At 53.1% G+C, this 142,087-nt stretch overlaps 1 protein-coding gene across 1 annotated transcript; it reads right to left on the bottom strand.

The window, feature by feature from the left end:
- Window positions 1-12,946: 12,946 nt before the first annotated feature.
- NECTIN1 (nectin cell adhesion molecule 1) lies at window positions 12,947-81,143 on the bottom strand. Its single transcript, NM_001206022.3, has 6 exons — window positions 81,065-81,143; window positions 27,342-27,692; window positions 26,521-26,823; window positions 25,932-26,049; window positions 24,203-24,354; window positions 12,947-13,665 (listed from the first exon to the last, which is right to left on the bottom strand). Exons 1-6 carry the CDS (start codon window positions 81,141-81,143, stop codon window positions 13,121-13,123), a joined length of 1,548 nt encoding a protein of 515 aa, NP_001192951.1. The 3' UTR covers window positions 12,947-13,120.
- Window positions 81,144-142,087: the final 60,944 nt, after the last annotated feature.

Consider the following 142,087-nt stretch of genomic DNA (forward strand, 5'->3'; position numbering starts at 1 on the left):
GACTGCTGCCTGCCAGGCTCCTCTGTCCATGAGATTCTTCCAGGCAAGAATACTGGAGTGGGTTGCCATGCCCTCCTCCAGGGAATCTTCTCAACATGGGAATCAAACCCAGGCCTCCCGCATTGCAGGCAGATGCTTTACCTTCTGAGCCACCAGGCAAGCCCATATATGACATGAATGTATACATATAAAGCTGTTTCCTTAATATTTGACACTTTGGGAACTCCCTGGTGGGAGTTCCAGTGGTTAGGACTCCATGCTTCCACTGCAGGGTTTGTGTCCAAAAATAAATAAATACATAAAATAATATGAAGAGCTCAAAGAAAATAGGGTACACCCAGGCTCAACCCCAGACACCACCTTGCTGGTTCCTTCCAGACCAGGCTTAAAAAAAAAAAAAGATTTGACAGTATACTGCTTGTAATCCTCAATAAACATTTTTTAAAGCTAAGAATTTGTTGTTGTTGTTTGATCACTAAGTTGTTCCCTGCTTGTAATCTTCAATAAACATTTTTTAAAGCTAAGAATTTGTTGTTGTTTGATCACTAAGTTGTTCCCGGTCTTTTGCGACCCCATGGACTACACCCTGCCAGGCTCCTCTGTTCACGGGATTTCCCAGGCAAGAGCACTGGAGTGGGTTGGTTGCCATGTCCTCCTCCAGGGGAGTCTTCCTGACCCAGGGATCAAAGAGCCTGCTCTGGAGAAAATGTGGCCTCATGTTCCCACAGCTGGGCCCAGTTCCCCACCACCAAGAGATGTCTTAGCACAGGGGTCCCCACCAAGGCCATGGTTGTGAGGGACACATCACAGTCCCTCCATGCCTGTGCCCCTCCCACCAGCTAGCGGCTAGTCATGTCAGATGATGCAAATCAGGGAGGAAGAACTCAGTGGATGGTGGTCACCCCATAGCCAGGAAGGCGTATAGCTGGGATTCTACTTGGATTTGGTGAGAATCCTAATGCCTGAAGTTTCCATGACAGGTTCTGTTCCCCTGCTGCAGTTTGCTGCTGCTTAGGGAAGACGTTCAGTGGTAAAAATAATAGTAAGAGCTAATATTATCTTAGCTTAACTGACAGAGAAGGTGATGGCACCCTACTCCAGTACTTTTGCCTGGAAAATCCCATGGACGGCGGAGCCTGATAGGCTGCAGTCCATGGGGTCGCTAAGAGTCGGACACAAGTGAGCGACTTCCCTTTCACTTCACGTTCACGCATTGGAGAAGGAAATGGCAACCCACTCCAGTATTCTTGCCTGGAGAATCCCAGGGACCGGGGAGCCTGGTGGGCTTCCGTCTATGGGGTCGCACAGAGTCGGACACAACTGAAGTGACTTAGCAGCAGCAGCTTAACTGAGCACTCACTCTGTTCCTGGCATTTTGTTAAGTACTTTACAAAGGATGTGAAAGTGTTAATTGCTTAGCTGTGTCTGACTCTTTGCGACCCCATAGATCACCCTGCAAGGCTCCTCTGTCCATGGAATTATCCAGGCAAGAATACTTGTCAGGACCTTCTCCAGGGGATCTTCCCGATCCAGGGATCAAACCTGGGTCTCCTGCACTGTAGGCAGATACTTCACCATCTGAGCCACCAGGGAAACCCACAGGTTGATTCTCCTTTAATCCCTACAGCAGCCCTCTCTGGTGGGTGCCACTGTTATCTACTTTACAATGAACTTTCTCTATATACAGCTATCTTTATTCATCACAGAATTCTTTTCACCTGGATTGAGAAATAAAGCCCAGGGAAGGCAAGCGACTTGCCCAAGGCCCACACAGCCCACGAGCGGTAGAACTAGGGATTGAATTGAGGTCAGCGGACCTTAAAGCCCTGCCTCTTTCCTTTCACCAGGCTTTCAATAAATGTCTGCTGTGAACTAAACTGATGATAGGCCAGCATCTGAAAGGATCACAACAGGCTGAAATGCTGCCTCTGTCATTAAGATAAAACACAGCAGAGATACATGAAAATCACCACATTTAGGGGAAACAAAATACACAGCCCAAGCACAGGGGGAGAGAGATCTGCTTAGAGGCAGCACACCAAAAAAGACTCACAGGTTTACTCATCCTTCTACCCACCATCCATCCAGAGATTTAACCACCAGAATGCAGCCCCTCTGTGGTCCATGCCACCACCATGAGGTCAGCTGGGTTGGCTGTGCCCACAGAGCAAGAGAGAGTAGACCAGGTTCAGGGAAGACATGCAGATAATCCCCTACTCCTCCACCCCCATCCCCTGCTGGTCAGATCAGTTCCAGGAAACCGTATTTATTCCCTGGCCCTCAGAATGGGAGGGAGCCCGTAATGGGGTTTTTTTTTTTTTTTTTTTAAGGAACAGCTGGAGTCACTGGGATTTTTTTTTTTTTTAAGGCTATTTTTTAGAGCAGTTTTAGGTTTCTGGCAAAATTGAGTGAAAGATACAGAAACTTCCCATATATCCCCCTGCCCCTCAAATATTCACAGCCACTACTACCTAAATCCCACACCAGAGTTGTGTATTTGTTACAATCAATGAACTTTTATAGATAGATATGCTATGACCACCCAAGGTTCAAAGATCACAGGCATTTTTGATGCAGGTTTGAGACTTTCTCTGTGCTGGGCGTTGAGATAATGCTTTCCCACAGCTGTTGGTCAACTCAGCCAAGACTTGAACCCAGGTTTGCCTGACTCCTGAGTCCGGGTTCCTAACAGATCTGTTGCGAAGTGGCCTGATGACTAGAGCAGGGGAAGAAACCTACGATAAAGAGGTTTGGCCAGGAGTTGTTGTTTAGTCGCTCAGTTCAGTTCAGTTCAGTCGCTCAGTCGTGTCCGACTCTTTGCGACCCCATGAATTGCAGCACACCAGGCCTTCCTGTCCATCACCAACTCCCAGAGTTCACTCAGACTCACGTCCATCGAGTCAGTGATGCCATCCAGCCATCTCATCCTCTGTCGTCCCCTTCTCCTCCTGCCCCCAATCCCTCCCAGCATCAGAGTCTTTTCCAATGAGTCAACTCTTCGCATGAGGTGGCCAAAGTATTGGAGTTTCAGCTTTAGCATCATTCCTTCCAAAGAAATCCCAGGGCTGATCTCCTTCAGAATGGACTCATTGGATCTCCTTGCAGTCCAAGGGACTCTCAAGAGTCTTCTCCAACACCACAGTTCAAAAGCATCAATTCTTCAGTGCTCAGCCTTCTTCACAGTCCCACTCTCACATCCATACATGACCACTGGAAAAACCATAGCCTTGACTAGACGGACCTTTGTTGGCAAAGTAATGTCTCTTCTTTTGAATATGCTATCTAGGTTGGTCATAACTTTCATTCCAAGGAGTAAGCGTCTTTTAATTTCATGGCTGCAGTCACCATCTGCAGTGATTTTGGAGCCCCAAAAAATAAAGTCTGACACTGTTTCCACTGTTTCCCCATCTATTTCCCATGAAGCGATGGGACCGGATTCCATGATCTTTGTTTTCTGAATGTTGAGCTTTAAGCCAACTTTTTCACTCTCCTCTTTCACTTTCATCAAGAGGCTTTTTAGTTCCTCTTCACTTTCTTTAAGGGTGGTGTCATCTGCATATCTGAGGTTAGTCAGTCAGTCGTGTGCAAATCTTTGCAACCCCATGGACTGTAGCCCGCCAAGTTCCTCTGTCCAAGGGATTTCTCTGGCAAGAATATTGGAGTGGGTTGCCATGCCCTCCTCCAGGCGATCTTCCCAACCCAGGGATTGAACCTGGGTCTCCTGCATCGGCAGGTGAGTTGTTTACCTCTGAGCCAACTGAGAAGTGAAGGACTGTCCTAGGAAGGCTAGGCCGTGTACCTTCTCCGGGAAATACCTAGACTAATGGGTGAAACTTAGGGGAGGGAAATTTCGTCTGAATAGAGAAGTTGCCCTCTGATGGTGGGGCTTAGCTCCAGAGGTAGTGAGCTGCCCATCTTTAGAGCCATCAGGGATGCTTGGGGATGGCCCTGCCTCAGAGTTTGGGCCCCGCCCCCTGCAGTCTCTTGACTCTCACTTGGATGAGTTCAGTTTGTTGAATGTTTATGGGCCACCTGCTCTGCCCTCCCTGGGATGGGTGCTAGGGATGGATAAGTCAGGATGCCTGCCCCCAAGGGTGTGCAGCCTGGTGGGGAGGCAGCTGGTGTGGTTCCATCACTTGCTGACTCTTTTCTCATCCATGGAGGCTCTCTTGCAGCTGAAGGTCCCATGGAGATGAGCTGGCCACTAACTGAGGGGACAGTGTGTGTGAGGAGTTCAGGCTGAGGGCACCCCAGCCTGCAGGGCTCTGAGTCAGTCATCCCCCCAAGGTCTGTGTTCCTTGTGGAATAGAACACCTTGCTCAGAGCAGGCTCTGGAGGGGGGGCGGTCCTCCAGCCAGGCCTTGGGCAGAGAGGAAAGGGCTCCTGGGGTACAGGTGTGCCACCTCCCTCCCATCTCTCCTGGAGGGCCCTCCCTCATCTGTTCACAGGGCCCTAAGGGGACTGTCACTTTTCTTCATAAACTTCATTCACTTCTTCTAAGGTGGTAACACTATGGAGCATGGTCTCCATTCGGGATGGACCTGCAGGACTGCCGGCCTGGGCTTTCAGGATGCCACTTTGCTTTCTGACAGGTGCCCAGAGGCCAAGGGCTCAGAAATGCTCTAAAACCAGAAAATCTGCTTTGTTAGCATTACAAGCACAGCTCCATCCTGGCTTCTCAGTTTCCTCCAGGGACTGGCCTCTATTGCAGTCACTGTCACCTGGATCCCATCTCAGGCGGGATGAGGATGATGATGATTGATGATGATGATGGTACATAGCATATTTGGTACCCAAACTCTTCTGTGCCTTAACGCACCAATGTGCCCACCTCCCCACCCTTCAGTCCCAGTTTCTTAAGATTTGCCTCTTCCTCAAGATTGACACTTCAGACGACCTCTGCTTCTACACTAGGGGCTCTGAATCTGGCTGTCCATTGGACCTCCTGGGTGTTTGTTGAAAATATACCTGTCTGGGCCCCACTCCAGAGCTCTGATCCTACTGGCCTGGGGTGGGGCCTGGAAATTTGATATTTAAAATCCCTAGGTGATTTGGGTTGTGTGTCCAGGGTTGAGTTCTCTGGCTCAATGGAGCCTGTATTTTGTGTGTTGATGATGCCCTGGAGCTGATTCTTGAGCCAAGCAAGTCCATTCCGAGATGTTTCCCAGCTCAAGAGGAGCTTGGATACAGCAGGGCCAGTGGGGCCAGCGTAGATGAGGCCCCAGGGAATGAAGGGAGGGCACCCTCCAGCTGGGGAAGGAGTGGCTGGCAGAGAGGAGGGGAGGGAGAGGGTGGTGCCTGCAGTTTCTCATCTGGGAGTTGATGGTGGGGGTTGGGGGGAGTGGGATTTGACCAAGGGTCTGACATCAGGACTGTCAATCAACAGAGAAGGTAAGGTTTGGGGATCGTATAAGCCAGGACCAAGGTGGAGCCCAAGAGCTGCTCCCCAGAAGACTCTGGCTATGGGGACAGGGCAGAGGGGGTTGTTGAGGAGTCTGGCTGGGAATGGTCTCCTCAGGCTTTCCCAGAGCCCTTTTCTCCTCCACGTTCCCACCCACCCGTGTGCCTCTCTTCCCACAAAACCACCACAGACACCAACTGTGATATTGTAACTTATAACAGGGAGTATATATTTGACCTCCATCCTGTTCCTGGTACAAATCCTAAAACTTTTGGAATTCCCTAAGGAATAGGAGTGATAAAAGTGTCTTGATTTTCTTAAGACACCCCTTTCAACCACACTTGAGTCTGTGTTAATGAGTTGACTTTCGGAAAGCACCTAGGATCTGGGTTGATTGCCAGGTGAACCAACCCCGCGATTAGAGGCTGGGAATTTTCAGCCCCATCCCTGACCTCTGGGGAGGGGAGAGGGGCTGAAAATTGAGTTCAGTCACCAATGGCTAATAAGTTAATTGATCATGCCTATGTGATGAAGCCTCCATAAAACCGCAAAAGGACAGGTTTGGAGGGACTTTTTGTGCAGGGAGAGGGTACTTCCTGGAGAGGGCATGGAGGACCCATGTCCCTTCCTGTATACCTTGCCCACTGCATCTCTTCCGTCTGGCTGTTCCTGGTTTGGATCCTTTTACACTAAACCAGTCATCTAGCGAATAAACCGGTTTCCTAAATTCTATGAGCTGCTCTAGCAAATTAATCAAAGGTAGGGAGGGAATCATGGGAACCTCTGATTTCTCAGCCAGTAGGTCAAAAGCACAGGGAAACCATCTGGACTTGTGATTGGCACCTGAAGCAGGAGAAGTCTTCTGAGGCTGAGCCCTCAGCTTGTGAGATCTGATACTGCCTCTGGGTAGGTTCTGTTAGAGTCAAGTTGCTTGCTTGGTGGTGTCGGAAAAAAAAACTACATCAGAATTGGGACCAGAGTCACTTTGCCTCTTCTAGGAAGTCGTCCCCATGGGCTCTATTGGGCTTTGGCGGCTCCACTCGACACCAAGCGTGGCTTCTGAAAGCCCTGTTTATGCCCCGTGGGTGTTCACACTACACCGGCGGCAGGGAACTGAGACACTAGCGCCTGGTGTTACTCCTTCCCCTGGACTCCTCCTGCTCCTACTGGACATGGTCTTGCCCTTTAGCATATTCAGCACATGCTTTCTGACGGTCTGGTTGCCAAACTTCAGTTTCCTTTCTAGGCTTCAGTTCTCCATGTGCCAAATGAGCTTATTGAACTAGAACGATCTCTTTTAGAACAATTAATATAAGATCACTGCAGATGGTGATTGCAGCCATGAAATTAAAAGACTGCTCCTTGAAAGGAAAGTTATGACCAACCTAGATAGCATATTCAAAAGCAGAGACATTACTTTGCCAACAAAGGTCCATCTAGTCAAGGCTATGGTTTTTCCAGTGGTCATGTATGGATGTGAGAGTTGGACTGTGAAGAAGGCTGAGTGCCAAAGAATTGATGCTTTTGAACTGTGGTGTTGGAGAAGACTCTTGAGAGTCCCTTGACCTGCAAGGAGATCCAACCAGTCCATTCTCAAGGAGATCGGTCCTGGGTGTTCATTGGAAGGACTGATGCTAAGGCTGAAACTCCAATACTTTGGCCACCTCATGTGAAGAGTTGACTCATTGGAAAAGACCCTGATGCTGGGAGGGATTGGGGGCAGGAGGAGAAGGGGACAACAGAGGATGAGATGGCTGGATGGCATCACCGACTTGATGGACATGAGTTTGAGTGAACTCCGGGAGTTGGTGATGGACAGGGAGGCCTGGCGTGCTGCGATTCATGGGGTCTCAAAGAGTCGGACACGACTGAGCGACTGAACTGAACTGAACTGAACTGAATATAAGATGCTAAATCCCAAGTTGGCCTGGAATACTCTTAGTATACCTCTGGTCTGGAGAACTCCTATACATCCTTCAAGGCCCAGGGACATGTGACCATCATCTACAAGCCTTTCAGACCTTCCCAGACAAAATTAGACTTTCCTGTTCAGTGCAACCATGGCACTTTGCACACAGCTTTGCTTCAGTCCGTGGCTAGCATGGCATTGTTTGGGGGTTTAAGACCCTGGAGGATCTGAAGTCTTTGAAAACAGGGATTCTGGGTGGGACTATCATAGTTTGGAACAGTGCCTGGCTCAGGGTGGCCAAATGAATGGGTTTCATGAGAGGGTAAATGAATCCTTCACTTCATCAAGTTCTTTCCCTTAACCATCTGCAGAGGGTAAGGTAAGGAGGATGGGAGAGGGGCTGCCATGACTTCCAGAGAAGAGCTCTGGCCACCCAGCTATCTAAGTTCTAGTCCCATAGTTGAGGTAGAGCACCAATGGGCACACCCCAGGGGCACCTTAGCCTCTCAGATGAATCCTGTCTCCAAGCCATCCAGGGTCTGGTCCTCTGCTCTGCTGAAGGTGGGGATGGGGTAGGGGATGAGGGCAAGGGTTGAGGTTTGGGCGGAAGTACCCTAACTAGCTGGATATTCTTCCAAAGCCTAGCTCAACTAGAAAGCTAGGTATGTTCCAGCCTTCTGGTACCCTGGGGGATGGGGCTGGGTCTGGCTTCTCCAACCTGGAGAGGCTGTGCCTGGGACTAATCGGCTTGCCCTCCTTCCACTGCCGGAGAAAGTCTTGGCTAATTTGCCGGAACGTTCTAGTTAAATGCCAATTAGGACATCCTGTCCATTGCTCTCTTCCAATGTATTAATAATGTAATTAAGCATTTATTGCCTGCACAAATTAAAAATTAACTTAAATGGACAGCCTGGAAAACTGAGGAAGTGACCGCTTAAGCGACCAATTTGCATCTCATTCAAGTATCAATATCCAAACACAGTCTGGGGTGCTGGGTTTGGCCTTTGAGTGAGGGGCCCAGCCAGCTGCCAGCAGCTGCTGGCTTCTCCTACTCCCGCCTCTAACTCTTCCAGCCCCATTCCTAGGTGTGGAGGGCGTGGTCTTGCCCCAGAGGAGCTGGAGGGCTTGCTGCTGGGCCTCTGTGTAGGCTTCCAGAGTCCCCACCCGCTTTTCTCAGGGTGGGTATGGTGTGGATTTCACTGAAAGGAGATGCCGCTGGTGTGGCTGGCAGGGGGGCAGTCACTGAAGCCCCTGCCACTCCCACCCCAGGATCGATTTGTCCTGCATTCCAGCCCAGGAGATGGGAAGCAGATGGTACTGGATGGGGAGGGGGAGGTAACCAAGGAAGCAGGAGACCTTCTTCCAACCAACCTCCTGGTGGGGGGGAGGGGGGCGGTGCGATGGGGTCTCAGAGCTCGCAGGGGATGCAGCCGGCAGGATCCTCCCCAAAGATGAAAGGATAAAGCTCTTGTCTCTGTCCTGTCCCTGGGGATCTGTCTTACACGACAGGTGTGACACTGCTGGTTTGTTTCTCCTAACAGCCACAGGAGGGGACTCGGAAGGAAGGAGCAGGACAGTGGGGAGGTGGGGTGAGGAGGAGTGTTGAAGGAGCCTGAGTGGGAGCTCTGGGGCAGGAGGACAGGGGATCCAGCCAGCACAGGCCCCTCCCTCTGCACGATTGGTCTCCCCAGTATTTCAACCTGCAGGTCCTCACTGCTTGTGCCTGAACAGCCAAGCCATCCCGAGGGTACAGGCCACGGTTGCCCCCCTTGTGTGGAAGATGGTTCAGAAGCGGCCTGTGAGCGGTGGTGAGGACCCAGGTGGGACTTGCACGTTCGCTTTTGGGGCTCCTGCAAGAGGGTAGGGGAGGGGGCTCCTCTGCCTGGTGCAGGGGGTCCTTTGGGGTATGAGTCACTGTCTCAGAACCACAGGACCTGGGGCATGGGGTGGGATCTGCCTTCCTTGCTCTGGGGCTCCGGCCTCAATCCAGCTGTACCCTGCCCCGCCCCAACAGCCTTGGGGAAGGGCCCAGCTCCTGAGTGATGCGAGGCAACCAGGGAACCAGAGTTGTTTTAAAGACTTTATTTATAAAAAAGTACATTTTTTTTCCTCAGTACATTTTTCAACCCATCATTTTTTTTTTCTTATACAAGTAAAAGGGGGTGACGCAAACACCCCCTGGGTTAGAACCAGGAGAATCTGCGGGGTGGTCCCTGGACCAAAGACGAAAACAGTGACTAAGAAACTGAAGCAACGGTAGTGCATCACACTTTGGGGGGGGGGGGGCAGCTTCTCCTGGATTTTCTTTCCATTTATACAAAAAAAAAAAAAAGAAAACCACTTTTGTTTTCCTGGCCAAGAATCCCATTCCTCACAGCAGGAGTCGAAAGAGCAGCAGCACCGGTGGGATGGGGGCTCCTCTGGCCTCACACTTGGGGGGGCGGCAGCAGCAGCAGCGAGGTCCCAGAACTGCCTTATGCCAGAGACCCCTGGCACATCTCCCCGTGGGCCTGGGGCCTGGGGGCCCACCTGCAGGCTCCTGGGGGCAGTCAGGCCTAGGAGGTCTCTGTGTGGCCTCTGGGAGGCCTGGCAGCCCTCCCCTCCTTCCAGGCGAGCTGCCCGTATCACCTCACTCGATCCCCAATTCCTCTGCTCCGGAGGATGGCAGAAGATTTATTGCACCAGTGACTCGGGCACATGGCAGGGGTTGGCGGGTGCGGGGGGAGGGCGGGGGGCACGTGCCTGGGACACAGGGCCCGGGTGAGTCTTTCTTATGGCCCGAGTGCTGGGATATCCATTTTTCCTGAAGGGCTTTCAGCAGGTCCAGGCCAGCCCCCTGGTGTGTCTGCGGGGCTGGGGGTGAGCGCCCGTGTATGTGCCGGGCACCTGTGCAAACTCGTGCACGCATGGACTGGGCCTGACGTGGCTGCACGTGCCTGCGTTCCCCGATTCTGTGCTGCTGCTCTTCAGATCCTTCTGATCAAAGGGGACTCGGAGGGTTGTTACACATTAGAACAATATCAAAATCTTAAGGAAAGGAGGGGTATCGGTGGAGTAGGGGAGAGGGCGGGCAAGGACCGTGAGGGTCACAGAGGCAGGATGACAAGTGGGGAGGCCTTGGCACAATGCAGACCAAGTTTATTTCATTTCCAGCAAAAGGCAGAAGCTCAGTTCATGCTGGGGGCATGGAGGAGAAGCAAGACGTCCTGGTCTCTGTTGGGCCAGACCCCCTCCCCCACTCCCCATGCCAGCTGCCTGCGGGTCCAGCAGTAGTAGCCACCTCCCCACAAACTTGCAGGGCACACAAAACCCCATCTCTGCAGGCCCAAGTGCTGACCCCGGCCTCACACCCGCTCTTGGCCCCAGGTAGCAGCACCCCAGCTGGGCACGCTGCTGATGGGCCTCTGGCAAATCTGGAGCCTCCCACGTGGCCCACACATGTGGCACGGACCCCCAAATTTGTGCTTTGCTGGAGGGGAAGGCTGGGAGTTGCCTTAAGGGGGACTCAGTGCTTTGGCTAGGCCTGGGGGCCTCCTAAGTCCATCACAGAAAGAGGAAGAGAGGGTGGCACTGCAGGATAAGGGAGACACAAGAGGAGTCCTTTCAGTCTTGTGATTTCAAGGGGGTGGAGAATGCCTCTATCTGGCAGGCCCCTGGGATTTCCTCCTGCTAGGGGGCACAGGGGCCAAGCAGAGGGGCCAGAGTGGTATGAGGTGGGATGGGGCAGTGATGTAACATGGAAAAGCTCCTCTGCCCTGGGGTGAGGGGACACTAATACTGCTGGGAAATGCAGCCCAGCTCCTCCACCCTCTCTGCCCTGTGGCTAGAAAGACCCCAGAATTTTTTCCCAACTCCACCCCATCCAGTACCCCCAATGCCAAGAGAGGGGAGCACCGCCCCAGGGCTGGCATGGCTTCAGACTTCTGCTACGTGGCTACTGGGTGGACTGGACTAGGGCTAGGGCAGCAGGGGCTGGGTGAGAAGGGTGACCCAGCTGGTGGGTCCAGGGTTGCCAGGGCAGAGATGGAGCTGGCTAGGGGTTCAATAGCAGCACCCAGGAGGGGAGGAGTAGGAGAGGGGATTGGAGGCTCCCTTGGGAAGCCTATGGCAAGGGTAGGTTGGTGCCCGTGGGGCACAGAGTGGTCTGCCTCCCTCCCCTCAACACTTGCCATCCCACAGAGCCTCTGCACCCTGGGCTGAGTTCACCAGAATCCTCGCGGGCAGACACGAACCTGCCTCTCCCATCCCAGGGTCTCTCCCATCCAGAGTGCTGAGGGGGATGGGCTGGGCAGATGGAGGGACTGAGGCACTTTGAGCCGGGGGAACGAAGAGGGGGCCCGGGAGGGGCCTTCCTCCAGGGTGTCCATGGGAAGACCATCGGTCTTGGGTGATTGACAGGAACCCAGAGCCCCATTCAAGAAGGGAATCTACAACTCAAAGGGAAAGCATCTCCAGGGTTCCCCCGCCACCCCATCCAGAATGATGACCAGGGAGAACTGAGCAGGACGGGGCGGGTGGTTTGCAGGAACGGCTGACTCAGGATCCTTGACCCTGCCTCCCCTCATGCTGTCCTTCTCTTGGGTGGGCGAGGAGCTCCCTGCACTCTAGAGTCTCATCAGCCCGTGATGGCAGAGCTCCAACTGTGCTTGCTGACTTCTCCAGTGCCCTCTGCGTGGATCCTCCTCCACTCCCGGAGGTCACTCTTTTCTGGGATCCCAGCTCGGACTCCCCAAGAGAATCAAGAGTTGCTAGCACTTGATAGGTAGGGAGAAACTCAAGAAACTTCCATGCTGTAGGAAGTGGTTAAGGGCCGGCCTGAGATGCTAGGGTGGAGGCACCTAGGGGGCTTGCCTCAGCTCTCCCTGGAAGCTTCTGAAGGCCGACCCCTGCCCCTGTCCCATTCTCCGCTGGAAGGAGGGGCAAGATGGAGCAGAGAGGCGGGCCTTGGGCAGTGTCCAGCCTGGGTAAGGCATGTGACCCCAGGGGGAGTACAGGGGTAGACACGAATGACCTGTGTGTGCATGTAGGTGTGGGTATGTGTTGGTAGAGGTGATGGGAAGTGTGGGCCAGAGTGACCTGGAGTCCTGCTATGTGGGGTGCAGACAGGCGAACAGGAACCACCAGAACTGTGCCAACTTAACTCTTGGGAGGCTGATGAGGGAAAAAAAAAAGTAAAACCAGCCTTCAAGAAAACACACTGCCCAAGGCTCCAGGTGGGGACCTCAACTTGATTCACTTAATGAACAAAGACAGCCCTGGGTGCTTTGGAAAAGCCGTCCCCACCCCCTACCTCTTGCGTGCCATTGCTGCCTAGACCAGGGGTCCAAACTCCCACTGTGTCAGCTCATGGTGGGATGGGGAGGTTGCTGGGTTCCCTCTCCCAGGGAAAAACGAGCAGCATCTGGGGTCCAGGGAGGGGGCTGTTCCTCTTGGAGCCCCTTCAGCCGTCCACCAGCAAGGGGAAGGACACGAACAAATTCCAGTGTTGGGGGCAGGGGAGGGCTGGCTCCCCAAACCCTGGAGGGACGCCCAGGTACACAAGACAAGAGCAGGGCTCCCTGCAGAGGGCGGCAGGAAGGGGGTGGTTTGGGAAGGAAAGGTACAGCAACACCGAAGCCACAGTGAACACAACACCATGGGGCAGGGCAGGGGGCAGGGAGGAAATCAAAACAAAGCCAGGTCGTGTGCCCTGGGCTCCCAGGTTCCCCGGGCAGCTGCGTGAGTCTCTGGCGAGCTCCTGGAGCAGTGGGCGGTGGGGCCGGGCAGGGGGCGTGCGGGTGGGGGCTGGGACGGAGGCTCTGGACAGGGGTCTACACGTACCACTCCTTCTTGGAAATGAAAGACCCGTCGTTCTGAGAGACCATGTTCTCGGCCAAGTCCAGCTGCTCAGGGTCGTACTGGTAGCCCAGAGTCCGGTCCCCGTAGCCGTCCTGACGGGCCTCGGCCTCGTCCACGGTGAAGTAGGGCCGCTTGGCGTCCTCGTCGTACTTGGAGTGGGGGCCGCCCACCTTGCGCTCGCCCCCTCCACCCTCCTCGTCCTCTTCCTCCTCGTAGCTGCTCCCACCCAGGGGGCCGGCTTTCTTGTCGTCGTCCGAGTCCTCCGGGTACTGCAGGTTCTGGGCCATGGGCGGGTGGTGCTGGGGGATGCCCGCCTTGCTGTAGCCGTTGCCGTACACATGCTTCTTGGTGCTGTAGTCGCCCTTGAAGGTGTGCCGGCGCCGGCGCAGGGCCACCACGATCCCGCCGACCACAATCAGCACCAGCAGGATGCTCCCCACCACGCCCCCAATGATGGCCGTGGGCACTGGCCCCGCGCGCCGCCCGTGTTCGGGAGGAGACGGGGTGTAGGGGAACTCTGGGTGAGGAAAAGAGAAGGAGGGGGACAGTGTCAGTGTCTGCTCCGGTGGCTGAGTCAGCAGGGGTGGCAGGGAAGGAAGACGAGAGGGAGATGGGGAGGCGAAGGCAGGAAGTGAGCCCAAGGCCAGCTCTTGTTCTAGAGGTGCCCCTGGCAACCCCCTCCCCCAAATCCAGGAGACCAGCAAGCGGCGCTGGTAGCTGGAGCTGGAGAAGACAGAGGAAGAGACAGTCCCGTGGCCCCAGAGCCTCCACACTGACTTTCTCCTTGAAGGTGGAGCCAGTCCAGCCACGACCCGGTGTCCATGCCAGTCGCATGACACTCAGTGTCCCTGACACCCCATACAGTGGTATGCTATTCATTTCCATCCGGCATACGACGAGACAGGGATTACAGAGATTAAGTAATTTTCCCGAGGCCACCAGCCAATGACACATTGTTGGTTCTCTTGCACGGAAAGCCTGTGCGGAGGTCACCACTGCCCCTCTGCCTGACACCTGCCGGTCACTGTGCCCTAGTACCACACCTTGGCTTCTGAGACGCCGAGCCTAGAGCAGACTGGGTGCCCCACGCCTGACTTCGTCTGCTCCCAGGGTACAGAGAGGAGGATGGGAGCCCCAGTGCTGGCCCTGTAGATGCCCTGTGTGTGCCAGAAACCTGGGCTGTGGTTCTTGGCTGCGGTCTGGCCCTTCAGGGCAAGGTGGGGGCCGGGGGTGCAGCCAACGTGGGCTACGAGCAGAAGACACAGCATGACCGTGCAGAAAGGGGGCGTGAGAGCACGTGAGTAGCAAAGATGACAAGTATACACAGGAGAGCACGTGTGCGGGCACACGCCCTTGCTGTCACACCAGCCCACATACCTGTGTTGCTGTGATGAATGTGTGTATACAAATATGTGCACGCTAAGGATGGAGGAGAAACTAGAAGGCAGAAAAAGTGAAACGAGAAAGGAAGAGGGTGGGTGGGGAAGAAAGGCCGGGTGGGTGCCCCTGGGGCCAGGCCAGAGGCCGAAGGGGTCCCCAGGTGAGGCTGAGGGAGGCAGTGCCCAGCACCGCCACAGGGTGGCACTGGAGACCGCGGCTGGCCTTGGACAGGAGGAGCCGGTGGGCAGGTCTGGGGCAGGCCTGGGCGGCTGACCTTGGCTGCTCTCAGCCCTCCTCTCTTCGGGCCAAGGGAGAGGGTCGATGTGGGCCTATGTTTTGGCCTCTGGGAATCGGTTTCTGCCAGCTCACTCCCTGATTCAGCATCACTCACTCCGTGGGAATCCTGTTCCTCCTATGAGGCCAGTCCCTCCTCCCAGAAGTGGAGCTGGTCTGGGGTGTGTGAGTGTGTGCTGTGCTGTCTGCGGCGGCGGGAGCAGGGCAGGGATTCTAGAAGAGAAGATGAAGGGCTGTCCAGGAGCTCACGCTAGAAGGGCTAGTGAAAACATGGGGACCAAGTGAAGGGGTCCGTTTGCGTAAAGACAAAGCAAAGTGGGTGATTAAGTAGTTAATCCCACGAGGGGATCGTAAGTAGAAAAAATGTGGGAGACCCCTGTAAGCTAATGATTACTCAAGAAAGCAAGTTTGCTTAACCACAAAACCAAGCAGGCTTGCTTAGCAAAAAATCCCTGCGACAGAAGCACAAGACCTGCCTCCAGGCAATAAAACAATGGTGACAGGAGACCCACATCCTGACCAGTGAACTCAGTAAATTAATGATCCCTAGGACATGGTCTCTGCACACATAAAAACAGCAACTTGTGAACCTAGCTTGACCATGTAGGGACACGGAAACTTTCCTGCTCAACCTGGAGGAGGAGCTGATGATGGAAGCATGATGTCTACTTAAGAATGACAAAGATGTCTTCTCTCCCTTCCCACTTTTTTTTTTTTTTTAATTATAAAACTGTAGCCCAGTAAGTTCTTGGGGTGTGGCACCCCCTTGCCCACCTGCCTATAAGCCTCACAAGCATCCTATTCTAATCAATCACTTCTTATCTATCATTTTGCTTCTCGCCGATTTGTTGCTGCGCTGAGACCTATGGTACCAGAGCTCTTCAGAGCCCTCGATGGTTTCAGAGCCACCCAGAGGCTCCTGCTCCTGGCCTCTCGCAGGGGGGAGTTGGTAGAAAGAAGTGCACCCCCTGAAGACTCAGCTTCCCACTTGTCACCGTGACCTTCCACGGGTCACCGAGTGGCTGCCCAATAAATGTTTATGGAATATTTGTCCTCACCGCCCACTTCCAGAACAATGTCCCTGAAGCTCAAGCGTCTTCTCCTGGTTCACCAGGTCCCATCTGTCTACCGCCTTGAAAAGGGCTGCACACCTGCTGCCTGTGAGGTGGGAGCTGCCGCCACAAGAAATGCCCAAGAGGCAGCTGGCAGGAACCTGACCACCTCTGTACTTTCAACCTGCCAGCTCCCTCTTCAGTTCTCATCCCATACCTGCATGCTCTTGCCTCTTGCCACCTGCCTCATCATCGCTTCACCCACCCACCGACTCACCCATCCACTCAACAAACACGTACTGACCATCTATTTATTTCACTAGTCACAGGATACCAACAACTCAGGACCCAGCTGAGGAACCAAATGACACTCTTAGGCAAAGCAGCATGCAGACATCAAGAGTGCTGGTGCTTAGGGGTTTCAGGAATGCAGAGCAAGAGAGCATTGTGGCCTGGTGCTTGGAAAGGCTTTTTTGGAGGAGAGAAGACTGAGGCCAAGCCTTGAAAGATGATGAGGACTGGGAAAGGCCAGAAGAATAAGGAAGGCATCAGGTAGAGAGACCTACCCTTCCTTTCTGACTTGCTTCCTTTGCCTTCCGAAAAATACAAGGAGTCCTTGACCCTCGGCTTTCTTTTTGGAGAGTTCTGTGTGCAGACTGCACTGCGGGGCCTTCTCTCTGCTCCAGAAGCCTGGCTGGGGGCTCTATCCTCGGACCTTACTCTCTGCTCTCTGTCCTTGGGGAAGACCTGGCCTCAGGGTTATGAGTTACCTCGATCCTGCTGGCTCTCCAAACCATCTTGGGTAGCTAGCTCTGCCTGCAACTCTGAGGCTTTAACTCCAAAGGCCTCACAGACCACCATTTCCCAGGTGTGGCTATGGAACCTTGAGCCATCGGCTCAGAGGGTGGGCAAAAATACTGGGGTCAAATGCTTTGGGAAATGTACTGCAGACAAAGCATCAGAGCCCATCTTCTCACGCACACTGTGAACTGTAAGGAACACGCAGTGCTTCCTAGCCTATTGGAACACAAACCCCACCCTTTGTGACTCAAGGAGCATTCACGGGACAAGTATTTGGGGACATGCTTTGAACGTTCTTCTGTTTAGCACATCCTCCTTTGGAATCCTCTCCACCCCCATCCTCCCACAACGTATCCACCATCTTCCCTCAAACCCCCTCCATTCAACACCACAACTCCTCCACCATTTGTCTACTCTTCTGGCTTGGAATTTCATTGATCTTTGACTATTCCTTCTTCATCTCTTGGGTCAAAATCTGCCATCAAATCTTGTTGACTCTTCCTACTGAGCAGCTTCTCTCCTGACACCATGTTTTACTGTTACAGTGGATCCCTGAATCTCCCACCTTCATTTGGTCTCTGCCCCGCTTTAGTCACTCCATCCACAGTCACCAGGCTAATTTTCACTGTGTAGACACTATCACTCCCTTTCTCAAAGACTCACAATGACGTCCCCATTGCCTGTTGGACCACGCCAGTCTGGTTTTCAAAACTTCCTCTTGGGTCTGGCCAACTTGCTGTCCAAGGTCATTCTTTACTGCAGATCTTTGTTCTTGCTAATTCCCCTGCCAGGAATTGCCCTACCTCATCCCCTTCTGCCTATTTTAGTGCTTCTGTCTCTTGTTTTGCTTTTTCATCTCCAGCTCACACTTCTCTTTTTTTCTTCAGAATTGTTACGTACCAGTGGTCTGTAGCTCTCATTCTTGTATAAACAATAGTTCATTCTATTTTGTTCAGAGAAGGCAATGGCACCCCACTCCAGTACTCTTGCCTGGAAAATCCCATGGATGGAGGAGCTTGGTAGGCTGTAGTCCATGGGGTCGCTAAGAGTCAGACACGACTGAGCAACTTCACTTTCACTTTTCACTTTCATGCATTAGAGAAGGAAATGGAAACCCACTCCAGTGTTCTTGCCTGGAGAGTCCCAGGGACGGGGGAGCCTGGTGGGCTTCTGTCTATGGGGTCGCACAGAGTCGGACACGACTGAAGCGACTTAGCAGTAGCAGTAGCAGCATTCTATTTTGTTAATCATATACTAACATATTCGGAAAAGGCAATGGCACCCCACTCCAGTACTCTTGCCTGGCAAATCCCATGGACGGAGGAGCCTGGTAGGCTGCAGTCCATGGGGTCGCTAAGAGTCGGACACGACTGAGCGACTTCACTTTCACTTTTCACTTTCATGCATTGGAGAAGGAAATGGCAACCCACTCCAGTGTTCTTGCCTGGAGAATCCCAGGGACGGAGAGGCCTGGTGGGCTGCCATCTATGGGGTTGCACAGAGTCGGACACGACTGAGGTGACTTGGCAGCAGCAGCAACATATTACAGTAAGCCTGACAGAACAACTTGCAATAAATGCAAATTAGGATCTACCATGATTGGCTCTGGTCCTTCTGCCAGTTTTCAAGAGGCTAAAATTCTCTTCTGCAGGAACAGGGAAAGGGGTGGAGGAGGTGGCAGCATCATGATAATTGGGGACTGACAATTCAATGTGTTACAGTCGTGTACAACATTAGTTCCACTGTATTTACTTTTATGCTCTCTGTAGAAACAGAAACCCAAGAAAAGCAAATCCCTCCTACTTTTCACTTGACTACATTGAATTTTGGAGGGCCTACTCATTATGGTCTGGTAAGGTTAACTGTATTACCCATTTCATGAGTAGCTGGTGTCCCAAACTAGCTGTAAATCCAAATTCAAAGTAAATCTTGAACCTGACCTCTTCTCACCTTCTTCATCACTACTACCCTGATCCCAGCCACTGTCATCTTTCACCTGGATTATTGCAATTGCTGCTTAACTGGCTTCCCCAATTCCCTTTCCTCTATAGACTATTCTCAACACGGCAGCCACAGAGAGGCCATGAACTCTGAGAGCTGAAGACACTCTCTATGATCTGTGCCTCTGCCTTCATCTCTTGCTTTCCTCCCAGCTCGCTCTGCTCCCAGCTTCCTCAGGGCCTTTGCACTGGCAGCTCTGTACCCTGGAAGGCTCCTGCCCCAGGGGTCCTAGCCTTGCTCCCCTGCCTCCTTCTCATTGAGGTCACCTTCTCACAGAGACCTTCCTTGACTAACTTATTGCAAATCACAGCATGCCCTTAGCACTGTGAATCCCTTACCCTGTTTTTTTCTTTTTTCCATATCACCTTCAAAATGACCACATAATTTTTCAAATGTATTTTATCTGTTATTTGTTGTCAGTCCTCTTAAGCTAGAGCATAAGGTCCATGGGGACGGCGGCTTTGGCTCACCGACGTACCCCGAGGCACATAGGCTGCTTGGCACATGGTCAGGGTTCAAGAACATTTGATGAGTGAATACTACAAAGGCAAGGTCATGCCTTAGAGGTGAGTCTGTAGGCCTCTTTCCCTTCTAGAGCCTTCATATAATCCCCCCTGCCCTAAGTCCTACTCCTTGCCTAGAGAATTCCATGGACAGAGGAGCCTGGTGGGCTACAGTCCATAGAGTCACAGAAAGTCAGACACGACTGAGGCGACTTAGCAGCATGAGTGCATGCATGCAAGCATGCCCTAGGTCCTAAGCCAGCTTATTCTTCCCTGGAGATTTTTGGGACCAAAGGGAACCTTGGCTATTTTGCCAACTTGAGGGTCAGCCTGCCTAGAGGCAGAGGACTGGTTAGGATGACCTTCCAGCCTCGCAAACTTCGATGTGAAGATGCCGAGTGAGGGTGTGGAAGGAGTGGATGTGGGGACCTAACTCATTTGTAAGCAGAGGTGGCTGCCTGGCGTGGAATGGAGCGCCCTCCCCTTCCACCCCTCCAGCTGTCACATTCAGCCAGTAGCTCCTGTCTTCGTGCCAGGAGCAGAGCCTCAAAGGCCGCAGCTGGCGGGGGAGAGGAGTTGGGCCGTGGGGGTCTTGTGCGCTTCCTGGTGGGGGCCCCCGCCGGCTCCCCTCACTTCCGCTAACAAAGGGGCAGCCGGGCCCTGTTGCTGAAGGTCGGCAGCCTCCCCTCTGGGATCACAGGCTGGCTGGGACCCCGGGGCAGTGGGGACTCCACATTCCCTTGGGGCTAGGGGTTTCCCGACTGAGGTGGGTGGGCTGGTATCTGGGGGCCTTGGATGGCTCGGAGGTGGAGTGAGGTTAGGGTTTACAGTCTGGTTCTGGGATCCAGAGGAGGTTTGGGATCAATGTCTGGGCTTCTCAATGCCCGCTGCTTCTTCAGTCAGGCAGGCAGGCAGGCAGAGCGCGGGCTCCAGAAGCCTGGGCCAGGGAGGCTGCGAGAACTACACCTCCCATCACGCAGCGCTGCAGGCCCGGGGGCGGGGGTGGGGAGGCCTGAGGTCAAGCTCTGGGAAGCCCTTCTGCAGCTGCAGCAGCTGTGCACCGCGCAGAGCAGCGGGCAGGGCCTCATCACGGCGGCGCTGGAGGAGAACTGAATCCTCCCAGGGGTGCAGACGCAGCTGCCCACCCTACAGGCTCCCCAACGGGCTGCCATGCGTGGCCCGGAGCAGGGTACGAAGGTCCTCAGCCCTCTGCACTCTCAGCACTCAGACAGCGCTCTCCTGCTTGCCCATGCACGTTTACACGCTCAAAGGCACACGCCTACTCACAGGCTCACACAGCCCTCTCCTGCAGAGGGACCTCCAAGCCCCACAAACCTTGGTCGGAAGGACTCCCAGCCTAAGGTACAGACCCTGTTGCCTCACCCCCTCTCCCTACCCTGATGGCTGAGCGAGCTCTGCACCGGAATTGGAAATTGGGGACCCCTGCACTCCAGGGGCTTCCCTGCCGGCTCCTGGGAGGGCTCTGGACACTCTTCTCAGGGCACCCCTGTTCCATGGACAGGACTGACGTCGCCTCCTTTGGCCTCTTTAGTTTGGTCAAGGCCATACCCTGGGCTCCTTTTCTGCCCCCAGCATTGCCCCTAGAGGGTGGAGGAAGGAGAACTCACAGCTTTGTTTTATGGCTATGGGGCCAGACCCATGAAATTGCTCTTGGGAAATGGGCTTCCCTGAGGGCCCCATGAAGCATACCTGCAAACTCTGGTGGGTCTGTCTCCTCTGCTCTCAGCTGCACGGCCACAGCCTGGCCTGTGGTTTCCCTCTAGAAAAACCCTCATTGTGCACACAACCCCTAACTAGTTCCCAAGTGCCATCCACACAGCCCCCCAGGCGCTCGGTCTTAGTCACCCTCCTCATCTCGCTGCTTCTCTGCTGAGCACCCTTCAGAGGCTCCCTGTGGCCAAGAGAGAGGAAGCCCCGCTCCTCTGTTCCTGCCTACTTGCTCAGCCACTGTCTTTCCACATGCTCCCCCTGCCGGGGAACCCCTACTTTCCCCATCACCGCCCACCACTCATCCTTGGAGGAACGACTCAGAGACAACCTTTCCCAGGATCCGGGACTCCCCCAAGAAGTCAGGGAAAAAGTGGGTCTGTACAGGCGATGTGGCAACCCTGCACACACATGTGTCTCCGGCACACACTCTACTGCACGTCTTTCCCCGCCCTGCTCTTCGTCTCTCCCTCTCCAGATGAGCCCAGGGCAGAACTATTACCTGGACGGATGGCCAGAATGAAAAATTAAATTTCCACTTATCCATCTAGTTCATGCATTCCCTCCAGATCAGCAGGGCTTGGAGCACAGGGCAAGGCTGTGTTCCCCACAGAGACCAGTCGACAGGGATGAAGGCGGGTGGGGTTTGCGGCTGCGTGGATATTGCCCTTGAGTATGAGAACAAACAGCTCTGAAAAGGCTCAGGCTGCCTGGTTGAGTCTTCCTGAGGGGCTGAGAGACCTTCCCTCGGGGACGGCTAGCTACACAGCTCCTGGGCCCATTAATGATTCTGCGAGCATCACACCTCCCTGGCTCCTGCTTAACTGGGCTATCAACAACAGAGTCCCCTTATACAAGGCCCTTCTCACCCCCGATGTGTGAATCTTTGGTGGCCACCCCCATCCTGCTCTGCACTCAGGGAGTAGGAGAGGACATGCTGTGCGCCTCTTCCAGCTAGAGCCCTGTGTGACCCCCCGCCCCGTCCATTTTTTCCCTAAAGACCACCTCGGCCTGACCACAGACCCCACGGAGGGCGCCACTGGTGCGATCATGCCCTAGGAGATGGTTCCCCTTCACGCTGGTTTCCCTTCCTTCCTCTCTGTTCCCAGCCTGGATCTGGGAAGTTGCCCTCTTTCCTTCCCCCTTGCTCCTGGATCTGATGACTCTGATGAGCAGCCCTGCCTTCACGGTGGTCCTGCATCTCCCTGGACTTTGGGAGAAGGGAGGCCCTGACTTTCCTGTCCTGGCCGTGCCTCTGGGGTAGGGCACACCATTTGGCCCTGAGGCCTCTGGTCAGTCCGCTCATGCTGGGGAATAGGATCAATGGGATGTCATTGCTCTGGGGTTTCTTGGCCTCTGCCCCTGATTTCCCAGTCAGCAGTTTCCCCAGAAAGCCTGCCTGCTTGAGGGGGATGCAGTGACTGTGTCAGTGGTCCTCTGCTGGGGGAAGCTATCCCCATGCAGGGCACCCACGCTGTGTGCTGGGATGTGGAAAGTGGACTTGGCATGAGTAGGAGAAGACTGAGATAAATATGCTGATCTCCATATGAAGCTGAGGCTCTACAAGGTGAAGGGCACACAGACCTGGGAAGAGCCCGCATGCAAACACAGTCAGGCCATGTCTGTGCTGTCCCTCACACGACCTGCCTCCCCGAGGGGAGCATGTTCCCTTACGACCAGTGTTCTCCCTTCTGTGCCACATGGCCCCAGGGCCAGAGCTCATGCCCCCAGGAGGCTCTTCCTGAGCTTTCCTTTGCTCAGACTTTCTCCAGGGGGTAAGAAGTGTGTTACTCTGGCCTTTCCATCCTTGCCAACTTACGGGAACCCCCCAAATCCTAGATTGTCTCAGCTTTCCCCAGGCTCCACCTCTGATACCTCTTTTTTGGGGGAGGGGGTAAAGTCGAAAAGAATAGGTTTATTACTTTGCCAAGCAAAGGAGGACACAGCGGGCTCATGCCCTTAAAAACTCTGTGTCCCTCTGACACTTCTACCACCTTAACCAGTCCGAGAGCCAAAGGCAGGGAGTTGAAGAAAAAAGCAAGTGACAAGTGACTCCACCCTCCCGACCCCTGGCTAGAGAGGTGACAGAACAGCCCCGAAGACAGGTAGGTACAGCCCCTGGACAGCTTTGGGATGTTCAATCATCAGCTGAGCCTTGTATGTACCCCTAGATGAGGTCTCCCACTTCTGAGAAACAGGTTCAGAGCCAATGAATCCTCAGGACTTGCCCAAGCTCTGCTCCTGGAGCCCAGTAACCACCACACAACTTCCTGTATCCCTGAGCCTCGCTCAGGTCTCCATGAGGTCACTTCCTGTCCAGCTCTGTAGCAGCATGACACCCTCACAGGTCACTTCCCGTCCTAAGAGTTTCTTCCTGTCACTTTCTGACCCTGAAGCTAGCTCAGGTACAGGTTAAAGACACCCTGGTTGGAAAGTTGTGATGGCAATTTACCCCTCTATCAGCTTGTTTTGATTCTTCCATTAATAATGATAATGACAGAGTCAAGATAATAACCATAGAACGTGGGCCATTTATTGACAGACTGGTCTGTGCTAGGTGCTTGGCCTACATATATAAATTCTGACGACAAGTCTTCCAGGCGCGTCATATTATGCCCATTTTACAGATGAGGGCTTGTGTGCAGCTGTCTGACACTGAAGCCCACATTCTTTTCACGTCTCATGTGATGTCTCCCCCAGAACATCCCAACCCATGTGTTCTCTTTGCCCTAAGAGGTCAGGAGGCTGAATCTCCCTCCCATCTGCCCTGACAGAGAAAAATGCAGGGAAAACAGCAATCCACTCACAGCACACACAGCCCACCGTGACTTTGGGCTCCCTCCTGGCCTTCCCCTCTGTATCCCTGCTTGAGGTAAGCCCCACCCTCCAGTCCATGACGATTTTCTGAACTGCAGGAGCAGAACTCAGAGGAGATAAGGTCCTCCCTCCAGCCCACCCCACCAAGCCAGCATCACAGGCGTGTTGTCACAGATCCAGGAGAAGGCTCTACCAGCCCCCACCACCCCCAGCACTGCTGTAAACAGCACTGCCTCCCTCCCTCCTGAAGACTCTGTCCTGCCCATTCTGGCTGAGCAGGGTCACCCTGTTTCACACACAGCCTTCATAGAGGAAAGAGAAAAGTAAAGTGAGGCCAACGGCCAGAGCTCAAAGGAGAAGCAGAGAAGTAGGAACAAGAGAAGCAAACTTCCTCCCGTGACCCAGCCGTAAGGAAGGGGACGCTGGCAGCAGAGGAAGCAGTGGGTGGGGAGAGGCAGGGAAGAAGGCAACTTCCTACCTGTGATATTGACCTCCACCTGGGCTGAGCGGGTGCCGATGGGGTTGGTGGCCTCACAGACATAGGTTCCCGCCAGGCTGTAGTTGATGGGTCCCCTGAAGAAGAGAGTTCTGTTCTGGGCCTCCACGCCCTTGGGGAGGGAGCCATTCAGCCTGCAGGGGTTGGGAGACAGGCAGAGGGTTATGATTCTCCAGCCCCACGAAGCTACCCCTGTGTCACCCACCTGACTCCAAGACCTCAGCCCTTTGGCTGCGTTAATAAGCAGCATCTGTCTTGGAAGGAGTAAAAACAATAAAAGCAACAATAATCTCTTGCATGTGGCAGTTTTACATTATTCGGTGTCTCAAATTTGCTCATCACAGCACTGAAATGTAGATGGCACAGGTAGATACTGGCCCCACAGCATCCAAGAGATACTATGTAAGAGAAACCAGGTTCAAGGCCAAGGAAGCATAGCTAGAAAGTGACAACTGGGGATCTCACCAGATCTTTGGACTCTCAGCACAGTGTTCTTTTTACTACACTGGTTCTTGGTAGTTAGTTCTTGGTTTCCTAGGCAGTTGGTTAGTAATTTGAAGTCCTAACCCCGAATCTGGGTTAGGAAATGGCAACCCACTCCAGTACTTTTGCCTAGGAAATCCCATGGACAGAGGAACCTGGTGGGCTACAGTTCATGGAGTTGTGGGGAGTTGGACATGACTTAGCGATTAAACAACAACCTCAAATCTACTAAGGCTGGGGTCCTGGCCTAGAATTTTAACAGGCTACTCGGGTAATGAGACGTGACCCGTGTTTAGGAACTGTGTTCCATTTCACCATCTCCTTTCCTTGCTGGGCATGTCACAAGTCTTTTTTATGCCGAGAGAGTTCCAGAAGTTTCCTGTACCCAGAAGACCCTTTTCCTTCCTCTTGATCCTCAGTGCCACAAAACTTTTGGACCCAGAACTGAAACTGGCAGGGAGGCCCTGCCCACTCACACCTTCAGAGCCACTCCTGGTCCCAGGAAGTGGATGGTAACAAACAGCTAGGGTGTGCCAGTGCCCTGTACTTCCTGGAAAAAGAACGCAGACACAGTCTGGGCAGCCATCCTCTGGCCACTCAAGCCAACCTACTTCTTGGCTTCCCCATGCCCTTCTCCTTCTGTGTGTTCCATCCAGCTGTTCTCTGGGAAGAACCTTGGCTCGGGCTGTCACAGCTGGCTGGAGGGGGAGACTAAACCCTGAAAGGTTTAAGCCCCAAAACCACAAAGCCAAGAATGGGATTGGCCTTGGGGCAAGCACTCCATGAACACAGGCATTCTGGGCTGACTGCTGCCTCTCCCTGAGAATCTGGGGGTGCTGGAGAAAAGGAAAAGGAACAAAGAGAGATCTGAGATGCTCCAGAAAGCCAGCCTCCCTGGGGATACCTCGATAAAAATAAATACTGGGGGCTGGGATGGGAGTGACTCAGACTGAATCACCAAAGGAGAATGACAACGTTCTTGATTAGGGAGCAGAAAGGAGGCAGATCATGAGGGAAAGACCCCTGGCAGAACGGTATGTCCTGCTGACCCTGATGCAGTCAAACATGGGAGGGTGTATGTGTGTGTGTGTGTCTCTCACGGCCTCTCTCCTTTTCACGGAGAAACCTGAATCTAGACCTTCATTTCCTCCCTGCCCAAGGTTTCTGGAGGTGGAGTGGGTGCAGCAAGGTTCCTTGCAAGGCGAGCAGCCAGCCCCGCAGCACTTACGTGGTCCAGTGGTACTCAGTGGCTGGGGGGTTGGCATCGGCTTTGCACGTGAGCTTCACATCCATCCGCTGCAGGTACCAGTTGCCATCAAACCCCTCGATGGTCACCTCGGGCTCGTCTGTGAGACAAGGGGTGATGTTTGTAAAGGGTGAGGTCAGGAGAACAGGACTTGGGGCGGTCCTGTAGGTGGGCGGGTGGGGAGCCTCAGAGGGTGATGACCCTCAGAAGGGGAAAAGACAAGGAAAAAGCCAGAAGACGGGGGAAGAGTGACAGGGGTTGGGAGGTCACAGACCCTCAGAGTAGAAGCAGCAGGGGAACAAGGCGGGGAGAGGACGGGCAAAGCGAGAAGACAGGGCAAGAGAGGACGGGAAGACAAAGTGCCCCCAGAAAGGGAGGTGGAAGGAAAAGAGGAAAGAGGAAGGAGGCATAAACCGGTGAGGGAAGAAGGGGCGGGGAGAGCGGCAGGAGGTGGGAAGAAAAGCAGGGAGGGCTGGTGGGGGAGGGGCGGGGGTGGGTGGGTGGTGGGAGGGAACAGTACGCGCTCCGCCCCCGCCCGGAGGCCCCGCCCCCAACGCCCTGCCGCACTCACACTGCACGTTGAGGGTGAGGCTTTCCCAGAAGCGGTCCATGTGGTAGTTGACTATGCAGGCCAGGGACTGCCGGTGGGCTTCTCGGCTGGGCACCAGGCGGTAGCGGCTGATGACGGTCACCGTGCCGTTGGGGTTCCGGATCTCCTGGTACTCCGCCTCGCCCTTCAGCCGCGTTTCCCAGGACACCACACTGGGAGGCTTCCCATTGGCTGACGTGCAGGTGGCCACCAGGACCTTTTCATCCTGCCCCTTCCTGGCTCGAAGCACTGCATGGGTGCCCTCTATCCAGTTGGTGGGTTTGGCTGCCGGGAACAAGAGAGCGCCATGGGTCTGGCTCTGCTGCCTTATCAAGGACGCACAGGCTGGGAGGGCAGGCGCCTGCCAGGCCTTGCTTCAAGGTCACCCTGGGCATGCTTGCCTCTCAGCTGTGCTTCACCAAGGCCCCTCCCAGCACTTCTCACAGGGACCTCCTTGGGTCTCACCCATGGCCTTCCTGCTCTGTTCTTTGTATGAGCTTTTGTCAAGCACAAGTCTTCCTGGAGTCTTGGCATGCTCTCCTACCATGGTGTCTTCCTGCTTCCTGGCCACCCGGAAAGTGCCCCACAGTGGGGCTTCAACCTGAATACTGATCCTCAACTCTGCCCACAGCTAAGGCCAGCCCCCATCCCTAGTGAATGGGGACAGCGTGGCGAGAAGGGACTGAAAGTACCACGTCCAGATCTTGGGAGCATGCCAACCCAAGGAGAACCTCTGCATCCACTGAAGATGGCCCAGCCCCCAGGACGTGCCCAAGCAGAGAGGCACGGTCAGGTCAGCTTACCCATCACAGTGAGATTGAGCTGGCTCTCTCTGTTGCCCGCAGGGAAGGTGGCAAACTCGCAGATGTAGACGCCCTCGTCCTCCAGCTCCAGGCGGGAGAGGCGGATGGTACCATCTGTGAAGGAGGGCCGCAGGAACTCCACGCGCTCGCGGTATGGGGCCAGCACCGAGACGCCCATGGCTGGGTTGTAGATGGCCACGTTCTGCTTGGAGCCATTGGTGGCTTTCTGCCATGTGACCTGGGTGATCTTCACGCCCGGCAGCGGGTTGGCGAAGCTGCAGTGAAGCACCACGTCCGTGCCGATGAAACCGTACATGGAGTCGTTCACCTGGACCATCTGGGCCTGGGCGCCTGGTCGAGAGAGAGGGCAGAGGGTGGTCAGGGTCAGCCAGAGCCCCTACCCTGACTCCCTGTGTGCTGGTCTTTTATTTTCCAGCAGTCATTATTTTACAAATTCTGACTATAAAAATAATAATTATCTGTTTTTAGAAGAACTGTGGGGGATATTGAAAAATCCTGAGAAGAAAATGACAACCGATGATTTCACCACTCGGACGTATCACTGATCACCTGACGGGAAGTAACCTCTTGTTCGGGCTTTTCAGGCGGCGCTAGTGGTGAAAGAACCCGCTGGTCAGTGCAGGACACAGAAGAGATGCGGGTTAGATCCTGGGTTGGGAAGATCCCCTGGAGAAGATAATGGCAACACACTCCAGTATGCTTGCCTGGAGAATCCCATAGACAGAGAAGCCTGGCGGGCTATAGTCCATAGTGCTGCAGAGTCAGACACGACTAAAGTGACTTAGCATGCACGCACAACCTCTTTTACATTCTTCTCCATATATCTTGGTAACCATGTTTTTTTTTTAAACAAAATCAGAGTCATACTGTACATACTATTCCTTAAGCTGTATTTTCACTGAGTGATATATTATCAATGTTGCTCCATGGCAGTAAATATCCCTCCGCACCCTTATTTTTGATGAGGGTTGAATGTGCTGCTTTTTGGGCAGAGGACCAGCTGAGGAGCCACCAGCTTCTTCACCTTTCTGGGCCTCAGCTCCCTCGTCTGATAAACGGGGTGGATAATCCAGTCCTCTGTAGCTCACAGATTGCTAAGAGAACCAAATGCTATGATGGATGAGTACATGTCAGGAGGCAGGAAGCACTAGGGGAGCCCCAGGGGCCCCATCAGTAAGGCCACCCTCACTGTCTTCTCCCCACAAAGGGCTGAGTGCCTGGGCCCTGGAGTGCACTGGCTTGGCCCCCCTACCCAACCGGGCTGAGAGAGGCAGGCACTGCATGAGGCTCAGCCTCTCTGGCTCACGTTCGCCTTCTCAGTCACGTCTGGCTGTCATAACTTGGCATTTGGCGTCCTCATCATCTGGGCCCTGCCATTCTGTCCACATCCCTCTGTACATGAGGCTTTCCAGCCACATCCGACCGGACCGTTCCACGGAATATGCCATGTTTCTGAGTTTCCTTCCCCCCTCCTCCTGTTTTTGTGCCACTTTTTGAATCTGCTATCAGCACTGGAGTCACATCAATGAGGGATTCAGTCCCAGCCTCCAAGGAGCACAGAGCTATAGAAACTACACATCTAATTTTGGGGGGGGAGGGGGGCCACACAGTGAGACGTGTGAGATCAAATTGGGGCCCTTGGCAGTAAGAACACAGAGTCCTAACCACTGGGCCCCCAGGGAGTGCCTGATGCTACACGTCTAGACTCCTGTTCCTGCAGTTCCCCAGAAGGCCCAGGCCCTTTTCCACCTATAGCTGTCCCACTCAGGCCACCTCCTTCGGGAAACTTCCCCAATCCTCTCAACCCTATTGTGGCTCTTTGCTGCCTGGGAATGTGGTTGTTTACACCTCTGGCTTCTCCTCTGCCAGATGATGACCTTCCCAGAGCAGCCTCTGAGTCTTTTCCATCCCTGTATCCCCCCTGCCGGGCCCAGCCTCTGGTCATAGTAGGTGCTCAGTAAACATTTGTGGCCAGACAAATGGCAGTGGAAGATGGAGAGGAGAGACTTGCAGGCAGGAGTGATCAGTGGCATTGAGTGGATGAATGAACGCCCTCTAGTCTCCCTGCCGATTTTGCTTTGTTCCCTCTCGAATGGCTTTTGTCTGACCTTTTCCTTAACTCTGAACTTGGCTCAGTCCCCTAATCTACCTGGGCCTGCCATGCCCTCCAGTGGGCTCACTCCTGAGTTCTGTCATCAGCCATCCTTGCTTTCTTATTTCACTCAGTTACTTTATTGAGCACCATCAGTTAAGATCAACATCAGGCCCTGGACTGACCCCGAGGCAGGGGAGGGCCTAAATGGGCCCCCAAGGGAGTCTGCTTTCCAGAGTGGGAACTTGGGGTACACTCGCCTCTGCATGATGGAGGTGGGAGCAGAGCATATTCCTCTGAAGGCTCCTAAGACTATGGTCAGTGAAGGATGCTGCCCTTCACACCTCCCCTAAGAAGGTACCAGCCTGGTCTCTCTAGGTCAGAGCGGTATTCCCATGTTTGGCACACAGCCGGCACTCAGGACATGCCTGCTGAGTAAACATATCTTTGGCCCTCAAAGCCAGGCCGTTGCCACATACTGAAAGCTTCCCTATGCTCCCCTCCTCTGCATCCGCTCACATCCACACAGCCCTTCAAGGTCCACCTGGGATGCCATCATGCCATCTCTCCAGCTGTCCCCTTGGCCAGTCTGTGGGGTTCTGATGTGTCCCCAGCAGAGAACACTGTGGGTTGGTGGGGAATTGTGGAGGTGACACTGAGCAGCGGGCTGGGGGTGCTGGCTTCTAGTCCACCTCCGTCTAGAGCTTGCCTTGGCACCTTGGCAGGTCACTTCCCCTTTCTGAGCCCTATTCTCCTCCCACTGGAGGGAGCAGACTGGACTTCACCATCTCCTTGGTCCCTTCTGGCCTCCACTGTCTATGATTCTCTGAGCCACAGCCCAGCCCAGTTGTGCCCCACCCCAGACACCATCCCACAGTGAGGTCAGTGGGCCAGTCAGCCTGGTACTCCTGCTGACTGGCCAGTTGGCAAGGACCTAAGCCCTAGGCCCTCCCAGCAGAGTAAGTGGGTGCTCCCTCCCCCAACGCCCAGCCTCCACTCCCCAAGCCTGCTGGAGGCTGCCCAGCAGCTGAGATAATGTGGGTATAATTGGGGAACTTTCACCACACAAAGCTGGGAACAGGAAAAGCCAGTTGGGAGGGCTCTGGCCACTGGGGGAGGCGGGTAGGCAGGGTGGGGATGGTGGGGGCAGGAGGCGTGTAGACACCAGGATCCATCCTGGGATTGGTGCCAGGGCATGGTGGGGCCTAGAGTAGGACACAGCCTGCCAAGCCCGCAGCAACCCTGCTCCTTCCACCGTCTGGGGTGAGGGGCCATGTGGTGTTCAGCGCCTGGACACAGACTGACATTCATTTATCACATTTTCAGCAGCGACCTGCAGAGTGCCAGGAGGGGAGAAGGCGGACAGCGGCCTGGGCATGGGGAGCGGAGGCCGCTGCAAGGGGCTCAGGTGCCCCAGGGGTGCTGCCTCTCACCCATTATCGCCTCACTAGGCTGAGGTTTCGGGATGAGGCTGCTGCCTCCTGTCCTGTGTGACTCCCCCAGAAGCAACCCCACAGCAGGTGGGGCAGTGAGGAAGGTGCCTGAGTGCCCGCTCACTGGACACTTAAGTGGGTGGCCTGGGCCCTTGCCCCTCTACTCGGTGATGAGCAGACAGGCAGGTGGGAGGACTTCCAAGGAGCTGGCAGGGGCATCCTGACTTGGGCCTCTCTGCCCACGGCCCACTGTTAACTTTGTCCGCTATTTCCACCTTAACCATCTTTGCCACATTTTTGCTGAGTAACTAATTGTCCTTAAGGCAATTTTGCCGAAAAAGATAAAATAATAAAAAAATAAGAGAGACATGAAAAAGGACATAGTGAAACAGGAGAAAGGAGAAAGAAAATTGTTGTTTAGTCGCTAAGTTGCGTCTGACTCTTTTGCGACCTCATGGACAGGCTCCTCCGTCCATGGGATTTCCCAGGCAAGAATATTGGAGTGGGTTGCCATTTCCTTCTCTAGGGCTCGAACCCGCGTCTCCTGCATTGGCAGGTGGGTTCTTTACCACTGAGCCACTGGAGAAGGTGTGTGTGAATGCATGGCTATACTGTACTGAGAATTGATTTTGTTTTGTGGGTTGTCCTTGTGTAAGCAGTAAGCACTTGCCTACCAAGTCTTTCATTCATAGTATTTTATACTTTTTTTTTGCTTGTTGATTCATCTCCTCATCTGGCATTGAACTTTTTCTTTTTTTACTGAAGTTTCTTCCTTCATTGAGAGAGGCATCAGTTTCCAAACATTAGGGTACGTGTTTGTAACTGACCCTTGAGTCGCATTGGGAAAGCCTCCACACTGTAGTGTGTTCTTAGCACATCATCTCATGTCTGCTGATAGACTCAGAAAAGTTTTATGGGAAATACAGGCTCAACTCTGTGCCTTGGAGGCTCTTGGCCTCTTTCTCCTTGGCCTCTTTCTCCTTGGCCTCTTTCTTTTCCAATGTAGTGTGTTTAAAAACATAAAACTAACTCTTAGGGCAAACTGTTATCTTCTGTCAGCTCAATAAAGCCACCAGTAATATCACTAACTGGAAGAAAAGCATCTCAACCAGATGAAACCAAACTGTCAACCAGTTATTTCATCTTTCACGGCAAAATTGCCTCATAGCCAATTCGTCATGTGGCCAAATGTTTGCAGTAAAAATGCTTTCAGTGAAAGTACCTAGAACTGCTATTGTTAGCAGGGTCAGGTAGGGCATAAGGGGAACCCTTGGAGTTCGGGGTTTGGGGCCACTGAGGACAAGGATCCCAGAGGTGTGAAATTGGGAGGGGCTGGGAAGACTGATAAGGGTTGAAGACCCTCCCTTACCTTCCCCCCACACTAGACTCAGGGACTCAGAACCCAATCTGCTCCCCTACCCCATCCGCGGGATGCAGGTGGGGTAGAATATCCCTCGTTCTTTAGATTGGGTGGATTGGGAGGTTTTCAGAGAGGGGGCACACCCCACCCCAGCGACTCTGATAGCTGCAGGCACCACCAAAAGGGAGAAGAAAGGGCTAGATGGGGTGGGGCCTAGGAACAGGGCCCGTCTCTGTGCAGAAGAGGTGGGTCGGAAGCCTTCTCTGGGTTTCATCACCATCACCATCATCATCATTTCTCATTTATGAAGAAGGAGGCCTCCCTTCCTGGAACTTCACTCAACAAATGCTTATTGGACCCCTACCGAGTATTAGGCATCATCTGGGGTGCCCCTAGTTCCCCTCTTCCAGGAAGCCCTTCTGGACTCTCATCACCTCTCACTCAGCCGACACCTCTATTCTATTGCCCAACTGCATATTACTTGAGTCTGCACCCTTTTCTGTTTCCTGACATGTGTGTTTAGCATGTTTTCTATTGTATCCCCACTGTCTCTAAACAGACCACAGTCCTTGTGGGAGAGGGAAGGAGCCGGGTTTGGCCTTGGGTTGAGCTGATCATGTCATGGCTGATGCCGGCAGAATACCCTACAGACTCTGTCTGGTTCCCTGAACAGCTAGGGCAGGTTCTTCAGCTGTCTGGTGGGCAGAAGGCACTATCCCTTCTTCCCCACAGGCTCCCTTCTTTTCTTCTATGAACTTTTTATTTTGTGTTGGGATGCAGCCGATTAACAATGTTGTGATAGTTTCTGGTGAACAGCGGAGGGATTCAGCCATACGTATACAGGTATCCATTCTTCCCCTGATTCCCTGCCCATCCAGCCTGCCACCTAACATCGAACAACGTTCCCTGTGCCATACAGTAGGTCCCTGTTGGTTATCCATTTTAAAGACAGTAGTGTGTACATGAGAAGTAGAGGCTGCCCCAGATGTGGGAATCAGGACCACCAAAAAGGTACCACGGTGGAGCTCAAAGGACCATGCAACGCATCGTTTACATAGGAGATGAAGGTCCAGAGTGGCTGGGTCACTCACGCAGGGATACAGACAGTAGCACCCGCCCCAGTGTCTTGGCACTCTGCCGTAAAAATAAACCCAGGTTCTCAGCTAACTTTCTCGGTGGTGTCCCTCCTGTAGTGTAACCTCAGCGTCTCCACTGGCACACAAACACCAGTTACAGTACTGCGATCACAGGGCCTGTGGGCTAGCCTACACTGGGCTTGGTGGGCAGGTAGGTCAAGGGACTGGGGGCAGGGATGGAGGCCCTGTTGGAGTCCAGTGACTGGGTGTCAGGTGCTAGGTTAGGAACAGGGACTTTCAGGAATCCAGGTTGGGGGCACCTGCAGGGGGCTGCTATGTGCAGAGCAGGGAAAAGCCAGGGAGGTGGGGAGTGAGGGGGGAGAGTGCCCGTGTCCTTGGCAGAGGGGTTCTTGCATCCAGGGGATGTCAAAGAATGAGTCCGTTGCTTTTCCGACCTTGAGCACTGCTTATTTTGTTCCTGGTCATCATATGAGTCTAGGGTCTGGGATCCAGGTCTGCACCTGTGCCTCAGTTTCCCCACTGGTGCTGAGACTGGGCAGTTTGGGCCTCCTTCATGGCTTCTCAGAAGTGCTGAGCCAACAAGGCAGGCGTCGGGCCGGCCTCCGAGACGTCATGGACCTGCAAAAGCCCCAGCTCAGCAACAAAACACAAAGGCTCTTCAGTTGTGGCCGACAAACCTGCTCCCCAAGGCCCTGCCCTGCCTGCCATTGAGCTAATCCAAGGCTGGGGCCACAGGTTCCCACGCAGTTGGGTGTGTCTCAGAGTGTGTGTGTGTGCGTGTGCACGCGGACAGGTAGAGGGAGCGGGGAGAGGCGCTTTCCTACCCATACCACCTGGACCAGTTTCTCCTCCTAAGCTTTGAAACCTCAGACCCCTCTTCTCCCTAGCTTAGCAGGTGGGACTGGGCCCGTGTGGTGGGTGAAGGCCGGGGAGGGGCATTCAGAGCATTCGGACATGGACTGCCTCTTCTTCTGTTCCCCACTCTTTTCCAGAGTCTCTGCCCTGGTGCCCTCAGTCGGGTGGGCAGAAGTGGCAGGCCTGGGTGGAGACGCTGGGCTTCCCAACAAGGCCTCTCTGAAACCAGCATCCTTTGGGATCCATCTCTAGGGCTTTCCAGGGATGCTCCCTTGCTCCCTGCCCTGGAACTGGCAGAAAGGAACAGGACATCCGGTGAGAAACCAGCTAAGTGGTAAGTGGGGATGACTCACCCACTGTGGGGGGTGGGGAAGGGCCGCCAGATGAAACCTTGCTGAGTCAGCACAGTGACCTAAAGGTTATAGGTGCCCTCCTCCCAGCCCTGCTACATTTTCCAAATGTCAGCTCCCAGGGCTGGCTGGCTGGCTGGCTCTTCTCTTTCTCGTGTCACAACCTGGCCTCCTGGAGGACAGGCTGGTGAGGCAGAGGGGGAGATGTGAAAGCAAGCCCCATTCTGGGGTCATCTTCTCTGGGAAAGTCTTGCCAATCAGTGTCACCTGGACGCAGTCGTTCTGTCAGCAGGAACCCGCATGAGCAAGGCTCTCACTGAAGTCCTTTGAACTTGTCCTATCTCGCATCTACACCCTGGGCATGTTTCCCTGTTGGTTCAGGAACTTTCCAAGAGCCCAGGCTACACCTCCAGCCTCCAGTCTCCCTGCTACATCTAGGATGGGGCCCAGGGTGACGAGGGCAGAGGGCTTGGCGAGGAAAATGAACAGCAGCTGGCCCAGCTCTTGTGCCTGCAACCCCTAGCACCCCTCACCTGGTCTGGGGGCGTGAGGGCCCGAGTCTGCCCCACGCCCCTGTTAGCTCAGCACGAAGGCTTCCCTTGCCTCCTGCAGCACGTGGCCTTTGTCTGGTGGGCTTCTCTCTGGGAGCGGTGCCTCCTGGGGTGGCCTCAGGCTGTCCTAGGTCCTTGAGTCCCCTCCGCATCCACCTTGCCAGCAGAGGTGATAACATCCCATGATCCCACAGTCGGTGGCTAATTGCTACTGTCCGAATCCAGGCGCCTCCACCCTCATTTGGGGTCACAGAAACTGCCGATGTTTTCTTCTTGGCTGATGCACCCCCCAACCCCCAACTCCCCACACAGGGCTGGCTAATGATGGGCTGTGGAGCTGGCGCCTGGCGCCTCGGGCGGGTCAGCACAGTGCGTGGGAGAGGAGGGGGCGCGGCAGCCTGGGAAAAGCCCCAGAAGGAGCTGGAGTGGGAGCCCAGGATCTTCCAGGCAGGCCGGGCCAGCCCTGCTCTCTGGCAGTGTGGAAGCCCCGGGGGAGTGGTGGTGGTGGGGGCTGCTCCAGCAAGTCCTATCTCTCCCTGAAACCCAGCAGGACGGGTTGGGGGACAGGGATGAACCTGGGAGCGAGGCTTTGCCTTCTCCCTCTGAGGAGCAAGTGCCCAGGGACGCCTGGACGGCTCTCCTACAGGCCTGATTCATGCTAGCTGCCCATCCCCAAAGCCCAGGGCAGCCTGGTCCCAAGCGGCTCCTGACTCCCCTCAGCATCCCGGGAACAGGAGCCTCTCTTGGTTCTGTCCCCTCCTTCCATCGCCAGCCTCCAGGGTCCACCTCTCGGTCCTCTCTCTTCTGCTTATCGTGTACCTGCCACCTCTTCTCTGACCAGGTGGTGGGAAGAGAGGGTTCCTAACTGGACGTTGGGAGAGGCAGGCTCTGGTCCCCATTGCTTGGCACCTTTATTCTGTATGGCCTTAGGTAGGGCGGTTTACTTTTCTGACCTCAGTTTCCTTTTCTGTAAAATAAGAGTTGGACCCCCTGACCCTGGAGGACTCGACTTTGGATGTCACCTGTCCAGCTCTCTCTGCCCCAGCTCTGCACTTGGCCTTGGATCAGCCTCTGGAACTTCTCTATCCAGCAGCTGCTCTACCTCTGTATACTGCCCAGCTCCTCCAGGAAGACTGATTAAGTGGCAAGCCAGGAACATCCAGGCTGCACAACAGCAGAGCTGGGGTGCACAGGGCTCTTCCAGGGACACATAATCACCAAGCTCAGTTGATACTAGTTCCTAAATGCCTTTGATTTCATCTTTGTTCTCCATCCCCTCTGGCCCCAATCCAGACTTCTCCTAAATCTCCTCACCCCAGTTCAGCCCCTTCCCTGCCTCTCCACCTCCAGCAGAGTCTCACTTCCTTATTTTCTCAACATTCCTGGGCTGGGAAATCCCAGTTAAGTAAGCCCCAACCCCTTTCCTTTGAACCCAGCACCTGCTATCTCATCCGGTTGCCTTGACCCCTTCTCCCCAGGCCTTGCCCCTGGGGCAGGCCACAGTCACCTCCCACACTGCCTACTGTACTGTTGTGACACAGATACAAACCTGCCTCCAGGCTTGCCCGTTTAACCCATTTTCCGCTCTTTAAAACATAAAATCATGGTTTAAAATCCTTCCATGGCTTCCTGCAGCCCTGAAGATCAAGTCCAAAGTCCTTTTGGGCTCTGGGTCTCATCCTGGGCATTCCAGCCTCCAGCAGCCTCCTCCTGCTCTTTCTCTCCCACCACGTGGGACAAGAGCACCAGTTCCCTGCCATGTTCTTCCCTCTGTTAAACACATGCCCTAGGGACTTCCCTGGTAGTCCAGTGGCTAAGTCTCCCCGCTCCCAAGGCAGGGGGCCCGGGTTTAATCCCTGGTCAGGGAACTAGATCCCACATGCCTCAACTAAGAGTTTTCAAAAGTGAAAGTGGAAGTCATTCAGTAGTGTCCAACTCTTTGTAACCCCGTGGACTATACAGTCCATGGAATTCTCCAGGCCAGAATACTGGAGTGGGTGGCCTTTCCCTTTTCCAGGGGATCTTTCCAACCCAGAGATCGAACCCAGGTCTCCTGCATTGCGGGCGGATTCTTTACCAGCTGAGCCACAAGGGAAGCCCAAGAATACTGAAGTGAGTAGTCTATCCCTTCTCCAGTGAATCTTCCTGGAAAGTGAGCCATTGCAGACGGATCCTTTACCAACTGAGCTATCAGGGAAACCCAAGAGTTTTGATGCCACAACTAAAGATAATGTAATGTGTAACTAACTAAGACTTGATGCAGTCAAATAAATAAAAAACAAACAGAACACATGCCCTACTACCTGCCCACACCTCTTCATCCTTCCTGAAAGCCCTTAGCCATGACTTCTGGGGAAGCCTTCTCCCCCAGATCCCACGAGTGAGGTGTTCCTGCACCCTGAGGGCCCTAGAATCTCAGCTTTCACCGGTCATGGTATTTCCCCTACTGAGTGGAAAGACCAGGACTTCAGCCCTGTGCCTGGGGTCTAGAAAGCATAAGGGGCCTCAAGGGGTTGCTGGAGAAGACTGTGAGCCAGCTAGGGTCCCGGGCCAGGCTTCGCCATTTCTCAGGTCTGACTGCGGCTTCCTGCAAATTCTACTTTAGCTGAGGGGCGGGGCCTGTATGGGAAGACACAGTATGGTGTGGCCAGGTAGGGGCGGAGGACAGAGGCAGAAGGTGAGGCCTTGCATCTGCCCAGAAGGGACGCAGGTGAGGGTGTGAATCTCCTCCTTCTAGAGGCAACCAGGAAGCCACACCATAAAGAGTGCAGGTCTGTCTGATCTCTCATAGGTCCCTCAACCCCACGTCCTCTGCTTGCTCCCTGCTTGCCACTTCCAGATTCTTCCCTCTGTCCTCAGCCCCAGTTCCTAGCACCCAGTCCCACTTCCTTCCTCACTCCAGACCATAAGGTGAAAAATGTTCTTCTCACCCCAGTGACCTATGGCCCTGAGGCCCCAAGGGCCTGCTCCCCAGGTCTCAGCCCTGCTAAGCCGGCATGCTCCCCAGCTCCACACCACTTCCTCTACAGCCTGGATTTCTCCCCACCTGGCCAGGCTTTTTCAGGCTCCAAGGACCTGGAACCACCTGGCTCTCAGGCCGGCATTCGGACAGGTCCCTTCTCTGCGGCTGACACCAGCCCTCTCCACCCCAGTTGCTGCAGACGACACATCTCCCAGCAGACACATGGCAGCCTGGATTCCCCTCAGCAAGTGTGTTTTTAATGACACATCTTGGGAAGTGTAGGCAGCAGCCTCCTTGGAAGGCTAGTGCGGGGGTGGGAGAGGCTGGGGGCTGCGATAAAACACAGGGAGAATCCCCAGGCCTCCCAAGGAGAACCTTCTAAAAGCTAAGGGGTGACAGATGCATTGGGCCAGCCCTTGGCTTCCATGCCAATGGTCACCACCTGAATAGAAGTAGAGGTCTCTTGGTCTGCCTCTTACCGGGAAGGGCCTTTCGGACCACCCCAGGGCCCAGCTCTGCCAAGCTCTGCACAAGCCCTGTCTAGCTCTAGGCAGCTGCCTGCCCCAGTGGCTGGGGGCTGGGCCTGTGCGGGGAGGGAAGGCAGTCAGGTGGGTTTATACTGCTAGCTTCAGGGAAGGTTCATTCTAAAAGGGCAGGGTTAGGGAGACTGATAGGGGAGGGGTTAAGAGGATATGGGGGTGGAGTATACAAGTAGTTCACTCGTCCATGAGCACTGACTTTGGACTCAGATAGACCCAGGCTTCTGTCTGCTCCTTATTTGCTGGATGACCGAGCAAGTTGCATCAACCACTCTGTGCTTCAGTTTTCTCACACATAAACTCAGGACTTCTTTGGGGGTCCAGTGGTTAAGAATCTGCCTTCCATTGCAGGGGCTGTGGGTTCGATTCCTGGTTGAGGAACTAAGATCCCACATGTCGCAGGGCAACTAAGAAGACCCAGTGCAGCAAAAAAATAAATAAACCATAAATAAATAAAATAAAAATAAAAAAAGGAGGGGGAAGCATATAGGACTGTCTCCTGGGGTGGATTTGAAAATTAAAGAGTTCACATCAGCTCTTAGCACAGTGTGTGACTACACAAACGGTTGTATTATTGTCAGTATTGTGGTCTTGGGGAGAGGAGCTGCGGAGCAGTCAGGTGGCTGGTTCCATCCCAGCTCTACCAGCCCATCCCTGAGTGGGTCCCTGTCGTGGCAAGACCATTGTCCCAGAGCCTGGGCCCTCAGTGTCGACACTGCTGACACTTGGGGGCTGATAACACCTGGTGGTGCTGGCTGTTCTGTGCACCGTTAGGGCATTTAGCAGCATCACTAGCCTCTATCTGCTCCATGCAGTAGCAGCTGCCCTCAGGTGTGACAGCCAAAAACATCCCACGACATTGCCAAGTGTTCCCTGAGGGGCAAACCTGCCTCCAGTTAAGACCACTCGCTTAGGGGAAGGGGCATGGAGCTCAGGCAGGGGTGCTGGAGTGTGGGATGGATGTCCAGGGCAGAGCCTGCTGGGCGAGCAGGGGCAGGGGGACAGGGCTGGGGGCACTCTGGAGGGGATGTGTCTGCATCTGTCCGGGGCAGAGAACTTTAGGCTCCAGTCTGGAGAGGAGGTACATGTTTGGGGGCATAGGTGGAGAGAACCAGAGGCCCAGGGAGTTTGGATCCGACTGCTGTTTGCTGTCAGAACGTGGGTGACAGAGCGGCACGCGGTCCTAAGAGGACAGGAAAGCATGGAGAAGGGAGAGTCGGGGAAAGAGATGCAGACAAGGGGACACGCGCAGAGAGGCCATGGAGACAAGAGGGCTGTGTTTCTAAGAGCAGGAACGTGGTCGGCAGCATCCTCCTTCGGCGGGTAAACTGCTATCATTTCAGAAGGATTTTCACCTCATTTGATTCCTGCTTAAGTGAAATCCACAACATGTGTTCTCTGCATTAGTGGAGTGTTTGTGCTTAATTAGTGGCAAATTCTTTCATATTAAAGTCATTACATTTTGCTGTTTGCTCTTCTCACCCCAGGCCTGGCTCGCCTCTGTCTCTCCTTTTAACGCAGGCAGCCTGAGTGCTGCCATGCAGGTTGTTCAGCCTCGAGGGCTCAGGAGATGAGCTCATGTACACACTTACGTATACACACACACATGCACACATGTACACACGCACACACATGTACACACACACTTACGTATACACACACACGCTTACGTACACACGCACACATGTACACACACACACTTATGTACACACACACGCTTATGTACACATACACACATGTACACACACACATACACACTTACGTACACACACATACACACACACACATACACACACACTCACCACCCCTCCCTGTGGCATTTAGACCCTCCAGCACCAGCCCTTGTGCCTGTCCCACCCTGGGCTGGCATTTGTGGCTCCCAGCATCTCTGTCCACACCCCAGGCTCCTCCACGTGGGCGGGCAGCTCTGAGTCCTACCCCACCCCCCAGCCCCCGTCTCCGGGGGCTCCTCTTAGGAAAGGCTTTAGGGTCAGAATTCTTCCTGCTGGGAGGGACTCTAGGGCTGGAGTGAGAGGGTTCACCCATTCAGGCTGCAGGGTGGGGGCTGGGGCACTGCTGCTCACGGGACAGTGAGGAGGCGGTGGCCCTGCCACTCAGGAGGCCATGTCCACTTATTCCAGGGCTACACGCCCAACAAGGGGGCAGGACTGTTCTGGACTCGCCCTGCCTGTGCAGTGGTGAGGGTCCTGGGAAGCATGCTGGGGTGGGGGCAGGGAAGATGGGCTCTTGACCCTGCCCCGCAGGAAGTCCTGGATCTCAACCGTCTAGCGCTGAAATGCAGTAGCCCCTAGGAAGACGCTTTGTGGCCAAGACACAGTGGCGACCCTGGACTCATGGACAAGGTGTGAGGGTCAGAAATCAGGGCCCAGGGCAACTTCTTCCCCTCCACCTGCTTCTGATGAGCCTTAAAAGGAAAAGGGGCCTGAGAAGGGAAGGGTGGCTACTGCAGGCACCACCAAACCTGCTATTTCATCTCTGGGCAGGAAGTAGTGGTTCAGACCAAATGAATGATACTATAGCCACATTGCAGTCCGAGGTTTAGCTCAGATGTAACGTTTCCAGGTAGGGCACGAGGGGCCCCCTCACTGTACTCATGGGTACAAGGACGGAACCAGGTCTTGGGAGGGGGGTCTCCTGGGACACTTTCTGCAGATCATGGGGGCAGGGGATGGGAATAGGGTGTTCTGATGGGGCCTCCCCTGAACCTGGCCTTGGGTTCAGGGAAAGGGTCTTGGGTGCAGCAGGAGGGCCCCTCCCTGAATAATCACTCCTGGATGTCTGGTTGCCGCAACCTGGCCCCAGACTCCAGCAGGTCAGCCTCTCTCTCCACACCTCCTGGTTCAGAATTGCCTTCATCCCCCCAAGAGACTTTCCTGCCAGCCTATGAGATCTGCTCCCAGGCTCCAGGCGGGCAGGGAGAAGACTTGACCTGACCCACTCTGGGCAGCCTTAAACTTCCTTACTGGGCAGGGTCTAGTGTGCAGACAAGACAGGGAGGCAGGAAGCAGGGAACCAGCGAATGCCCGGGTTGCAGTTTCTCTCTGATTGACCTGCAGGTAGTGTTGTCTCAGGAGCTTCCCCAAAGGGTCTCCAGCGGGGGAGTGGAAGAGAGGGTGGCTCGAGGCGGGCCAGGAAGCATCTAAGGACCTGCTGGGGTAGAGAGGAGAAGGAGAAGCCCAGTCCTTGTGCTCCCTTGTTTCATGGGAGAACCCAATCCCCACAGAGGAGAGACTTCTTGATACTGCAGGAATTCAGGCTGAGGTCTGGGTAGCATGCTGAATGACACCTGAGATGGCCTGGGTCACAGGATGGGACAGGTGAGCAGAGCTTCGGGCAAAGGGAAGGGAGAGTCTTTTAATGGTCCTTCCATTACATTCAGACACCCTCCCTTTTTCATATCCCTACACTCAACCTGATCTGGTTCAGCTACCACCCTCAACACTGCTCCTCTCCCCAGTCCAAGGCTCAAGTGAAATCGACCATTTCTCCTCCAAACGTAAGCCGTCGGTGCTGGATCCTCATCCTCTCTGATAATACCCCTTAGCTGTGAAACCCCAAATTTATCGTACCCACCTCAGGGTTAACCCAGAATAGCATCCTCCTCAACCACCAATGTGAACCCCAATACCAGCCCCAGCCAAGTCTCCATGTTGGTGCCAACCTAGACCACAAGACCTGGGTCACAACCCTAACACGTGTGCTAACCTCTTCCTGGTTTTAACCACAGAATGAAGCAGAATCCTACATGTGATTCTAACCTCAGGTCTGAACTCAGTCTCAGTTCTGTGGTGTCCAGGAAGGCAGGCAGTCACGGCTCATGGTTTTCTTCCTACCCAATAGTTCCCCCTTGGGGTGGCCAAAGAAAGGGGGGTCTTCTAAACTGACAATTGAGTTTCAGGGGGAGGCCAGCTGAGCTTGAAGGCCTCCCTGTGGGGTGGGTCTGTGTCTGACTGGTGGCTCATTCTGTTTTCTCCCCACGCCACCCCATGGCCCAGGACCTTGTGGATACACCCAGTCCCTGGGTTGGTCCTTTCCCCAGCACCCAGGAGGCTGAAAGGAGTGATACATGCTACCCAATTTTTCCTGCTGCAATTTTAGCATCAGCGGTCACCAGCAGAGGGACCTACGATCGTGTCCTACAACCTTCCCGAAGCCCAGCATCTTTTACCCGTAAAATGGGCTTAAGCGCATACACCCCTTCGGCTGGAGTAAGGATGGAGTGAGGGCCTCTGTGTAAAATGACCTCCGTAGTCCCAGGGTCTTGGGATTCCTCCTGCTTGCCCTGCAGTGCTCCCAGCACTGGGCTGCCATCTGCCTTCCCTTGCCCTTCTCTTTAGCTCCTTTTCCTGGCCGCACTGAAGTCATCTCCCTCTTCTTGGCAAAACGCTGAGAGGACAGGTCCCTGCCACTGTCATAGCCCATCCTTTCTCCACCCTAGCAGGCAGGTGGGGTGAGAGGGGACTTGAGAGGAAGGAGGAGAAAGCACCAAGCCCTGGTCATTGCCCCCCCACCCCAGCCCTGTGCACTCTCCCCTGCTATTGGCAATGCCAGAGTTTTGAGTGTGTGTGTGGGGTCTTCCTTCCCATTCTCCCCACCTGTCTTCCCTGCCATCCCTCTGCCCAACATGAATCTATCAGGAACCTCGCCCAGTCCCACTTCCAGCTCAGACTTGTTGGGGTTTCAGGAGTCGCTGGGTAGGGGCTGGCATGCCGGGACCTGCTTCTCGTCCTGCCTTGTGGAGAAAGCGAGCACGTAGGCGGCAGGGCACGGTGCCCAGCTGCGAGGATGCAGCCCAGCCTCTGCGGCCACCTGCCTCCCTTCCCTTTCCCTCCCTCCCTCTCCTTCCCATTCCCATGCCCTCCTTGCCCTGCCCACAGCTCTGCCAGGCGTGGTCCCTGAAAGCCCAGCAGGGGCCCCCGGAGGGAGCAGGTATGCGCATGGGGAAGGGGCCGGCCCCCACATTCTGCTAAGTCTGGGAAGGGTGTTGCTCTGACCTGCTGCCTCTCCAAGACTGAGCCCCTCCCTTAGCAGCTGAAGCCTGGGGTCCCGTGTGCTCCCCACCTCCCGAGGACCGAAAGGACAAAAGCACGACGTTCCCCGCCAAGAGCAAGAGCAGGTAACACATGTATATTACCTGTCTGTGCCAGGCCCAGGTCTGAATAAACATTCAGATATTAACTCACTTAATCCTCACAACTCCGGTAGCTCCATACAATTGTTATCTCTTAGAAATGAGGAAAGAGGGAGGTCAAGTAACCTGCCCAAGGTCATACGGTGGGTGAAGCCTGTTTGGTGTGGCAGTCTGGCTCCAGAGGCTCCTCGCCACTACACCGGCTGCTCGTGGCCTCCTCCTCCCCGCTGCATGAAGAGACCAGCGGCCAGCACACAGATACCGAGGCCCAGAATAATGGGCAAGGGCACACATGACACATGGGGCCCTTGCCTGCTGGCAGCCACGGTGATGGGGCTGGGAGGGCAGACGCCATCTCCTCTCCTCCTCTCCTCCAGGCTCTGGGTGAGGCTGAACCCCCAATCCCACTGCTGTCCGGACCACAGGGCCGGCTAGGCCCAGGGCAGCTCTGGCCAAAGGGATAATTCCAGGCACTTCAAACACATTCTTCCCCTGCACTCTTTTCCTCCCAGTCCAGGAGCTAAGATACTTGACTTCCAGTCTGATCTCTGGCTGTGGATCTTCCTCTTTCTGTCCCTGGGACTCCCTACCTGTGAAAGGCTGGTGGCCACCTCTTCCTCCATTGCCTCTGCAGCTGTGGGGCCGGGAGGACCAGGCCTGCAAAGAGCTAATGCTGGTCACTATTAATTAAGCACCTGTGATGTGTCAGGCATAGACATATATAATCTCAGTCTTCACAGCCATCCTGAGGTGGCGGTGGGGTCTCCCCAGCGTTGGGCCCAGAGAGGAGAGTGACTGCTAACTTGTGCTTTTCCCAAGGCCCCAGAAATGCAGAGTTTTTCTTTTCCTTCCCGTTTTTCATCTCTGCTCTTCCCATGCGTCCTGCACCACCCCCCAGCTGAGCCCTACCCACTCTGGGTTATTCTCTGCCCTGAAGCCCAAGAAGTGGGCAGCAGGTGCTAATGAAAAATGGGCAGACTCTTCATGTCCTTTCCCAAGCAGGCAGCTGGAGGGGGTGCTGGGGGGCCCAGCTCAGTCCCCAAGATGAGCAAGAAGCTTGGACACATCTCTCAGCCAGCTCCTCCTGCGGGCTTCCCATCAGAGGCTGCTGGGTGGGATGGCAGGTCAAATTAGCTTAATGAGTGAGGCCCCAGTTTTAATTGGGGCCCTCTGCTCTGCTGTGCCGTCTCAGGCTTTCATTTTTAATGCTGGGAAAGGGTGGATTTTCTTTCTCTCTCATTCCCATGCATTTTTACCCTGGCTAATGGCTCCTCACTCAGAAAGGCCCCTACACTAGCTAATTGAGTTTAATTACTGGGGTAATTAATGATGCTATTGGAAAACTGAAATGTTGTGGGTGAATTTTGTGTATAAATAGAAAGAAAGTCAAAGGGACAGAGAATTTAGACAGACACAGGGAGGAAGGACCAGTCTGAGAGTCCTTCAGCTGTGGTGGGTCCCTTCGCTGGGGACCATCTGGCCTAATCTCCCCAGTTATAGGTGAGGAAAGGGAGGTATGGAGAAGAGCAACTTATCTGAAGTGGCCAAGAAGTTGGTGGGACTGGGGGAAGGAGGAATTGACAAAGCTGGGCCCTGGAAGAGCAGTGGGAAGGTGTGACTTTAGCAGCCTGAGCTCAATACTGTGACAATGGCCGTGAGAGCACCTGGGGACGGTTATCAGCCAGACACCAGCCCATAGCGATGTACTGTGGGTGTTTCTCTTGTTGTGGTTACAAGGGCCCTGCCTCTGGGTCCTTAGATAAGCAAACAGCTCATCAAGCCAGGAGGCAGTCAGGTGTAGAAAGAGTGGTGGGCGTCAGTGGAAGGCTGCCACCTTCGCATCTCCTCTAGCTGGGTTCTCTCTCCCCTCTGGTTCATATGGAAAAGGCTGGGTGGGCGTCTCCCCAGCCACCTCTTAAGGCATCTCCTGTGTCTTTCCTACTTGGCTCACACTCACCAGCCTCATCTGGACGTGATGGGAGGATGGTGAGGTGGATAAGACACTTGCCCCTGGAACCTCACGGTGACCTGGATGTTTTGTTTCTGGGGAGGGAGAAGGCTGGAGGAAGGAGCATGAGGTGATGGGAGGGGAGAGGCCAGCTGCCTGGCAGTGGTTGTTCAGTCCATTCTATGTGGGCCCACGCGCCTCTGTAGCCTTGGTGATGCCTCTGTGTAGAGGGCCCCCAGCATCCACCTGCCAGCTGAACCCTTCTCTCCAGCTGCTCCGCCCTTCCCAGGGCCCCCCCCCCCGCCCCGGCCACATCAGTCACCTCATTATACCTTCCTCTGATTTCCTAGAGTAGAGCCCTTGACCTTCTGATCCTCGTGCTCAGTCGCTCAGTCATGTCCAACTCTGTGTGACCCCATGGACTGTGGCCCACCAGGCTCCTCTGTCTATCGGATTTCCCAGGCAAGACTACTGGAGTGGGTGGCCGTGCCCTCCTCCAGGGGATCTTTCTGACTCAGGGATCAAACCTGTCTCTTATGTCTCCTGCTTTGGCAGGTGCGTTCTTTACCACCAGCGCCACTTGGGGAGCCCTTGTGATGCTTATTGCAGCTCCGTTGGGAATTTAGGCCTCTGGCATTTCTAATTTGGAGTCCTGGCACAGATTACACTAAAAACAGCCCGCCTTTAGTGACTGCTCACTACCTAAGAGGTATTGTTAGGCGGTGAATCTCATCTCATCCTCACAAAATTCCTCCCAAAGTCTTCCCATTCACACTGGGAAACAGGCTCAGGCTGGTGAAGTGGTCTGTCTAATCCACAAGTGGATCTGAACACAAAGCAGATCTCGGCACGCTGGTCTCCCCCTATCCTCCACTGCCTCGGGGGAAATCTAGAGCAAATCTGAGCTGCTTATCAGCCTCCACAGTCTGTCCCTGCCTGTATTCCCAGCTCCTTCTCCAGCTCTCCAGTGTCCCCACCCTCCGCAACAGCCAGGTCCCCGGTGCCCCAGGGCCCATAGCACCTGCTCTCCCTGGGGAGGGGGAGGCAGTACTGGTTATCTCTGAGTCACTCTGAAGCCCCTGCACCCGCATAAAGCAGGACCCCCATCTGCATTTGCTTCATGAGCTGTGAGCCCGGCTAGCATCAAATCTCAGACAACAGACTCTGGGACAGGGTGCTCTGCTGACTGCTCTGGTCACCAAGATCTTTTAATCAAGAATTCTTAGGGAGCTCATGATCAAAGGAGGAGCAGAACCCCTGGAGAATGCCATGATTATGTATAAAAAGGAAGAATTCTCTTTAAGAGAAAGGCCGAGCGGCCCCGTATGTGAGAGATGCACCGAAATCCAGGCCCCAGTGGGAGGGTGGGAGGCCCCCTGGTAGGGACAGAGTTAAAGGACAAAGTAGGTGATTAAATAGTTCATCCCACTAGGGGACTGTAAATAGAAAAAGTGTGGAAGACCCCTGAAAGTTAATGATTACTCGAGAGAGCAGGTTTGCTTAACCGCAAAACAAGGCAGGCTTGCTTAGGAAAAAACCACGCAACAGACGCACAAGACCTGCCCTCCAAACAATAAAACAATGGTGACACGAGACCCACACGCTGCCAGTGAACTCAGTAAATTAATGATCCGTAGGACATGCTCTCTGCATACATTGTTGTCGTTGTTCAGCTGCTAAGTCATGTCCAGTTCTTTGCACCCCATGGTCTGCAGCACACCGGGCTTCCCTGTCCTCCACTCTCTCCCGGAGTTTGCTCAAATTCGTGTCCTTTGAGTTAATGATGCTATGGAACCACCTCATCCTCTCTGCACACATAAACAACAACAATCTGTGGACCCAGCTTGACCAGGTAAGGACAAGAAAACTCCCCTGCCCAACTTGGAGGAGCCGATGCTAGAAGCATGACATCCACTTAAGAATGACAGTTCTTCTCTCCCTCCCCACTTTTCCTTTGATTATAAAGCTGTAGTCCACTAAGTTTTTGAGTGAGGCATCATCTTGCCTGCCTGCTTATAAGCCTTACAAGTATCCTATTCTAATGAATCATTCCTTATCTATCACTTTGCCTCTCACCGAATTCTTTCTGTGCGGAGACATAAAGGACTGTGGTACTGGAGCTCTTCAGAGGCCCTCTAAACAACATCAAACTGTATAACTGGCCCCCCTGCCCCCCACCCTTCCTTTGCAATCCAGTTCAGCCTGCCAGGGCTAATCCTATCACTTTGCTTTCAGACCCATTCAGACCCATTCCAGACCCCTGATGATCCTAGATTCTGGAATGATCCAGAGGAAGGTGCTGCCCATTTAGTAGATGTTGAAATTGAGACCCAGAAGGGTGAGGTGATTCCTTGAGGCTATACAATAAATTGGGCTTCCCAGGTGGTGCTAGTGGTAAAGAACCTGCCTGCCAATGCAGGAGATGTAAGAGACTTGAGTTCGATCCCTGGGTCAGGAAGATCCCCTGGAGGAGGGCACAGCAACCCACTCTAGTATTCTTGCCTGGAGAATAACATGGACAGAGGAGCCTGGTGGGCTATAGTCCATAGTGTCGCAAAGAGTCAGACATGACTGAAGCGACTTAGCATGCACATGCATGCATGAGTACAATAAATTAACTGAGAGCAGAGAGTGAATCCAAGTCTCTTGATGTTCCTTTTATTATTTGGGTCCCAAAGGGATGAGGAAGAGAAATGGCATAGACACAGTGCCTGGCTGAGTGAAGGCGTCTGGGTAGGAGTCATTGGTGGGCAGGCTGGAATCCCATGACCTGTTTTCAGAGACCTAGGCTGGCCCAGATCAAGGTGAAGGTGGGCGTCCCCCCTATTCCCCTCGGTGGCTCTAGGCTGGGCCCCTTAAGGCTGCAGTCGGGAGGTGTTCTGGAGTTCACCCCCAGCCTGCCCCCTCAGGGTGGGGATGGAGCGGGGAGGAAGCCTGAAGAAGCAGGTCAAAGCAGATCCTCCCCACGTGCCCCACCCCCACTGAGAGCAGGCAGAGTTGGAGCCTGTAGGACCAGAACCCAGGTGCCCTGTCCCAACACGTCCCAGAGAACAGCTTGAGTGGGAAGTGAGGCAGTGAGTCAGGGCGAGGGGAAGGGGGAGGAGACAGGGAGGAGGGGAGAACCAAGGGAAAAACAGAGGGACAGGCAGGGGGCTGGGAGGTCTGTCCCATCTCGGAAGACACTCGGACTAGGAACTGGCAGGAACCAGGGGAAGGGTGGGTTTCTAGGGTGGGAAGGAAACAGAGCTGGCTCAGTGGGGTTTGGCCCAAGGTGCCTGCTTCCCCGTTACAGGCTCGGACAGGCCCGGGGAGCAGGACTGCTGGCTGGAGGGCCAGGTAGGAAGCAACATCTAGCCGCCATTGTCTGGGGAAGAATCTGGTGAGGCCTGATAGTGAGATAGCTGTGCCACTTCACTTTGACAGTGAGCTACAATCAACAGGAGGCTAGCAGGCAGAGGTGGGGGAAGCTGCCTTTATCTCCTATCTTCCATCTCTACCGCCCCCTACCCCCGCCCATTCTCCCATCAGGCCTGACAACTGGGTGCTGCCATCCGCAGCGGGCAGGGGGTGGCCTGGGGAGGGGCAGTGCCCACGCTGCTCAGGGGAAGGGCCTCGTCACCTACAGTAGTCGTAGGGGGTTGGAAGTTGGGGTGAGAATTAGGGCGGGGAGACGCTTTGAACCCAGGACAGACTGGTGGGAACTGGTTCTTGACTCACAGCAGAGAAAGCAGGGGATGGCCAGGGCTTGTGCTTTTTTTTTTTTTTTTTCTTTTATGAGATGTGAACTTAAGCAATTAAAAATATGCATTTTATTTTACATGACCTGCCTTGCTGTGTCTCTTCATCTTTGCTTCAGCCCTCGTCCCATCAGAATGGTTGGCATTTCCCGGCAACTTTTCATTCTCCAAGTGATTAGACAGATTGCATGTGTCCCTAAGTTTTCATGAGGCCCAGTCCCCCTCCTTTGCAGACTCCCTCACACCTGAAAATAAATACTGGTATTTGCTTCCTGCCTCCCAGGATTCTTGCAGCAAGTTATTTCCTCCAATACTGACTGAACCCCTCCTTTGTACTGGGAAGTATTTTCCACCTAGGATCTCATATCATTCTCACTTTTGTCCTTTGGAGCAAGTATTGACATACCCATTTTACAGAGGAGGAAACTGAGGTCCAGTGGTTGAGAAATTTGCCAAGTTGCATTGCCAAAAAGTGGCGGGTCCAGAACTGAGCTGCTGTCTGCTGGTTTCTGTGCACTTTCAGAATGAGACCGCCCTCTGTTTTTCTATCTGTTCAATTAGAACCTCTCCCAAGACTAGATTCCAGCTTTCTAGGAGGGCAGTGCTCAACTCACTGGCTGACATGCAGAGGTTTTCTGCAGATTTGCTGAAATTAATACAATGGACTTTCCCAAAGGACAGGGCGGGCATTGGAGGCTGAAGCCTTTGGTAATGTGCCCAGTCCATGGCCCCTGCCAGCCCAGTTCTGGGAGCAGGGGAGGGAAAAGGAGCAGAGACCGGCGTTTTGGAGTGGCTGAGCTCTCCCCATGGAACTAAACGGGTTCCGTTTAGCTGAGTGCCACACCTACCCAGGCCCTACCCTGCCCATCCCCGCCTGCCGCCTCAGGCGCCGGTTGGCAAGGGCTCCAAGTGGACTTGGGCAAGAAAGCATGTCCTGGGAAAGGTGACATCCATGCCTGACCCTCTGGGCCAGGTGGCAGCAGCAGAGGGCAGTCAGCAGACAGAGGCGGAAGCCTGAACTTCTGAACTGCCCAACCAGAGGTCAGAGGTCAACTACCCTCTGCACTGACAAACCTTGACCCCCGCCAAAACTCTGCCCAGGTGACCCAATAAATTTCTTCCCATTCTTTCAAGGTCTTCATTCGAGGAGGTCCTACATTTTCCCTGGGAAACTGCTAAAATGTACTCGACACTTTGTTGACAGGGAAGTTCTTTGTGAAGTCTGTCCTTAATCCCTCTTACTATGGAGGAAGTATACTCTGTCCCTCAGTGGCTGGGGCCTGCTGGATCTGGGACCAGAGCTGGAGATCAGGCAGGTCCTCCTCTTAAGGAGAGAACATGAGAGGTAGGGAGGGGATGCAGGAAGCAGACAGACCTGGCTTGAGCTCTTCCACTCACTGGTGGTGAGTCCTCATGAGCCTCAGTTTCCTTATCTGTAAAATGATTAATATCTTATCACAAAATGGGCTACAAGGATTCAATAAAATAATGTATGTTTGTGGATAGTGTGACAAAGAGTAATTGCTCAGGAGGCAGCCGCTGGTCTGTAGGTACTTTAGGGTCACAGACAGAGCCGATAGGCTGAAATTGTCCCCTGGGGTTGCAGCAGGCTCTTTCTAGCACCCCAAAGTAGACTCTAGACCCTCCCCAAAGACCAAGGTTACTCCCATTCGTCTGGATTCTAGAAGCTGCCCCGTGCCCTTCTGCAGAAGAATGGGCAGTCCTAATGCTCTATGACAGATCTCAGATGACTCAGTTATTTCCCCCCCTCCAAATTGGCATCTTCAGTTTGGTGCATAGCTTGGCTTTGGAGTCCTAGGGTGACTGGGCTGGGGACCCAGGAGAGCTTGGAGGATGCTCCCACAGAGGGTAAGGGGCCTCTGAGGTCGGGGGGGTGGGGTGCCAGCACCGACCTGTACTCACACCGTGGGCTCTCAAGATGCAGAAGAAAGCAGGACCAGAGGGGCCAGAGGTTCGACTTGGGCTCAGGGGCTTTTCCCAAACTCCATGCCGGGAGCCTAAGGAAGTTCTGTGTCCTCACGGGAACTCTGGGACTCCTTCCCAGGTCCGGCCGGCCAACGCCAACTCCGCCAGCCCCGCCCTCTCCCCGCGTCCTTCTCCCACCACCCCAGGCAGGCCGCACCCAGCGCGGTCAGGGCCCAGCCCAAGTCCTGGAGAGCAGAGGCCCCTGTCCAGCTGCCCGCCACACCCCTGCACTCTGGCACCTCGGGCCTCGGGGCTGGAGTCACGGGGAGGGCTGCTAGGGCCCTTTCTGACACCTCTCTGGGCTCCCTCGCCACTCACATATGTGTGAGGGACAGTGGCAGGGGCCTGGCGTAAGGCCTTTGGAAAGACATTAGTGGACTCACGGGGCCTGGGCACTGCCTTCCAGAGCAGGTGTTGGGAGATAGGCAGGGAAACTGAGGCTCACAGATGCTCGGACCACCAGTCGGTGGGCAGGGGGGCGTGGATGAAATCTCCTCCTCTCAAGGCAGAATGAAGACACTGCTTTTCAGGCTCACGAAGACGGGGAAACCCAGCTCCTCTCTGAATCTCTGTTCCCGTCTGTACAGTGGGAATTCCAACCACCACAATGCCGGCACTTGTGGGTCAGCTGAGGGCAGCAAATGGACAAGCTCTGCAGAGACCGGTGCTGCTGTGACAGAGGTGTCTGGCTACTGTGGGGCCATGATCTAAGGGCAGGGAGCGTGGCCGTGTGCCCTGCAGGGGTGAGGCTGCTCCTGAGAGCTCTGCCAGGAGGCCCAGAGGGCGTAGTGGTAGTGACCTTGCCCTCGGACCTGGGCCTTGTGGTCTGGCCCACAGGGCAGATGTCCCCTCACCCCCCAGCCTCAGGCATGCTGCCGTGTCCCACTGCCACCAGCCCTCAGCCTGTTCTTGGCTCTGAGGGTCCCTGATGTAATACATTCATCTTTTTGTGATGCCATTTACCAAGCGCTAACACCTAGCTCCTGAAAGAGCCGGGGCTGGGGGTCAGGAGAAACCCAGGGGCGGACCCCGGTGCTGCCATGAGCCTGTGAAACTTGTGACTTTCTTTTCGAGGCCTCAGTTTCCTCAGTTCAAACACAGGAGCTGGACATTCCATGCTTCCTTCAGGTACCCACCGCCCGACACGCCCCCACGCCGACCCTCACCCTGGCCCGGCCAGTCAGGGAGTCTCTGCTCCATAGCCAGCTCCCACCCCGTTCCATGTGCAGAAGGCAGCAAGCTCCGGGGCCGCAGGGGAGATGCTACGGGGTGGAAGGCATTCACTCCACATGTTCCCAGGCCCCAGGGAGCTGCCGATTGGCAGAAACGGAATGTCTAGGACGCGACCACAGCATGGCAGGCGAGAGAACAGACTGGATTTTGCAACCCAGGCGTGGCTGGTACTCAAGGGCTTCTCCTCTGCCTGGTTGTGGAGAGGCATTTCTCAGAGCTGGTTATTCTCTGAAACGGCAGGGCTGGGCCCAGTTCTGGGATGGGGACGGGAGGCAAGGGAAGGCACTCAGCTCTGTCAGACAAATGCCAGCTCTCACCCAAGTCGAGGGCCAGCCTGAAGGAGCTCCCTGGCAGGAGTGGGGGGCGCCTGGGCTGAAGACCTTGAGCTCAAACCCAGGAAGTGAGGCAGCTATTAGTAAGTGAGACTCCGGCAGTGAGTCAGGTCTCTGCAGAGGTCAGGGGTGGGAATGGGGGGATGAGACAGGTCGGCAAGCAGAGCAGGTCCCCAGCTGAGTTCTAGTCCTGTGTCTGCAGCAATTCACTGGGTGGTTTCCATAAAGTTCTTAACCACTCTGTGCTCCCTTTTGGACATCTGTGACATGGGACACCAATTAACTGTTTCTTAACACCTCTTGAGGTTGCTGTTAGGGTCAAACTAAAAATGACTTTGTGAAAATGAAGGAACTCGGGAGTTCCTTCCAGTACTGTACTTAAGTTCCGTCTCCCAGAGTGACACGGAGAGCTGACTTTGCACCAGGAAGGTACTGGCTGCTTCATATCCTCCCAACAGCCCTGAGGCGCTGACTCAGTTTCTCAGATGAACTGGTAGAAGCTCAGAGAGGGGAAGTAGCTGAGACCTGGTGCAGGGGGTTTTTCTGGGGCTCCACCCCCTGAGCTTTATCACCCACAGTAGGACTCAGCACCCCAAGTAAGTGGACCAGAGAACTTGATGGGGTGCCTTTCAGCCTGAAGCCCCTAGAATAGGACCCTGAAGCCCAGATCTGGCCTCTCCCAGACTCCTCCCTCCCTCCTGCTCAGGGGGGCAGCTAGAGAGGAGATGAATCTGGGGGAGACGTTAATTAGTTCTGACAAATTAATAAAGAAAGCCTCATTTATTCTCCAGATCTAATTTCCTTCCCTGTGCTTTATTTTCCTGCCCAACAAGCTGCTGCTAGGGAAATGGAGGGGAAAGGTGCTGGCTGGTGGGGTCAGTCTGAATGGACGCAGCCCCATCACCCTGCCGCCTCCTCAGGGCGGGCTGCCCGCGCCCACCCCGCCCCGCCCCTTCAATGCTCCGGGAAGCCAACCCCAGACATTAAGCTGTCAAACCACTCCCAATTATCTCCCTCCGTGCCCGCCGGCTCCAGGGGCGACAGTTGTAGCAAGCTGGCGTTGACTCATTCTGTCACCGGCCTGCCCTGCTCTGGGAAAATGCAATTTAATGAAGTCCAATGGCAGGACTGGGGCAGACAGGGTCCCCGGAAAGGGGGTGGCACCAGCTTGGTGACGGCGGATAGCCTCTTTCTGTGGGACAGCGCCTGCAACTTGTCTGACATCATCTCACCTTCCAGCCGAGCCGAGACCCAGCGGGAGGGGTCATCCCATACCTCCCCTGCCTCCACTCCTCTCTTCCGCAGCTCTGAGTGACCAAGACACTGACCTTCTCCACCAGGGGCCTCCACCTCCCTCAGCTGCCTGTTTTCATAGCGTACGCTCATGACAGCTGGGAAATTCTTCCTGCTGTTTCCTCTTGATCCCTTTCACTAAACAGCAAGGGCATTTCCCCATGCCTTCTGATACAGAGCCTGGGAGAGGGTCAGCCTCTGCCAGACCTCATCCAGGCCAGTCCTGGGTTGGGGAAAAGAGGCTGTCTGTAGACTGCAGAGCCAGCTCTGTGCTGAGAGAAAACGTGTCTTCCCTTTTGATTCTGGCTGGGCTGGGCCTGCCACCAGCCCCCGTTCTTGTCCTACCTCATCAGGGGCATCTGCTGGGGACCCCAGGTTCTCTCGAGTTGAACAGCAGAGAGGCTCTGGCTTCAGGATCCTGTGTTCAAATCTCAGCTCTGCCTCTGGCTCGCTGTGTGATTACATGCTTTCTGGATTGTACTTGTATACATCTATAAAGATGGAGCTGCTGCTAGCAGTCGCTAATTCATGTCTGACTCTCTGCGACCTGATGGACTGTAGCCCACCAGGCTCCTTGGTCCATGGGATTTTCCAGTCAAGAATGCTGGAGTGGATTGCCATTTCCTCCTCCAGGGGATCTTCCTCACCCAGGGATCGAACTCACGTCTCCTGTGTTGGTAGGTGGGTTCTTTACCACTGAGCTACCTGGGAAGCCCCAAAGACACAACACTTGCCGTTAAAAGGCTGGGGAGGGGGAACTCAGCAACTGACAAGGGGATTTGGCTACTGTGAGGACAAAAAAACACGGTAATGTGTCCTCAGGGAGGTCATCCTCTGTGTGGGTGTTTAACAAAGCAGAAGACATTCATGTATGATCAGCAGATCATACAAGGAGCAAATGCCACTGACTTCCTCATAGGTTGTTGGGAAGATGAAATGGATTTCTATAAGCAGAGCCCTGAGAGCAGAGCCTGGCGCGGTGCTGCCGCCCATCATGCCGACTGGTCCCCCAGGGCACTACGCCTGCTCTAGATGCAGGGCCCCCACATGTGCTCTTCCCTCCTCTTTTCCCCTTTCTCTGGTGTTCATCCTTCAGGTCCCCCCTTTCTGTGTGCTCCAGCTGGGCCATCCCATTTGGCCACTTCCACATCCACAGTGACCTGTTCACTGTCTGTTTCCCACTAGACCATACGCTCCATGAGAACACAGATGGCACCCAACTGCTCAAGGCTGGACCTGCCAAGACCTGCGTGTGGGCCTCAGTGATTGGTCATCGAGAGCTGACCGATGCCTGACATGAACAGAGGGAGCCAAGGTGCTGAACTTCCCCCACCCCAGTGGAAAGAGTCTGGGACCCAGCAGGTTTGAGAAATTCTGGCAGAGACAGAGGGGGCCTGGTCCTGCCTGGCTCTATTCTGAGGCCCAACGGTAGTCAGGAAGGGCCTTCATGCCAGCTGCCAAAGGGACAGAGAGACGTCTGATAGAAAAGGCATTTGGACATCTCCAGGGCTCAGGGACCAGCTGGCCTCTGGGTATCCCCAGCACCACATCCTCCCAAGCCCTTCTCGGTCTCTGAGTGCCATGGACTTCCCCAAGTGGTGAAGTCCAGTCACTGGTCGCACACACTGGTTCACTGGCCACCGAGTATGGGCCAGCAGGGACTCACAGGGACACCTAGTCTAACCCTCTTGCTGTGGTGGTGGTGGGTTAGTCTTTAAGTTGTGTCAGACCCTTTGTGACCCCATGGACTGTAGCCTACCAGGCTCCTCTGTCCAGAAAATTCTCCAGGCAAGAATACTGGAGTGGGTCACCATTTCCTTCTCTGGGGGTCTTCTGGACCCAGGGATTGACCTGCATTTCCTGCATTAGCAGATGGGTTCTTTACCGCTGAGCCATTAGGGAAGCTCAACCCTCTTGTACAGGTGGGGAAACTGAGGTCAGAGAGTGCCCTGGGTGACTCAGCCAGCAAGTGGCTGAGCAGGACTCTTATACCAGAGGCTGGTGCTCTTTCCCTGAAAGTTCACAGCCCACGTCAACAAAGCCACTTCCGGTGAGACTTCCAAATTTGATTCCTGTCACCCTGCATTATTGCCAAAGTAACTCCTGCCTTTAACGCTCCAAGTAAGATTCCCAAAGGATCAATTACACACGATGCAAGGTAGCCTGCTGCCAGCTTAATCTAATGCGTGCTCGGTCCTTCCAGACTGTCCACTCTACTCCACTGTGCCTCTTCTCCAGGACCAGTCACCACTCTTTTCAACCCTCTGGGCTCAGATCCGTCAGGAACCTGCTCCCATGAGCCTGTCAAGCGCCCAGCTCAAGGACCCACCTTAGCACCAGGGATGTGGATCTGTGGTGGGAGGAGTGCCTTACCCAAGGCCACACAGAGGGTGTCCCTATGTCCCTGCTTGTGCAGGGCTGGCTGTCTCCCTCCCTCCTCCTCCTGGGTCTTTCCCAGGGCTCCCCCAGTGTTTCTTGAGATGCAGAGAGCCCAGAGCTGAGAGAGAAGGGCTTCTGGAGGCAGAGAGCTGACCTGAGCCTAGGAAGAGGTCCCCTGGGGCCCTCCCAGCATCCACCTCTCCATCTATAACTTCGAGTACTAAGCACAGTGAAGGCTCAGAGGGTGCCTGACTTTCCTCCCTGGGGTGGAGACAGGCCACGCTGTCCCCTCCCAGGAAGGTCTCTCCAGCCAGGCAGATAGGTGCAGAAAAATGGCAGAAGGACCATTTGGGCCTGTGCGCACACCAGAGAGTGAGGGGAGGAGGCAGGAGGGAACCCAGATGAGCTGGGTCCTGGGGCAGCAGGCGCTGAACCGCTCCCAGGACAGACAGCCTGCTTCCTAGGCCACTTGTTAGGCCTGAGGCTGGGGGAGGGCTCGGATCTTCTTCCACGCAGCCCAGCAGAAGCTTCTATGAAGAATGTGCATGGCTCTGGCTGAGAGCCTGCCACTCACAAGTGGGGTTCTCCAGTGAGTCCTGGGCCTCTCAGAACCCTCAAAGATACACCACCTTGACCCGCAGAGGATGCTGGGAGAATAAGGCGCAAGCACTCTGTAGACGCTATAAAACCCTGCAGGAAGCGGGGCACTGTCAGAGGGGCAGGGATACACAGGTCAGGGACAGCTCTTGGAGCAGGTTGTGGCGAAAGGACTTTCAAGGTGACAGTGTGGGTGTATCTGTGTGGGTGTATGCGACGGCTGCTTAAGTTGAGATAAACGGTGGCCAGTGAAGGCCTCACTGAGACAGGGGGCAGCTGAGGAAAGAACCAAGGAGGCAAGCCCACCGACTGACCGTGTGGCCAGCTGGGAGAAGAGCATTTCAGGTGGGAGGAGAGTTGCAAAGACCCTGAGGTGGGCATGGGTCTGGTAAGCTTGGCGGGCGTGTCTGGAGAGGAGAGGTGCAGGGGCTGGATGATGGAGGGCCCAGGCCTCCCTTCCAAGCGAGATGGGAGCTGCTGGGGAGTGTGAGCGGGAGGGGTTGGGGGGACACATGAATTAGGGCAAGGTTGCTGATTCAGTAGGGCGCGCAGGCTGAGGCACTGGTTAGGAGCCTCCTGTAATCACCTGAGACCTCTTAGGGGCCTCTGCAAAGATGGGGAGAGCTGAGACCAGAGGCAGTGTGGGGCGGGGTGGGGTGCACTCAGGTGTTGGGAGCCCCCCTCCCACCTCTCCAGGTGAGACAGCTGGCAGCCCACTCCCTCTTCTTGTAGACAAGCTGTCTTCCCCTTCCTGGGCCTGAAACGGAGGCCAGGAGGGGCAGGGGTGAGGAGGAAGCCTGCACCAAACAATGGCCTTCAGCCAAGACAAGAGCGATGCTTGTTTCCCTTTATTTATGATTGTTATGGGGAGAAATAAAGCCTCAGGTCGGCCGGGAGCCAGGCCCTCACTCTTCTCTCTCCTTCCACCTTCCCTTCCGTCCCACCTCTTCCCTGGGCACAGGCCTTCCTCTGACGCAGAGATCAAATAACTTCTCACTCAAAGGGAAAGATACTATCTCCCCTTACAATTCAGTACCGACACCAGCAGACCGACATCCCCAGATTAAAAGGCAATTAGGCAGCTTTGTTTTTGCAGGGGCAGAAGGTCTGCCTGGCACCCTCCTTGGGAACTAGATCCCACCGTGAGGAGGGCCAGCGGCTCTGGTGACTCCCTGTGGAGAAGGCTGTGAGTCTTGCTAGGTCCCAGCCCACCTCGGCTACCAGCCCCTCATTGTTCCCTCAGCAGCAGGAAGGACCGTCTTCCCTCAGTTGCTGGTGTCCAAGAAGAGGGAGGGATCCCCCCTGGAAGGGACCCCCCCCAAGTCCAGCCCATTCTCTTTTTCCTACAAACCCAACCCTCGGAGTAGGGGTGAAGGCTTAATTTGTCTCTTTCACCACCCTCCCTTCAAGAAAATCCAATTCTGATTGCTTTCCAGCCTATTTCAAATAATAATAAACAGCATGGAACTGCTCCATCAAGGTTTCTAATCTCTTGGAAAGGGCATAAAAGACAAGCAAAGAGAAGGGGCCTTAATGATTCCTTCAAACCAGAGACCCTGGGCCTCCACTTCCTTCTCTCAGTTAATCTGTGCTGATAGCACCCTTGAGAATAAATAAATGCGCTCCCCCACCCCAGACCTTTCAGAGCATTTGTTTGTCCCCTCTCATTTAATCCTCAGTTAAACTCTCGAAGTTCCATACTATTATGATCCCGCTTTTATACTCACTTGACCAATAATATCTATAGGAGGAGAGAAGGTCAGAGAGGACCCTCAAGGGACTTCCCTGGCAGTCCAGTGGCTAGGACCCTGTGCTTCCACTGCATCGGGCAGAGGTTCAGTCCCTGGCTGGGGAGCTATAGACTCCCCATGCCCCGTGGTTTGGCAAAAAAAAAAAGGAGAGGAATTTCAATTCTTTCCCATGACACTGGTGAGGAGCGAGAGGTTTTAGAATCATCATTTGCCTTCTAGTAATTTACATCTACTATGACAAACCTAGACAGCATATTAGAAAGCAGAGACATTCCTTAACTGACAAAGGTCTGCATAGTCAAAGCTATGGTTTTTCCAGTAGTCATGTATGGATGTGAGAGTTGGACCATAAAGAAAGCTGATCACTGAAGAATTGATGCTTTTGAACTATAGTGTTGGAGAAGACTCTTGAGTCCCTTGGACTGCAAGGAGATCCAACCAGTCCATCCTAAAGGAAATCAGTCCTGGGTGTTCATTGGAAGGACTGATGTTGAAGCTGAAACTCCAATACTTTGGCCACCTGATGCAAAGAGCTGACTCATTTCAAAAGACCCTGATGCTGGGAAAGATTGAGGGCAGGAGGAGAAGGGGACAACAGAGGAAGAGATGGCTGGATGGCATCACCGACTCAATGGACATGAGTTTGAGTAAGCTCCAGGAGTTGGTGAAGGACAGGGAAGCTTGGCACGCTGCAATCCATGGGGTTGCAAAGAGTTGGACACAACTGAGTGACTGAACTGAATTTCTATCTAGTAGTTTCTGTCTGACCAGGACCATAGGACCACTGATACCCCTGCAGGCTGAGGTGGTCAGGGAGAGTTCCTCCATCCTGAAGGGACCCTTGAAGGATGGGGAGGTTTTCATCAGACACAGGTGTAAAGGCTACCATCCTTACCTTGTCACAAATATTCCTGGGCAATGGGGTTCCTACTCACCCCACCAGCCTAAGCCTCATGCTGCCCTCCCTCTTCCTGCACCAGGTTCTCTCCTCCAGGATATTTTAGGCACTGGCCCTTATGTGCCTGTGAAGCGTTACCGAGCACATCGTGTGTGCCAAGCTCTGTGCTAGTTCACTGCCATGGTGATAGTGGCAAGAGGCAGGAAGGTAGAAGGATAAGAGAGGAGAATAAGACATTTTCTTTTTCTGTGCAAGTTCAGTCTAGCAGGGGACCAGTTCAGTTCAGTCACTCAGTTGTGTCCAGCTCTTTGCAACCCTATGGACTGCAGCATGCCAGGCTTTCCTGTCCATCACCAACTCCTGGAGCTTATTCAAACTCATGTCCATCGAGTCAGTGATGCCATTCAACCATCTCATCCTCTGTCAGCCCATTCTCCTCTTGGCTTCAATCTTTCCCAGCATCAGGGTCTTTACCAAGGAGTCAGTTCTTCACATCAGGTGGCCAAAGTATTGGAATTTCAGCTTCAACATCAGTCCTTCCAATGAATATTCAGGACTGATTTCCTTTAGGATGGACTGGTTGGATCTCCTTGCAGTCCAAGTGACTCTCAAGAGTCTTCTCCAACACCACAGTTCAAAAGCATCAATTCTTCAGTGCTCAGCTTTCTTTATAGTCCAACTCTCACATCCATACATGACCACTGGAAAAACCATAGCTTTGACTAGACAGACCTTTGTTGGCAAAGTAATGTCCCTGCTTTTCAATATGCTGTCTAGGTTGGTCATAGCATTTCTTCCAAGGAGCAAGCATCTTTTAATTTAATGGCTGCAGTTGCCATCTGCAGTGATTTTGGAGCCCCCAAATATAGTCTCTCACTGTTTCCATTGTTTCCCCATCTATTTGCTATGAAGTGATGGTACCAGATGCCATGATCTTCGTTTTCTGAATGTTGAGTTTTAAGCCAACTTTTTCACTCTCCTCTTCCACTTTCATCAGGTGGCTCTTTAGTTCTCCTTCGCTTTCTGCCAAGCAGGAGACCAGACATGAAAACAAATAATTACTGAGTGATAAGCGCTGTGTTTTGTTTGTTTGTTTTTTAAAGTATGAACCAAAATCCACAGGAGCTCATACGAGGAGCGATTCTGAGGATGGTGGAGGATCATGGAAGAAGTGAGATTGTTTAGCTGGGTCTTACAGGATAAGCAGGAGCCCCTCAGAGAGAGAAGAGGGAACGGGATGAGGGAAGAGGATCTTTAAAAGCCTGGCTGTGGGCGCTGGCTGTGTGCTGCAGAGGTGACAGGAAAGGGAAGTGAGCACCAGTTTATAGACGGCTCTGTTCCAGACAAGGGTCTGCCCTCCAGTCAGCCGCAACTGAGAGCCACTGGTGCTGCTGAAGCCGGGGGGTGACATGGAAAGAGGCATGAGAGCTGCTCAGTGCAGGGCGCCACCACAAAGGCCAGCCCTGAGTGTGCTTCTGCTTACACTAACTGTGGTGAACAGGTGAATCCAGACACAGAAGTAGACAGTGATTTAAAGGGGTTGGGGGGTGGCTGGGATCATGGGGAATGGCACATGGGCACAGGGCTTCTTTTTGGGGTGACAAAATTGTTCTGTGTTAGGGAGTGGTGATGGCTGCACAACTTTGTGAATATACTAACCCCACCGCATCATACACTTTAAGAGGGTGAATTTTATGGTAGGTGAATTACATCTCAATAATAAAAGATGAGGCACATGAGGAATGATGCGTGGCAGGGAGCTAGACCTCACTTGGATAGAGGAAGGCTGGCAACTAGACCTCTGCAGGACTGCAGCATCCCCCAAACGTGGGGGTCCCTGGCTCAGCCCTGCTTCTCTAAGCATCGACTTGCTGAGGTCTCTTCCTTCCCTGCCCTGGGCTGATTGTGCTGGGGTTGGGGGGCACTAGAGACCCTGGGACTCCACCTCTGGACAGGCTCCCACCCCGTGTGCCCGCCCCGCATCCAGGAGCTGTGCTGGCCCAGCACGTTACACCTGGGACCAGAGTGGCAGACAGGGCACCTGACAAGCCACACCTCTGAGTTTTGAAGACAGGCGGGTCCCCTGGGAATAGAGCAGGCACGGAAGCAGCTTTGCTGCAGACGGGGAAATTAGGGCAGAAAATAACACCGTGAAAACAGAACTATCTGTCCAGAAATAGGAGAGAAAAAAGCCTCACCCCCCATCCCCGTGTGTCAGAGCCTGTCTGAGCTCCTGGGAACCCTGGGGCCATCCCCCAACCCCCATCCGCACTAGGCTTAGAGATTTTCTGTCTGCCATGCACTTGCTGGGGCCACCCCACTCATCAGGGTTGGGGGGGTGGGGGGATGGGAGAGCCCTGGGCACAGGGGCTCTAACAGAGTCCTTTGTGTGGGGGCCCTGAGTGTTTCTAAGGTGGCTGAGGGAGCACCCATCCCCTTGGGAGGGAAGTAAGGGATTCTATTCTCAAAGTCCTGTCATCTGGAAGGTTCATGGGGACTGAGGTTCCCTCACGGGCCAGGGAGGGGAAATGTACTGGCCATCAAAGGGGGTTGAATGTTCTGATGCTTGTAAATTTGGAGGGGGGGTGCCTGTGTTTGATCCCTGGTTGCAGGACATTTTAGGATGCCTGGATGGGGTGAGGCAGCGGTTTGGAGGCAAGGGTGGCTGAGACTGAAAAGCACATGCAAAAGCTGCAGACTTTCAAGCCCCTAGATTTCCCTTTCAGCCCCATATGTGGGTAAAAGGGCAGGGCTATCTCTCTAGCCGGAGCTTATGAATGGAAGCAGGAGGGAGCCGTGTGTGGGGAGCCCAGAGCAGCCTGGGAGAGAGCAGGCCGGCCGGGCAGGCAGAGCGTTGCTGGGGGACTTCATGCCCTGGCAAGCAATCACTTTATTTTTACTCTGGGCTTGGGGGTGAGGGCAGGGCAGAGAGGAAAAGGCGAGGTGGAGCCGGTCTGAGGGGGAGGACCTCGCTGATTTTTCCCAGCATCCCCCAGGCCACTTCTCTAACCACAAACCTCAGTCTCAAGCCACTTGGTTGTCATGGAAACAGGACGGAATAGAACAGATGGTCTCCACTAGCCAAATTCCAATTAAACAGGGCAGAGATGGATCAGAAAGGGGGTGTGATGTGACTGGGCCACAGAAGGCTCTGCCCTCCAACCCCACCTGCCCATGCTGGGCTGCCACAGGATGGACAGGAAGTCCCTGGTCACTTTCAGCAGACCAGGGGCAGGGTCAGAAGGGAATTCTGGAAGGAGCCTCTCAGAAGGGGCGGAGAAACCCACCTGGAGGGAGTCATCCCCTGTCTCCTGCACCCTCACTCTCTCAGTTCCCAAATGTGAGCGGCTTGGAGAGTGGCTGCATTGGGGGGAACACACATTTAAACCTACAGAAACACCGAAACGAAACACATGCCTGCCTGTGTATATGACCAAGCACACACGTGCAATTAAACATTGCTGTATACATACAGACGTGTGTGTTTGTGCATGTTTGCAGGCACAGAAACACATAGGGCACACGCAAAAAGGTTAAGCAAAGTCATTAATCAGAGACACATTCTTAGAACTGTACAAGGAAAATGCTTTAGGAGATGAAATAAGCAATTTATTTCAATTTACTTAATAAACATGTATTAAGAATCTATCAAGTGACTGAGAGAAGGAATTATATACACACTCTCTTTCACACACACACACACACACACACACACACACGAGTAAAAGAGTGATATGGTCCTGGGGTCAAGGGACGATGGACTAATATTGCGATCAGGTGCCATGGCAGGAATGTTTACAAGTGCCATGACAGTAACAGGGAGGAAATGATGAACTTGGGGAGGGGTGTTTAGAGAAGAAAGGGCCTTGAAGGATGAGTGGGACTTTGCCAGGCAGTGAAGTAGGACCCCTAAATAGAGAAGACAGTGTGATCAAAGGCCGGGAGGAATGAAAGGTGAGGGATGGTGAGTAGAGGGGGTGAGCCCAGGGTGCAGCAGCTAGTGGAGGAGCAGACCCCCCACAAACTTGCACTCAAACACAAACATGCCTAGTGATGCACCAGCTCACACGCTGGGAAACCACATAGCCAGGAACACCTTCACACACACATGAAAATCAGAGTCCCCTGCTCCCCAGGGCTCCGTGCACGGAAGGTACTTAGTAAATGTTGACTTAGTGGGAAAAAGATGCTTTTGTTTGCAGCAAACAGCACGAGGGGAGTATGGGAAGTGTCAGGAGAGAGGGAAATATCAGAAGTTTTAGCATCTTGGTTATGTTGTTGCTCTTCAGTCACCAAGTCATGTCCAACTCTTTCCAACTCCATAGACTGCAGCATGCCAGGCCTCCCTGTCTCTCACCATCTCCCTGAGCTTGCTCAAGTTCATGTCCATTGAATCAGTGATTCTATCTAACCATCTCGTCCTCTGTTGCCCTTTTCTCCTGCCTTGGTTATAGGGTTAGACGAAGGGCCAGGAAAACAGAGAGGTATACAGAGGAAGGAATTCTCAGAGCTTACTGGGCTTGAGAAGGAGGGCAAGCCAGCAGCTCCCATTGGTGTACTGCACATTTATGGAGCACCTACTGTGTTCAAAGCACTGAGCTGGAGCCTGAAGACATTGTAAGGTTCAGTCCTCCCCTTCAAAGACTCAGGGTCTAGGGTGAGGGGCAGAGAGAAAGTTCCAGACAGTGCAGTCCCAGAGGCTGGCAAAGAACTCAGGGGATGGGGCCCTTTGGCAACCAAGCATTTCACAGCAATTTTCACATGGGGGGCTTTGGACTGACCCAGCAGCAGGAGCAGGAGGAGGAGGAGCTGAGAGGGAGCAGTTAATTCCTGCTGGAACCTTGAATGGGCTTCCCTGGTGGCTCAGAGGGTAAAGCATCTGCCTGCAATGCAGGAGACTTGGGTTCGATCCCTGGGTTAGGAAGATTGAAGACATGGAACCTTGAATGTGCCCATGGCAGGCTGGGGGAGATAGCTTTGAAAAGTATCTTCTGGCTACAGCAAAAGCCTAGGCCAGTGGTTCCTAACTGGGGGTATCTTTGTCCCAGGGAACATTTAGCAATATCTGAGGACATTTTTTACTGTCCCATGGAGGGAGATGGTGGGAGGACGCCAATGGCATCTACCTGGATGGAAGCCGGAGATGGTGCTGAACATTCTATTATGCATGGAATCACCTGGCCCAGGACGTCAACAGTGCCAACTGCGGGTGAGAGCCCTGGCCTCGGTCACAGAGTGTGTGCTTAAGAAGCAGCACTGGCAGGGGAGGGGCAGGCACGAGGGTTTCAGGCAGAGCAGGAGTGTGATGTACCCCAGTATCTCCTTGCTCTGTGTGTGCAGGCCACAAGGGAATAGGGAGAGCCCCCCGCACTCGCATGTCTCAGAGGGTGGCAGTGTTGAGACTGGGGTGGGGATGGGGGTCCTGTAGAAATGGGACCAGTAAGAGCTGACAACAAATCAGACGCAGAGGACGGAGGAGAAAGGGCCCAGCTCTAGTGAAGGCAGAATTGGGGTTCCGAGCACAGAAATGGCGAGAGCCCAGTGAGGGCTGCATCCTGGGAATAGAAGGCTGGGACTGTCCAGCCGGCACAGGGCAGGCTGAAAGTGGACACAGCAGGTAGAGGAGACTGTTCTCTGAGGCCCCAAATCCTCCCCACAGCCTTCTCAGCCCCTTCCATGGCCCCCCATCCCGAAGACATGCCAGAAGGCTCCAGTCACGGGTGGCCTCTCAGGCTGCCCTGGTCACTCTATCCTGGTGTTTCCTCACCACTGCCACTTGGACTCCAGGTCTTAGCATCAAGGTCATATCCCCAGGGAAGCCTCCCCTAGGGTTAGGGCCCAGGTGTCTTCCTCGCAACCCTGTGTGGACTTTAATTACTTAAGTAATGCTCAGAGCGGGCAAACACCTGTTTTCAGACAGTAGCTCATGACTTGGCTTAGCCCCAGCTCTTGCCAAGGACTGAAACGGGCAGGGGAGGCTCCAAGGTCCCTGGCACCAGCCCATTGCCTTGTTCATATCCCGCCCTGTCCTCACTGGCTCCTGCTCCCCTGGCCACACAGCTTACAAAAGAAATGTTCTGAGAGCCACCAGGATGGGCTGGCACCAAGAGTCCAGGAGAAGGCTTGGAAATCTGCACAAACTGCCAATGGGAAGTTTTCCAGCAATTACAAATCAAAAATGCCACCCAAAGGCCAAACCCCAAGGACATGCGCCTCCCTTCTCCCCATCCCATTCCACCCCCCAACACACCAGCCTTTGAATCAAGTCTTTAACCTCCATTTAAATGGCTAAAAGTACTTTTTCTTGCCAAGAGGTACCTGGTACTTAAAAGATGCTCAAAGAGCATCTGTTGACTAACTGACCTCACCTAAAGGATTAGGGAAGAGCTACCCACAGGATCACCCCAGGACCCCATCTGGCCAGTGGAACGGGGACAACCAAGTGAGTCAGCGGGCACCAAGGAGAGTGATTACAGGGATGCTCTGGGGTGGTCCAAGGGCCTGCCCTCCCAGGAGGAAATATCTAGGTGCATCCAAAGGGCCTGTGGGGCAGGCCTGCAGTCAGTCCCTAAGCTCTCTTGGAGATTAAACACCATGCTGGCTTAAGAGACCAGAAACCAGGCGGGGGCGGGGGGTGGGGGGTGTGGGGGTGGGGAAGGTGGGGCTTCTTTTCAGAGGCCCAGGGAAGAGCCTAGAAGGATCTCCAGGTTGGAGGTGGGGGAACTGAAAGTGGGAAGAAAACACTAATCATTTATTAACCCAAGTTACTAGTTATTAACCAGCTAGACTCTTGGACTGGAGGGCCCAATTTCTGGCTTTCCCCCTTCACCAGGGTTGCATCCCAAGCACCTCTGGGACTCCCCACCTCCACACTGCCTGCTGCCCCACCCCCCCGCAGGCTATCTCCAGCCCAGCCTTGCTTTTTATCTCTCCCTGCCCTTCCTGGTGGTCGCTGCCATTGAATATCAACTCCTACTCCCTGCTCTGGTGGGGTGTCTGGAGAGAGAGGGATGACAGTAATTGAAACTGTTATTTGGGGACATGACTGGGTGACCTAGGGGGCAGCCGGGGGGAGGAGCCATCCCCTCTTCACTTCCCACCTCCTCACTTCCACACTCCAAGGGTAGCTCAGCGCCTTATCTCCGCCTGCTGAGCTGCAGGGTTTGGTGAGGGGACCAGGGTCTCATGCAGGAGGGAGTAGGGCAGTTGGCAAGGAGCAGTAAGCCTGTGAGAAGGGGGAGAAGGGTCTCCAAGCCATGCCTCCTGGGTTCCAGGGACGGGGTACTGGAGATGAATAGGGTGGAGTCTTGGGGGAATGGGTCCTGATTAACCTCCTCTGGGGGTTCAGGAAGGAGATTTCTGGTTTATCCTTAGGATAAAGGGAAGCTCAGACTCTCCAGTGGCCAAAGACTCATTTCAACACTGGTCCCGGGAATTCACCACTAAGAAACCCACAATGGTCTGTAGGGTGGGGCGGTAGGGGGTGATCAGTGCCTGGTCGGAACTGATGGACTGCCTGTTGGGGGTGGGGTGGTGGACTTGCGGCTGCAGAATCTGTATCGCAGACTGTACATCACAAGGTCAGATGGTGAGGTGCCACACCCTACCACATGCCGTGGCTTGCTCTCCCAGCCCTGGGACATGCCATAGAGCGGCTGCACCATGGCATGAAGCGCCAGGCGACAGAAGAAGCTGCAGGGAGGTCATCCCACTGGTGGCATCCTTCTGTGCACCAGTGACCACACCCATTCCAACCGGTCCCCACCCATGCCCACGAGGACACAGGCTGCTGGGAGAATTTGGGGGCTGCCTGCACTGCCTCCTGGTGAAGCGACTGCAGGCAGAGGGTCCCCTGCCCTCCCCACTGTCCTCCTTATGCCCTGAATCTCTGCAATATGGTCCCTCTCGCAGGCCCCTCACCAGCTTAATTCCTTAATTCCCACAGGAGATAAACGGATCTCTCACTGCAATTTATCGTTAATCCAAAGGAAAACAGGGGTTGGGAACGGGTGAGGTGGAGGTGGGGAAGGGGTGGGGTGGAGGTGGGGAAGGCGTTTGGAGGAGGTGGGGAAGGGTGAAGGCAGCCAATCCACTTTGCCTCCTTTTGGCCCTGGGACAGTGGCTGTGGCTGGGGACTCCTAGGCTGAAATCCCTGGGTCAGGAAGCCTGTGTTTGGAGCATCACACCTGTTACTGGGGATCTAGACAACTTGCTTCCCAGGAAAGCATCTGAGATGGAGGGGGTGTCAGACTTGGCTGGATGAGCTCATGGGAGAGAAGACCCTGGGTGCCAGAGGCTGTCTTTAAATGCCTGAAGGACCCCCTGTGCAGAATCAAATGTGTTCCACACAATTCCACTGGGGTAGAAACAGGAGTAACTGGTGGGGGCTTCAGGGAAACAGATTTCAGCTCAGCATAAGGAAGAATTTGGGGTAGTCACAGCTGTATTGGCTTCCATGTAGGGTGGTGAGCTCCCTGTCACTGCAGGTATCCATGCTGAAGCTGGATGATCAACCTACAGGTCGGATGTGTTTGAGGGGTTTTAAGAAGTGACTGGGTGTTATATTATTTGACTCCCCTTCTAATGCCGAGACTCTGGGTATTCTGTGACCTACCCTTCTGGTCTTCCCTTCCCCTGCAGGGCAGTGGGTACCCTCAGCTGAGAGTCCGGCTGGAAGGCTCTTTCCAGACTTGGGGCTGGGAGGGAACAAGTGGGCTCAGATGTGTAACCTGGCTTGAAGGGTGAAGGAGCACTCAACCTCCTGCCTAGTCACCTCTGTCCCTTCATGTCCCAAGAGGGAGAGTTTAGGGAGAGGACAGGCTTCGGTAATAACCACATGAGGCCCAGCTCCTCCGCCATCTCCCAGTCAGGCACCTGCCCTATGGGCATGAAGAGGTGGCACCCTGAGGTGTCACCTGCTGTGTTGGGAGGTCAGAGGGTGGGTGCTGTCCCATGCTGGACTAGAAGCTCCAGGAGGCACGAGTGCACACGAGGTTGAGTGGGTGTAGGAACAGATCCACCACCCCTCTCCCATTGTATACCCAGGGCAGTGGGAGCCCCATAAGTGCTGGCTCTGGGCTCTCAGGGCAGCTAGACTCCTGCACCTGGAGTAGCTTGGTTGAGAGCATGTAACTGTTGCTTCTAACTACCCTCTAAGAAGAGCTTTCCTGGTGGCTCAGTGGTAAAGAACCTGACTTCCAATGCAGGAGAAGTGGGTTTGATCTTTGGGTTGGGAAGATCCCCTGGAGAAGGCAATGGCAACCTGCTTCAGTATTCTTGCCTGGGAAATCCCATGGACAGAGGAGCCTGGTGGGCAACAGTCTACCGGGTCACAAAGAGTCAGACATGACTTAGCGACTTAAACAACAACAACCCTTTAAGAAGGGAGCACAGGATGGCATGGGTCACCAGATACCTTCCCAGGTGACCATGTGGGTGGTTTTCCAGGAGCCCAGAGGCCTGAATACTTGACCCTTCCTGAATTGATCACCCTAGAGAGGTCATAGCAACGCTGCAAGGGATCCCCTCCCCCTGCCAGCGTGCTGGGTCATGAACTGCTGGGAGGCTCCTGGGCCTGGCTTCCAGCCCTGGGGAAGGGACCTCCCTCCAGACCCAGGGTCCTTGGGCAGGCAGCAGCTAATAACAGCCAAGTGGTGTAAAGACTTGCTCTGTACCAGGCACTGTGCTAATCACGTTACAGGCATTGTTTAGCTCTTCTAAACCTCCCAGGATCGCACCCCCATTTTCCAGTGGAGAAAACTCAAGTTTAGCGAAGACAAGACACAGATATATACTTGGCCACGTGTGAGCAACAAAAGGCAGAGACCACTTGGCTCCAAAACAACCAGTGGGTTCAGTCAATTTGCTGGGAAAAAAATAGTCCAACCAGTTGTTTGTGATCCTATAGACAAAACAATTATCTAAGATTGACCTTCTGCATTCTCCAAGTGGCGGCTGGGGGGCAGTGCAAAACGCTGCCTCAGCAGTCATCATCTTTGATTGCCTGCCCTTCCCCCCTTCTTCCCCTCACCCTCAGGATCCAGATTCTGCCCTTCTCCCAACAGGGAGCTAGATGAGAGCCCCCCACCTCCACAGGGGAGAAGATGGCTATCAGAGGCTGATCGGGAGCAGACACACACACACACACACACACACACACACACACACACAAAGCACATGACCTCATGTGCGGGCACACGCACACACACAAGCCATAAACCTCTCATACACACACAGAAGACATAAAAACACTTGTAAAGAAACACAGAAACCAGCACAAATTATCATTACGTGCAAACTGTGTACACAAGTGCCGAGGGGGCAGGAGTAATGGTGTGATGGAGACAGGAGAGGATAATGGAGCTCTTTCCTAGCAAGGGTGTTTCTACGCAGAGCTGGGGTGTATGTGTGTGTGGAGGGGTGACCTGCAGAGAAGCTCCCTGGTGGCATTGTCTGTCCCCTGTCCCAAGCTCCCAGGAGGGAAGGGGAGCCACCAACACCCTTCCCAGTTATCCCACAGCAGTGCTGAGAGGTGGGGGCCAAACGGTGTTGCCTTCCCTCCTCCCATGACTAACACCACCCACCCACCCCCACTCCACCCCCTCCACCCCCCACCCCCTGCCCCCCGCTTCAGATCCAACCTGGAGGCCCACTATCTGACTCCTGGGAGGTGACGAGGGTTGGGAAGGGTGCTGAGGCCCAGGCGGGGGTGGGCACAGGGGAGCAGGGGCCGGGGGCTGTCATCTAAGTTCCCCAAAGGCTCATCCATCAACCGAGCAGAGATAATCAGAGTGCGCAGCCGGCCCAGGATGCTGATTACTCTCTGGGCACCACAAACACAGGGAATAAATCTGGCAAGGGGCTGGGGAGGCGGTGTCTCGGTAGCAGGGCTGACCACCCTGCCTAGGAAGTGAGAGGTGGCCCATCCATCATTCTGAGAGATGCAGCAATCTAGGCCAATGAGATCAGGTTGTTTGGGGGTGGGGGAGGTGGGCAATCATCATAAAATAATCTACAGTGCAGTGTGGCTGCTCTGCTCTGGTCTCATTTACACTCGAGGAGAAGCCTGTCCCTGCCCCTGCTCCAATTTTTCACTCAGGAGCCACTGCAGAAGCTTCTGCCACTGACTTAAAGCCCTCAAAGGAGGCCTGGCCCAGAGGGGACACAAGAGGAGCATCCAAGTGGCTTGACTCAAAAGCACCCGTGGGCATCGCAGGCCCCAGGGAAGGAAGGCGCAGGGCAGAGCTGGCTCCTTCATGCTGATGAGTCAATCCTTAGGTCTGCATGGAGGTCATACAGGTCTTAAGGCCCCCTTCCCCCTATCACTTCCAAGTCCTTCCCAGGGAGGGTAGGGGGCAGATTCCAGTCCCAGGAACCGATCCCGCAGCTCTGGCCTGGGTCTGGGCCACAGAGGCCACTCTGTAATTCAAGCTAACGGAGCATGGATAATCTAGAACAGCAGAGAGTCTGGGAGGAATTTCTCTTTGGCGTCGAAATGTATCAGATGACTGTTTTGCAGCCGAGTTACCTTCCTAATTAAGCAAGGGAGTTTGTGAGGCCTGAGAGCACGTGGTGACCTGCAGGGTCAGGGTGTGGGGCAGGGCACTGGCCCCAGGTGACCCTCGAGAGGACAGTCCACAGGTGGGCCATCTGGACTCCACTCTTGGTCCTCGGCCACAACACTGGGAAAGGGTGTTGATTTTTCTGCTCCCATGATCGTCCTTCCTGGGAAGTTCGCTACCCCAGCTGTGAGGTGGTGGCCAATGCCTCTGTCCCCTGGTTCCCCATCCTGAACCTGCCTGGGGCATAGGAAGCACCAGGCCCTTTCATCCCAGGAGATCAAAGCAGCTGGCACAGGTGAACACCCTAAATCCTCTCCCTGCCCCGCTCCCCAGGTAGGGGCCCCTCCCTTGCCATCTTTTGGGATCTCTGGGTGAGGGCAATAGAGAGGGGGACCTTCCAGAAGCTTAGGATAGGCGCTGGCATGGGATCAGTTTGCTGAGCCGTGGACCCACCCAGGATGTGGAACCAGCCTGGAAACACCTGCTGGGGGCAATTCCAGGCAGATTCTCCAAGGGGCGCTATTATACCTTCCTCTGGTCTCACAGGGAAACATGGTGGGAGGCCCTCAGATGGCATCAGTGATGCTCAAAGGCTCAGGGGATGAAAGAGCAATAATGTCAAGACATCTCCCTCCAGCAGAGGCACGTTAGCACTCCCAAGACACAACAGTGACTGGCAGGATGCACCAGGAGTGTAACAACTGCACTTCTAGTACTTACAGGGGATCCAGGAGGTAAAGTAGTAACAACCGCTGAAAATTTCTGATGATGAGCATTAATAAGCCCCCAACGCTCCAGGAAGGCCCCAGGTCATTCCTGCATCATCAAAGGGAGCAGGTGGGTAGGCTCTACGATGCTACATAGGGGTGATAGGCATTCTGGAAGCAAGGTCCTATGTTACCCCAGGCTTAGTAAGGATCATGGACACTGGGCCTGATTTCCCAGATCCAAATCCTGGCTCTGCCACTAAATAGCTTTGCGACCAGAGGCCAGTTACCTAACCTCCGCTCGGGCCTCATTTGTTCGTATGTTAAAAATGAGGAGAATAATCCTCCACAAGAAGTAAGTATTGTTATGGAGATTGAATAAGTTATTACCGGTAAGATGTTCGTAATAGTGTCTGAGTGTCTAAAAAGTCTTGATAACAGTTTGCTGTTGTTACCATCATCACTGTCCAAACAATGATGTATCCACCTAACATTGGACGATGTAATGAAGTATCCGCCTACCGTGTAATCAGCCCACAGAGTGGCCCACCCTGTGCAATGCCCTGGGGAGTCCAAGCCCCTCAGCAATGGACCCTGTCCGTTTGGAGCTCTCAGTCTTATGAAGATAAACCCCAGGCCCAAATAACTAATAGCAAGATGTAGAGTGGCTATTGCCATGGGTGGCATGGATGAGGTGCTGCAACAAGGGGTGGTTCTCTGAGTGAAAGAGGTCATCTCCAGCGGGGGGCTTCATGATAGAAATACTCTCAACTTCAGTTCTTGGATATGGGAACTAGGGGAGGGGTGGGGGGATGGCGCGTGCAAAGGCACTGAGGTGAGAAAGTGCACAGGCTGTGTGGCTGGCTGGGAGTGGCGGCTGGAGCTGAGCCAGGGAGGGGGCAGCCATCAGGTGCTTCTATGCTTGTGAGCCTCCTTTTCAGGCACGGATTAAGTATATTCATCCAAGAGGCAGTACAGGCAGTTTGGAGCTGGAGAGTCAGGAGTCGGGGACAGAGGTGAGCCAGGGGCTGCTGCAGCGGTCCCCCGAGTGAGGATACTGCTTCCAGCCTCTCCTGCAGTGGGACCCTCATCAAGCTGCAGCAAGGCCGGCTTGGCTCTGAGGCACCTTGTCTACTCGCTTTGTCCCAGCAGCTGAGAGCATTTCCCCAAGAGAGACCAGGACTAAGGGAGGGGATACCTGGGGTGCTGCTCAGGGGCCAGAGAATGGACCCCATGGGGGCAGCCGACCAATCCCACTTGGGGCTCAAATTCCAAACAAGCTGAAGGGCCTTACAGGGGAGCATCCACCAGGGGCTGGTACAAGTCTCCAGCCCCCTTTTCTCCAGAACAGGGCTGACTTGCCGACATTTGCCCAAACAGATCGGTGCTCCCATCTCTGCTGACTCATTTGGCGGGCGCTCCTGACCTGAATGAAGTGTGGGCTGGCCTGCGTGACCCCTGCATGGAGCACTAAAAACCAGTTACTCCGGCCTGGCACTCTCTTTCCTCTAGAAGACTGAGGCACTAAGACGGGGCAAGGTTTTCTTTGCCCTCATCTTGTTTTTCATGGCTACATCCACTGGGCCCTGGCGATGTTTTGGTGAAGGGCTGGTCTGCAGGTGGGAAGGGAGATAAAGCAGAAGGGGAGGGGAGGGTAGAGAAGCTGGCTGTCAACAGGCACCAGAATTTGCTAAGAAAGGAATAATCCTGTCTTTGGTGGGAAGAACCCCAAGATGCAACCAGGGCTCCATCACAGCCATTGTGGGCCAGTTAATCTACCTCGGGGAGAGGAGTGGGACCAGGAAGCTCCCCCTCCCACCCTCCACCACCCCAAGGCCGCCAGATGGTGAAACTGCATCTATAGGGGATGAAAAATGCTTCTGACATGGGGCCCCGAGGTCTCTATCCCCACTTTTCGGACAGAAAGGTGGGCTACGATTCAGACGTGTCTCTCCAGGGTGTCCCCAGACCTGTGGCTGTGAGTGGGCTTGTTGTCCCTGTCCCCAAAGGCCCTCTTCCATGGAATGACAGTGTTTTGCTGAGTTTCTCAGAAGGTGGACTCCCCTGCCCCGTTCTGGAAGGAACTGTGTCCTTATCTCCTGAAGGGAGGGGGCAGTGGAGGGGGGATAGAACTGAGCGTCCAAGTGGGCAGGAGGGACCCCATGTTTCCAGCTTTGGGGAACATGCATTCCAAGAATGCACGGATGGCGGTGGGGAGGGAGGACCCTACTCAAGCCCATAGATCAAACTCAACTCCCAATGGGACATTCCTGTGCCCACAGCCACTGGCCTGTTTTGCTGCCTGGGCCACGCCTGCAGCTGTGTCCCAGTGGGGCCACCAAGCCAGCGGAACTAATGTCCTCTAATGAGATCCGGGCCAGAGTGGCCGGGCGGGTTTTATTGTCTGTGGCTAGGTAATGAGACTCCTCATAAACTGGGAATGAAACCGGGATCTGCATGGACCAGAGAGGGGTGGGGGTAGCCCAGGAGAGGGACTCAACTCTGCCTACCAAATCTCAGCCCCTCCTGTCCTCCACTGCTCCAGTCAAGTCCACAAAGCTTTCTGAGCATTGCCAGCACACTGGCAGTGTGCCTGCCTGTGTCTTGGAGCTCTGTGCTCACACCTTGGGGCCATGCCCACGTTTCGGGTCAGATCCTGGGAGTGATGCTCTAGCATTTGGAAGGATATGCTCCCTTTGTCCCATTCCCCTAGCTGTTCTGTTATTGGGCATCTTGTGCTTTGTGTCAACGTGAACTGTGGGAAGCTCCAGCAGGGCCGCCCTCTAACCTCTATCTCCATGTATACCTCGCTTCACCAGGTGGGGGACAGTACAAGCTGGTGGTTGCCAGCAAAGCAAATGACCACCCCCCTGGACACATTCTATCATGATCTGGCTCAGCCTCTTCTGCATCTGTCCATCCCAGTCCATCTCATCTTTCCTCATCTACTGGATTTGGAGTCAGAAAACCTGGCGTCTAATCTGAGATGGGCAGCAAGGTACTAGATCTACACCTCACTTTTCTCACCTGTAAAATGGGAGAACTACTGATACCCTTTACGTGGGGTTATTGAGTGGATCAGCTGAAATTATGAGCTGAAAAGAGTATCACAAATATCTTTATTATTATTGGTGAAAGCATTCAATCTGCAGCAGGAGAAACTGAAGGACTTTCTGTCAGTGAGAAGGGCATGACCTCGGGAGGGATCTCTACCTCTCCAGCTAACCATCTTGCCTGAAGAGCTGGTGCATGGACTGCTGGGAGAGGGGCCTGTGGCCCGTAGAAGTTTGCAGGGGCTGAGTCCCGGGTTCTCCATGCCAGCCTCAGGCTGCCACCCCAGCCAGTGTTCCAGATGGGCCGCAGTGCCCAGCTGGGTTGTAGCCAGGGAGTGAGGCGGGTGCTGGGGAGAGCCCTTGGCAACAGGCTGCAGAACAGAGGCCACACAGCACCTGCTGCTCGTGCAGTGCACGACCAGGCTGGGCTCAGGTAGGTGCCTGCACCCAGCCAGGCCACCTGAGTCCCCCACGGCTGCTGCAGCCCTTGCCATCATTTCCAGGTGGGGAAGCGAGGTCAGCAGTGGGCAGGCAAATGAGTGGCTCTTTCTCAAGAGAGTGTGCAGTTGGCAGTACCCAGCTGGCAGACACAGAGGGAGCCAGGACCACTCAGAGGAAAGGCATAGAACACAGGAATAGCTGCCACTACTGCACATTTACCACGAGCTGGGCAATGCACTGAACACTTTTCATACATTACTGTTGCTCTAATTTTCACAAACCTTTGAAAGCGTAGTAGCAGAAACCCATTTTACAGATGGGAAAACTGAGGCCTACAAAGCAATTTAACCAGGCCCACCCAGCTAGCAATTGGTAGAGCTGGGATTCAAATACAGTCCAGCTGGTCTCGCTTTGCTGTCTCACTTTGCTGGGCAGTCAAGATGGGGTGATCTCCAGGTTGTGGGGAGAGGGACTGAGCTATCTGCTGCTCCCTCTGAACTGGGCCCTGGGACCACAGCTGCTCTGCCCCTAAAAGACTGTGAAAGGCACAGATCTCATGAGCCTCTGAGAATACATACCTACTGCCCCTCCCCCACCTCAGGATAACCCTTGGGATTACCTATTGCCCTGAACAGCCTACATACAGTCTGTGATCAGGAAGGCTTTCTCTGTGTCCTTAGGTTTCTCCTGTGGCAGTGAGTTAATCGTTCCTTGTCAGGGTTCAGATACTAGGTCTGATGTGTTTTCACCCATCTTTCCCCTCTCCCTATTTTCCAGTTCCAAACAGCACAGGAGAATCCAGAGCTTAAAGGGTTAACTAGGCTAAGGAGTGTTATCTCCAGCTCAGGGCTTTCCCTGTGCAAGGTGATCCCTGCTCAGATCTTAAGTTACCTCCAGCCCCAGCCAGCACATCTGCTGCTGGCTCTACAGACGTGGTCTCTATGGAGAGGGGCGGACACCACGGGGCAGAAACACTTGTCAGCCTGACTTGGGCATCGGGACCTGGGCTCCCAGGACTGCCCTCTTCCCCAATGCTTGCCCTTCATTCCCACTTGCCTTTCCAACAAGGGGGCTACTGCTTTCTGCTCTGTGAACTGGGGTGCTCCAGGCACATGTATGCTGCTGAACTGGCCACACGTATGGTTCTACAGGGTTTTTCAGAGCCTAGGACTCAGAGCTCCTTTTTAAATGCCCAGAGTACATCACCTTTCCCCAGATGACCCTTTTCCTCAAGTATTCATGCAGAAAGCAGAGACGCCAAAGTAGTAGCTGAAAACCTATTTCCTGCGGCCCCTCCTGGCTGCCCGGGAATCCTGAGAAGCAGAGGAAAATCTCTCCAGGTGAGCATCTTCCTCTGAGGATGCAGAGGCCCAGCCTGAGGTCAAGGGCAGAGCAGAAAAAGAAAGGGGTGTCCAGGCTTCTTACCCCCAAAGGATGTGGTAGCTCAGTCTTAGAAGGAGCTGGCTAAGGGCAAATCCTAGGTCTCCTCCAAAGTTACCCTCACTGACACTCTGATATAAACACAGGCCTCTCACAAAATCCCAGTCAGAAGCCATAAGAAATCAATTGCAGGTGATGATGCATTTGATGTATATTTATGCCCCTGTCCCACGGTGACCCACAATCCCAGTGCACACACGTCCTTGTCCTACTCCCCGTGGCTCTGTATGTGCACAGTGAATTGTAGATGGTCAACACAAGCACACAGTCTTGCACACATGTGTGTGCACCCACTCTATACTGATGGTGAGGCCGTAAGCAAATTATCAGAAACGTTATAGCCTAAGTCCCAGAGCTGGCTATTACTCCTTCTAGCCTGGCCCACAGGCTGACATTCAAAGTTAAAAAAAAAAAAAAAAAATCAGCAAAACAGGTAAATATATATAGATACCCTTTCTGTCCCCACAGCAGGTAGGAGCCATTTGATTTACCAGGTTAACAAGGAAAGATACAATCAGGAAAATTGAAGGTAAATTTACACCTCCCTTGGGTATTTTCTGTTTGTGCTGAACAATGAACATTAGTCAGCTGCTAAACAATGGCAGTTACCAGAGGCACAGCAACTGGGGCTGCCCCCCGGTCCCCTACCCTCCCCAGCCTGGCCCACTTGCTCAGTCGTCAGCACTAGGGTTCTGGCCCGAGACCATCCTGGCAGCATACAACTGGGTCCCGGATCAGGCCAACGAGGTGGATTCATTGTGCAAAATTGAACGGCCGAGAAGGGAATGGACATCATAGTCTCGGCCAGCATCAGGCAACCAGGGGCTGCCTGTCCCATAAACACAGAGAGTCAGGCTCAGAAACACCTTCTAGACCACTCAGCCCCAGGTGCTGGGCCCAGGCACTGAAATATCTCCTCCTCCTCCCTTCCAGCCTTGACTATTTGGCCTTGAATCTGATTCGGAGATACTTCTCTGACATGGGCACTGGGATTCTTGCTTATACTCGCTTGCAAACCCCAAGCCAGCGGAATCAGTTTTGCCATAATGTCCTGCCCAGCAAGCCTGGACACACCACTGTCTGTGAGTGATGGGGAGACAGGAAGATAACTCAACAGTTCTGACTCCCTGGGTTTCAAAGAAAACCATCATGACGGCGAGTTCTGCATAGGCTGCAGAGAAGAGGGTGCTGCTGTGGCCTGACAGGTCTTCCAAGGGTGTGCACGACACCTGGGGTGTGTGTTCTCTTCCCAGACAAAAGGTTTGGGGAAGCCAATTAGGGAGGGTGTGGTGTAGGTGGGACACCAGCTCAGCACACCTGCTTCTAAGGCAGATTCTCTGCCTCCTCTCCTGGGCTCCCCCTATTCCTCTTGGATGCAGCTCCCGGGTCCCACTGGCTCTCTCCTCTGAGTGATCAGGCAGAAACCCCAGACTCATCTCAGAGGCTGATGGGGCTTCACCACCCTGCCTGGTAAAGTCTGTGTTGTTGAAAACACACTTCTGTGTTTACACACTAAGAGCCAGATTCGGAGTGTTTTGAAGTCAGGGAGCCACCACACACACCCCCGGGGTGGGAGGTCCCCTCTCCCATCTCATCAGGCTCCTCTCCTCATCCCTCTATACTCCTTGCCACAGCCCAGAGGAACCCAGAAAAGAGAATCAGGCTGGCAGGTCCCCAGGGAGAAGGAGATTGCCTGAGGGTGACGGTAGATGGGTTTTGGAGGGTGACTTCCCCCAGCCTCTGTCCAAGTGTCATGTGGGCACCACCACATCCACCTGTCTTTTCACAGAGGCACCAGGGGCGTGGGCACCAGGTAGAGGAGGCTGGCTGGTCAGGGAACTCTGGCTGCCCCGCTGATGCTACCCAGCCATGACAATTAGGATCAACCAAGGAATGCTTATGAAGTGCCCATCTGAGCTGTGATTCCTTATCTGCATCCCACTCCCTCAATCTGGAGTTTTGGTTGGGGGTGCCGGTGTCTACACTTGAACCAGGTGAGAGGATCACCTCCCTGCCCCCACTCCCCAAGTGGGATGGAGCAGCGCAGGCCTCCACCCCTCCAAAGATGGAATTAACTACAGGGACAGCATCACAAAGCTGGGAGAGAGAGTGACAAAAGGAAGGGGGTGAGTTCACTCCCCTCCCCAAATCTTCCTGCTCTTTGTCTGACCCAGGATTAGATTAACCCCTAGTATGCTGGACTAGTCAGGCCCCAGGAAAGTTGGCCTTTTGCTGGGTTCTGAGTGTGGGCGATATGGAATTGAAGGGTTCCAGAACCCCGGTGGTCAGACAAATGTTAGAACCCGAGCTTCCAGCATCTCCCGTTGGTTTCCCAGGAGGTCCAGTGTAAGATGAAGACCTTTCATTCTCACCGGAACCACCCTTGCTGCGAGGGACTCAATCATGCACCTTTGAAATGGGCAGTGACACCTGTGTGCCCTGGAATTTACCCCCACCGACCTAGCAGGGCAGCACCTGCAGGCTGCAGGGCTGGGACCCTGGTGTGCCTTTCACAAACCACTTTGGAGCCATGGGCCATTCCGAGACATTTGCTGAGCCCTGGCCGGGAGCTGGCGGCAGACGGGGTAGAGAAGTGAATGAGGCCAGGCTCCCGCCTTCCAGGAGCGCACCCCAGCCCCACGTCTAGGCAACAAACTGCCGTTTGTGTCTGCGGCATCGAACATATCTCCTCCATATCCCCTCCGCTAGCAGCGAGCGGAGTCCAGACCCAACATTCTTGCCCCACGCAGAGCTGGTCTCTGCACTCTCACACCTTCTTTTACCACCTAAGGCCAGGGCCACGTGCTTCAACCGAGCCCCCACCCTACCCCGCCCTCCCCAACTCCTCCCCCCGACCCCCACCTAGCTAGGGCGGGAGGTCGTCTCAGGTTTCTTCCACGAAGGCTGGAGGAACTCCCCCAATCTCCGCCCCACCCGCGCCGGTGTCCCCAGCCACTGTGGGAGCTGGGCAGCTTCCCCAGGGACACAAAGGGTTAAATCCAGCCGCGGGGACTCGGTCGGATTTGCCTCCTAAACGCATTTTCCAGTTCATTCCCCAGCACAATACGCCCGGACCGGTCCCAGCCTCCGCCCCTACCCCATCCGTCAGAGGGGCCACCGGGGGCCACCCCGGGGGTCGGGCGTCGGGTTAACCCCTCGGCCGCCAGCATCTCAAGGAAGGACACGCGAGCATCCTCGGGAAAGTGGGTCACGCAGCCACCTGGCTGGCACGAAGCCCGCGGCGCCTCCTGCGGGAGAGCCCCCCAAACTGGGACCGGAGTTCCAAGGCAAAGCCCAGCTCCGCGCTAGGCGGGGAGATTGCGATAGCGCGCCGCCGGGCCTCACCCTCCCGGAAAAGAACCGCAGGTGAGCGAGAAGCCGCCTCTGCCGCAGGAGCCTGCTCCCCGCGCGGGTAGGGGGGCGACGTGGTGCGGGAGGGGGCCGGAGCGCCCGAAATCTCTTGGCGAAAGGGCTGGAGGAAAAAAATCCGAAGCCCCACTTCCATCCGCCAAGCCCACAGCCCACCAGCTCCGAGACTGACGCCCTCCCCCTGGGGCTGTTGTCTCCTACCCCGAGACGGTGATTACGGTGATTATTTTGCATTTATGTAACATTCAGTGTTTCCAAACTGCTTCCCGAGCTGAGAGCTGGTTATTAAATAAATAGAACGCTATTACATATTATTATTTTTTGTGTGAAAAACTGCGCGGAGAAAGTGCTTTCTTGCTACACAGAAACGTGCATCCGATTGCCTTCCCGCAGGGCAGGCTGTTGGGCTCCTCAGCCTCTCTCTCCGCCGAACCACCCGCACCCCCCTTACCTAAGCCGTGACCCAACTTTTCTGGCTCCTTTCACTCCCTACAACCCAGACGTGCCCGCCATCCAGCTCCCAGCCCTGGGGAGACATTGGATGGGGGCTTGGGGGGTGGGGAGGCAGGGGGCGGAACGCGCTTACCTGGGAGGAAGAAGGCGGTCAAGCCGAGAGCGAGTCCCCACCAGCGTCCAGCGGCGCCCGCAAGCCCCATCCGAGCCATCGGGGGCCGGGGGTCCAGCGAGAGGAGCCGCGAGGAGAGCGCTCCTCGCGCTCCAGAAAGCAGCCCGGAAGACGAAGGCGATCCCTGCCGGCCGGCGGGCGCTCGGAGGATCCAGGTCAGCCTCAGCCGTCGGCCGGGGCGGGGAGGGCTGGGTGGGATCGGCGCGGCCGCAATCCGGGCCCCGGGCCGCCGCCGGCTCAGAGGCTCGGCAGATGCCCGCCGCAAGTTGCACGAGTCATGCCCCTTCTCCTCCTCCGCTCTTCTCCCGGTGCCGGTCCCCGCCCTCTTCTTCCACGCAGAGCCGGGCAGGGGAGAGGGACCCACCCCCGGCGCGCCCGGCTGCCCGGCGCGGGCTCCCGGCCCCCGGCGCGCTCACACCCTCCCGCTCGGCTCCAACTTGCAGGCGTCCATGGCCGGCCGTCCTCTGAGGGCGGCGGGACGAGCGAGGGCGGCGGGCGGGCGGCGCGGTGGGCTCGGGGCCCAGGCGGCTGGGCGCGCGACTCGGCAAGCCGGGGCGATCGGGCGGCGCGGCTAAGCGCCAGGCGACCGATCGGGGGGCGCCGCGTCCCCCGCCGCGCCGCGGCCGCTCGCTCTGCCGTGTCCCGGCGATCCGCAACAATGTGGAGCTGCCCGGGCGCCGAGTCGAGCCGCGCTCGCTCCTCTCCCTCTCTTTCTCTCACTCGCCGAGCTCCAGCCTCTCAGCCGCTCTCCCCGTGATGTCAGCCCGAGGGGGAGGGGTTAGCATTAACCCCCTCCTGGCTGCCCACGCGCGGCCGGCGCCCGGCCCCGGCCTCCGCCCCGCCCCGCCCCGTACACCCTCCGCCCAGGGCAGAGGCGGGATCCCCGGCGAGGGCCGTGGGGGTCGCGCTCAGGCCCACTGGCTCGGGAGATGCCCCCCGGTCGCCTTTCTGCCGGGGAGAGGGCCGGAGGGCTAGCCGCCCTTCTCAGTCGCTGACAAAGGGAGGCAGTGACCCCTAGCGGCCGGCGTCGGGGGAGAAGCCGCTCGGTGGGGGCGGAGTTAAGACGGGGTGGGTGGGCGGAGTGCGCGGAGAAGAGGGTGGTGGGGAGGGAGGCTGTGGAGGAGCGGGCGTGCAGTATGGAGAATCCGGGATCCCGCAGTGTCCGAGCTGAATAGGGCTTCTCCAGGCCCTCTCCTCCAGCCCTGGCCCCGTTTTACAGATGAGGAAACAAAGGCCCGGGGAAGGCTAGGGCGATTTCCCTAGGGGCACAAGCAGAAAAGTGGCAGGCCTCGGAGTCGAACTCAGTAACCAGAGCTCTCACGCCTCTGCATCATGTGAACACTCTACGGGGAGGCAGCTATGCGGGGACCTCCCGGGAGTCGGTGGTGGGCGCATTCGCGGGGTGAGATGGGGCCCCTGAGGATTCTGATCTTTTCTAACCCGCTCTCCCTTCAGCAGTTCCTTTTCCAAACACTGAGACCCTCTCCCCTCGCTAAATAGAGCAAGAAATCGACCTGTACCCACTTGGGGGGGCGGGGGGGGAACCTCTGTTTTGACCGATTTGCAGGGTACCCGAGAAAGGGACCCATCCAGTTAGTGTACACGAGAAGCAGGGACTCTCCGCCAGATCCCGTTGGCCACCCACCACATCCGGGTGCGGTTGGCTTCCAGCCAAGGCGGCTGAGCCCTCCCGTCCTTGGCAGCCCAATGCCTGCCCTCTGCTCCTTCCCTCTGGACCCCATCCTCACCCCCGGAGGAGACAGTGTCCCACTAAGGAGAAGAAATTTCTTCCCAGATGCCTGACCAGACAATGCTCCCTTTGCCCATTGCTGCCCTTTGCCCAGCAGGCAGAAGCAGAGGGGAAGTGGCCCAATTCTGATAAAATGTAAATTCTAGTTCCTGGGAGTAGGAGGGGCAGGAGGATAGGCAATAAGGGCACCACTTTCCGGCTGTTTGGAATCTGGCCCTGGACTGTCTCTGGGTTTCTTGCTGAAGTCCGCAGACTAAAGCGCTCCTCTGAGCATTCACACTCCTCAATACATCTTTTACACTGAACAAATGTAATTGGGCTTTCTTGTACCAAACATCACATTAGGCTTGGGGATACAGAGACTTGGTCATTGCCCTAAGAGCACTCAATCTAGTTAGGGGACAGAGAGGCGATACAGACAGAAGCAGATGTTATAAACAAGTTTTTAATGTGTGCGGTGTGTCCCAGAGATGTGCACACATGATTTAATGGGTCTCAGAGAAAGTGCCCTGTTCAGCCTGGGGTGGGGATCAGGGAAGGCTTCTCTGTGGAAGGGACACAGGGACTGAGTGAGTCATCTATCAGACAGAGCCATGTGCTGGAGGAGAGGGGCATTAAGCTGTAGCCTGAGACCAAACTTGGGGAAAGGAGAGACCTGCAGTGAACCCTGGGTAGGCACCAGGAGGGTTTTAGCTGAGGAATGTCTTATCAACTTGGCTTGTTGTAGTCCAGTCTGGCCCTAAGTACTTTGAGGAACAGGGCTGGATTGAGTTCATTGCAATGTTTTCAGACTCTGCCTCTGAATACTTGATTCACTCACCGTTGGACTGTCAGCTCCTCCAGGACAGGACCACGTTATAGGAGCTGGACCCCGTACGTTAAAGGGGCAATTCCAGATGGACCAATGCCCACTAGTTTCCTGCTTGTTTTCTTCCATCTCTCCATTCTTGGGTGAGGCTTTTTTTTTTTTTTTCTCCTGCGCTTAAATGGGCTTCCAGAGAGAGTGTGTCTGGATGTTGGAATGGGTGCCTAGGGATGGGTTGGGTGGAGAAGATGGAGGTGGATTAAACCAGTCCCTGAAACAGTCAAAGCACCAATATGAAATAGTCAAAGCACCAACAGCAGTGCGTGTGTATGTGTGTGTGTGTGTGTGTGGTAGGTTTCAGTAGATAGAAAATGGAGCCAGGAAGGGGTGAAGGGAAATAAGATAGAGCTTGTTTACTCAGATAGGTGATTCACTGAAGAGATATCTTTTTGAGCTTCTACTATACTGTGAAGTGAGGATACCAAAGTGAGCAAGAGCCAAGTCCCTACCCAAATAACTATATTATAGGATGGAGGTTGCATGCTGCCAAAGAGAACCAAAGGAAAAAAATGTCAGCATCCAGAGGAGAGTCTGAATGCTTCTCATTGTGGAGAGCACGGAGGCTTCCTGGAGGAGGTGGCCCTGAAGGGTGGATCAGATTTGGACCCAGGGAGATGGAGGAGAGAATTTTGCTGGAGGAAACAGCTTGTACAAGAACATGGAGGTGGGGGAGGTCGGGGCCTGTTTGGGAGCAGCAGGTGGTCCAGTTTGCTTTGTATTTTGAAGATGATAAGAGAAAGTGACAGGTAGGTTGTCCCTACACACAGACTGTGAAAGGTCTGGAGTGCTTCCCTCAGTGGTGGGAAGAAACGCAGGACCAAGTTTCTGTTCCTTATTGTTTAGCTGGAAGGAAGCCCAGGAGTCATTCTTGCTTCTTCCCTTTTCTCCAACTGTGAGTGTTGGTGTGTGTGCGTGCTAAGTCACTTTACTCTGTGTCCAGCTCTTTGCGACCCCATGGACTGTAGCCCACCAGGTTCCTCAGTCCATGGGATTCTCCAGGCAAGAACACTGGAATGGGTTGCCATGCCCTCTTCCAGGGGATCTTCCTGACCCAGGGATCGAACCCATGTCTCTTACATCTCCTACATTGGCAGGCAGGTTCTTTACCACTAGGGCCATGTGGGAAGCCCCTCTCCAACTAGCATATTCCAATTCAAAAGCAGAAGCTGAGTGTGTCTCCAATATCTGTCTTAAGTCTAGTGACTGGGCTCCATTTCTATTGTTATCACCCTAGTCTGCATGCTCATGGTTTCTCCCTGATCCTTACAGTGTTCTCGGGCAGTATAGCCAGTGCACACTGAGGGGAGGGGGTACAATGTAATGGTCAAACACATGGGACTCTGGAGCTAGACTGCCTGGATTTGAATCCTTAAACTCCCAGCTCTGCCACTCAGCAGCTGTGTGTCCTTGGGCCACTGACTTAACCTGTCTGTTCTCAGCTTCCTCATGTGTAAAATAAAGGGAAATAAAGTACTTACCTCATGGAGTTGGGAGGATTAAATGAGTTAAACACATTAAGTGCTTGGAACAATGCCTAGTGAACAGGAAGGACAGTTTCAGTGTTAGTCATCATTATTACTATAACCTCTCTCCCCACATCCAGTTTTGCTGCTCTCTGCCATGGTGCCAGAGGGATATATATTTTTTTAAGGCTTTTTTATTTTAAAATAGTTTTGGATTTACAGAAGAGTTGCAAAAATGGTACAGAGCTCTCATATGTCCTTCATCCAGCTTCCTCTAATATAAACATTTTACATAACTGTGGTACATTTGTCAAAACTAAGGCATAAGCATTGGTATAATACTATTAACTCAACTACAGATGTCTTGTTCCTCCACTAATGTGCAATACTATGTTGCATTTAGCATCGAATTGTCTTCTAATACAGATTATTAGGCCCCAATGCCTGAAAACACTTCCTTGGCCAGTCAGCCTCTGAGATTAGTGTCAAGTCTCCGGGAGGCTGGTGGGGCTGCACTCTCACCCACTGTCATGCTGCTCCAGGGTGTTGAGTCAGAGCTGCTGGGCTTTGCTGAGATTCTGGCCACCAGACTAGCTTCCTCAGCCTGCACCTGCGCTGCTCCATCTGCTCCAAGGCTCTTCCGCTTCTTTTGACCAGCTGCTAATGTGTCCTTTAGGGCTCAGTTTACATGTGCCCCTTCCCCAGCGTGGTTCACTCTGCCCTTCAGACCAGGCGAGTCCCTTCCTAAATGCTCCCTCAGTTTCCTTTGCATACTTGTGATCACTTCAGTAGTTTATGATACGTGGTTCACACCCCACTGGGCTGTCAGCCCCTCCAGGGCAGGACTACCTGGGTCTTGTCCAAGCTTTATTGTTGGCACCTAGAATGCTCCTGGCACTCAGTAGGCACTAAGTGAAAATGTGTTGATTGACTAACATCCTGTGCCACTTTCTACCAATCACTTCTCCTCTCTGAGCCTGTTTTCTCCTCTGAAGACTGAGGAATTTAACTTTTTCAGTGGCTTTCCAACTGTGGTTTGAAAGCCCTAGAATTTCCCAGAATCTCCATTCCCTGCTTCAATAGGAACCATGTTTAAAGAGCATACTGTTTCATTTCATTCTTTCTTTCTGTACATCATGACATTTATTTATTTATTATTGGGTCTTAGTTGTGGCATGCAGGCTTATTTGGTTGCAGCTTGCAAGCTTCTCTCTAGTTGTGACACTCAGGCTTAGTTGCCACACAGCACGTGAGATCTTAGTTCCTTGACCAGGGATTGAACTCATGTCCCCTGCATTGGAAGGCAGATTCTTAACCACTGGACCACCAGGGAAGTCCCAGCATACTGTTATCATGCTCTTTAAATATTAGGCTTCTGAGAAAGCTTCTTGTTAATGGATTCTGCTGCTTTAAAAGTTTGAACCCTAGACATATTATTACCTTGTATATTATGTGTTGCATAGAGCTGTCGGAACTGTGCTTCCAGGAGATGAATCTGGCAATAATGTGGGTAGGACAGACAGATGAGGATTGGTCAGTGAGGGAGGAGGGAAGCAAGGAGAGAGGGTTGTCATGGAAGCCAAGTGAGGAGAGAATTTAACAGAGGAGGTTGCCAACAGCGTCTGACGCTGCAGAGAGCAGGTGGGAATCAGAGGAGGTCATTGGATACAGTGGCAAAAAGACTGGTGACCTTTGGGAGAATGGTGTGGGGGGTAGAGCAGAACCCATATCAAAGTGGGAGGAGAAGGGGGTGGAAGGTGAAAAAGCAGAGGCTGCTGTGTCCACCCTGCTCTTGACAAGTTTGGTGGTGAATGGAATCAGTGAAATGGATTAGAAGCTTGGAGAGGATTAGAACTACAGAGACCGAGGGGCTCGTTTCCTCCTTGGTGATGGGAAATCAAAAGTTCCTGAGCATCTTGAGGCAGGAGGAAAGAGCTAGTGGATGGCGAGGATTGGCAAAACATGTGTGAGAAGCAAAAGGAGGTGTGCTTCCGTGGGCAGGTCCCGCAAGAGGCATGTCTGGTGGGACTAAGGTGGAGGAGGGTCAGTCTTGCAAAGGAGAGGACTCATCTTTCTCTGACCCTGGAGGGAAGGTGAAGAGAGCAGTGAAGATGGAAGTTTCGGGAGTAGAAAGCAGGGAAGTTAATAATAAGGTCATGGCAGTAAAGTAGAAGTTGGAGTTCACCAGAGAGAGAGGCTGGAAGGTGGCCTCGGATCTCATAAAGGAGAAGGAGGTGGAAGGGAGGTGTGACTAGCAAGCTTCCAAAACCCCGAAGGGGAAAGGAGCAGCCTATCCTGCGTGCGTTCACTGAGAAGGATCATGGCTAGTGGGCGCATGCAGTCAGGGAAGTAGATTTCAACTCAGTCTAAGGAAGACTATTTAGGGAGCCCCATCAATGGAACAACGGAACCAACACCCCATCCCTTCTCAGACTGAAGCCCCAGGTCCATTTATCAGGGGTGCCCTGCATGGGACTGTTGCCCTGGGTGGGGAGGGATTGGATGAATTCCACCTTCTGTCCTGACTCTGAGACTCAGTGACTCCTGGAATGACAACACCTCAAAGAACTGGCCCTCGGGCTCACTTTTACCACCTTCTCAACGGCTGAGGGTGAGGACTAGACAGAGAAAAGAGGAAGTTGCCCTCCCCAGGAAACTGTCCCTACCGCCCTTCCTTGGCTTCCATGGACTCTTGCAGAGAAACAGCTGTGGGGCTTGGGAGAGGCCCAAAGTCAATACAGTAAAGACTTGCCCTCCTATCCATCTCCCAGGCCCCTCTCTATCTTTCAGTAATTGGCTAATAAACCTCACTTTGATGTGAGGGGAGTCCCATTAAGAAGTCCCCAAGATCCCCCAACCCCCTGAAATCTGTTGAGATGACGAGATGAACCTACATTACAGTGAAAAGCTGAATGGGAGTCCCCCTGTCCTGTGACTGCGGTCCCCAATCTGGTGTCATTTGAGGCTGAGGGCAGGGGGAGACAGAGGAGGAGGAGGAATCTCATGGAGGAAGTGTGTGGCTCAAGCCCCAGCCAGCTCCAGACAGGAGCCTCTGGCATGGGTGCCCCCTTCCCTAACCTGACAGGCCAGCCTCACCCCAGGCAGTGCTCCCGGGGGGGGGCGGGGCGGTGGTTGGGAAAACCACAGCATTTAATTACTGTTATCATCACCCTGGTAGCTGTGGTGATTATGATGGTGCCTCTGTATCCCACAGTGCTTAGCAGTATCTAATTATAGTTATTCTTACAGAGATCCCTGCAGAGCCTGTCTATTGCCACGGCCGCCATTGCTCTAGAAGACGACAGATCAGCTGAAAGCAGCTGCCCCCGGATTCCATGATCTACTGAGTCAAAGTGGTACCTCGATGGCTAACAGGCTGCTATCCTCTCGGGCCATGGTTTCCCAAAGATCTCCGTGGCTCTGGGGCTGGAGCTCTGAGTGATGACTGAAAGGCCCCAGTTCCCTCTTGAACCACCCAATTCTCTAGAAAGATGGAACTCCCGAAGGCAAATCCAAGTGCTCCTCTGAATCAGCACATCCAAAATCCTAAGGAATTCTGGATGTGACAGCAGGATCATTCCTGATTTGGGGTGGGAATACTTCAAACTCAATTGTGGTGCTGAGAAGAGAGCTTCGGTGAGGATCTGCATGGACCAAGAGACGGGAAGAGGATGGGTGAACTCCAGCCTGGAGCGTTCCTGATACAGAAAGACATGAGAGGGAAAAAGACTTACGGAAAGGAAGAAGGCACTCAACCTCCCACCCACAGTCTTTTCCCATTCGACAGTGCCTTTAGATCTGAAAAAAGAAAGTCTCAGTTGCTCAGTCATGTCCAACTTTTTGCGACCCCATGGACTGTAGCCTGCCAGGCTCCTCTGTTCATAGTATTCTCTAGGCCCCTTTAGATCTGGGGTCAGGATAATTATCAGGAGGGACTACTCATTGAGAGGAACCTGTTTTTTTTTTTTTTTTTGAGAGCCATATGGAAGCCAAGAAATGGAACAGAGGGAGGAGCAGAGTTCCTGGGTCAGCCCAAGCCCTGCAGAGAAAGTGCATGGTGGACACTCGCCCTGGGAGTGGATGTGAGTCTGAGTGTTCTTCTCAAGGGTGCTGATCTTTTCAGGATCAGATGAACGCTGTGTCCTTCTGCCCTGCAAACAGCACACGTGCACAAAGACGGTGTTTACATGGCAACCTGCAGAAGCCCAGCTGGGGCCCTGAGCTAGCAAGCCCTGCTGAGAAAGGGGTTTTTCAGGAAGGAGGCAGCCCTGAGCCCAGACTCCCTGTGATCTAGGCTAATGGGTGTTAGTGACGTGGAAGATTCAGAAGGAAGCAAATCTAAACACGAGTTCTGTAATGTGAAGTGAAGAAAGGAACAAACATGATGATTGCACTTTTCAGTTCTGTAAAAAATCCACACCGAGAGAGAGAAAAATGCAAAGGCAATATGGAGAAATGAAAACTTTTTTAGTGAAGTTTTTTTTATTCTAAAAATTTGCTTTAATATCATTATGAAGTTATTTTAATAATAGATTTAATTTTTTCTATGTTACATAAAGTGCTTTTCCTCCAGAAATAAGCCTCTCTCTCAATTGTATTTGATTTAGGTTAATATTAATGCCCTGCACTCCTTGAGCACCTGCTTCTGAGAAGAGGTGCTCCAGGACAGTGCCAAGTGGCTTGGAGGGGACATCCAAAGGGCAGGCCATTGAATTCTAAGGACCCTCAGGAGGCAGTCAGGGAACAGTCACGTGATTTGGAGTCAGGAGCCCTAGGTTTACATCCTAGACAAGAAGCGTGACCAGCTGTCGTGTTCTGCCTACGTACGACTGAGGGGGTCCCCAGGACACTGTCAGTGCTAAAACTAGGAGAGATCTGGGCAAACCAGAGTGAGCTGGTCCCCTGTGAATGAGGCACTTTAATCTCTCTGTGCTCAGTTTCGTCGTGTGTAAAAGGATGCTGATGACTGCCAAGACCTTTGTAAAAGCACTTTGTAAACTCTACCATCTTCAACCCAACTGGGGATGATGGTGATGATGCTGATTGGTGGGGTGGGATGGGGGAGGCCGTAGGGGAAGGGATGATTCTCCCCGGCCTTGAGATCTGAAAGCCCAGGAGCATGTTTATACACACATTATATACACATTGTGATGTATAGACATGGAGCACTGAGGCAAGCACTCTCTCTCAAAGGCTTTTAACAATAATCCATTCACTAAGTATTTATGCACCACCTATGATCAGGTACCATGCTAGGCATTGGAATAAAGCCACGTACATGTTCACACCCCATTGAGGCTGGGGCCAAAGTCTAATGCGAAAGAATGGCTCTACTAGGAAGTGGGAAGATAAGGAAATCTAGGCCCCCAGGGGAGTGTCTGGTGAATGGGAACCCTTCCCTAATCTAAGAGGTCAGGAAGAGTTAGGGAAGCTTTCCTGTGGAGGTGACTGAGCCCCGAGGGGTGAGGACAGGCTAGCCAGAGATACCCTGGAGAAATCAGACAGAAGGAAAGGCAGTTAGATGGCCCAGGGGGCTGGGTGCATCCAAGGACTGAGAGTTCAGTCTGGTGGGTGCAGTGCAAGGGGAGGAGGGCTGGGGCGGGGTGAGGCTGGGAGGTGTGTGCCCAGCTGGTGTGGGCCTTGAACACTGAAGTTTGGACTTAATCCTGAGGTCAGTGAGGAGCCATGGTGGGTGCAATAGAGAAAGCAAGGAGGTTTCACACCTGGCCACTTACCTGTGCTTAGACACACGGCCATGTCTGACTCTTTGCAACCCCATGGACTGTAGCCCACTAGGCTCCTCTGTCCATGGGGATTCTCCAGGCAAGAATACTGGAGTGGGTTGACATACCCTCCTCCAGGGGATCTTCCCAACCCAGGGATCCAACCCAGGTCTCCTGCAGCGGGAGGATTCTTACTCTCTGAGCCACCAGGGAAGCCCAAGAATATTGGAGTGGGTAGCCTATCCCTTCTCCAGGGGATCTTCCTGACGCAGGAATCGAACTGGGGTCTACTGCATTGCAGGCAGAGTCTTTACTGTCTGAGCCACCAGGGAAGCCCATTCAGCATCCCACCCCTACTATGGCAAGATGTTGCTCTGGGCCAGGCACTGGGTCTGGCCTGTTACAGCCATGTCTTCTGGGCCTACAGTCCCAGCTGTCTTCCTCCTCCATCCCTCCCAAGTCTGGTCCATCTGCTGAGTCCTGCTGTGGCTTCAAGCATGGTATAGTCAATCTGTACCTTCCGCTGGCAGGGGCCCTCCTGCCTGGCACAGACCGGGTCTCCAGAGAGTAGTGTGGTGGCCCCCTCCCAGACACACTGCTGTCACCACAATGGGTGTGTGGGCTTGATGGCTGCATGACAATGAGCTCAGGGCATGCGGGGGGCTCCCTCAGCCCAGGTGGTAAATCACAGTTAACACCATCGACCCAGGTACAGGGAGGTGTATCTGGGTGTGCAAGCATGGCTGTGTACCCATAAGCATGTATGTCCACACCCATACTTGTGTACACACACTCAGATTCCCTGAAACTCAGGCGAGCACACAGAGAGATTCCCTGCTATGTGCATGAAATGAATAGGTACACATCACATGACACTCGCCCAGCACTGACACGCAGATGTCACAGCTGCTGCATACCCAGCCTCACGTCAATGCCTGTACACCTACATGGGCCCAACCTCCACCTCAAGTGTTCATCGAGACGCCTGGCACGTAGGATTGTTATATTGCTACATTTGATGTGATATTATACTAAGACACTTGAATGAGTGCCCATGTATCGATACACTCACAGCCACATACTTTGCCTGTAGGCATCTTTAAAGGCAGATGCTGACACAAGAACTCCATCTTTCCACGAACCCAGTACATACACCCCTGTGCCCACAAACAAGCTCTCTCTCAGAGACACACAAGTTGCCATAATCGACTTTCCCAGCTGCACCTACACACAATCACAACAGCAATAATAATAATAGCCAAACCAGGCTGGGTGATTGCTTTATATTTTTCAAAGGCCTTTCAGGGCTATAATCTCATATGATCCTCACAGCGGCCTGGTGAGGGATGTGGGTGGAACAGGCATTATTACCCCAGGTTTACGGTTGAAGAAGCAGAAGCTAGAGAGGTTAAATACACCATCTGGGAGGCAGCCTGGAACCCAGCTCTGACTTCTCCGTCGAGCTGAGCTTCCCATGGCCTCTGAGGCCTGTTTGACAGCTTCTAGCTATGGCTGTGGAAAGCAGTACTCAGGGTGGGGGGTTGGAGGCGGGGCAGGGGGCCTGGTGCTAGATTCTGGATTCCTGGTTGGAACACTTTCTGGAGATGACCCATGCTGAGGAGTGGGAATTGGAGGCTGATAAAGGGAAACCGTCTTCATTAGAAATCCCATAAAATCTCGTTTACAACTCCTGTCAGATGAAAGGAGCATCTGTAAGGGCTGTGTTGGAGGGAAAAGCAAATGCTGATTTCCTTTAGGATTATCCAGCCACGGACAGCTGATCCCGGAGGGCCCAGAGGTCCTGGGTGGGGTGGGGGGGCTGTCCCCAGCTCCACGCACATCCTCTCACCTCTGTCTGAGCTGGCCCTTGGGTCCTTGAGCTCTGGTTCTAGGAGAAAGGGAGACGAAAAGGACAAAGCAGCCACCTTGGCCTCCCTCAGACCCCTCTCTCCTGCCACATTGCAGCCCAAGCCTGTCTCTTTTGCCCTGTCCTAAGCCTTTAGGACCCGTGCAGCATCCTCCCCAACCTGGCTGGGACAGAAACGGAGAACAAACCACCAGCCTGACACCTGGCCTGTCAAGTCCATGGAAGCCAGGCCCTGAGGTCTCGGATCCAAGAACTTTGAAAGTGATGAGACAGCTTTCTTCAAAGGCCCGTGCTCCACAGGGGAGGTGGCCTCCTGGTGAATGAACAGACAGAATGATTCTCCCTTCTTGTGCTTCCGATGGTGCTGTTGCTTCACTCTGGCCTCATCATCTTAGTTCCTGCCTTAGTTTTTGCATCTGTAAAATGGGCACCATAAGACCACCCTTAAGGTGCTGCCATGAGGATGAGATGAGATGAGGTGTGTGAGCCCCCGGCACCGTGCCCCACTGTGGAAGGAGGGCCTCCCTTGCCGGGGCTGGAGGGTTAGTGTGACAAGAGGCGTTCCCCAGCCTCCTGGGTGTGCCGGCTCTGGCTGGGAGGGAGGGAGGGAGGGACAGGGAGGGGACATCTGTTTGACACTCTTGTCAGCATCCATTACCTGGTGTGTATTTTCCCAGGAGCTGATTACATTACAGCATGTGTTGATAAACATTTGGAGTCGGAACGGAATGGAGACTGAGCGGAATGTTAAGCGGGTGGTGGTTTGGTCAGGATGCTGCGAAAGGGCTGGCTATGTGAACCGGAGGTGGTGACAAGAGCCCTGATCTGGTGACGTCCTAGCCTGCCAGGCTCCTTTTTCTTTCTTTCTCTCTCTCTCCCCTCCCCTGCACTCTTTTTGTTGGCCCCCAGCTGGGCATCCAGACATGGCCCCAGAGGCAGCGAGTTACAGCAGAAGACTGGAATTAGGACCCTGGTAGCTATGGATTTCAATCCTAGCTCCTCAGACTGGCTCTTGGCAAATTGGGCCAGTTCCTTAACCTTCCTGAGCCTCAGCCTCTTTTTCTGTAAAGTGGGCTTAACATCCACTGCACAGAGTGAAGTGAAGACTAAATGAGGAGCCATCAACCAGGCTGGTACCTGGAACTAAGCACACAGTAAACACTGGTTTTTCTCCCAGTTTACCCAGAGGAAAACCGTCACCCTAGCCTTGATTGTGCTTTGGATGTTAGGCAACTGCTTCCTCTGTCTGCTAAGAGGGAGTGGCCTTATGTTCTTTATAATGTAAACTTTCTGCTTCCAACCCTGGTTGGGACTGGAGCGGGCATCCCAGGGTAAGAGTGTAATCTTCCCCCCTAAGTCTCTATACACTTGTACAGGTGTGTGCGTGCCAAGTCACTTCAGTTGTGTCTGACTCTGTGCGATCCTGTGGACTGTAGCCCGCCAGGCTCCTCTGTCCATGGGGCTTCTCCAGGCAAGAGTACTGGAGTGGGTTGCCCTGACCTTCTGCAGGAGATCTTTCCAACTCAGGGATCAAACCAGCATCTCTTACATCTCCTGCATTGGCAGGCAAGTTCTTTACCACTAGTGCCACCTGGGAGCACACACCTGATCATGTATGGCAGTTACTTATTTGTGTGCTTATCTGCCTGGAGTTTCTTTCCCTCACACATCTGCACACTTTCTGAGGACAGGCACTGTGTTACCCGGTCACAGTCAGATGCTCAGGGTCTAGTGCCGTGCTTGGCCCTGGAAGGGATGGATGACTCTCACCCATCTGATTGGCCCAGAGCAGAATGGTCAAGATAACCCCTGCCAGAGCTCTGTTCTGTCTCCTCCCACAGCTGTTTCTGAACTCAGATCACGGGCTGTACTTCCGTTTGGCCTTTGGCACAGATTACCTTGGATTCACATTTCCTGGATCTGTTGTCTCTCTGAAGTTGTGGGCTTCTGGAGGAGTGGGGCATTTAGAACTTCAAGAGCAGGACATGCACCATCGAAAGATGAAGGACAAAGATGTGGAAATATATATATATATATATATATGTATATATGCACACATACAATGGAATATTATTCAGTCATAAAATGGTGAAATTATATTATTTTCAGTAACATGGATGGACCTAAAGATTATCATACTAAGTCTGAAATAAATCAAAGACAAATATCACATATCACAAATATCACTTGTATGTGGAATCTAAAAAAAAAAAAATGACACAATGGAAACTTATTTACAAAACAGAAACTCACTCACAGAGGTAAGGACACACTTATAGTTACCAAAAGGGAAAGGGTGGGGAGGGATACATTTGGAGCTGGGGTTAACAGATACATACTATTGTATACTAGTGTATAAACCAGATAAACAAGGACTTACTGTGTAGCACAGGGAACTATATTCAGTACCTTGTAATAACCTATAAACGAAAAGAATCTGAAGTATATTCAGATTGGTGCAGCGGTAAAGAATCTTCCCAGGTGGTGCAGTGGTAAAGAACCTGCCTGCCAAGGCCCAAGAGACTTGAGTTTGATCCCTGGGTCAGGAAAGTCCCCTGCAGTAGGAAATGGCAACCCACTCCAGTATTCTTGCCTGGGAAACCCCATGGACAGAGGAGCCTGGTAGGCTACAGGCCAGGGGGTCACAGAGAGTCAGATATGACTGAGCCACTGAGCAGGCAGACATAATATGCTGCTGCTGCTGCTAAGTTGCTTCAGTCGTGTCTGACTCTGTGCGACTCCATAGACGGCAGCCCACCAGGCTTCCCTGTCCCTGGGATTCTCCAGGCAAGAACACTGGAGTGGGTTGCCATTTCCTTCTCCAATGCATGAAAGTGAAAAGTGAAAGTGAAGTCGCTCAGTCGTGTCTGACTCTAGCGACCCCATGGACTGCAGCCTGCCAGGCTCCTCCGTCCATGGGATTTTCCAGGCAAAAGTACTGGAGTGGGGGGCCATCGCCTTCTCCGACATATATATGTGTATGACTAAATCACTTGTTTGTATACCTGAAACTAGCACCATATTGTAAATCAGCTATGCTTCAATTTAAAAGAGACAGAAGGGCATCCTCAGTTCCTGAGGACTGAGGCCTTATAAATTCCTTGGACATGAATAAATGAGAGAGGGAATGGGGCTCCTCTCTCCCTGCCCCACCTTGATGCACCAGCCACCCCTGCTCACCTCCAGGCGTCCTGGGGCTTTCAAAGCTGCTGGGGTGGCCTGGGGGGATGGGAGGAGCACGACTGCCCAGCGCCACCTAGCGGGCGTGGGCCCAGGGAGAGCTCGTCTTCCCGGGACTGTGGGACAGACGACTGCCTCTGGAAGACAGGGAAACTCCAGCCACTGCCCCTGACTGCCTTATCTTGTAAGTCCAGAGGTATGGAGACCCTTCTTGGGAGCCCTGGACCCGAGGGTAGCAAGCTGGGGTCGTGTGCTCCCAGGCGCATATAATGTGGCTTCCCCCCACCCACACCCTACCCATACCTTCTCAGCCACAAAGAGGCCGTTGATTGGGAAGAGTAGCTGGGTTGTGGCAGGGAAGGTGGAGGGGATGTGCAGCAGACACACACACACGTGCACACACACATCCACTCCGCCTCCTGGAGAGTGGAGACTGGTGCACTGGTCCTCAGGGAACGCTCTCTGCATCCTTGGGAGGCTCCTTGTCCCCCTCCTGCTCTGCCTTCTCCTCCCTCCCTTCCCCCACCTAATTTTTGCATCTACCTTAGGACCAGGGCGGGAGCAAAAGGTTCATCCCAGGCTGACCCAGTTCCTCATTCCCCCCAGTGTGTGGTCTCCTCTCCTAGCAAACTGTTCCTGGCACTTAGGGGCCCTTTTTAATACCAGGCGAAGCCAGGATTGTTAGGAAGGAAGAACTGTTGCAGCTGCTGCAGACAAATAATATACAGCAGTGCATCCTGGGCTGATAGGAAGGTTTGAATGTGCTGCTGCTCTGATTTATCTGCACTTGGCCCTCTGCACAGAATGGCTAATGGATGGCACACAGCACCCAGGGGAAGTGTTGGGGGACTGTGTGAGGTGGGGTGCTAGTCAGAACAAGGAAGGGGTAAGAATAGGTTTGGCTGGAAGGGGGGTTGCTAATCTGTTGTTGTTTAGTCACTCAGTCGTGTCTGACTCTTTGCGACCCATGGACTGCAGCACACCAGCTTCCCTCTCCTTTACTGTCTCCTGGAGTTTGCTCAAACTCACTGATGCCATCCAACCATTTCATCCTCTGTTGCCCCCTTCTCCTCCTGCCCTCAATCTTTCCTAGCATCAGGGTCTTTTCCAATTCTAATCTGACCCTCCTACAAATTCTTTCTTCATTCCTTCTGCAATAGGGAAGTCCTTACCTCTTGTAGCATCCAAATTTTGTGGTGTTGGAGAAAACTGTTGAGAGTCCCTTGGACTGCAAGGAGATCCAACTAGTCCATCCTAAAGGAGATCAGTCCTGGGTGTTCATTGGAAGGACTGATGCTAAAGCAGAAACTCCAATACTTTGGCCACCTCATGCGAAGAGTCGACTCATTGGAAAAGACCCTGATGCTGAGAAAGATTGAAAGCGGGAGGAGAAGGGGACAACAGAGGATGAGATGGTTGGACGGCATCACCGACTCAGTAAACTCCGGGAGTTGGTGGTGGACAGGGAGGCCTGGCGTGCTGCAGTCCACGGGGTTCCAAAGAGTTGGACGTGACTGAGCGACTGAACTGAACTGAACTACCTCTTGCAGCATCCAAATTCTATACACCCTGGTGCTTTAGAGGCCAGAGTTCCCAGGACTGCCCTAGCTTCCCAATCAGTCCACCTACATCAGAGGTAAAATCAACACCCAGTTACCTTGTCCCATGCCTGGCCACCTGCTCCCACGCGCTCCCTTGGAGCTGGCCTGCTGTAGGGGCGGGGAGGTTGGCAGTGGGTGCCTGTAAAAAGACAACTGGGAGTGGTAGGAAACAGATTTGTTGAAATCCCACTCAGCGCCTCCCTGAAAGGTCCTGCCTGCCACCTGGCTGCTGTGTGTACACAGGAGTAGGTCAGGTGCTAGGGGAGGGGCTGGCTGGGGATGCTGGCTTGCCTGGTGTAAGATACTTCTTTCTGGTCCCCAAAGTCAGTGTGGAGAGTGCACCCTTGAATGTATGCCCTCATTTGTATGCAAGGCTGTGCCCATGTGGGTGCCAGGAGATGCACATTTATTCTTATATTCATAGTCTTTTGAGCTTGGAAGGGACTTTGGAAGAGACCCCTCCACCCCCACCCTACTTCTGCCACATCCATGCCAAATGTTCATCTGGATTCCACTTGATTGTTCCTGGTGACAGGGAGCTCACTACTTCTTAAGGAAGTCCATCTCTGCTTAGACAATTGGAATACTGAGTTGGGAATTGTTCTAGGCAGCCTGGACAATCTCCTCCTCCCACCCCTGCCCACCTAACACTGTAGGAAAACAGGGCCAAGACAAGGTGTCAAGAAACAGCACCCCAATATATATGTTACAGTCAATGTTTACTGCATACCTGCTATCAATCAGGCACTGCATTAAGCGTTGCCCATAAATTCGCCCTTATAATCTTCAGAAAATTCTTTGAGGTCATGTTTGTCGTTAGCCCATTTTACCGAGGAAGAAACTGAGACACAGGAAAGTTAAGTCCTCTGCCTGAAATTTCATAGCCAGGTAGTGGCAAAGCCAGGATTCAGAACCAGGAAGTTTGGCTCCAGCTGAGGTTAATCACCACGTTATACTGCAGGCAGCACCCAGGGAATGAGAGAGAGCAAGAGAGAGAGTGCACTGTGCACACACAGGGGTGTGTATCCTCACCACCATTTCCCTGAAGCACAGCTCAGTCATATGACAGGCAACTGGAATCCCAGGACAAGGAACTAATGCATTAGGGACTGCTCTTCATCCTTTTCTTTCTCTTCTTCTGCCAACCCCCTTCCTCCTTTCCTCCTCTATCACCACTGCCTTCACCTTGGTCTAAATAAAAAGTCATCTTCTGAGACCTTGTATGTGTATAGGAGTTCTCCAGAAGCAAGAAATTCATTTGGGAGTTCCCATGCTAAGACAGATGTACTAGCCTAAACAGACATTCAGGGACATCCAGACAGTGAAGTAGCCTAGGATAGATGAGGTTGTAGACAGAGAATAACTGGGGAAGAGCTATATTCACGTTGCACACCAGCCAAGGGTTAGGTGGTACACGGTTCAAAGAGTTTTATGTTCAATTTTATGTCTAGACAGAGTTTGGGATGAGGTTATCACTTCTCCTCTAATTAGTGCAAGAAGGCTTCCCCAGGCGCTGCTCTCAGGAGCTCTCCTGCTGTTTCGGCTCTGCCATCTGTCCTCAAGAGTGAGAACTGGATAGAGTAGGGGGAGGGAGAAGCCCTAGACTGGGAGTTGGGATGCCTGGATCTTTGGTCTTGGGTCTGCCTCCAGCCTGGTGTGTGACCTTGGCTGAATGACCCTTCCTTCCTGGGTCTGTACTTCCTCACTTGTGAAATGAGAGGTTAAGACTTGTCTATTAGGCTCCTTCAGTGGGGGTACTCCCTGAAGTCTAATAGCTCTGTGCGGGTGGGCAGGTTGTACACTGTGCAAGGATTCTTAGTTAAGAGGTGGACAGGGGCTGAAATCCAGCCTGTGCCCTTCTCACGGCCATACACCGGGGTGGGGCCTGTGTCTATTTGGAGAAAGAGGCACCTCTTTTCTCCTTTGCGCAGAGGCATCACGCAGATCGGCAGTGACCCGGCAAGAGTGGGCTCAGGTGAAGGCCTGGGTTGTCCTGCACCCCGAAGGACTCTGCTCTACTGGCCCAGAGCCCCTGGGAGCCAGCTCACCAGGCTGACAATTCCTGCCATCCATCACGGTGGGGAATGGGCCCTTGGTGAGCCTGGGACCTGCAAATCATGGAAATTAAGATCAATTAGAGGGGAATCAGCAGCCCCTTGGCAGGGCTTGGGGCCTCAGAGGCGGCTCGGGTACTTTATGGATGTTTCCTCCTATTTTGTGGTCCAGCTGGGAGGTAGAAACATGCCAGCTCAGCGCAAGGCTTCATCTAGATGTTTCTAAGCCACTTGGAGGGAGGGCAGGTCCTCAATAGGATCTGCAGCTCCCACCCCAACCCACACAGGCCCTGCTTTCCTGTCCATGGGGGCCATTCAAGTCAGTAGCTAGTCCATGGGGTCCTCTCTGCCTCACGCAGCGGCTCCTTCCTCTTCATCTCTGCTCTGTCCTCCACACAAGACCTCTGGAGACTCAAGCTGGGGGCCGGAGGAGGGAGAAACAGCAGCAAGTGGCTTTGTGGGGCTGCGGGCAGTTTGCCGCCCTGCCCCTGCTCCCCTCCCTCTGTGCTCCCACATCACCTGGCCCTCCTGCTGACAGGGCTCCCCTTTTCCCATGGGGGTAACCCCAATCAAGCCCTTCCGTCTTCAGGAGGCTGAGCTCCCAGAAGCCATGCAGAGCCAAGAAGGAGGGCCCCGTGGCCCTGGTGGTACTGGCAGGATGGTGCCACAGATGCAAGACAAAAGTAAAAAGAATTCTCCAGCTCCCCAGGTCCTTGGTACCTTTAATCCATGCCCTCTCCTTTCCCTGGTTCATCACCCCATGCTCATCCTGTGATGAGGATGGAGGTGAACCTGTTCTCCGGGGGGAGGGCTGGCCCTGAAGGGCCTGAGAAGGACAGAGACTTAGCTGGAATGGAGGAAGGGGTACCCAGGAATAGGAAACCTGGTTGTCTGAAATTCCTCAGGCTGGGAGCTGTGACATTGCACGGGGCACCCTTTGCCCCTGCTCTGCCTGGGGTTTGTTTTTTTAGTATAGGCCCATTGCACTGGGTTGAGGTCACCTTCTGGAGGAAGAGACCAGAGCGGTGTGGAGGGGCCATCCTGCCCTGAGGCCTCTGAGCCCACCATCAGCTGACCTGCTCTGCTTCTTCCATCACTATGGGCAGAGCGGCCCTGGACTCGCAGCCTCACCGGACTGAGTTGCTGATAGAGCCTTGTGATGGGGACCCAGGCCCAGGTGGTGAGTCCCGTGCACAGAAGGGAGACAGAGTTGGATGGGGTGGTATACACGTCCTGGCTCACACGGGTGAACCAAGGAGAGGGGAGGAGACAGCCAGGTCCCAAGGGAAGCCTAGACATGCATCCTTGGAGGCAGGTGGGTGAGAGAGGCTGCAGGGGGCAGAGATACAGGCTCTGCCCAGGTACCAGCAGCACCACCGCAGCCGTGAGCTCATCCCTTCCTCCCTCAGGCTCTGCGTAAGGCCGCTAAGCTCCTTACACTCCACCATTCTGCGACCCTCATCATGATTGACTTGACTTTATGACTCATCTAAATGGACCTGGGCACACAGCTTAAGCTCTCTGGGTCTTGGTTTCCTCGCCTGTAAAATGAGAATAACCATAGTATCTTCCTCATAGGGTTATTGTGAGGGTTAAATGATGTAATGACATTCAGTGTATAAAAGGGTACCTATCACATAGAAAATGTTATATAAGTGTTAGCTATTGTATTATTACTCATGCTATTGAAAAAATCATACTATGCTTTTTAAAGACTTCAGATCTGGAGTCAAGCAGACTTAGGTCAGGGTCCTAGCTGTTCCAATGAATAAGCTGTGTGACCTTGGGAAAGTGATTTAACCTTTCAGAGCCTCAGTTTCCTTTTCTGTAAAATAGATCTAATAATAATAATACCAACTTCATGAAGTTGTTGTGATAATTAAAAGAGACAACTGAAATACATTTGCTAAATGAATTGTAATGTTCCTAGCACAATACTTGGCTTCATCTTCCTGACTAGACATTAGATTTAGGACAGTTTCTAAGGGAGCAGGTGTTGTTCAGTGGCTAAGTCATGTTTGACTCTTTGCGACCCCCATGGACTGCAGCATGCCAGGCCTTCCTGTCCCTCACTATCTCCCGGAGTTTGCCCAAGTTCATGTCCATCTCATCTGTCACCCTCTTCTCCTTTTGTCTTCAATCTTTCCCAGCATCAGGGTCTTTTGTGAGTTGACTCTTCACATCAGGTGACCAAAATACTGGAGCTTCAGCTTCAGCATCAGTCCTTCCAATAAATATTCAGCGTTTATTTCCTTTAGAATTGACTGGTTTGATCTCCTTGCTGTCCAAGGGACTTTCAAGAGTCTTCTCTAGTGGGTAGGACCCCTGACTGATAGTCATGACCTTCTGAGCAATTGCTCTTGACTGGACACCGTGAGCACCCAGAGCAGGACTTTGGCTCTGCTCAGAAGCAGGTCCAGAAATGGGGTAGTGGTGGTGACAGGCAGGGTGATGGGTTCTCAGCCTACCTGGGCTTCTCACGCAGAGAATGAGTGCTGGGCATGATTGTGGCCAGAACCGTGAAGGGCACAGATGACCTTTGTCCTTAATGGGTGCCTGCCAATGGCGATGGCACCACCCCCCAACCCAGGATGGTCAGAATGAGCAGGGAAGAATGAGAGGAACATCAGACCCCAGATAGCAAATTTGTTAGTCCCCTATGTGCTCTCATAGCTCTCTATCTTTGTCTTTAACAGCTCTTATCACAATTTGTAAATATGTAAATTTTATTAGTGATTATTGAATGTTTGTCTTTCCCACTAAAATGTAGTCTCCTGAGGGTAGGGACCACGTCTGGATGGCTCATCATAGGAGTCCAGAGTTCAGACTAACATCTAGTACACAGTCAGTGCTCAATGACTTTTTGATGCTTGAATAAATAATACTTTGTACTAAATACACTTGTACTAAATAAGTACAATTAGTACTTATTTAGCTTTTATTATGTATTGGCCATTATCCTAAGTTCTTGACATTTATTGACCTGTTTAAACCTCACAGTGTTCCTATAAGGTAGTTATTAATATTATCCCTATTTTGCAGGTGAGGAAATGAAGGTACAAAGGGGTTGAGTTGCTTGCCCAAGATCACACAGCCATCAGCTGATCAAGCCAGGCAGTTTGGCTCCAGAGTCCTTGCTTCCAAGGACGACTACCTACTTCTCTAAAGGAAAGAATGAATGAAACACGTTAGATGTTTGTCATGTGTACTACATTTGGACAAATGAGTTTTGGAGAAGGGAGTGAGTGGTGTGACGCTGAAGATTAGGCTACATGGTCCTGATGAGTAGGACACAAATGGCCTGCAAAGACTCCTTGGAGGAAATCTCCTTTCCATTGCTCAACCTCTCCCCAGCCAGCTGCTGAAGGGTAGGCAGTGACTGTGCACTCAGGAGTCTCTAACTTGCCCTGGTTCCTGGCTGCCTCTCTCTAGGATTAAGGAAGTGCAAGAACAGACCTGGGCTCAGGAACCTGAATTTCCTGTCCTGACCTCCACCTCCTCCCAGGGCTCCTGTGTCCCTCCTGCTGTTGGGGTGGGGGTGGGGGACTGCTTTGTCACTGCAGGAGGGGGTGAGGAAGGTGAATCTGGCAGTGCTTCTACTTTTTGGTTCCAAGTTCCTGCCACGTGGGTTCCCCAGCTGTACTCCTTTCCCTGGTTTCTGCCACATCCATCCCCCCCGCACCTCCTTCAGCATTCCCCTTCCCCCTTGCTTAGTTTCCGGCATGCCTTGCTCTTCTTGTGGACAGACCTCAGCTTGCTGCACTCACCTCCTGCCCGTGCACTAGCCTCTCCCAGGAACCTTCCCGTCCTGGGTGATGAGCAAACACAAGGAGCATGACTGCTGCTGTCCTCTTGGGAACCAGCCTTCAGCTCCTCCCCTGGGCCTCCTGTCCTCCAGGGAGGGGCTGTGTTTCAGCCTCATCCTGTCTTCCTCCGCTCTGGGGGTCCTTATCATGACTGAAGAATGATAAGAACACAGAGCCAGATAAAGAGACAGATGTGGGGTTGTTGTGTGGAAAGTTTTACTTTCGTTTCAGGTTCAAAGGATTCCTTAACAAAAGAAACCACTCATCACACACAATAAACAGTTTCAATATTTAATAGAGGATTAATTGACTTAACTTCAACATACAGTCATTAAAAGGAGAAAAATGTAGAAACAGTAGTGAAAAGTAACAGCACATACATTACCAAATAGGGCCAACCAACATCCAGACTTAAACAGTGTCCTGGGAAGCCCCTCATTAACAGCAATCTGGAGTCCCAGTTGGGAAGAGGTCCCAGGCGGGGTGTCCACCCCACGGGTGAGACTTCAAATTGCAGTTTTGGGGGCTCCCTGCTTATAATCTCAGGCTACAAAGTGACATCATCATCAGTTTGTGTGAAAAATGTAGCTCTGGTTTTACTTGAACCTTCTTACAATGAAGGGCTTCTTGGGCTTCCCTGGTGGCTCAGAGGTTAAAGTGTCTGCCTGCAATGCAGGAGACCTGGGTTCGATCCCTGGGTTGGGAAGAGCCCCTGGAGAAGGAAATGGCAACCCACTCCAGTACTCTTGCCTGGAGAATCCCATGGATGGAGGAGCCTGGTGGGCTACAGTCCACGGGGTCGCAAAAAGTCGGACACAACTGAGCGACTTCACTCCTCTTCTCTTCTCTTACAATGATGTTGTGTGTTTCACCTCATGAATCATAGGGTTTCATTAGACCCCATGGGCTTGGCCAGACCCTCAGTGGCTCAAGAGTTCTAAGATCCACTCCCACCTGCCAGTGCAGGAGACATAAGAGACACAGGTTTGACCCCTGGGCTGGGAAGATCCTCTGGAGAAAGGCATGGCAACTCACTCCAGTATTCTTGCCTGGAGAATCCCACGGACAGAGGAACCTGGCGGGCTACAGTCCATGCGGTCGAGCAGAGTCGGACACGACTGAAGTGGCTTACAACACACGCATTCCCTTTCTTATCTAAAGTGTTGCCTAACTCGCTGCACTTGCAGGCAGGCATGGAATCCAGAGAGTGTCCAGGCAGGTCAGAATCAGGTTAGAGGCCTGCTCTCCGACAAGACTTTCTCCACTTTAATTTACCTAACAGGGGTCTGGAGAGAGAGGCAGCTGCCTGGCATTGTGGGTCTGTGCTACAGAAATATTAAGAAGTGGAGAAGCCTGCCATGACCTTTCAAGGAGGTGTAGGTAGAAGAAACCCTTTGATTACTTACAATGGATGGGGGGCAGTTAACCCCTCAAGGGACCACGTGAGACAGATCATGAAAGCTTCTTCTAAGTGGGAGTGAGGGAAATGCTGAGGGGATCCAATTCTTTCCAGAGCTTTGGCTTTGCTAATGGGGATTGCAAGTTTGGGACCAGAGCTGAATTGCTAAGGACTTGAGGGGGACATGGCTCTGTCCTGCAGAGCCCTCCCTCTTCATCCTCTGTCCCAGCTCACACCTCAGGGCTCAGTCTCACCTCCAAACCAAGGGGGTGTAAACCTTCCAAGAACATCACTGTGAATATCCTCTGGCTCTGGCTAAAGGGAGGAAGCTGAAAGTTGGTGGTTGTCAAGCAGAGGATCTGTGTTCTGGTCTCAGTTCCATTATTGATGTAAGTTACATGTCTTTAAGCCTCGTGTTTTCACTTACAACAAGGGATGAGGTGCTTAGACCACATGACTTCTAAGGTCACTTCCAGGTTTAGGGTTTCAAGGTGTTGGGGCTGCTTGGGAAGTCCCTGTGGCTTTGAAACAAAACCCTTACCCCTGGGAGCATACATTAAGAAGCTAGAAAGGGAAGGTACTTTGTGGTTGGCACAAGGCAAGGGGCTTCACATGGGTTATCTCATGTAATCCTCACAAGAGCACTATTCTTTTTTCCCCTCTTCTAAACAGAAGAAACTAGAACTTAGAAAGGCCTAAATACTGCTCAAGGTCACACAGTATAAGAGGCAGAGATAAGATCTGAAGTCGAGGTTGTGTAACTGGAGGTCTGTGCTGCCCTGCTGGGAGACAGAAGCGGGTGGGAGTGGGGGGTGGGTTGGGTGTGGGCAGGGATTTCATGGTTGCTGGCAGAGAGCAGAGACTTGTCCCAGACTGGAGACTATCATTTTCCGGGGACATTAACTCCTGGGGCGGAAGGAGGGAACTCCCCCGCCGAGGGCTGGGGTGCAAAGGGAGGCGAAGGTGGAGAGGACATTCACAACAGCTGAGGGGGGCCGTCGCAGGGTCCCAGGGAAGGGGACACCATGTGGGGGCTGCCTGGCCCCCAGAAGTATGAGGGCACGTGTGTGCAGGGCGTCGGGTGCTGTGGGCTGCCCGCCCTCCCCGCTCCCTCTCCGGGTCCCTGGGGCGGGCTCCACCCTGTCCACATGTACAGACGTGCCCTGACATCCTGTGTCACACACTTCATTGCGGACACAAACGGCCTGCATGCTGGCTCGCTCCAACAGCTCTTCACCTCCTGGCCTCACCCCAGCTCCCCTGTTCCCAGCCCCACACACATCCAGTCTATGTGTGTGTGTGGGTGTGTGTGTGCGAGCCTGCTTGCATATGTGTTCCTCCTCAGCCTGCAGAACGTGCTGCTGTCTGTTGATTTCTCTTGGGTTTGCACAAACACATATGCACAGTCTGATAATCTGTTGTGTGTCTTTGTTACACGCATGCACACAGACACACACTTACACACCCTCTTTCTGTTCCTCTGCTTCTTAGCTGCTTGTCTGCTGATCTTTAATGTCTCTCCAATCCACACACAACTCTGAGTTCCAGAGAACCCCATGAATCTTTCAAAGGCCTGGGTGGTTTCTTCCCGTGTTTTCCTCCTCTGTGCTCTCCTCGAAGGCTCTCCCAGCCCCACGGCAGGGTTGGGCAGTCGCCCCCTGGAAATGGCATCTCTGGGAGCAGCTGGCCAAGGATGGCGATGTGGGTGGGGGCAGGCAGGGCTGGGAAGGGATTTGTTTGCCTTGGAATCCTTTTGGTGAACATTTTTGTCCATTTGCCACGAAGTTTCATTGGTTTCAGCTGACATCATCCTGGTGCCTGAGAGAGGCTTGACGTCCTTGCAGACCGTGTAGGTGGGGGTGGGGTGGGGTGCAGAGCACTGACCCAGGAGCCAGGAAACCCTGGTTCTAGCTCTAGAAGAACCTCAGTTTCCTTATCGGATATGCAAGGGGTTTGGAACTGATGGTCTTCAGTGTAGTTGTGGAAGGCTGAGATTCTAGGAGACCTCTGCTTTGTTTAAAATCTGTCCACACCCTGATCATTTCCCATCTCTCTCTGTAGCTCGTTTGTATGCACAGGCATCATCCATGCAAACATGCAGATACACGCATGCACCACCGTACCCCATCCGAAAGCAGCTCCACTGTGTTTTCCAGGAACTGGCCCCAGGCTCCTTTTCAGGGTGGGGGTTGTAAGTAGAGGAGCATGTGTGTGTGTGCTTGTGGGCTTGTGAATATGCATATAAATGTATGCACATGCATGCACACACTTGCACACATGTGCACACACTCACATCACTTTGAGGTGCATCTCTGTGTTGAAATGCACCCCCCCATGACAATGACCTCGAGATCCCAGCCTCGCCGCTCATCCCCACATCCCCCGCAAGAGTAAAGACCTGAATCTACAGTCTCGTTCCTACTGTGCTCCCCAATCCCTTTGACTGTAAACAAGAAAAAAAGAGGTGAGAGAGGCCCAGGAGAGGTGTGGAGTGAATACAGGGGCCTGGAACATCGCAGCTGGAAGGGGCCACATTGATCACTAGTCTAGTCGGCAAGTTCCAAACATTTCACTTAAAGCATGAAAACTTGATTCTGGCTAAACCTTACCTGGGCATACAAACAAACACCACTGGTTAGAGTCGGACTTCTGGGGCTGGGGTCTGGGGGCCAGCCTACTCAGCGTCCCCCACCCCCATTCCCACTCCTACTGTCTCTTGAGCGAGCGAGCTTCCTGAAGCCCCAGGGAGCTTTGATAAATATAGCTTAAAACCCATCCATCCAGCCCACTGCTTCTCCAGTATGGGCCTTGGACCAGAAGCAGCAGCAACAGTTGGAGACTTATTAGCAATGCAGGTTCTCAGGAGTCCCCACCCCAATCCTGCTGAGTCAGAGATCTGGGGTGGGCCCAGCGATTTACGCTTAAACCCTCCAATGATTCTATGGCAGCTGCAGTTTGAGAAGCACTGGGCTAGTACAACCCCTCGTTGTAGACGACGAACAGAGGCCCAGAGAGGAGCCTATCCTTTTCAAAGTCTCAGAAAGTACCATGAGGTCAGGTTGACTCTTGGCCAGATGACCAGTCTGTGGACATGTATGTGGGGAAGCCCTGAATGCGCTTCCCTTGTGGCCTCTCCCCTGCCTGGGGTGGGTTGGAGCTCTTTCCTGCAGGAGCACTGTGCTGAGTGGTAGGCAGTGAGCGCAGTCTGGCCTGCCCCCATGAAGAAGGGTGAAGGTAAGGGCCCCCTGAGGGTGAAAACTCAGGGCGTGGCTGGTCATCGTGTGTGCGGTACATCTGGGGAGGCTTCTTGGAAGAGGCAGATTCCAGAAGATAAGACTTCAGGAAACAGAGGTCGTGTTTGACACAGGCCAATGCAAAGGAGTGGGGAGGGCGAGCCCAGGCATGGAGGAGACCCTGGAGGACCCAGGCTGGCAGGGGCGGGGACTGCCTGTGGGAGAGAGTAGGGGGAGTGGAAGTACTCAGCTCTCCAGCCCAGCTACGAGTTCCTCGGATGCATGGGGACTTCTCCGGTGAATTTAGGAGCATTTAACATCTCCAGCTAATTAGCCACTGCGTGCTACCGAGGAAGGAGAGAGGAGTTTGGAGCCAGGCAGCTTTGAAAGGCAATGCCGCTCCTTGACAAAGCCGGCCTGGGGAGGTTTCAAAGGCAACTTCTGAGCGGCCTGCACGTTTCATGTTCATTAGATCCTTGCTTCCCAGGCTCCAAAGACAAACAGTGGGATTTAAGGGTTTTCTTTCCTTTTTGGAGACATTGCATTCTGAGCTGTGAGCTTTCAGCTGGGGAGGAGGCAGAGTCGGCTGAGATTCTTGCTCCTCCAGATCCAGAGCCTAAGCAGAGCCTGGATCCATCTTTTCTGCACACTGGAAGCTTCCCAGGGATTCCAGAAACTCCACACCAACCCCATCCTGCAGCCTAGCTGAGCAGGTACCCATGGCCAGTGGGGCATGGGCTGTAAAAGGGTGCAATCCAGGTGTTGCAGGACACAGAATTCTTGTTTATCATTATCTCCCCAGCACCTAGGGATTCCCAGGTGGCTCAGTGCTAAAGAACCTGCCTGCCAATGCAGGAGACATGGGTTCGATCCCTTGGTTGGAAATATCCCCTGGAGAAGGAAATGGCAACTCACTTTAGCATTCTTGCCTGGAAAATTCCATGGCCAGAGGAGCCTGGCGGGCTACAGTGCCTGGGGTCACAAAGAGTAGGACACGACTGAGTATGCATGCACCTCAATCCCCAGCACCTACTGCTCAATAAATGTCTACTGGGTGAGTGAAGTGAAGTGGAGTGAGTGAAGAAATGAATGAGCATGCTGGTCATTTCCTTGTTGTTCCCAGACCCATGTCCAGCCTTTCTCTGCCCTAAATTGTGGCATAAGGAGCTACATTTCCCATGTACCTTTAACTGCTGGTTTCTGGATGGGTTCAGCCAATCGGAAGTGCTGGAGTAAGGTAGAGCATGGGAGGAGGGGGAAAGCCAGGATATTTTGCCCCTTACTCTGTTTCCAGCCAGATCTCTGTGACATCTGTGTCTCTTCTTTGGCTCCTGTGGAAAAACCCCTTCTTGCATGGCCCAGCTCCTTCTGGCAGGCCAGCAGCTGGTTCAGTTTCTGCTTGGAGGCCTTGGCTCCTGGGCTCCTGAAACACTGCCCCCTCTATCCAGTGCTAGGAAGGTGGTGGTTTCTTGCTGATCTCTGGGTTGTCCTACTCAGACAGTAAAGAGTCTGCCTGCAATGCAGGAGACCCAGGTTCGATATCTGTGTTGGGAAGATCCCCTGGAGAAGGAAATGGCAACCCACTCCAGTACTCTTGCCTGGAGAATCCCATGGATAGAGGAGCCTGGTGGGCTACAGTCCATGGGTTGCAAAGAGTTGGACACAACTGAGCAACTAACACTTTCACTTTGACCTATTCTCCAGCTGTACAACTAAATCCCTAATTTAAATGCCTCTGCTTGAAAGGCCTGGTGTGGTTGCTGCTTTCTGTGAGCTGAACAGGGTACATGAGTGACTGTGCTGAGTATTCCCTGCAGAGAAAAGCCTGTGTACCAGCAGCAGGTCCGATTGGGTTGACTGGCCTGGGACCTGGAGGCCTACGGCCATGGCTGCCTTGTTCTGGGCAAGCCACCCCATCCCTCTGCCGGGGCACGTGCCCCGGTGCTGCCAGAGCCCAGGGCTGCCTCCCTCCTATCCCAGGATTGTGCATTCCCTCGAACTCTGCTGCAAAAGCCTAAAACGTGGCACAAAGGAACAGCGAGGTACAAAGAGGAGAAAGCTTTCTACCGCCTGCCAGACCCCGTGTGAGCCTTTAGTCTTTGCTCCGAGAAAGCTCACAATGACCCTGTTGGGTAGATCATCTTATCCTCATTTGATGGAGGAGGAGGCTGAGACTCTAAGAGCTTAAGTGACCTCTTTCCTCAAATGGTCACTCAGTCCGTTCATTTGGTCTCACTTTTATGCCTTGCGCCTCCCTGCCCAGACCCACTGTTTCTGTCACTTTAAACCCTCACAGTCCTTCTCCAGTCTCTGGGCTGAGACTGGGCTGCCTGCCCCCAAGCTCACCATCCAGAACATCCTCCACACCCTGCCAGGGCCATTTTCTAAAATGAATTGAACCACATATTCCACTGCTTAAATCCTGCCAGAATCCTTACTGCTTAAGGAATAAGGTCCGACCTCCTTGGCACAGCAGCAAAACCATCTGAGATCTGGTCCATTCCCCTCCCCAGCTGTGTCTCTTGTCTCCCTCTCACTCACACCCTACCCATAATTCAGCCTCACGAAGCCACTGGGAGTTTCTCTAACAAAGCTGATGGGTCATACCTCTGTCTTTCCCAGGCTGTGCTCTCAGCTCTAAGGACCTCCCCACCTTGCCTCCCTCTCCTCCAGCTCCCTGGGAAGCTCTGGCTCTTTCTTCAAGACCAGGCTTCAGGGGGCTTCCCTGGTGGTACAGTGGTTAAGAATCCACCTTGCAATGCAAGGGACACCGGTTTGATCTCTGGTCTGGGAAGATCCCACATGCCGAGGGGCAACTGAGGCCCTGTGCCACAACTACTGAGTCTGCACGCCGAGAGCCTGTGCTCCACAACCAGAGAGGCCCCCGCAATGAGAAGCCCATACACTGCAACTAGAGAGCACCCCCTGTTCGCTGCAGCTAGAGAAAGCCTGCACGCAGTGATGAAGACCCAGCACAGCCAAAAATAAAAGTAATAAATATTTTTTAAAAACACAGGGCTTTCGCATCTCCCTTTGTGGGATACCTTGCTAGTTCCCCTGCTCCAAGTGTGTCTGTTCTTCCTGCTCCCATACCCCTTTGTCTTCTTATTCCTATCCTGCATCCATCCCACTGCACTGCAACCATGGGTTCACAGCTCCACTTCCCTGGCTAGAATGCAAGTTCCTTGAGGGCAGGAACTATGTTTCACTCATTCACTTATTTAAAAATGCTTATTGAGTGCCAACTTTACACTAGGCACTGTGTCTGATGCTGGGACACTTGGCTAGTACCATGGAGTACATGGTATAGTGTGGAATAATCCATCACACCAATAGCACTAATAATATTTAATAAGTAATCACACCAATACATATATGATTATAGGTTATGATAGAAAAGTAAAGGATGTGATATCTCTGGGGTCTGATACCAGGAGGTATTCAGTAGGTGCTACTTTTCTTCACCAGTTTCATGCACGAGGATGTATATTTATTGTTGTACATGTAGCCTGGCTCCCGCAGTTGGACATTGCCCACCCAATGGGTTTGCAAGCTTTTTGGGGGCAGGACGCTGTCTGTCTCCAGGACAGACTCCAGCTCTCCAGCTCCTGTCTCCAGACTCCAGACTCTCCAGCTCCTGTCTCCAGGAGCCGGCACATAGTAGGTATATGATATATGTGGGTTGAGTTTAAAGTGGAATTGCGTCTCCTTGTGTGAGTCAGGGTAGCCTTACTATCCAGAGGAGCCCAGGCCACTGGGCAGTGAGGTGGGGGCTCTGGACATGGCTGCCCTTCCTCTTCCTGAAGACTACCTCCCCCGGGGCAGTGGAAAACAGGAAAAGGAGAGTCCTTGCAACTCTGTTACTTACTAGTATGTATGACTTTGGACAAGTCACAGAGCCTCTCTGAGCCTCAATCTGCTCACCTGTATAATGGAGCTGATAATAGTACCGATGTCATGATTGCTCTGAGGAGGCTTCAGTTAACACACAGGAAGTATGAGAGCCATGCCTGACATAGCACAGTCTGGAGGGCTGCACCGTTTTTATTATCATGACTATTGCTACTGCAGAACCGCAGAAAACGGCTGACTGTCCCCTTTATGCCTCTCCCCGCCAGCTCCCACGCCCAGCCCAGCCCCCTCTGGCCTGGCATGCAACTGGAGTCCCATCCTTTCCTCTTGCTAGGAGGCTGTGGATAACTGGGGCTTAATTAAGCATGTTTGACTGGGGTGTGATTAGCGGCTGCTGTGAATCAGCATTGGGCCAGAGTTGCAGACAGGACCAGGGGGATGCAGATAGAGCAGAACAGAAGGCTGCTGGTGCCCGGGGGTGGATTTCTAGGCTCAATCAACTTGCTTTGTTCAACAATTGTGGGGGACAGGGTGAACGCTCCTCAGTCTCGCCAGCCACCCCACCCTAGCACCAGAGCTGTAGCTCTGTAGTTACTACTACTCATTCATTCATTCAGCACATAGTGCGTGCTTACTACTGCCAGGCATTGTCCTGGGTGCTGGGCTGGCAGGGTGGACACCATGGATGGATACAGGTCATTGTTCCTAAGTAATATACAGACTAGGAGGAGGGGCAGAGAGAAGTAAATAGAGATTAAAATACACTGTGATGTCTGCCATCGTGAGGGGTGGCAGCCGGGTGACTCCAGGAAGATGTGGCGGGTTTCAGTCTGCTCTGAGCATCTTATCCTGTATAGCCTCCCATCAGGCCTTGAGGTGACCTTATTTCCTCACCTGTCTACCTCCCCACCAGCTGTAGGCAACCTGAAGGCACAGACTATATGACATCATTCTCTGTACCTCCAGCTCCTGGCATAGGGCTTGGAACTTAGCAGGTGCTCAAAAAATTGTTTCGTTGAATGAAACCCAGCTCAGGAAGCAACTGGTTGTAGGATCTCTTAGAACAGGGACTGGCCAACTATAGCCTGTGGGTCCAATCCTGCCTACAGCTGGGCTATTTTGTATAGCCCTCAAGCTAAAAACAGTTTCTACATTTTTTAAGGGGTGAATTGCTTAAAAAAAAAAAACAACTCAAAGAATCATATGCTGCAGAGACATCTGTGGCTGCAGAGCCTAAAATATTTACCCTTGTGTTTTATAGAAAAGGTCTGCCATCCCTTGTTCTAGAAACTTCTGTCTTCCTTTCTCCATCTATGGAGTGAGGAGCTTGGGTCAGATACCACAAAGCTTCCTGATGTGAAGTCATGGAATTCTGTCCTCCATGGTTTTTGTCTCTGGTTTTGAGGGTCCCATGTGGCACTTAGATCACCAGTGGCCCTCACAGCGCCTGCACAGTGGTGGGTACTCAGGTGATGTCACCTGGCTGGTGGTGTGGTGTCAGGAGAGAGAAGCAGCTCAGAGCCTGGCTCTGTCGCCACACAGCTGTGTGAGTTAGAGCCTCAGTATCCTCACTTGCAAATGGGGATAATAACTTCGCACCTGCTTCCTAGGGTGGTAGTAAGGTTTAAAAAGCAGGTCATTACAGTGGAGTTGCTTTGTCAATTCCACCATACCGTTCAAATGCTAGAAGCTATTGCTACTCTTGGGGCTTCCCTGGTGGTTCATTGGTAAAGAAACCACCTGCGAAGGCAGGAGATGCAGGAGACGTGGGTTCCATCCATGGGTCAGGAAAATCCCCTGGAGGAGGAAGTGGAAACCCACCCACTTCAGTATTCTTGCCTGGGAAATCCCATGGACAGAGGAAGCATCCTGATGGGCTACAGCCCCTGGGGTTGCAAAGACTGGGACACAACTGCCTGACTGAACATGCACACACATGCACATTGCTACTGTTACTATGGGATATATCTTCTTACTTTGTCCCACTTGATACAATGTAACTCATGGGTTTTTGAAGGTCAAGGTGGATTCTAAAGCTGCCCATCAGAAAGCCCAGGGTGAGTGAGCTCAGATGGGGTTATCTGTGTTCTTGGGGGTCCCCAGTCTGATCTTCAGACTGTGGGAAGGGGTAGTTGATTAAGACTTGGGTAGGGTGAACCCTCAGAATCTTGATTCCTGAGGATTTCCTGGGACAATGGGTGGAGCCAGACCCATGCAGAAGATCACCTCTGTTTCCAAGAGGGAGAACTTGACTTTCCTGCCTAGCCTGGTGGCCCACCCTGCACTCACTGCCAATGGATCCAGCTTCATCTTTCCTTAACCTTGATTGATCTTTGCTCAGCATTTTCCTTTCAATGAGCTCCCCCATATGTATCCACTTTGTTTTCTGCAAGATCCCTCTGTAATAGAAATATTGCTCTCCCTTTTATCAATGAAGGTGCTGAGATTCAGGGAGGTTAAGAGACTTGACCAAGTGAGTGTCCCAGCTAGGATGAGACCTGGATGTCTTACTTCCAGGGCTCTTTCTGTCACACCAAACTGCCTTTATTCACCTGCATCAGATGTACCAACGCATCTGTCTTCTCCCAGCCCCTCTTCCACTCCTAAACTGTTGTTTCATCCTAGCTGACTCACAGGCCAGGGAGCATCCCCTTCTATCCACCTCCATGCTGGTGTAGGGGCAGGCTTGCCCTGCAGAGGAAGCCTGTTGTGATAACAGTGGGGCTTGGGGCCCTCCCTGGCCTGGCCCTGCCCCTGGTGTGTCTGAGGGTAGAGTTGGCTGGGGAAGGCACACACCAGGAGCGCCAAGGAGCAGATGTCAGATTCAGTTACCATGACATGGATATTTATGCTGCCATGGGGTCCTGGGTGTCACACCACATTAGGCAGGCACTCAGGACCTACTCCTGCCAGCCAAGGGATCAGCTGCCTGGCCCTCTTTCCCTTCCTTCTCCTGGGTGCCTTGCTTGGTGGCATTCCTGACCCCTTGGGATACAGTTAGGGGCTTCTGGGTGCCCAGCCTTTGGGAGATGCCACATTTTAGGGTCTGAGTGTTCAGCAAGGGACAGGGAGCCTTGTTCCCTCAATAGTTCCATCTAACCTTCCTCAGGGGCAGGCTCTTTTCCTAGCTCCTGGTTTGATGGGCAGCATCCAGGCTTTGAGGACCCCACAGCCCCTCTCTGTGGGCTTAGCCCAGATATGGTACCCTACAGACTCTTGGATGCAGCGGTAACCTGTGATGCAGGAGATCCTCAGACCTTACCTCTCCCAAGAGAGTACCCTGATGAGCTTCCAGGGAGACCTATAGCCCCTCGCCCCCAGTGCTGCTTCCCTTCTGCCTTGCCCATCTTCAGCTTTGTGTCTGCCACTCTCAACCATTCCCTCTGTACCCAGCAGTAGGTTGAGGATGGGGAGGGGGTCATGGGCAGTGAAGGGAGAGCAGAGAGGGCACAGGTCCACATCCCTGAGGAAGGAACTCCTTGGGGGGCACGTGGCTTTGCAGGTATCCAGCCTAAGGAGTGAGGAGTTGGGGATAAAAGGCACAAGCTGGGCCCCAGAGCACTGGGGCTGGCCGCATCCTCCCCTCCTCCCCTGACCTTCCTGACTGTCCCCTAAAGGTCTGGCCTGAGCCTTCCCTTCCAGCTTCATCACACATGTGCTCCCCACTACTCCGCCCCACCGTCTTAAGTCTTCCCCATGCTCTGCCTGCAGCCTTACCACCTTTATGCCTCCATTGCATCCATCAGGCTGCAAACATCCCAAAGGCTGACCCCTGCCAGGACTGACCTCACCACCTAGAAAGAGTCTACCAATCCTTCGCATCTCTTTTTAAGACCCACCTCCACTGAGAGGCCTCCCCTGGCCTCTGCTCCCCCTGGAACGCTGCCCAGTTGGGCACATCTCCATTGTAACTGCATCTGTCTGCATGTGGATTGGTTGTTGTCTCTGCCTGACTCTTGACAGTGAGTGACTGAGGGCTGGGACAATGTCTTTATCACCTCGGGACCCTCAACAGTAGCTCTATGCTTGGCCTACATTGCTGACATTTAAAAACTGTTCAGAACATGCTTGGGTTAGTCAGTTGATCAATGACAAGGACCACGGAAGAAGTGCTCAAGGAGTTGTCTCCACCCCCTGTTCCTTCCCAGTGTCCCCCAGTCCTCCCCATGGGACAAGGAGAGTCAAGTCTCGGAGCCCACAATCCGGACCCCCTAAAAGGGGTTGAAAACCCAAGACTGGGGTCCCAGGAAAAGAGTAGCATCTCCAAAGAGGCTCCTCTGGACGGGTCCCCCACCTCATTCTCAGATAGCCCCCTGGACACTGCTCTGTCCAAACATCTGACATTCAAAGCTGACTCCAGCCTCTGAGCTCAGCATGCTAAGCCCTGAGGAGCTTCTTCACGCTGGCTCATCTACCTCGGCCGGCTCCAAACTAGGTCAGGCCCTGCTGCTGGCTGGCAGGAGTTGGCCAGCACTGACTGCCCAGCGGCCTGGCCACGTGATTGCTGCTCCTGGGGAGTGAGAGCGGGGAAGCAGCTGGAGAAGGTGGGGGTAGAAGCTGGGATGGGTGGGGCAGGGGGTGGGGGACAAGGTCTGACACCAAGGCCAGGGCAGGTTGCAGTGTTTTCCTCGCTCCACTCTCATGAGCGAATTTGCTGATTAGACATTTGTTCTTTCGTTTATTTATTCCACAAGTGTTTGCTGTGTGCTCGCCTTGTGCCAGGCACTGTACTGGGTGCAGAGGTTGGAAGAAGAGTTCCTGGGCCAGACACATACCAACCATTGTAAGACATGCCAGAGCAATGCCAAGGTTTGTACCAGATGCTGTGGGGCTGCCCGGGGGCAGAAGACGATGGGGGAGGTCTGTGGAAATCAGAGAGCTAATGGGCCCCGAGGGCCAACAGCTCACACCGACTCCCTTTGATATCTACCCACCGCCTGCCCCCACAGATAAGGTCTAGACCAGAGCTCCAGGGTAGAGACCAAAGGCATCCTCCCCATATACATGGCCACCACACTAGTCCAAGCTTCCTCTCATTTGGCAGCTGCAGCTGCCTTTTAATGGGGCCGCTTTTGCAATCCAGCTTCCATGTAACAGCAAAAATGATTTTGTTCTAAGTATATATTTTAGCTTTACTAGGTAATACATGCCTTTAGTACAAAATAGATTAGCTTTAAAAATGGGAGTCATGTCACTCTTTTGTTTGTGATCTGACTTCTCATATACAAATCCGCAGTTCTCTACCTGACCTATGAAGCTCTCCCTAACTTGGGACCTACCTGCCTGTCTGATCCCACTTTGCATCACTTGCCCCCTCCCCAACAGTGTACCAGTCTCCTCCTCAAACAAGCCAGTCTTCCTGCCTCCCAAGGCTTCTGTGTGCTCTGGTCCATCTGCCTACAATGCTCTTCCCCAGACCTCTCTGCTCTGCTGCTGCTTCTCATCACTCGATTTCAGCTTAATACCACCTCCTCAGAGAAGCCTTCTGTGATTGCTAATCTCTAGCAGCCATGAGATATTCCATCCTACCACTATATTTTTAAAAAAGCAGCTTTACTGAGATATAATGTTCAGTGGATACATTTTGACATATGTAACATGGGTGAAGCCATAACTATTGTCAAGATAGTCAATGTATCCATCATCCCCAGAGTTTCTTGTATCTTTGAAATTCCTTCCTCCTCTCCTTCCCAACCTTTTCTCTCCTACCCGGTGACAACCACTGATCTGCCTTTTGTCACTGTGGATTAGTTTTCATTTTTAAGAATCTCATATAAACGGAATCATATAGGATGTACTCTTTTGGGGGGAAAGTCTGGCTTTTTTCACAAAGCATGATGATTTAGAGAATTATCCATGTTGCATGAATCAATGGTTTATCCCTTTGTACTGCTGAGTAACACACCATTGTACAGGGCAGCCACCATTAGTTCATCTGTTCACCTGTTGATGGACTTTTGAGTTGTTTTCAGGGATTGGCTGTTATAAATTCAGCTGCATGAACATTTATGTGCTAGTTGTTTCTCTTTTGTAAATACCCAAGAACAAAAGGGCTGGATCATATTTAACTTTTAAAAAAGTTATACAAGCTCTTTTCCAAAATGGTTGTACCATTTCACATTCCCAACAGCAGTGAATGACAGTTAAGTTCTTCTACATTCTTGACAAAAATTGGTGTGGTCAATCTTTTTATTTGTAGCTACTTTAACAGCTATGTAGTAGTTGTCAATGGTGGTTTTAATTTGCATTTCCCTAATGGCAATCCACTCCAGTACTATTGCCTGGAAAATCCCATGGGCGGAGGAGCCTGGTGGGCTGCAGTTCATGGGGCCGCAAAGAGCTGGACACGACTGAGTGACTTCACTTTCACTTTCAATGATGAATTAATATTAAGGAATTATTCTTGTTCTTCTTTGACATTTGTAGATCTTCTGTGGTAAACTGTCTGTTTAAATATTTTACATCCATTTTCCAAAATTGGGTTGTTGTTTCCAAATTGGTTGTTTATTATTGAATAGTGCAATGTACTTTTTAAACTCTAGATACAAGTGCTTTATCATATATGTGATTTACAAATGTTTTATTCCAGTCTCTGGTTTGTCTTTTCATTCTCTTAGTGTCTTCCAAAGAATAAAAGTTATTAATTTTGCTAAAGCCTAATTTTTTAATATCCTTTGTTATGGATCATGCATTTTGGTATTATATCTAAGCCGTCTCTGCCTACAAGATTAAATTCTAGAAAGACAGAGACTCTCATTTTATTTTTGTACTTGGTACAGAATATGGGCTTAATTCGTAATGGTGGAATAAGTAAATGTCATTTTAATCTTTGTAAGAATACTGCAACATGGGTGTTCCCATTTTATAGCTGCATAAACTGAGTCTTGGAGAGATTAAGTAAAGTGCCCAGTACGTACCACATAATCCAATAAATGAACCAAGATATAATCTTGTTCCTACATAGTTTTCTCCCTGGGTATCCACCTGGTACCAGGATATGAGTAATGCTGGCAAAGAAACTAGACAATGGGTCTCAAACTTCAGTGTGCATGCAGCTGAAGGCCAAGAACCTGCAGCTCGAACAAGCCCCATACTTGGAGAGGCTCCGACCCAGCCTATACAGAGGTAGGAGAGGCAAAAGGTCTGCTCTGTTCAGAGGAGGGGTTACTTGGTCTAATGGCAAGCCACTCCAGTACTCTTGCCTAGAAAATCCCATGGATGGAGGAGCCTGGTAGGCTGCAGTCCATGGGGTTGCTACGAGCCGGACGCGACTGAGCGACTTCACTTTCATGCAATGGAGAAGGAAATGGCAACCCACTCCAGTGTTCTTGCCTGGAGAATCCCAGGGACGGGGGAGCATGGTGGGCTGCCGTCTATGGGGTTACACAGAGTTGGACACAACTGAAGCGACTTAGCAGCAGCAGCAGCATGGACCCAGAAGCACTAGAGTGAATGGTTGTGAATTTTGAGTGTTCAGGAACTCAGCCTTGGAGGATGGGCCTTTGTAGATATGTACCAACAAGCCCCAAGGACTAAATCAAACACAGCAAGTCCTTTTTCAGAGCCAATGGCTTCTTGATGAGCCAGTTTCTTTTCTCTCTATTCCTATGTTTCTCAAGTTTCTATAGACAGGGACTATTTCTTTGCTTTTAATAAAATGACAAACTGTAGGGGTCTTTCAAGCTCTTCTGGGAGGAGTCTTAGAAACTCTACCATGGCCCCATTTCTCACTTCCTGCCTGCTCCAAGGGGAAGTAGGGACAGGGGCATGAAGGAAGGAAGATAGGGAAACAGAGAAGTTCAGGGGGGCACTTTTCAGGGAAAGAATTAATCAACAGGGACTTCTTTTCAGTGACTTGGGGGAAGCTGCCATTTTGGCATGTTGAGGCAAAAGCATGGGGAAAATCAAGAGACTCTGGGCCCTGGGACTGCACCACAGGACTTACTCATTTCCAGAAGTTCTCCTGGCTCAACCTCAACCTGTGCAGATCAGGGAAGGAGTAAGGCATCTGTAGTGGGGGTAAGAGGAGGGTGGGAGGGGCACTTGGATAAGGGGGGTGGAACCTCTGCTCTACTCTCATCCCCTGAGTCTTGGTATGGCACATTCCAAATCCTCTGCTGGGTTCCCTGTTCTTCTGCCCTCTGGTGTCACTTTGGATAAGGCATCTGCTGCAGTAAGGCAGAAGTGCCAGGCAAAGGCAGTGAGCACTGGTATCCCACGGGGCAGGAGGGAGCACACAGGAGGAGGAAGTACAGAGGGCAGGCATCAGGACCAGGTGCCAAGGTGCTATGTTATGGGAGGTGGAAGTGGACATCCTCCTAGAGGCAATTTACATAACACATGGCATGGCCAATCAATTGCCCTGGGAGCTAACAGAGTCATTTGCATGCTATCACCAGATTGGCTGGGAGAAATAGAAGGGCACTTGTCCCCTGGGGTGGTCTCTGCCATCCTGTGCTGGCACTGCACTGGACAGATGTCATAGCCTTCATCTGGGAGAAGGCAGCATCTCCCTGGGTAGCATAGCCATCTTTGCAGCCTAGTCTCAGTGACTGGGGTCAGAGGGAAGGTCTTAATCAATTCTCAAATAGCAGAGAAGGTGAGCCACACTTGCTTGGCATTAGAGTCAGATACAGGCAAAATCCTATTAAATAGTGTTAGTGAGTGGAGTTTTATTTATTAGATATTTGTATTCATTTTCAATTGCTGGGTAACAAATCATCACTAAACTACCAGCTTAAAACAACATGCATTTTATCATGTCCCAGATTCTGTGAGTCAGGAGTCCAGGGCCAACTTAACTAGTTCCCCGCTCAGGGTCTCACAAAGATGAAATTTAGGTGTCGGCTCACCTGGATCTCTTTGTGGAGTGAGATCTTCTTCTAAGTTCACGTGGTTGTTGGCAGAATTCAGTGCCTTGCAGCTGTAGAATTGGAGTCCCATTCTCTTGCTGGCTGCGATCCAGGGACCTCTCTTGACGCCTAGAAGCACCCAGTTTGCTGCCCTGTAGTGGTCTCATAGGCTCGCTTACCACACGGCAGCTACATTCTTTAAGGTCACCAGGAGACTGTCCTTGCTCAGGAAGGGCCAGTCCCTGTTTAAGGGCTTTCACTGGTTAAGTCAGGCCCATTCAGGATAACCTTCCACTTAATTAACTCAAAATGAAGTGATTTGAGACCTTAATTACTTCACTCCATCATCTTCATGAATCCCACCCACACTGCAGGGAAGAGAATTACATAGGGTGTGTGCAAGAGGAGGAAGGAATCTTGGGGCTACCTTAGAATTGTGCCTATCACAATATTTTACTGAGAGAGAGAAATTGGATATTTAAAGATAGGAAAAAGTGGTAGGTATAGAACAAAAGGGTTGCACAGACCCCACCTGCAATTCTGTTCTGCTCTGCACTCCCCTTTCTTGCTTATAATGAAAACAGTTGATAATTCAAAATTTTAATTATAAACAGTGACTGCCACATGGATAGGAACCAAAAAGAGCATTTGCTCTATGTGCTCATTTCTTACAGGGAATTGGTGGGAACCAGCTCAACCAATGACTATTGCCTTTGGCCATCTGCTGGGACACACACATAGCTTATAGAATCAGAGGATTACAGGCTGCTGGAGCCAGCGGGGGCTTTGGGGATCTTGTAATCCAACCCAAACATCGCACAGATGATGGAACCAAGGCCCAGAGAGGAGACGTGAGTTGTGTGAGGTCACACAGCTAGTTGGTGGCAAGGTTTACTGGGAATCAACCAAAGGCCTCTCATTCAGCCAGCAGGCTCCATGTGAGGATTGGGAGGGGACGCATGTGTCCTAGGCCATCTCTTGCACTTTCCACTATGCCAGGTTGCCTCATTGCACAGTCCTTGCCCCTCTGATGGGACTGGCTTCCTGGAATTCTTACGTGTAAAATACTAAGTAGCAGTTGCCTTCCTTGTCCTGCTTGGCCAAGGGGAGTAGACAGAGGGGCTGCAGCCTGAGCACAGATGGGGTGGCAGCAGGAGGAGGGGGCTCTGCAGCCTGCAGAATGGCAATGTGTGTGTGTGTATCCAACTGAGATTAAACCCTGAAAGCAAGACTCACTCCTACCTCCTCCTCCCCCAGGCAATCACATCCTGTCTGTGACTATGTCACCACCATCCCTCCAGAAGCCTTTATCAGTATCACAGATGCTGATTCACAAGATGCAGGTTGCCAAGAAAGGTGATTAATGATGGCAGCTGCTGTCCCCCTCACTCTCCCAGCCTCCCTGACCTTGTTCACCCCCCTCCTTTTTCCAATTTCCCCGTCGTCACCATCCTCTAAGAAAATAGATAAACATTCCAGGCATGAGAGGGGAAGGAAGGGGAATTGGGCCCTTCTGCAGTAGCTGCAATGGGTCAGGCACCGTGCCAGGCTCTTGCATTTGTTACTTAACAATGTACATAGAGAGATCCTGTGGGCTGTCCTGGGATGCAGGGGAGGGCTGTGTTCTTTCCATGTCCCCATAGAGGGCAGTGCCAGGCTGATTTCCCACAGACACAATTGCTATCCTTTGGCACATATGTTGTTCATGTTGGCTCTGATGTGCATGTTGTCAGCATGCCAGGCTCCAGAGGACAAACCCATGTAACCCTGGAGCCTTCAATGTCGAGGCTGTCAGGGACCTCTGCAATCATTCACTTTCCTAGAAAGGGTGAGATGCAGGCCCAGAGGAAAAATGACTTATTCAAGGTCATACAAAGCTAACCTTCCTTGGATCCTGCTCTACTGTCTGCTTTCCTATCTAGCTTCTATTTTTCCTGCTGTACTTTTATTCTCTGGAAGCAGGGACAGTCACTAGATGTTCAGAACTGCAGGGCAAAGGGTAAAGAGGGATCAAGGACTTTGGTGAAGGAGATTTAAGGCATGAGGATGGCTCCTCCCTATTTCCACCTCTGAGCAGCTTCATCTAGCTCCTTCCTTGAGTGATGGCCCTTGTCATAATGACTGGAATGGGCTGCCAAAAAGCCTACTGACGGGGCCAGCAATGTGACAGAGCCTTTTACACTGAGGCAGTCTCCATCCAGTGGACTGTTTTCTTAGTTCTTTTCTTTGTGTCCATGTATGTGTGTGTGTGGGGGGGGAGGGGAGTGGAGTCAGGAAGGGCCATTGAATATACACTAATTGTGCACATGTTGTATCAGTATATGTGCAGAACTCTAAGCCCAATTTCTTATCTGTGGGATGACACTAGGATAGTCACTTCCTCTTGTTCAGGGGAGAGTCAATGAGTCATGTTAATGGGTGACAGAATCCAACTCAGGAAAGCCAAGGAATGCTTTGTTCCTGCATCTGTTGGCTTCCTCTGGGTCAGGCTGGAAGGTTTGGGAGAGGGCTGGGCCTGGGCCTCATCTTCCTACCTTCTGCAACTTTGTCTTTCAGTGAACTTGGCTGAGAGATGGAGAGACAGGACTGAGAATTCAAGTCTGGCAGATCTGAGAACATAAGCTAAAGTCCATGCCCCATTTTCTTGAGGAATGTCTGATTGGATAGTAGAGTCAAAGCAGTGTTTTCCCCCTTTGGAGAAGCTCAGTAAATTCAGCACCTTGGACAGGGCTCATGGCAGGGCTGCGAAGGCAGTACGGCCCTTCATGCCCTTTGGTGCCCCCACCAGGCCTGTGGGTTGAGTGCTTATGGGTGCCAATGCTCAGAGCTCCCAGAAGATCCAGAACTGGGGCCTGAAGATACTGGGTGAACTGGTTTTTCATGACTGGACTCTCAGAAAGCTTGACTGCCTAGGACTGGTCAGCAAATGCAATGGAGTGCTGGGGTTGGGCTGACCCTTCAGTGGGGGGACTCATGGACATGTTTCCAGGACTACAGGTGCTGGAACTGGGTTTGCAGAGGTCACGCTCTGCCTGTTTGATGTCCCAACTGTAAACTCCTTGAAGACAGGAATGGAGAAGAAGATCTTGTTCACTGCTGTGCCCCTAACACACAACAGAGTGCCTGGCAGGTGGTAATACTTTTCAGTGATTAATTTATTGACCCAGTTTTGAGAAAAGAGGCCACAGAGAGTGAAGTTTGGATTGGGATCCTGACATAAAGACAGGACCTTGGATGGGCTTCTGTTGGGAGCTATCATTCTTGCCCTGGTGAATTTTCTACTGTCTTCACAAGGAACCTCTCTCCCCAACCATGCTGGTCTGCCAGTGCACCCCACTTCCCCACCATGTGGGTCTCTTTCTCTTAACATCTGTCCACCTCTGATTCTTCCATGGCCACCTCATCACCCCTCCCTAACCCCTTCCTCACACTGCAGTGAGCTTTCTCTTTCCTAAATTCCTGGGCCACTGATTCTCTGGACCCCTTAACACTAACAAGGAGTTCATGTTCTATGTGTGTGTCTTAGTTCCATTTTGGCATGCCACAACTTAAGCAGTTCTTCTTTTTTTAAAAATAATATATGTAACCCAACAGTATCATTTCAATATTTAAAAATATTAATTAGATATTCTACACTCTTCTTTTCAAAATCTGTGGCAGATTTTATACCTTGAGCACATCTCATTTCACACTGGTTACATTTCCAGTGCTCAGTAGTCCCAGGTGGGGTGGGCAGCACGTTTCAACAGCTCTAAGTGCTGAGAACAGGCCATCTGAGTGCACGTGGCATACACGCCACCCCAGGCCTCATTGCTGGGTGGCAAGGGTCTAGAAAGCCCATGGGAGCCCAAAGCTTGGGTTTAGGCTCCATTGCTCCTGTTCTTCACTCTGTAACCAGCGGCGACTGGTTCTCTGTGCTTCTGTCGCCTGCTCCTGCAAAAGTGGGGGATCATTTCTGCTTCCTCTCTATAGCACCAGAAGGCTCTAACCTTGCTTTCTCAGGTTTCCCACAAATAGAAGGTGCTATATTTCTTTTTGCATAAAAGATTTCAGCCTATATGACCCTACATTCTATTTTGCATCACCTTTCCCTCCTCTCACACCCCCACCCCCAAGCTGTTCTAGAATATTGAAAAGCTCTATTCTAATGGAATTGCCCATCCAATGCTGGAATAGGTGACTTAAGTGGTACTGAGCTCTCCCTTACTGGAGGTGACCAAGGGAATATATTCTTGCAGCTGGGCTGATGCAAAAGGGAATGCTGCATGGATGAGAAGTTGAGCAGGAGAACTTCAGGGAGTCACTTTCCACTTTGAGATGCCATGATTCCGTCAAGTACTCGGAGTGGAAATAGATAGTAGGGTGTCTGAAGAAACATAAAATACAGTCTCTGGCCTCAAAGACTGTATACAGTTCAGCTGGGGAGACAAAACAGATACACAGGAAATTTCTAGAAAACTTAGGAGCTGGCATAAGTCCTCTAGGGGATTCAGACAGTTTAGAGAGCAAGAGTGCCCTGGACACAGCACAGAGTGGAGGTGAGTGAGGAGAATCCAAGCTTTCTCCTACAGAGTTGTGTTCTGTCTCCGTGACATTTCCTGATGCTCCGGGCTGCTGCCTTGGATCACCCAGCACTGATTCCACCAGTGCCTACAGGATAGGCAGCCCTCTGCCTGCTGCTCTAGAATCTCCTGTGTGCTAAAGAGGACAGCAGGTGGGTTCCCTTCTCATTTCTGTCCACTACTGTTTCTGCACAGCACTGGTGACCAGCTTTATCCTCTCTACAGAGCTGATTCTTAGTTATAAACCAGTGTTTCTGAACTGTGGGTGCTTGCTTCCTTAAGTCCATGAAGCACGTCCCTGCACAGGACCCTCAGTTGGGGTGATGCCACTAGAGAGAGGCAGATGCAAACAAGGAGACATGGGAAAGACTGAGAGGCATGCAGGGTCTCCCAGGCAGACCCTGAGAGCTGCTCGAAGGATGGACCAAGAGTAGAGAGGGATGGAGGGAGAGGTTGAGAATGGAGTCGCTGATCAGTGTCTCTGCCTTTCTAGAATCATGGAATCAGAGCCAGGAGAGACCTCAGGGACCTTGTGCAGGTGAAGACACTGAGGCATTCCCACCCCCATCTCCCACTCTCTCCTTCTCATCCCTTTCTGTTGCACTGCCCCTCCTGAGACCTCCTATCTCTCAGCTCTGACTGTTACATGGCTTCGAGGGTGGATGCTCCTCTTTCTTCTTGGGAGAAGTCGCTGTTCCCTTGGCTGTTTTTGGAGAGATGCCAATCTTCTTCTTCATGCAGTTTCTTTCTTTTCACCCTCTGCTGCATCTCGGCTGGCCCCTCTCTTGGTCCCACGTAGCCAGCTGCTTTGGGGGGACTTTGAGCCATCAGCAGAGAACCTCCCAAGACTCAGAGAGGGCAGTGGCCAAGCCTGCTGCTGCCCAGCAGGACAGCCCCAGGATGGCGGAGCAGCACTCGGCTCTTCCCTTGCTGCTGGGTGGGCGGGCATCACCCATCTCCCAGGCTGAACAGCAGTGGCAGCAAGAGAGCCAGTCGCCCCCTCCCCCGACTTCGCCCAGCCATCTGCAGCGGTAGGTATGTGACTGAGCCTTCTGCAGGCTGTGGGGCCTGAGGCTGTCAGACAGCAGATTCTCATCCCGCCTTCTGAGGTGTTGAGGAAACACGAGATGCACCATCAACCCACTCCATAGTGACGTACATGGCTCTGCCATATGCCAGCCTTGGGTGCTTGAGTCTGCATGCCCGGGGGGGTTGGATATCCACCTTCCAGGTGGGAGGACATGATGCCTGTAGGGCAGTCAGAGACAGGTGGGGAGCACTGGGGTGTTTCCTCCTGCCACTGACTCCGGGAGCACAGGTCCCTGCAGAGAAGGCAGCCGGGGGGCTTCCTGTGCCTGAAGGGGGGCTCATCTAGCTGCCGAACATCTGCAGGGCCCATCAGCCCTGGAGCACATTTGTCTAGGGCATTCCGCGAAGAAGATGCTGACGGGGCATGGCTGCCACCAGGGGAGTGAGGCAGGGGGATGGAAGGAGTGACCTGTCAAGGTGCCTCTTCATGTGAGGTGCCTGGCTTGTCAGGCCTGAATCCGTCCCACTGAAGGAAGCACGGGGGGCGGGGGGGGGGGCGAGGGGTAAAGGGTTCTAGGACAGGCAGTGAAGTGTCTTCCGAGACAGCATGCCTGCCAGCTGAACACTTCTGAGGCAGGTTGATGCAGATTTATGCTCCTCCACGGATTCAATAAATACCACCATCCCACCCGCCCACCCACACGCTGGCTGGCAGATGACTGCAAAGCCCCCACAGCCTGTCTGTGAGGCTGAGGGGTCAGTTGGGGGCAAATGGGGGTTCTAAATACCCCAAGGGAAGGAGCACTTGAAGGACCCAGTGTCCAGGGGAAGGATAGAGAGGGCTGACCTGGCTCCGGCTGTCCCATGCCCGCCTTCATGCAGGCACATGTCTGCCTGGGTCACTGGTGCCCTTTGTCTGTCAGCTCACTTCAGCTCCAGGGTTTGCACAACGAGGGTACGGGGCTGCCTGACCTTTCGAGTCCCTTCTGCTCTGATAACTCTGGGTTCCCGCTTCGTTTCCTGTTCTCTCTTCACCCCCACAGAGCCCTCTCAGCTCCCACTGGGGCAAGATCATGATGCCAAAAGTATGCCAGTATGACTGGTCCCTTGGGCTCTGGGAGGAGGCACCGAGAGTCCCGGTGTCTTGTGGGGCCCATCTCTATCCTGGCCAGGAGTCCTCTGCTCTGAGATGGAGGAGGAGGTGTGATCAGAACCCCTGAAGAATCCATCGCTCTGCACCCAGCCTGTTGCCAACTCAGAATATGGGGTGTCTATGTCTTACTCCCACTTAGTCATTTTACAGATAAAGCCATGGTGGCCAGAGAGAGGAGGCTCTTGCTTGAGTCCCGAAAGCTATCACAGACAGAGAGAAGTGGCTCCAAACCCAGGCCTCCTGGGTCTCAGTGTGATGAACACACTCTCCCAGCTGCTTACTACAACACCCCGCCCTGGAAGGGACACTGTCTTGGCTGGGGCTCCCTGTGCAGTTCCCTTTCCTATCAGAACAGAGAAGTGAGTGGCAGCAGAGGCAGCAAGAGTTGGTCCCCCCTGTTTTAGTGGACACGATAGACCCCCTGTGTCCTGCGCTGTCCAGCTTCCTCGGGGTTCCTCCATCCTCAGGCCCTGAGCATCCCTGGTCTGTATCCCCTCCCCCTTTCACCCTCGGCTCCCCAGGCACCTGCCCTTGGCGTGACAGACAAGCCTGCTGGGAGAGGGCAGGTACTGATGCTAACGGTGGGGTTTCTGGCACAGTAAACAGCCGGAGTGAAAGCAGTGCTTTGGGGCAGAGGTCTAACTCCTGGATGCTTCAGGAGCATCACAGGTGGGTCTGGGACATGAAGGTATGGGACGTGTGACCTCAGAACCCCAGCCTGATCTGGGAGGCTGTTCCCCTATTCCCCCTCGCCAGCTCGAGGGCCAATAGCTTCAGATGTCACAGCTGCTGCCCTGCCGGGTGCCCCTCGCCCGCCGCAACTGATTGCAGCGTGTGCCGTTCCATTTTTAACAGCCCTGCTCGGCCCAGGCTGCCTGAGCCGATCCAGAGGCGGGCCCTGTTGTTGATTGCAGTGCTAAAAATACCGGCGTGGTTTCTGATGAGAGCAGGGGCTTGGCTCCCCCTTTGCCCAGCACCTTGGCTCTCTGCTGCCTTCCTGCAGAATGCTTTGTGGGGGACCGTGGGGGCTAAAGGCAGAGAAGCCAAATTACTCCCCTGCCCTTTGCAAGCATTTAGATGAAAAGCAGAATGGCTTTCCGGATATTTGGGGACCAGATAGCAGCCAGGGGCTTTCTGACTGTTTTGAGTCGTCCGTATTTTGTGCTATGTAGACAGCCTTATGCTGTTCTGTGATTTGAGAGGTATGATTTGCTGGATCCACGCTGGGAGGAAAGCTGGAACTTTCCCAGGCTACCTCCCTTTTCTCCCTGTCCATGGCTTCCCCCTTCTAGACAGTGGCTAAGTCCTGTGGGTTCCTCCTCCTGTAGAATCTCGCCCATCTGCCCACTCCTGCCCCTTTCCATCCCCTCTCCCTCTGCCTGGGGAAGACCCTCTCCCAGCTGCTGGGGCCCCCTCCTGCCCTCTAACACTGGGGCCTCTGAGTCTGTGTCACTCACTGCTGTCAGCATATTTTCCTAAGCTCATCTCCCATCAGCCACCCCCACACTCTGAAACCCAACTCCTCAACCCAGCATGTAAGACCTTCCATGATTTGACCTTGATCGATTGCTCTGGTCTAACTTCCCTCCAAGGCACCATCAGCAGCAGTCACGCTGGGCTATTCTGTGTTCCTGGTATAAGTCCCAGGGTCATGCTGCCCGTGTTCCCCTAAGGTGGTCAGGGCACCACCATTTCTCCAACCATTTCAGGGAAATTGCAGATTAACATAATCACAAAGTGTATTGTCCCCTTTGCTGAGGAGTGGGCTTTGGAACAGAGCAGTTATAGATGTTCTGGGAGCGTGGTCATCCAGTGAGAATGTGGTTGAGCAACCTACTGGTGTCTTTTTTGCTCTCAAACCCATGTGAATGACCTCACCACACAGGGTGAACACAAGGATGTCCTCCCTGAGGGCAACTGAACCTTGCCAAGCTATCAGAGGTTCTTGGCCACAGAGCACTTCACTCCTGGACCCTCACCTGAGGGGCTAGCACCCAGAATCCACCCCCTGTTGAATTAACAATGTGTTCACAGAAAGAAGGATGAGGCGGAGTCTTACCAGATGGGGCTCCCCTGGCCTGGACTAGGGGCAGTTGCCCATCTGGCTCAGGCAAGCTGCCTAGAAAACCACTGAACAAAATCAAACTGTAGAAACTTTCCTCCCAACTTCCCCTCACCCCCCAGCATCTGCCACCGTAGACTCTCCAGTGCCAGCGCTGCTAAGTCAAGCTCCCTTGTCGACAGATGGGAAACTGAGGCCCAGAGAGGGGAAGGGGTTTTCTCGGTTAATGACAGAATCAGAACTACACCCCAGGCCCCCTGCATCCTTGCCACAGATTTCTCCTCACCGCATCCTGCTCGCCCCTCCAGTGCCTCATTCATGATGATGTCTTTCCCATGACAGATCCTGCCCATTCTTCATGGCCTGACCCTTTCCCACGAGCTCTGAAAGCTCTGTCATGAGTGTCAGTTATGAATGCTCTCTACCTCTCATCACTCCTCCTGGGCTGTGAGCTCCCTGAGGTCAGGGATTGGCTTGGTTTCAAGTTTGTATCTGGTTCAGGGACTTCCCTGGTGCTTTAGTGATTAATCCACTTCCAATGCAAGAGACATGGGTTTGATCCCTGGTTGGGGAACTAAGATCTTGCATGCCTCAGGGCAACTAAGCCCATGTGCCACAAATAAAGTAACATGTGCTCTGCAACAACTGAGCCTGTGTGCCACAAGGAAGACCCAGCAGCACAGACAAAAAAGAGTTTGCACCTAGTTCAGCTCAGTTTGGTCGCTCAGTTGTGTCTGACTCTTTGCAACCCCATGGACTGCAGCACGCCAGGCCTCCCTGTCCATCACCAACTCCTGGAGCTTGCTGAAACTCATGTCCATCGAGTTGGTGCTGCCATCCAAGCATCTCATCCTCTGTCATCCCCTTCTCCTCCTGCTTCAATCTTTTCCAGCATCAGGGTCCTTTCCAGTGAGTCAGTTCTTCTCATCAGGTGGCCAAAGTATTGGAGCTTCAGCTTCAAGATCAGTCCTTCCAATGAATATTCAGGACTGATTTCCTTTAGGATGGACTGGTTGGATCTTCTTACAGTCCAAGAGACTCTCAAGAGTCTTCTCTAACACCACAGTTCAAAAGCATCAATTCTTTGGCACTCAGCTTTCTTTATAGTCCAACTCTCACATCCATACATGACTACTGGAAAAACCATAGCTTTGACTAGACAGACCTTTGTCAGCAAAGTGATGTCTCTGTTTTTAAATTATGCTGTCTAGGTTTGTCATAGCTTTCCTTCCATGGAACAAGCATCTTTTAATTTCATGGCTGATCACCATCTGCAGTGATTTTGCAGCCCAAGATTTCAGTACCTAGTTCAGGGCCTGACAAATAGAAAGGGCTCAATAAGTGTTTGCTGAATGAGGCGATGAATAATTCAAAAGTGTCTTCCACTTAACTCTCATTTGAAGATGGGTGTGGTTATTGTTGCAGAAATTCACGTTGCTTTAAGGCTGTGTATTGTCACCCTGCTTATTTAACTTATATGCAGAGTACATCATGAGAAATGGAAGAAGCTTCTTGGGCTGGAAGAAGCACAAGCTGGTATCAAGATTGCTGGGAGAAATATCAATAACCTCAGATATGCAGATGACACCATCCTTATGGTAGAAAGTGAGGAGGAACTAAAGAGCCTCTTGATGAAAGTGAAAGAGGAGAGTGAAAAAGTTGGCCTAAAGCTCAACATTCAGAAAACAAAGATCATGGCATCTGGTCCCATCACTTCATGGGAAATAAATGGGAAACAGTGGAAACAGTGTCAGACTTTATTTTGGGGGCTCCAAAATCACTGCAGATGGTGATTGCAGCCATGAAATTAAGACGCTTACTTCTTGGAAGAAAAGTTATGACCAACCTAGATAGCATATTCAAAAGCAGAGACATTACTTTGCCAACAAAGGTCCGTCTAGTCAAGGCTATGGTTTTTCCAGTAGTCATGTATGGATGTGAGAGTTGGACTGTGAAGAAAGCTGAGTGCTGAAGAATTGATGCTTTTGAACTGTGGTATTGGAGAAGATTCTTGAGAGTCCCTTGGACTGCAAGGAGATCCAACCAGTCCATTCTGAAGGAGATCAGCCCTGGGATTTCTGTGGAAGGAATGATGCTAAAGCTGAAACTCCAGTACTTTGGCCACCTCATGTGAAGAGCTGACTCATTGGAAAAGACTCTGATGCTGGGAGGGATTGGGGGCAGGAGAAGGGGACGACAGAGGATGAGATGGCTGGATGGCATCACTGACTCGATGGACATGAGTTTGAGTGAACTCCAGGAGTTGGTGATGGACAGGGAGGCCTGGCGTGCTGCGATTCATGGGGTCTCAAAGAGTCGGACACCACTGAGCAACTGAACTGAACTGAACTGAACTGAAGGCTGAATGATGCAATCTCAGGGAAAGAGGAGACATGAATAATGAAGGAAGTAGCTTTCTAAGGCACTCTACCGGTCCCTCTGTTTCTGCTCTCCTTCCCACTGGCTGTTGGCATCACTGCCCAGGACAACACCAACACCATCTACGTAGGGCCACCTTGTCTGTAACAAGGGCCATACTGTCTTTCCAACACCTGCTGCTTAGGACCATATTGTCTTTTCTGTTCACCTCAGCCCAGAAGGAACTTGGAGGGGAATCATCTGTCAGATTTTATTTCTCATTGGTGCTGGGAACCAGCCATGGGAAGAGTAAGGAGGAACACAGGGAGGTGGTGGTATTGGAAAAAAACATCAGCGTGAGAGCTGACAGGTGCCATGCTTTGTTTCTCTGGATTCCCTGGGCTTCAAGAGTGTGTGTGTGTGTATGAATGTTACACTCTTACCCAAAAGTCCTTCGTGGTGGTGTTGCAACCAGGCCACAGTCCTTCTATTTCTTCCCCCTCCTTCAGGTCTTAGACAGGATTGTTTGCCTAAAAAGAAACCACTCAAGCTTGCTTCAGTAGCAAGGGATTTAGCACAAGGATGCAAGTGTGCCTCATGGGACCCACAGCCAGAACACCCAGGTCTCAGGAGAGCTGAGAAGCACCTGGGCACCGAGTGAACTGCCCTTCCTGCCTGCTCTCCCCTCTGATGCCACACAGTGAATCAGCCCTGATGCTCTCCGCGCTCCGTTTTCCTGCCTTACTTTGCAGATCAGCTTTCTTCGCTTGCTCATCAACACATGTTCCTAAAATAGCTGCTCCAGCCTCCCCCCACAGCCTGCCCTAATTGCCTGACCTCCAGCTCCAGGCCTTGCCCCAGACTAGCTCCTAGACTCTGGGCCCTTAGTGCCAAATATCATAAGAGAGGTTATCTGATTGGCTGCTGGTCAGCCAATGACTTGTCTCTTGCTGGGTCAGGTGTCTACTTTTCATCCAATAGTATGAGGCCAGCAGGCAGTGGGTAGGTGGTATAAGATGCTGGCTTCTCAGGATTTTAAGTGGGCAGGTTTGTTAGAAGGGGGAGTTGGGGACCCTAAGTTTTTCCTCTAAGCCAGCCAGGATCCAGTGGAAGGCAGATTCCTTTCCATACTGGTGAGCATTGTCAAGGGTGTCCTTAGAAATGTTCCTGTTACCCAGGCAGAGTAGAGATGGAGCCCTCCCCCGTCTCAGCTTCAGGCAGGGTAGCCTGGGGCCAGGATCGTGAAGTACCCAGTCTCTCCTCCCCTTACGTGCTCAGGCTTGAGTGGAGGTGGCCTCCACCAGATCCTGGAAACTCTGTCCTCCTCCATCTCAGCAACTGCCCTGGGGCTCCTGGTCCCCTTGATCCAGGGTAGCCCAAGTTGTGTGGCAATGAGGACAGGAGTCGGGTGCTCTGGCTGGGTGGGGGGGTCCTCCTGGTGCTGCTGGGAGGGCCTCCAGCCTATTGGTCCCAACCTGCAGGTTGTCTCCTGCACCTGCTCCGAGCACACTCTGCCTATCTGAGAGTGGTTAATCCTTTATGGTGGTTTAAAATATGTCCACACATTTTCAGATGCTCCCTTTAAAGGGGGGAGCCCAATTCTCCTCTCCTGAGTGTGGGCTGCACTTTGAGATTTGCTTCTAACAAATAGCATAAGGCAGAAGTGATGGTATGTGACTCCTGTGACTAGGTCATAAAAAGTACTGTGGCTCTTCTGACTCTGGGGAAGCAGCTACCATGTCACGGCACTGAAGCAGCCCTTTAGGGAGCTGATTCAGGGATGAGCTGAGGCCACCTGCCCACACCCATCTGAATGAGCTACCTCGGAAGTGAGTCTTCAGCCCCAGTAAAGCTTTCAGATACTCAAGCACCAGCTAGCATCTTGACTGTAAACTCATGAGAGAGCTTGAGCTGGAACCAGCCCACCAAGCTTCTCTCAAATTTCTGACCCCCACAAACTATGAGATGATAAATATTTTTTTTTGTTTAAGTTTTGGGATTATTTGTTACACCGCAATAGTTAAGGAATGTTAATGAATATGCTCCTGTATCTATTGTCTTCCTCAAGCATTTGACATTTTGTGGGAAAGGATTTTAATTCTCTTTCAAATTTCTGCTAGGGATGTGCATGGCAAAGTGGAAGTCTCCTGGGGAAGAAAATCGAGACCAGAAGTCATTAGGTTTTCATTCTGGTTTTGTATACTCACGAGTTCCTGTGGAATTTGCCCAATTTGTTTATGCTTTTAGGTCACTGTTGTCTTGTCTATAGAATGGGGCTAAGAGTGTTTGTCCCATGTGCTTCTGGGATTGTTACAAGGATGAAATGAGATCATAAATGTGAAAGTGTTTCATAAATAATGAAACTCTTTGTACATATGAGGATTAAAATGTCAAGATTAAACATGGACTGTGATAGAATTTAATGTACATTCATCGTATGAACTATCATTCTTTGGAGTATTTACTTTCTTTAATCCTGACAAGTGTTAGTTAGGTTCGTGCTTCTGTCCCCATTTTGGGATTAGGGAATGAAGGTTCACCCAGAAGTCCATGCTCTCACATTCACGCTGTCCCCACTTATACCCCAAGAATCCAGAGAATTTCTGACCTTCATGAATAGCCCCGGGCTCTCGCTGAGTTTCTCTTGCTGCCCCATTCATCTGCTAACAACCCTTCCAAGGCTCCAGCAGCTCCAACAGTCAAGATCCTGACTGCTTCCTTTGCGGCATAAGCCAGGCTAACAGGCTTTATCTTGAGTATGTCCTAGGAAGGAATGGGAGCAAGGGGTCTGGGTTGGGGGATGGGGGTGACTCACTCTGACCACCTCAGGAATGATAAACCAAGCCCTACATGAAGGAGAAAAGGTTAGAGAACTGCCGAGGGAGATCTGGTCGGTGAGAAGCTAAAAGCCTGATTTGCTTCTGTTGAGCTCTGGGTGATGACCCCATAGGGAGGTCCTCATCCATTAGCACTTGTGGCCCTGCAAAGCCTGCAGACCATTTCCCCACTGGGTGAGAGCCTGCCCTTCCCATCTAGATTTCTTGTTTAGGGACAGGGGAATTGCTTCAGTGAGTCAGGCCACACAATCGGAGCCAAGAGGCCTTCTGCCTTACGGACAGGCGCTGCCTCTATACCTGCTCCTGCGTCCACCCTCTCTCCCCTTTGTGGGCCTGACTTCTCCATGTACAGCAGATGATTTCTGAGACTTTCCCCCAGGCCTGCCTTGCTCATGTCCAAGGTGTTCTTGCCTGCAACCTCATCCTGGTGCCTTGTGCTGGGGCCAGCCATTCATATCCCTTTTGCCTTTTGGGAAAAAAGGTTTCTTTGCATTTAAGTGGTCCTGGGAGGAAGCCATTCTCTCTTTCCCGTTCTCAGAGCCACACACAGCCTCTGGGGTGAGGTGGGGACAGCCACCTTTGGGGAGCTTGGAGACAAGGACGCAGCGGCAGAACCTGAGGATGGGGAGACTTCTCTCAGAGCCTGAGAAATCTCTCTTGTTACAGCTCGTGGGCCAAGGCAAATGTTCTCCCAGCCCTGGGAGTACCCGATTGCCATCCCCCTCTCACTGGGGCTGGAGCATTTGTCCCTCACAAAGGGAAGGTCAAGAAGCTGCTGAATTGCACTTTCCTCTCCCCATGCCATGTGTCTCTGTAGATGAGTCATTCTCTTTCCCCCTCCTGCTCTCCTCTGCTCCCTCCCTCCCTTCCCCACCAGTCATTGGATCATTGGATCCGGGGTGGTATGACTGCCCAGCCTGGCTGCCTGGGCCTCTCTGTAAGGGGTGGGCTTCCAGTCTCCTCAGTAGGGCAGGGAAGCTCCATCCTAGGCCTGTGGGATTCAGGCTTCTTAACTGAATTCCCTGGAATATCTTTTGAGTCACTCGTATATGTCAGGTCCTGTGCTAGACCCACAGGGAATGTGCATGATTTCTGCACTCACAGGACCTAGAGGTGACTGGAAGGGAGGAACTTGAAACATGAAATTACACATCCTACACATAATCATATGTAATAAACACGATGATGTGTGTTATAAGGGAAAAAGCACAGGAAGCTTTGAGCAGGCATGAGGATCACCACAGGAAGTTGAAGTAAGGAGTGGTTAGGAAGGCCCCCCTCTCCCCGTGAGAAATGGATATTAAGATGAGACCTGAAGAACAGAAGAGTGGAAAAAGCATCTCAGGGAGCAGAACCAGCACATACAAAGATCCTGTGGTCAAAAGAAGCCTGGTGTTTTGATAGAACAGCAAGAAAGAGAGTGGTTGATATGCAATAAACAAGCGAAGGAAGGAGGGGAGATGGGACTGAAAAGAAAGGAGGACCAGGGCATGTAGGGCCTTGTTCAGGCTAAAGAATCTCAGAATTTGTCCTAAGGGCTAGTGGCGGTTTCTTATAGCATTAAAGGCATACTTACCGTATCTAGTGTTTCTATTTCAATTTCTGTGTTTACCCAAAAGAAATAAAAATACATATACACGAAAAGACCTGTAGGCAATACTCATAGAAGCTTTATTCATAAATAGCCTCTAAACTGAAACAACTCAGACACCCATTAACTGGTGGACAGATAAACAAATGGTGTATCCATACAATGGACTACTACAGAACGAGGAAAAGAATGTATTAGTGATTGACACATGGAGCAATGGAGGTGGATCCAACACCGCCGTTACCCGGGGTCAAGGAAGCCGGGACAGAAGAGTGCACACTGCGGCAATTCTAGAAAAGGCAAAACAAATTAAAAATGACAGAAATGGGATCAGGCGTGGGAGGGGGCTAGGGGGTTGTCTGGTCAGAGACATAAGTGAACTTTCTGAGATGATGGAAATGGAATGGGCTGGTGGTTACCCAGGTGTATATTTGTCAAAATTCATTACCTATACCCTTAAAATGGGCTTCCTTGGTGGCTCAGACAGTTAAGAATCTGCCTGCAATGTAGGAGACCCAGGTTTGATCCCTGGATTGGGAAGATTCCCTGGAGAAGGGAATGGCAACCCACTCCGGTATTCTTGCCTGGAGAATTCCATGGACAGAGGCCACAGTCCATGGGGTTGCAAAGGTTTGGACACGACTGAGTGACTAGAATGGGTGTATTTTGTTTTATGTAAGTCATATGTCAATAAAGTTAGTATTTGAAAAACAGCACATTGTTGTCCTGAAACGATTATAGTTTCCGTTACCCAAATAGATGTCCACACTGTTTGCGCAAACAAAACACAAACAGGTTATGATTAGATTTGTGTGTCTTTTAAAGCCCTCTGGCTCGTGCATGGAGACAGAACTGGAAGGGAGCAGATGTGGAAGTGGGAAAGCACTGGACAAGTTCAGACAAGCCAGGATGTTGGTGGGGACTGTGGTAATGGTGGGGAGGAGAGAAGCAGGAGATGGAAGGACACTGTCTGTGTCCTTCCCAGGCTGGAAGGTGTCGCCCCCTCCCCAAGGTCAATGGACTGTCCTTGGCCTTCAGTCAGGCCTGGGCCTGGGGTGGAGCTGGTGGTCCCAGGAGGGGACTCGTGTTCTTTGAGATGCCCGTCTGTGGGCAGACATGCTCCGCCAGCCCCGCCCTCGTGCACATGTGAGCCCAGCTTTATGGACATATGACATATGACTTACATAAAACAAACTATGCCCATTTTAAGTGTGAAAGTGTTAGTCTCTTAGTCACTCAGTCATGTCCAACTCTTTGCGACCCCATGGATGGTAGCCTCTGTCCATGAAATTCTCCAGGAAGGAATACTGGAGTAGGTAGACATTCCCTTACAGCCATCCCATCTGCACACTCACAGACACTCAGTCCCACCTTCCTGCACACACAGGCTCACGTTCATTGACTCTCAAGCCCCCCATACACCGCACGCTGTACATTTATACCGCAGAGCTTCTGAGGGGAGGACGGTTTGAATCCTGCTTCCCTTACTGGTTAACTGCGTGACCTGGGCCCAGGGGCACCCTCTTTGCCCCCATTTTCCTTATCTGGAAACTGGCAGCAACCGTGGGGCCTGCCTCCCAGGTGGCTGGGCAGACCGGCCATCGATGACGGGCAGCGGCCGGTTTGCGCTGTTCCCGCAGGTCACGTCAGTCCACAGTGCTCCGTAGCGAGGACTTACACGTCACATTCACTCTCACTTTCATTCGCACCCCAGAATTAGCAGAAGGTGCGGCCAGAAAGGGTAATTCATTTCCTCATGCAGTCATTCACTGGCACACTGCCCCCCTGTCCTGTGGTCCTGCATCTGCTCTGGCCCCGCCTGCTGTTCTGACGGCTCTCTCCAGGAGCCCACACTCAGCTTGGTCCTCCCCTCTGCCCCCGCGTGGGCTGCCCGGCCTGGGGGTGCAGAGCACAACCTCTGCCTCTTGCAGCCTGGTTCCCTCCATCAGCCCATCCTGCAGCCTCACACCTGGTCCCCAGGATCCAGGCCTGCTCCTGGCCCTCCTGGGAGGCTGAGGTAATTGGCTCAATTAATCAGCTCAATTAGCACCTCCTGGGTGAGTGGATCAGCTCAAAGCCTACCCAGCCTCTGTCAAGTGGGCTCTGCCTGTGCCAGCATGGTGCTAAGCACAATGGCAGGGGCAGAGGTCATGGGTAGAGGGGCTCTCTGCCCTGGACATGCTGGCCACAGGGTGAAGAGGTCAAGCTGCCCACAATAGGGCACCTGGACCTGTGTCCTTGCAGAGTGGTCCCAGTGCTGCTGGTCATGATCATGGTCAATGGACATGGTCATGGTCATGGTCATGATCAATTGCCTCCCCCCTCTCGTCTCCTGCTCCTGGACCTGCACCTCCTTCCTGCTCAGGTTCAGACCCCCCTCTTTCCAGCAGCCTTCCATGCTGAGTCCCCGGGTAATGCTTGCACCTACTCTGAGTGACTGCGTCCAGAGGTCGGCTACAGTGAGAGAGGTACCTTCACTCACAGGTACCTTCCAGGTAGGTTTACAGATGTGATCCAGTCCTGGTGGGGGGAGGGGAAGCCAGCACCTGCCTGGGAGTCATGGTGAGTGGGCCTGACCTCTCAGACCCTTTCTGTTTCTGGGTGTCCCTTCAGAACTCCTGTCTCAGGATTCGGCTTCTCGAGTTCCTCGCCATTCCTCCTGGTGTCAGTACATCCTTCTATCCCGCAGCCCCCGACTCCCCAGCATCTGCTGCGCTCACACGCTCCTGCCTCCTTCGCCCCCTGCTGCTGGTTTCTGGGCGCAGGCAGTCAGGAAGCCTGACTGTGTTTCTGAATGGCAGCAAGGGCAATTCTGGAGCTGCAGGAGGTGCCCCAGGTACCCACCCCAGCTGTGTCTCATGGGTGGAGACGCCTGTGTCCTCCTGTAGTATTTTCCAACTCAGTCTATCTTTTCCAAGAGGTCTCTCTTGCAAACAGGCTGTCTTTCTTCTAGATCAGAAAAATTCAGCATTTCCAGGGAAGTGGATGAGGAGGTGGTTGTGTGCCTGTGAGTGAGGTTAGGACAGCAGCTGGCTCTGAGTCACGAATACAACTATGGACCAAGAGCCTGGGGCTCTGTTCTCAGACACTGGGTGACTTGGGCCTCAGTTTCCTGCTCTGTCAAGTGGGGAGAGAGACTTGGGGTTGAGTGGTGCCTGAGGTCCCTCTGAGCCTCATGTTCTATGACTCAGACCAGGAAAAGGAGTCTTCAGGGCCAGCCCTTTCTCAGACTCTCCCATCTCTGCAGTCCCCGGGCTACAGTTTCTGTTCTTCTGGCCCAGGGGTGTTGAGCATAAGCACAGGGCCCAGGGGCATCCTGTCCTCACTGAGGGATTTCTCTGTAATGGTCACCTTGTTGGGAGTGCCTACTGCTTCTCCCACCCCTACCCCCAGAGTTACAACAACCATGAGGCTAGTAATGACCATTTATGGAGTGTCTGGGCTTCCAAGTTCTTTGCATGCACTATCTCTAACGCTCATGACAACACAAGGTGGTCATTAACTGTCTGTTTTGAAGCTCAGAGATGTTTGGTGTCTTTCCTGAGGGCACACACCGTAAAGAACTTGCTCCTTACAACACACAGCTTCCTGCTCAACAACGTGTGCAAAAGAGGGTAGGGGTGAGGGCAGGAGCGGGCAGACTGGGAGCTGGGATGTTCCAGCTCTGGGTGGAAGCTGCCAGGGTCTCTGGTCAACTCCCACCAAGCACTGCCCACCTTGGGGAGGTGGGCTGCTCACTGCAGAGCTGAAGAGGCTCACAGACAAAGAGGGAGCTGGGGCCCCTGCCTGGTGGAAAGTGGGGGGCAGCGCAGAGGGCAGAGCCAGGAGGGCAGAGGCAGCTGATTCAAGGACCTCGTCCAGGGAGTCTTTGCTGACTGCTGCAGCCCTGGGGGCCCCCACGGAAGTCACCTTTGATGAACAGTGGCTGGCTACAATGGCCGCCACTTGGTGCCACTTTGGCATGGTGCTCCGGACCGGAAGTCCGCCGACTCTTAATCTGGTCTCCTGTGTCTCCAGCTTTGTTGTCCCCATTCAAGAGGCCCAGACGACCTCTCAGCCCCTTTCCTGCCTGACTTACATTCATCTCCACCTCCAGGCACTATCCCTAAGCTGCTAGCCCAGGGCCAGACGCACCACTGGGAGATCAGCTGGGCTGCCTGCAGATGCAAACCTCAGTCCCCAACTCTCCTGCTCTCTGGCCCATTTTCCTTTATCCAGAGGAGGGGCCCTGGACCCTGGGCTGGCTGAGAGGCCGTGCCTATCGGCCCTGGCCGCCTGGATGGATGGGTAAAGTGGGCAGTTGTAGGGTAGGGGAGTTCTAGGGGAGAAGCTGACAGTCCCCACCAGCGTGAGAGGCAACATGTGGTGGGGTGTGCGGACTTGGAGACGAGGCCTCCTGGGGCTCCCGCAGGAATGGCCAGACGTGTCCCCTCTGGCCCAGACGTGTCCTCCACCCTCAAACTGCTGAAGCTCCTTAAACCCTAGAGCTCCGCTCAGGCTTCAGGATCGAGAGGCAGAGCAGCAAGGCTGGCCCGGCTTCTTTTTCCTTTTCCTGAGGGTGGGTGTTGTGTCTTCAGGCTTTCGCCTCCTGTGTCCTCAGGGCTCTGGAGCCAGGTGCCCCTGGGATATGTACAGCTCCCTCGGCTGCCAAGACAGCTGGGCTGAGCTCTGGGGAGCTGGGGAGCAGGGAGGGGGCCTCACGAAGCCTGGGTTCCTGATGACTGACTGACAATCAGGGGCGATAGCATCTCTCCTAGCCCTTCCCCGGGGAGCCTGCTTACGGAGAAGTTCAGCCCGAGTCATCTCTGCCGTCAGTCCTACCTCTCTGTCTCGCGGAGATAAACTCATCACTCCCCAAGGCAGGCCGGGGAGGCCGGCGGACTGTCTGAGCAGGCGTGCCGGGGGCGGGGGGAGGGCGCAGCAGCTCATGCTTGTGCCCACATGCTCCTTGGCCCCTCGTCTGGCGCCTGGCAGGGCGGAGGTCTTGCCACCAGCACTTCCTTCTTCTCTTCTGTCCTTCACGAAGGGCCTGGCAGAATGGCACTGTGGAAGGAGGTGGGTGTGTTGGGGGACGAGGCTGTCAGCCTGGAAATGGAGGGAGAGGCCGAGACGGCTCAGCTTTGTGTGAGTCTTCAGGGCAGGTCCTCTGGTCTTCTCGGCATCCCTAGCCGAGGGTTTTAGGCTGTCCCCAGGGGAACCAAACTAAGGGGGGATCTTTTGGGGGTTTTGTTTTTCTCAGCTGCTAAATAAACTATTAAGGTAATATAATAGTTTCTAGCTTTCAGTTCAGTTCAGTTCAGTTCAGTCGCTCAGTCATGTCCAACTCTTTGCGACCCCATGAATTGCAGCACGCCAGGCCTCCCTGTCCATCACAAACTTCCGGAGTTCACTCAGACTCAAGTCCATAGAGTCAGTGAGGCCATCCAGCCATCTCATTCTGAGGGGCATAGATCCTTTGAAAATCTGGTAAGGACAACACCTCCTTTCCCCATCCATAAGCACACGTGTACGCACATGTAGACATGAACGTGTGTGCATGCACATGCACTTCTGCCTGTTATTTGTGGGAATACACAGGCCCCCCGGAGGGAGAGCTCACCATGTTCTCCAGATTTAGAAGTCCTAGACTTAGTGGCTTCTGGGCTGGCCACACATGTGTGCACCGTATGTGTGCAGCAGAGCAGACCTGGAGCCTGGGGAGGCCTATAGAAGTCTCTGGCAGGGGCAGGCATCTTGGGGTGACCCCA

The sequence above is a fragment of the Bos taurus genome, chromosome 15, assembly GCF_002263795.3.
Source record: "Bos taurus isolate L1 Dominette 01449 registration number 42190680 breed Hereford chromosome 15, ARS-UCD2.0, whole genome shotgun sequence".
NCBI classification, from domain to species: domain Eukaryota; kingdom Metazoa; phylum Chordata; class Mammalia; order Artiodactyla; family Bovidae; genus Bos; species Bos taurus.

Coding starts and splice junctions, on each gene's coding strand:
- NECTIN1 (NM_001206022.3), bottom strand. CDS start 81,143: ATGGCTCGGATGGGGCTTGCGGGCGCCGCTGGACGCTGGTGGGGACTC. Junction 26,050..26,520: donor CCTCACCCTCAACGTGCAGT/GTGAGTGCGGCA, acceptor CTTGTCTCACAG/ACGAGCCCGAGGTGACCATC. Junction 24,355..25,931: donor ACTGAGTACCACTGGACCAC/GTAAGTGCTGCG, acceptor CAACCCCTGCAG/GCTGAATGGCTCCCTCCCCA.